Source organism: Hippopotamus amphibius, chromosome 5 (assembly GCF_030028045.1).
Source record: "Hippopotamus amphibius kiboko isolate mHipAmp2 chromosome 5, mHipAmp2.hap2, whole genome shotgun sequence".
NCBI lineage: Eukaryota > Metazoa > Chordata > Mammalia > Artiodactyla > Hippopotamidae > Hippopotamus > Hippopotamus amphibius.
This window is the reverse complement of record NC_080190.1, coordinates 66,423,353-66,566,400: the sequence shown is the minus strand read 5'-3', so window position 1 is coordinate 66,566,400 and position 143,048 is coordinate 66,423,353. Positions and strand designations below refer to the sequence as shown.

General features: G+C 49.9%; 1 protein-coding gene across 1 annotated transcript; it reads left to right on the top strand.

Moving 5' to 3' along the window:
- The first annotated feature begins 3,018 nt into the window (after positions 1 to 3,018).
- On the top strand, positions 3,019 to 5,897 carry FAM241B (family with sequence similarity 241 member B). Its single transcript, XM_057735992.1, has 3 exons — positions 3,019 to 3,089; positions 4,244 to 4,392; positions 5,100 to 5,897. Exons 2-3 carry the CDS (start codon positions 4,300 to 4,302, stop codon positions 5,367 to 5,369), a joined length of 363 nt encoding a protein of 120 aa, XP_057591975.1. The 5' UTR covers positions 3,019 to 3,089; positions 4,244 to 4,299; the 3' UTR covers positions 5,370 to 5,897.
- Positions 5,898 to 143,048: the final 137,151 nt, after the last annotated feature.

The window sequence follows — 143,048 nt, the reverse complement described above, 5'->3', positions numbered from 1 at the left end:
TTGTGCACCAATGGTTTATGAAAGTTACCTTTGGTGATTCTAATATGCAACCAGAGTTGAGAACCATTGTATTAGTGGATAGAGAAAGCAATTGAGGTCTCAATTGGTATTTTCTTTCCTTACAAAATAGAAAATGTACAGCTCATGCAGAAAGGACACTATTGTTTTTGAAACTTCTGTTTCATGTGTGTGGGGGGGAGGGAGGGCTACTATGTTGTGATGTAAAATGTATTGCCATCAAAAGAGTTTGAAAAACCACTGGTCTAAAGTAGTGCTTGTCAAACTTCAGTGTATATAAGAGTAACTCTGCAGAGACCAAAAAAACCAAAAGCACATTTTTACTGGGCACCTTCTGGGAGCAAGACATGACCTGAGGCCAGTCTTGTGCTAATGGCACTGGATAAGAGAGCACAAAGTAAAGAGGCAGCAGAGGTGGGACAAAGCCGGGGGTGGCTGTTTGGTGGTGGATGGGTACAGAGAGCCTACAGTGCAGAGCTGGGGAATCCTGGTCCTGCCATTGATCTCAGGCTGGTCATCTAGAGTCCATCTGAGTCTCAGTTTCTTTATCAGCAAAAGGGGAACAATAACATACACCTTTCCTATATCATAATCCAAAAAGGATGACGTGGTTTCTGGAAAATCACTTTGGGAGTGGTAAGGACTCTGCACACATAGAGGTTATTATTATTACATGGAACAATCAGAACTGAAATTTGTATTGTTGGCATTAAAATTTGGGGATGGGGGTGGGATTTAGATTGAGCGGGGAGGGCCTTTGGGCAGATAGGCCCAAGTAAAGCAGGACTTTGGGTGATGTACTTTGGGGAGAGTGAAGAGACCCAGGCGGGCAGAGCTGAAGGAGGGAGTTGGTAAGAGTGTACTGGGGCCAAATTTGGAGGGTTGTTGGAGCCTGCCAATGAGTTGTATCTTATTGGAGCAGACAATAGGGAACCATTGTAGGTTACCGAGTAGGGGAGACACCTGAAGGAAGTGGAGAGGTAGGAAAAGTGATTCACAGCCTGCTGAAGCTGTTTTAATTGGTAATGATAAGACTTTTTCAAGTGTAGTCAAGCACTACTCCTCCTAAAGCTGTTCTTGACCCTCTCTGAAGGGACTTACTTCCTCCAGTGGTCTCTCATTGTTATCTCTGGCTAGATGGTGTCTCTTTGGCAGCTGTTGTACCAGCTCAAGCCTTCCTAGAAACATCTATTTCCTCCCTGGTTCTCCCAGCCCACAGAGGTCTCTCCCTTCTTGGGGTTCCTGGGTTATAAGTCCCACTTAAGGAGCTCTGTTCATGGAAGGAAGTGGTTCTCTGCCCTGGCTGTTCATTAGAATCACCTAGAATTTGTTTTTTAAAACTTCTTCAAGCCCAGGTTGTATCCCACATCAATGGCATTGTCACACCTGGGGTGGGACTCAGGCATTGGGATTGTTTTTAAACATCCCAGATAATTCCAATGTGCAGACAGTTTTGAGATCCACGGACACCTTTGACAATCGGGCATCCTGCCTTGGGATTACCCTTTCCATGTATGCACTAGACCCACCTGCGACAAGAATGTAGGAAGAAAGTATTAGGATTTCAGTTTATATCTATTTGAAATCCCATTCTTTTTTAATGTACATGCTTTACAATTGACTTAATGTAGTTGAGCAGTAGTAATGACAGTGACTACTGAGAATGTACGGTGGCTAGGCTCTCATCTAAGCACTTTACACTAAGCACTTAGTGCTTCACAAAAACTTGATGAAGTGGGTACTGTTAATATCCACATTTTACAGATGAAGGAACTGAGGCCAGAGAGGTTGAATAACTGGCCCATCACACCACCAGAAAGCAGCCATGCCAAGATTCCAACCCAGGCTGGCTCTAGCGTCCACCTTTTATCCACAGTACACATGTATAATTTATAAACAAACAAATAAATAAATAATACACAAATAAGATACAGATATCAGGGGGACCTGCTCAACATTTTTTACTGATGAGTTTTCATAATCAAATAATTAAACCATGGTGGCAGAAGATGAGCCCTTGAGGCAAGGTCTAAGTCTCAATCTTTCTGTTCCTCCACCCTGGGGCTAGCCAATATCTAGGTCCTTATATATGCTTAGTAAATATCTGATCCCAGAAACATCTACTGATTGATAATCATAACAAATGGTTATCAACACTTGCCATGTGCCAGAGACTCTCATTCTTAATCTTCACAGCAATCCTGAAGGTAACTGCTATGTTTGGCCCCATTTTGCAGATGAGGAGACTGAACAGCTCAGAAACTTGCGACATGATTGAACTTGGTGTACCCCCCAAAAAATAATAAATAAATAAAAAAAAAAAAAAAAAAGAAACTTGTGAGAGTCTGACTCAAGTTGTGGGACGGCAGAGCTTATTCTCTTCCACTGGTGAACAGGTCCACAGGGAGCAGCTTATGAGGGTGGGGGATGAGGGGTGAAAACACTGGGAAAGAGGCAGAGGTTGATCGTTCACTCCTTTGCTAGGTACCCTTCCCAATTCGCCTGATAGGTAAACTCCTACCCACTCTTCTGGCCCCAGTTCAAAGGCCACCTCCTCCCTTTCTTCACGTTGCAATTAGTTGCACTTGCTCAGTGAGTGGTTCTTGTCTCCTCTTCCGCAATGGGAAGCTCCACACTGGAACTGGAGCTGGAGTTCCTTGAGGGCAGGGTTGGGTCCTACTTAAGGGGCATCCCGCTGAGCGGGCTCAGCAAACTCATACGGGTGGACTGAGCCTGTGCCACCCAGGCCAGAGGCGCCCCCAGCCCTAGGTTTTTCCTCCTCCTCTTCTTCTGCCTTCTCTTTGCTTTCCTTTTTCTCCGCACTCGTCTCCCCGCTCCCTGCCCTGTGGTCCACCCGGTTCTTCTCCAGCCCTGCTTCTCTCTGTTCCTGCTCCTTGCACCGCCCCGGGTCCGGCAGCTGCAATTCCCCAAGACGCCTACAGAGGGAGCTGCTGCGCCACCTGCGGGGCTGCGCTGCTGCGGCGCGCGCTTCCTGTGAGGTCAGGTGGGAGGAAGCGGCCTGGGAGCCGCAGTGAGTGGACGCCGCGGAGGCCCCGGAGCCGCGCCCGCAGGTGAGTGTCCGGGCCCTGGGCGCTGGGGAGCGAGGTCGCATCCCTCCCCTCCCTCGGGCCTGGTCTCGGAGTCGGGCTTTGCGGCCCGGGCAGTGGCCCCTCCCACCCCGGCAGCATGCCATCCCCCCATCCCCCCTCAGTGTCAGGTGCAGGGAGGGCCCGCACGCAGCACCCTCAGCCCACCCAGCCGGGCGGGATGACAAAGCACTAAGGGACTGCGGAGGACCCTTCGGACCCGCTGGGCCTGCTGCAAGGGCCAGCAGTTTTCAAAAAGGGGACCCGCCTGCCCAGGCCACGGGCAGGAGAACAAGGGCTCCTAACCCCTTCGGGCGTGTGTGTCACGAGTGCTTTTGAGAATTTAGACGAAAACTGTGGCTCATCTTATGAGAAAAAAATGGCCTTTATCCAGACTCGTGGAGAGGCGTGGAAGGGCCCCCCCCCACCTCCAGCCGTGGACTCCCCTTGGGGTCTGTGGGTAGGGCCACAGCAGCATCCCCTATCCCGTATTTCAGGAGGGCCGGCCCTGCCCGCCTGGTGTTACCTGAGACATGAGGGACAGGTGCCCTCTGCAGGAAAGTAGGTCTGAAGTGGGCCCAGTCTCCTGCAGGGAGAAGGCCTGAGTCCTTAGCATCTCCCCAAGGGAACAGCACACTGGACCGTTTTGTAACGGAAGGGAAATGGAGACGGTGGGGATCCTGGTGTCCTGGACTCCCTACTTAGTACCCGGAGAAGGGCCTAGGGCTAGAGTTCCTGGCTTCATGCTCTTTCTCTGCTGCCCATGGATGAATGGTCCTGGGTGAAAACCCCCCTGGGTCTCTGTATCGGCCCAGAGGAGTGTTGGGAGGTGTAAGTGAGGTGAGTCTGGGTGGACTTTCCACAGGGCCTGGGCCACAGCCAGGGTTGTCGTCCCCATTTTGCTGGCAGTGGTGGTTAATAATAAAACTTCCTTCTCCAAGGATCCTTTTGATAGTTTTCCGAGTGGACTTAAAGTCTGAAAGATTTTTGTCTGACAAACAGCTTATATTTATTTCTCTCCTTTTTATGAATTAGACACACGGCCCACTCAGCATGGGTCCCCACTGTGAGCACCTAGAATTGCAGTTTTTCCCACTGAAAGCAAGCATCTCTTTAACTTTGGTAAATTCTTCCTTCAGGTGTCTTGAGGCCTGCGGAAAGGTACAGCCCAGCAGGAACCCGTAGCTCTGGAAGGATGGTTCGGATCTTGGCCAATGGGGAAATTGTGCAGGACGATGACCCCCGTGTGAGGAGCACTGCTCAGCCACGCAGCAGCACCCCTCGACAGGTGGGCGCGCAGGCCCTGCGGAGGGGAGCAGCTGGCCCCCTGCCCTCTGTACCAGTGATTCCTTAGCTCCCAGAAGCTCCCGTGCCGGTGATGAACATTCTCTAGCCTGAAGCCCTCTTTGCAGAGAGCCGGGCTGGGCATCATGGGGGTTGAAGACGTGGGGAAAACCCCAGTAGATTCGTTGCCCAGCCCCCTGCCTCCCCAGCTCGCGTTCCTCCCGGCAGCCTTCCCAGACTTCAGACCCAAGGGCTCTCTCTCCCTTAACCTGGTCAGCAGCCCCCATGGGAGCCAGCATCGTTTAGAGCCTGTTGGATGGGAGAGAAGCTGGAGAGTAAGTGGAGGAGATGCGCCCACGGCCGCACAATGATGAGTTTAAAGGAAGGAGTGAGGAGTGTTAAAAAGGCCTGCCCAGAAGCTGTGCCCTTAGTCGCTTCCTTCTTGCGCCCTTCCTCTTTGTCCCGGGCACCTTCTCCCTGACATGACAAGGGAATGTGGACTGGCATTTTCTGTGCTCTGAGAGCTTGTGACTCAGTGCTTGGGATTCCCGTGGGTGGCATCTGGGGACTGCTGAGAAAAGAGGGCATGGCCCTGGGTGGTTGTAGGGAAGGGCGGGGCCCCGCCCAGAGAGTTCCCTCCTGCCTCTGGTGCCTCAACTCCAGGGAAGCTTTCTTTGGATTCATTCATCTCTCTCTGTCTTCACCTTCCAGAGCTTTCTCAATAGGGGCCATGGTGCCCCCTTGGGAGGTCCCGGCCTTCGCCAGCAGCAGGCGGGTGCCAGGCTTGGTGCCGCTGCGTCCCCCTTCAGTGACCTCAACCGGCAGCTGGTGAACATGGGCTTCCCCCAGTGGCATCTGGGCAACCACGCTGTGGAGCCGGTGACCTCCATCCTGCTTCTCTTCCTGCTTATGATGCTTGGCGTGCGTGGACTCCTGCTGGTGGGCCTCGTCTACCTGGTGTCCCACCTGAGTCAGCGGTGACCTCTGGGGGCTGCCGGGGCAGCTGTGTGGGAGAGGGAGCTGCTGGGCCTTGGTGTGAGAGCAGGCACATGGGGAGGGGCTTCACTGGTGGCTTGAAGGTGTGCACAGAGAGCGTGCTTCCGTGTTGTGTCAAGCATGAGGCAGAGGGAGTCTCTAGTCCGACATTCCCGAAGAATCAGGCGATACCCTCATTTCCTTGAGATGTGTTTAGGGAGTATTGGGCTTTAAGCAGAAAGTCAGAGCAAGGAAGGGATTCCCTTTCCAATTCTCTTCCAGTCCTTTTATGCCAAGAAGAATGTCTCTGCTAGGTGCCAGTATGTTCTCATGCCTCTGGAACACAGGCTGACTTCCCCATTACTAGGGAGCAGACCTTGGGCTTAGGGGAGGTGGAAAAAGTTTCCAGACTTTTATAGCTCTGTTTTGTTTTAATGGTATATTTTTATTGGCTATCTTTTAATTGTGACAAGTGGTACTGGTAGTCTACTTATTGTGGTGGCATTTTCAATAAAGAAATTTGAGTAAAAGTGAGTCCATTTACAAAGATGTTTGTAAGTAGTTGTACAGCTGCATGTAGATCTGGAAGACATGGTAAAGGTGGTTTGGGAGTAATTGGGATTGGGGAACCAGGGAGAGGGGGGCATTTGACCTTGGAGGGTGGTTTCTAACCCTTTCCTGACAGGCTCTGAGAGCAGGGGCAGGGGGCCAGGTAAAGCCTGGACTTGGGACTCTTGACTGATGCTTGGATAACTCTGGCTCACTCAGATGTTGGCCTTGTTAGGGCTGGGGTGGGGGGATCCTCTGACCAGAATGGCCAGTGAGGCTGTGGGCTCGGGACAACCTGGGTGCAGGTCTTTCTTGCCCAGGGTCTCTGACCAGAGGCTGCTCACCCTCCCTCAGCCTCCTGAGGCTCTTGTAGCTCTAACCGCGGCACACTCTTCTTAGAAAGCAGAGGTCTTGGTGCTGACTACTCGTTGCACATGGGGTGAGGGTTCCCTGCTTTTCTTGGGTGGAGGCCTTGAGTTATGGCTGGTCGAGCCCTGGGTCTGTGTGGGGGCCCTGCCGGGGGGCAGGGGTGGCACTGGATGGCTGAGAGCTCTGGGCCTACTACAGTGAGCTGACCGTTCAAGGTCAGAGAGAGGCTAGGCGAGCTTGAGGGCTTCCCCTGCTCAGGGGCCAGATTTCTCACCCTCCTCTTAGGATCCTTCTGGGTCTGGTGGTTTGGGGGAGGAGGGCAAGTTTTGGAGGTGCTTCTTAAAAGCCGGGGTCAGGGCAGCAAACCGTCATGGGGTGTGTGTTGGGGAGGATGGGGGAGAGAGATGGAGATTCCATCCCTCCTGAGAGCCTGTGGTGCTGCGAGGGAACAGAACCCTCTCCCCTACCCTGCTCTTGTGCCCACGGCTGCCCTTGAGGGGCTGGTAGCCTTATCACAGACCTCCCGCAGGAGCTTTGTGCTGTTCAAACAGACTCCTTTCTCAGGGTTTTCTGTCTTTATTTCCATAGACAGGGAAGGGAGAGTCTAGCTCCCGGTGGCACCTCTGGGGCCTGGGCAGGGGATTTGGTACCTCAGCCTGGCTGGATCCCAGCTGTTCCCCGTGGCATCTCCTTCTGCCCAGGAAGTCCCCCACACACTCCCCCAGCCCCCAGGCTCCTGCAGCTCTGGCTCTAGCCCAGCAGCCTCGGGGGAAGGAATGAGCCTGGAATGAGCCTGCACCGCGCCCCCTCTCCTGAAATTCCCCTTCAGTGCATCTCTCTGGGGCTGGGCTTTCCCTTTCTTTTTGCCTTGCAAAGCTGTGGGACTTTCTGAAGAAATAAGTCTTATGTGGACCCTCAATATATAACTCCTTTAAGGGATGTGAACCTGAGTCCACAGATTCAGGGCTGAGAACCATCTTTTTCTATAATTCAGTTTCCATTCCCAAAGCGTGAGGCCTTTGAGAAGAACTGAGGGTGCTCTAGAGAAGGCAGGGCCTTCCTCCCTGCTCCTGACCAGAAGGAGACAGACTGGGCAGGGGGCAGGTGGGGCAGGTGCTGGGGGGTGGGAGGAGCATCACCCTGGGGGTGGGGGTGGGGTGGGAGGAGCATCAGTCCTGGGGGTGGGGGTGGGGTGGGGTGGGAGGAGCATCACCCTGGGGGTGGGGGTGGGGTGGGGTGGGAGGAGTATCACCGTGGGGGTGGGGTGGGGTGGGGTGGGAGGAGCATCACCCTGGGGGTGGGGGTGGGGTGGGAGGAGCATCACCCTGGCGGTGGGGGGGCGGTGGGAGGAGCATCAGTCCTGGGGGTGGGGGTGGGGTGGGGGTGGGAGGAGCATCAGTCCTGGGGGTGGGGGTGGGGTGGGGTGGGAGGAGCATCAGTCCTGGGGGGTGGGGGTGGGGTGGGGTGGGAGGAGCATCACCCTGGAGGTGGGGGTGGGGTGGGAGGAGCATCAGCCCTGGGGCAGTGGCACCTCCCTGGGACTTGTTAGCCAGCCTAAGGGAAGCAGCTGGGGGCTTGAACAAAGTGAGCTGTTCCAGAAAGAAGTGCTGTTTGTTGATTGAGCTCCATACCCACGACACAAACTCAGCAGAGCTGCCCTGGTTGAAGTGGGCTGGGGGCCCAGGGGCCCACCTCTCGACCCTCCTTTCCTCAACCCATTTTCCCTGTGGCCCTCAGGCTCTGGGCAGTTTGCCAACCAACACTCTGCCTCACTTCTCAAGGTCCAGGGTCTGAAAGTCTGGGAGTGTGCTGAGGGAAGGCGCCCCCTGGTGTTGTGCAGCCTGAGGCGCGGCTATAAGCCATCTGGGGGCCACGTCCCCACCTCTTGTGTGAAGGCCCTTTGGAGGGCTCTCGCCTGCCTGCACTAAGAAGTCGTGGTGCAGGCGTGTCCTGAGCAGGTAGAGGTGCCCGGGGGGCCAGATGCAGAACCTGAAGGGCCTCTGAGTGAGGCCAAGGGCCACCTTGGCCTAGTGCGCGTCCTAGCTGGAGGCTTGCTGAGGAGGGTGGGCCCTTCCTCCTCTGCCCCCCTGCCCCCGCCCTGCCTGCTTCGTGACAGGACCCCCCAGACTGGGCCACCTTGAGGGCAGATTTCTGGGGAGGTTTCTGCTAGTCTCCAGGGCTAATCCTCAGAGCCCTGTGTCTCCGTGTCAGGTTGGGTTTGCGGCCTGGCTGCCTCGTGAGCCACAGCTGGGTTCACACCAGGCCGCCGCCGCCTCTGTGGGGCTGGAAACAACCCCCACCCTCTGAGGGGCTGTTTTGACTCTGGTCAGGGCCAGCTGGTGAGGAGCTGCTGGGGGCCCCACTGTTTGTTCCTGTTCCATCTCCCAGGACCAGCGGCCTCCTGGGCCCTTCCTTCCACAAGTTCCAAGCTCTTTGCTCTCTAGGGTCTACCTCTCCCCGCCCTCCAGCTAGCCTGCAGGTGGGGACCACAGTCCCCTCTCCCCAGAAGAGACACCAAGCCTGAGCTAGAGCTAAACAATTTTGCTGGCTCCAGGGCTCTCCCTGGGCCTTTTGACAGAGGCAGGGAGTCCGGCTCCCTGACTGGGGACTCTAGCTCTGTGAGCTGAGGGAAAAGCCCTGGTGTGGTGGTCAGGGCAGCTGACCTTGAGGACAGAGAAGGCCCCCCAATCCTGGCTGGCTGGGCCCTGGAGGAAGCCTGTGTGTTTGCAGGTCCTGCTCTGCTTTGTGGGTCCATGAACTTGGACAGCTCACTTAGTCTCTGGAGCCTTGTTCCTCATCTCTAAGGAGGGGTGATGATCTGGGTCTCTCCTGCTGCCCGGAGCCTTGGGGATCACCCTTGGTGCAGTGGGTGAGGGAGACAGAGGGTGTGGGGGGCACTTCTCCAGCTCCTACACCTCCTCCTTGGATGTCCTGCCTTGGACCACAGCTCCCGTGCTGTGGGCTCAGCCAGAGCAGCCACCATGTCCCAAGCACCTAGGACCCCCTGCGGGGGTAGTGCTGGGCTTCCAAGACCACTGTCACCACCCACACACCTTCTCCTGCTGGAGAAGAAATGCAGCTGTGTCTCTCGCTCCTGGAAGCTGAGGGGCTGGTTGCAGGTCTCCAGGGTCAGGCCAGGAGGAATTTGCCAAGTGTGCTGTGTGCCTGACACTATGCTAAGCACTTGGTGGCATTTAATTGTCACTAGAACTTTATGACCCAGGTACAATCACTGTCATCCTTATTTCACTGCTGAGCACACCATGGAGCATTTATAACTCACCCCAGGACCCCCCACCCCTCTCACCCCCGAGGGAGCAGGGGGTGGAGCTGGGATTCAGACTGGGGCCAAGCCCACGTGCTAAACCACTCCTCTGTTCACCTTTGTTATATGTCACTGTCACCTCCAGACTTGTTTCAGATGCAGATTCCGAGGCCTCACCATAGACTTTCTCAGAAGCCCTGAGGATGTGGCCCAGAGCCTGCCTCTTTCAAAGCCTCCTAGGTGATTTTGATGGAGGGTTGTGGGTGAGGGGTAGTTCAGCCCCTGACTGTGCAGAGGGTGCCCGTGGCCCATACAGAGGAGAGAGACAAGGTGGGAACAGGTCTTACAACCTGCTGGGACCCAGTGACCATCAGATCAGCTCTGTGAGGACAGAGGGCACAGGGTAGGTGTGAAGATGCTGGCTGCAGCTGCCTGGCCCGGTGGCCTCTGTAGCTTCCCAGCTCCGGACCACAGCCACTGAATAGGGTGCAGCCCTCCTCCCTGCTTTTCTGAACGCAAGACGTTTTCATTGCAAGCTGACAAGGGGAGAAATCCAGTTACCTCACATAGGGTCCCTGAAGGATTGTATAGGTGAGGGTGAAGGAGGCAGAGGGCTTTACCCCCAAAACTAGATGGAGAGAGAAGCCTGCAGTCTGTCCAGCAGGATGCGACCATGAGAGAAGCAAAGCTTACCCCTCCTTGTGCTGCCACCTGGGGCCCAAAAGAGCAACAAGAGAAAGTTCAAGAAGCAGATGGAGTGCTTCAGTGGAATCGCAGAGGGTGTGTGTGTGTGTGTGCGCATGCGTGTGTGTGCACGCCTGTTTGAGATCCTTTGGTTTGGGGACGGAAGGAGAGATGAAATCATTTGGCTTTAGGGACCCAGAGCTTGGGAGGAGGAAGATGAAGCTGTCCAAATGAGGCTGAGCCTTTAGGGCAACTGCCTCAAGTGTGGGGAAGACCATGCATGACTGAAGGTGGGAGGGCTGGTCTGCATTCACTGGGCCACCAGCTTTAGTCTCTCTGATGTTGGGCCCTGAAGAAGCCTGGATGCCTGGGTTCAAATTCCAGACCCACCTCCAGTTAACCAGTGACCTTGGGCAAGGTCCACATTTTCCCTGCCACTCTCTGTCCTCATCTGCACCTCCCAGGGGCGGGAGGATCAGTATATTAATTCATGGGAAGCACTTAGCAGTTTCTGGTGCAGAGTTAGCACCTGGTAATACCATATTCATAAAGCAATGGTATTAGGATTTATGTAATAGTTTTCTTTAGAGCATTTAGAGCAACACATTTTACTTAAAATATTTTGAAAAGGAAGACTCATATTGCTATTGCAAATTGAAAGCCAATGTTACTCGCCATGCCTAGTAGATATTAGTACAAGTAAATTCAGCGTAGAGAAAATAATGATTCCATTTTTACCGTTTAGTTAGCCGCCACTATCAGCCAAAGCTCTAAACCTGATGCCTTCTTTCTTTGTTAAAAAGGCAGTTTACCAGGATATAGAGATGTATTAAAGACCCAATAGCATCTCACTGAGACATTCCCCTTGACGGATTCAGAAGACTGAAGTGAAATGGAAAGGGAATGGTTTTCTCACCGAATGATTCAGGGCTGTGTTTGTGAATTACCATCATCTTGTGCACCCCAGATCGTTTCATACCCTGCCATGTGAAAGCATCCTACAACTGGGGGAAAGCTGTGTGATCTTGGGCAAACTATTTTTAAAATTTAGTCTTTGAAAAAGAATTCATTTGCATGGTTCAAAGATCAAGCAATATACAAATGCATACGGGCAAAGTCTCCCTCCCTCGCCTGTCCCCATCCATCCATCCCTGCATCCCACCCCCAACCCTGTAACTACTGTTCTTAGCATCTTTTAAATCCTTCTAGAACTTATTTATGCAAATATGTGCAAACACAAACATACTAATTTTGTCTTCTTTTTAAATATAAATAATGGAAAATTAGGCACATTTTCTGCCCTCGCTTTTTAATTTAGTATCCTGGACACATTTTATATGAGTGCATAGAAACCTGCTTCATTTTGTAGAGTTTGGGTATTGGGGTGATATCGGGGTGAGTTGTTGACTGTTTTTTGCCCTCAACAGAGTCATCTGTACCACAGGGGGTTGACCCAACTGACCCCCAAGGGCCTTGCAGCTCTCATCTTGAACCACTCCATGGGGCTGTTTGTCTGAAATGTGGGGGCCCTGACAGAAATGTCCCCCTTCTTCAGGGCTGGAGGAGGAAGCTCCCTGGATGGTTTAAACATTGTCCTAGGATGGCAGTCCATTCAGCAGACGTTCAGGGAGAGTATCCTGTGTGCCAGGAGAGGATGAGGCAGGAATAGCCTAGCAGGTCACACCCAGTCCATTTTCTCTGTCCCCTTTGCAGTCAGACGGGGTGCCTTTCCTGTTTTCCCCTGGCTTTGCCTGGCTCAGCTCAGCAAGGAAGTGAAGAGGCGTGGTGGACTCACCTGAAACCTGTCCTCCTGAGTCACGCTGCACCCTAAAGGGGAGCCTGGTGGGCCTCTCTACCACCTCTGACAGACAGGCATGACCCTCCCCTAGCTTCCTTCCATTCTGAGGGGGTGGATTTCTTTGAAGGCCCCTCTCAGCTCTAACACTCGACAGTTCCTGCCACAGGGCCTTGTCCATAGTAGTGCTTAATGGACTTTGCTGCTGACATGGCCTGGCATTGCCATAGTCACTGTCCCTGTCCTCCCACCCCCTTCCCTCCACACTTTGGATGAAGATCTAGATGAAGGAGCTGGAGGGGAGCCAAGAAGAATGACACAGCCTCAGGCTTTCTTTAGCTCTGACTTGTCTAATGAAGTCCTGCTCCCCTTGTGCAGGAAGACCCTGGAGACCAGCGATCCTGGTGTGTTGGCCTGAAGGGCCGTGAATGTTGTACCATGGCGCCACCTGGTGGAATATCTCCGCAGGAGCATGCGCTCCATCCCTCCATCACGTCATCCTCTCCTCTGCCCCAGGTGGGTGCTGCCATCAGCCAGCCCAGGCTTATGATTGTCTTGCATTTCGGTGATAGCAGGACTCGGGTTTCTGGTGGAGAGTGCGTGCGATTCCATTGGAATTAATTTACTCTGGTCTTATCCTTTGCTAAGAGCCTCGTCTCGTTTCATCCTCCCACAAAGAAAAATAGATGTCTTTCCCTTTTCACAGATGGTGACTCTGAGGCTTGGAGATGTTAAAGCAACTCACCCATGGTTGCACAGCTGGGATGTGACAGATCTAGGCTGGGAGCCTTAGGGGATGGGAGGGGAGGGGAGGGGGAGGGTGGCTGAGGCCCCCAAGAAGAGACTCTGTCACCAAGGGCCTTGGGGCCTGTCTTGAAGCAGAGCCCCTGGTACTTAAGCCTCCAAGGCAGGAGGTGGAATGAGAAGCCTCACACTGGGTGATTTTCTAGTCCAGGCTTTCTGTTGTCACTGAGGTGGCCCCAGTGGGAGGGACTCACTTGCTTGTTCTTTACGGGTGGGGCTCTCTCTAGGTTGGTGTGTGGGGGGGGCAGAGCTGTGTCTAGTTCAGGCTCGCCCAGCACAGCACCCACCAGCACTTTCACACTCACATGTCTTCACCCAGCCCAGTTTCCTTTGATAAATGTGGTTTTGTGATCTGGTGTCATTCAGGACACATTGTCCCTTGTCTAGTGCTTGTCTTTTTCACAGGAGGCAAGGAGTACAGGAGTCAGATCTCCTACTGGCTAGTTGTGTGCCTTTGGGCCAATTACCATGCCTCAGTTTCCTCATCTGTGAAATGGGGAGAAGGTGCCATGTAGGGCCATTGTGAGGTCCAGATGGCAGACATCTGTACGGTACCTGGTGTGTAGCAGCGTGTAATGGTGAGGATTTGTATCAGATCCCTTCCTGTAGTGCTCGTTGTGAAAGCTGACTGTCCTTAGCCAAGAGTGTTCAAAATGTAATTTGCCCTTGAAATTCCAGGAGAAAAAAAACTGAGAACATTTCCAGTATGGCACTGACCAGTATACTGCAGCTAAGAAGTTTACCTCTGAGGCTAGAGCCTTCTGCAGCCTAGGGGAGGGTGTTTCCTTTGCAGCTTTGTGCTCCTAATGCTGAGGAACCATTTTCTTCTGATAAAGTGACTAAAATCCAGATGCTTTCAACGAGGGAAGAGACCAGGCAACCACAGATGCCTGGGACAGAGTGTTCCTTTCCCTGTGACAGTGGTTCTCAACCCTTGCCGCACAACAGATTCACTTGGATGGGCAGCTTTAAAACTTGCAGTGTGGGGTCCAGCCCTAGAAGCTGGGCTGGCCTGGCAAGCCTTCATCCCAGCAGGAGCCTCTCTTGCCATGGGGAGTGGGATCTGTGGTGCCTGACTTCTCACACATTACTCGGGGTTTTTTGTGCTCCCAGCCCCTGATGAAGGCCTGGCTCTAATCAGAACTTAGGGATTGTTGAGTGAATTGCATGAGAAGGCACAAGCAACCAGCCGACTTGAAAGGAGAAGGGAGACCCAGGGACAGAGCTCGCCCTTCCTGCCTTGATTGGGTTGATCCTGTGACTTCTAGTGGATTGGGGAAAAAATATCACCTGTGTACTTGGCCTTAATTCTCAAGTTATAAGTGCAGACATTTCCCCCTTGTCCACCCCCAGCACAAGTTGTTGAAAAAGAGGGAGGGAGGAAATAGGGAAGGAGGGCAGGAGGGAGGGAAGAAGGAAGGAAGGAAAGAACCTGGATCAATCGTGTAAGGGCAGCCCTGAGGCAGGGCTCCTGTGGCTCGCTGTGCTGGCTGCCTGTGTCCCTGTGTCTCTTTAAATGAAGCAGCAGACCTTCCATGGAGGCCACCAGGTAAGGACTCCCCTAGTCCCCTGGCCCCTTCGCTGCCTCTGCCCCAGGAGCTGGAGGGTCCCCTCCAAGGCTGTCGTCTCCGTGCATCCCTCTCCCTCTGCTGCATTTCTCCCTGGGGCCAGGTCCTTAGCCCAGGTCCACCCCTGGGGTACGGAAGAACCCTGACTTCACCATACACCAATGCCGATGCCCATGCTGTGAAAGTTGTAGCCTCACAGCTCAGGAAAGGAATGCAGCCTTGCCCTGGGGGTGCTGGCTACCTTGTTTCCTCTGCTGCAGTCCCTGGGGAGTTAGGTTCTTCCCCTTTGCTCCTAAGCCCTTGGGGAAACATGACCTGCTCTTAATGGCCTCTAACTCCCATTCCCCTAGTGATATGAAGTTGGAGTCAGGATGCCCTCAGGAGCACAGCAGGTGGCTGAGAGAACTACAGGAAACAGCTGGGAGCCAGGGCACAGGGAGGGGTGGGTCTGTGGAGAACTGGGCAGGGTGCATTCGCCTAAAGGCCTTTGTGTAGCTGCAAGCACTGTGCAGGCCGAGGCTAGTGTTGCTGCCAGCAGGCCAGTCACAGGGCTCTTCACTGTGTAGGCTCCAGAGCAGCAGTCCCCAGCCTTTTTGGTACCAGGACCGGTCTCGTGGAAGACAGTTTTTCCACAGACGGGGAGTGATGCGGAGCAGATAAAGCTTCGCCACTCACCGCCTGCTGTGTGGCTGATGCTGGTCCATGGCCTGGGGGTTGGGGATCCCTGCTCTAGAGTCTAGGGGAGTCACAACTCCCCCTCCCCCAGTTGCTGTGTCGCCTTGGAAAATCAAACCCCTCCCCCAAGCCTTAGTTTCCTCTCTATAAATACGGCTAATAATACCTCTTGTTAGAGTTGATATGCAGACAAAAGTGAAGTGATATATTCCTTAAGTACTGCAAAAAATACTCTTGATTTAGCACGTGTATTCCCTTTCTCTGCATGTGACAAGTTACCACCTAGCGCTTCAAACAACACATTTATTATCTCACAATTTCTGGGCATGGCTTAGCCAGGTCTTCTGCGAGGCTGCCACCAGGAGCCCCAGGGCTGGGTCCTCATCTAGAGGCTCGGCTGGGAATGGTATACTTCCAAGCTCTTTGGACTATTTGTTGCACTTTCTTGCAGCTGTAGGATTCATGGAAGCTCTTTCTTCAAAGTCAGCAATGGAGAGAGATTCTAGAGCAAGTCCACCAGCAAGACTGAGTCTTATATTGATATAATATAATCATGGGAGTGACATCCTATCACCTTTGCCACACTTTATTGGTTAGAAGCAGGTCACAGTCGCGCCCACACTCGAGGGGAGGGGAATCACAGGAAAACATAAACATCAGGAGGCTGGATCCTGTGGCCACCTGAAAGTCCATCCACCACAGTACCCGAAAGATTTGGGTGCCACCATAAGCCAGGCAGGGTGGGGGGAGTTTATATATATTATTCTATCTATTTTTACTATTTTATGAGTACAGTAAACTAAAATTCAGAGAGGCACCAGACAAGTCACCTAAACTCACCCAGCTAGTAAGCAGTATAATAGGATTTAAATCCAGGTCTCTCTGCTGCCCAAGTCTTGGGTCTTCCCTAGACATTACATTAAAGGTCAGGGTCAAGTTGAAGCCATCCCTGAGGAGCCCTCTAACATCCCCTTTCTTCTGGAGGTCAGTTCTTTCCCTGGGAGCTGAACAAGTCCTTCAGCTCTTGTTCTGCTAGGTCCTGTCCTTGGCTTCTGAGTTTCTCTGCACCACCTTCCTTTTGCTCTGTCTTCAGAGCAAAATCTGGGCTTCTTGCCCCAGATTTACATCCACTTCAATTTATCCATCCAGTGATTTTTTTTTTTGTCTCTTGTCAACTCCTTCCAGCTTGGTGAAACTAACTCTGCGAGGTCCCTCCTATGAGGAAAGCCCTGGGCTGGACACTCCCTCAGCTCCCAATATTCTTACAGTCTAATGAAGAGGCAGCATTTCATTACTAACCCCAGTCCAGTGGTTCAGAGCTTTTTGAGGATAAGGACAGATTAAAAACTAAAGTAACACTGTTCTTTGAGAAGATTAGAGTTGTTTTCTCTCAGGAAAATGAAAAAAAGTCAGAAGTAGACAATACAGAGCTGGTTTGGGCACCTTCACAAAGTCATCAGACATGCAGGTCCCTCTTATCCAGCAGCCCTGCCTCATAGTGCAAGATAGTTGCCAAGCTCCAGCCATCATGTCCTTGTTCCAGTCAGCATGAAGGAGGGAGAGGCAAAGATTAATCCTCCCTAACTACTCAGATCAGGTCTGCTTTCTAGTCACATGCTCCCTTGGCACTTTTGCTTCCCTTTCAGAATGGAGAGTAATTTATTCTTTGTCATTATTCGTTTGATGTCCATCTACCACTCTCCCTTGCCTCTCACCAGACTAGAAGCTCCATGAAGTCTGGCATCACATTTGTCTTCTCTGTTGCTCTAGCCCTGTGATCCAGCACAGTGTCTAGCACATACTAGGTGCTCCACCAATAGTTATTAATGGGAGGAGCACTTTATACATGTTGTTGATATTATGATGAGTCAGAGTTGGCCTGGTCCATATCCAGAGTCTTCTGAATTGAGTCTGTGATGAGTGCTGCTGTGGGCCTGGTGCACATGCATCGTCTCGTTTAGTCCTCACCAGAACCCCGGGAGGTAGATACTGCAGTCATCTCCAATTGGCAAATGGGAAAATGGCACCAGGTCATGGAACTGCTAAATGCGAAAGCTGTGATTTGGACTTGGCTCTCCTGACTAACAGCCTCTGTTCACTTACTTCCTGCCTTTCTGGGCTAGCAGGGTGCCCACCATCACCTCCAGACCTCCCCAACTGCAGCCCTGGCTCTCTTGGTTACCAGCAGACAGCTCAGCCAGCATAGATGCAATCACAGGTACTCAGGAAGCCTCATGCATTTGGCACTGTGTCCCAAAGTGGCATCTCTCCTGCAGAAAACGAGGAAACGTCTGTGTTCATGGGTGATGGGCACCAACATTAACTGGGAGAATGCTGGTTCCCCAGCTTTCCTTCTCCTCTAACAGATTTCTAGGAGACTTTGTGGACGCGGGAGCTTTTTCAGAATACAGAGGAGGGGTAGGTGGAGGGCCTAGGGCATGTCTTGTAGTGGGTGCTGTGTCTTACGATGCTTAAGCTTTTGCCTCCCTCTCAGTGGGGCCTACTTGGTAAAGGGAAGGTGGCGGGAAACTCTGGTGTCCTCCTGGGCCAGGCTGCCCTTGAACCATGTGGGGCTTACAGAGCCCCAGCCCAAGGGACAGTACATTGGGGGAGGGGTTCTGGTATCTCCCCTCAAACTCAAAGAAATACTCCAGATAGGAACTAAATTCTGGCTTGAGTCAAGGAATCAGGCTATCCAAGCCATAAGGAGCCCTTCCAGACCTTCATTGCACAGATGGGACGTGGAAGCCCAGAAAGGGAACTGACTTGCCAAGATCAGATGCCCATTGCAGCTGTGGCTCATTTGACTGAAGAGTTCATCTGGCCAGCAGGCCATCTGAGGGGGCTTGGAGGTGGTACCAGCTTGAAGAGGTCGCTGAGGCTCAGTGGTGGAGACCACACTGACCCGCCAATTCTAGTCACTGCTGTCTTGCTTCCAGTGGTTACCAGCAGGTGGCGCTAGGCACACAGTGGCCACTTTACTCCCAGAAAAAGAGAACCACAGATCCGTGTCTGGGAGTAATTAAGGTAAGAGGACAGCTTTGGGGCCCACTTCCAATCACCTTCCCTCTGGAACTCCTGTGCTTGGGCACCCAGGGGGAGGAGGGACCAGAGGCCCCAAATTGGGTTCCTCTGGTTCCAGACCCTTTGGGGAATTGTTCTGTGATCAAGGCACAGGCACCCCAGGGTGTGCTCCATTTACTCATTTTGAATAATGATGGAGTAACAACAGCAAGGACAAGTGGGTGCTTTGGCTCCAACTGGCGTGAGGCTCGGCCTAGGCTCCAGTTCAGGCCCCTTCCCCTCAACTCACTTGCACATGCCCACACTGAGCGCACAGGGTAAAGCCCAGAGAACTCAGGATCCCCCCCGAGAGGCTGTCTGGTTCCTAGAACCTTCCTCTCCTCCCTCCTTCTTTCTTCTATCACCTTCTCTCTCCTTCACTTCATCTCCTCTACTCTCTCTCCCACCCCTTGTCTCTCTCCCCTCTTTTCTCCTTCTGTCCTCCATCCCGTTTCTCTGAGGGACTCTGCAGGTCTAGACCCTACCCCCATCACCTCATCTGCAAAGGCAAACAGGGACCAATACCAGTGGGTTTCTAGGATGTGGTTTCCATGGCAACAGTGCATCTCCTGCCTCTGTGGTTCTCAGCCTTGGGCAGGTTGCCGTGGAGACTCACCTCATTGAAGAGTGATTTGTGGGACTGTTTTTCTTAGCTTCATCTCCTTCCTTCTTTCCAGAAATTCTGCCAGCCCAAATGGCCTTTTCCCCACTGTCAGCAGCCCTGGAAGGCTTCTCCAAAGGGCTTCCCCTCCCAGGGCCATGAAGGCCTGGAAAGCATTTTGTTTACTCAGGGTTCCCCTTGTAACCTTCTCCCACTCTCATGGGGAGAGTAAGACACCCCTAGAGGCCAGCTGAGGGGTCTCCACAGAGAAACAGGGCAAAGCAGACCCAGGGTTCTCACCTTTCTTGCCTGCAGTGCCCTTCAGGACCCTGGCCCCATTGCTTGCAGCCACAGTGTCAAACCAAGAGCTTCTGCTCATCAGCCATGGTCCCCAGTAGTCCTCCGCTTTGGAGAGAAGGCGAGAGGAGCAAGAGGGGTGTGGTGGGGAAAAGGGGCATGTGAACATGGGGAAAATGTGGATTAAGAGAGGGAAGAATATCAGGAAAGGGGAAAAGTGAGGCGAGGAGACAGGGATCTTAAGGGGAGAGGAAGAGGGTATGGGTGAGAGTTCAAGTCACCACAGAAAGCCAACCCATGGATCTGTAGTGGGAGAATTTCTCTGGCGTTAATGTTCCCTGTAAATCACTCTGCAGCCCCAAACCCCAAGCAAGCCTCTTTCTCTGCCAAGGAGAGAATGTGTTTGTCGACATAAAAACATATTAGGCACATTGTGCCCCTCTCTCCCCCAAGGTGAAAGCCATTACAATAATTAATGAAGGCAGGAGATTAATTAAAGAGTCATTTCCCTCCCATTCTCCCCAGATAGATCAGCTGGGGGGTGGGGAACATGTGCTTCACTACAGACAGAAGAAGAGGGCGTTGGGGGGGGCTGGTGCAGAGAGGCCTGTACAGACACAGCTGCAGACAAAGGACATACTGGAGGGGGCAGAGGGGCTGGGGGCTGGGCCGGGCTGCCAGGGCAGCCCAGGGAGGAGGAGAGCTCGCTCTGCTTCCAGGAACCTGTGATCTGCTTCCCCTCCTGGTTTACAAGGCATGAGGGGCTCTGTCACCATGGAAACAGGTCTGGGGGACACAAAGGAGTATCAGCCCTCACTCTGGAGGCGCCTGGATTGTCCTCTGAGTGTGTGATGGCCAGAGCTCCCTTAGTCCAGGTGAGCTCGGGCAGGGGCCCTTTCTGTGGTTTGGGGTGAGGACTGGTGGCCAGCTCCGGTCGCCCTCCCTAAAACCACCTCACTGCATGGCGCATGTACTGGTGGCACAGCCTGAAAGTTCTGGTCATCAGGTGTACCACACTGCAGATGTGACAGGCCAGTTTTAGCTCAGGCTGAGAATCCTTACAGTCTTTCAGGTAACTTTTCTCATTTTGCCAAGTTTTGAGGTTTTAATGACTCCTTCCTTCCTTCCCTCCCTCCTTCCCTCTTTTCCTCCAACCTTCTTCCTCCCTTCCTCTCTCCATCCCTCAATCCTTCTTTCTCTTATTTCTTTGGCCAGTCTGTATTCCAGCCTAATTTTTTATTTCTAGGAAATATTCATATACAGATGGTCCCCAACTTACAACGGTTCAACTTAACGATTTTTCCACTTCAAGATGGTGCAAAAGCAATATGCGCTCGGTCAAAACTGAACTTTGAACCTTGAATTTTGATCTTTTCCCGGGTTAGCAGCATGTGATGCTGGGCCGTGGCAGCGGCAGCTCCGCCAGCCACGCCGTCACGAGGATAAGTGGCTGAAACACTCACCGCCAGGCTGCACCCACACAGCCATTCTGCTTTTCACTCTCGGTAGGGTGTTCAATAAGTTACATGAGAGATCCAACACTGTACTCTAAAATAGGCTTGGCGTGAGATAATTCTGCTCAACTGTAGGCTACGGTAAGGGTTCTGAGCACGTTTGAGGTGGGCTGGCTGAGCTGTTGTATGATGTTCGGCAGGTTAGGTGTATTAAATGCATTTTCCACTTACAATAGGTTTATCTGGATGTAACCTCATCATGTAAATCGATGAAGATCTGTAACGTAATGTGTTTCATGTACGACATAAAAGGTTTAACCCATTCTGTTGTGTGTCAGCCATGCTTCCTTTTGAGCCTTCCAAAATTTTCTGAATTGTTCGAAACAAAACACACACAAGGGACACATAGTTTTCGAGGGCAAGAGCCTGCTGTGTCCCTCTTTGCTTGACAAAGCAATAAAGCTATCCTTTTCTCAAAAAAAAAAAAAAATACCCCCCCCCCAAAAAAAACAACCCCCACACAAAAAACACACTGTTTTTGTGGTTTCATATTTTGTATGATATTTTTCATACCTTTAATAAACAGTATAAAAGGTGTGATACTTTGTGGATGATTCTCCATCATCTCCCCTGGTATCGTTTCCTTCTTCTCTTGTTTTATTTTAGGCTTCGTGTATCTGAGCATCACGTGGACCTAGCAGACAGTTAGCTGTTGGGAGGGTGTAGCTTGGCAGACAGAGAGCAGAGGGAGGAGCTCGTTAGCACCTTGGTGCTTTGCGTCCTGACCCCTAACGTGCCCCGCACAGCAGCACACTGTTTATTCTCTGTCATTGTGGATAGTCGCCTAGTGGGTACTAGGCTTTGGGGACACACAAGTAGACAGGACAGATGTGCTCTCTGCCCTCTGGGACATGACAGTCTTCTGGGAGAGACAGACACCAGTCAATAAACACAGAAAAATATAGCTACAAATTATGAAAAATACTCAGCAGGGAAAAAACCAGGGTTCTGCGAGAGAGAATAGCAAGGCCCTACTGCAGGTTGGGGGTCAGGAGGAAGTGATATTTACATGGTAACAAAGTCAACCAGACGGAGTGAAGGGTGAAGGTCTCTAGCAGAGGTGGTGCTGCCAGAAGCGGATGAGGCTTCAAACCCAGGGCGCCCCAGTGCACCAGGGCCTTCCCAGTCCAGGAGGGGCCCTTGCAATGTGTCCCCATAGTCACAGGTATTTGTAACAACTGCATAAATAAAGTAATTTAACTGCAATCTGTTAAGACCCCTGACTTCTCCCTTCACTTTGCCTGACACTTGGAGAGGCCAGTCAGGGCATCACTGGGGTCTGGCTCAGGGGATGCCGGGTTGGGGAGAGTCTGTTTAGGTTTAAGGAGACACGTCACTGTGGTTGTTGGCATTCATGCCTGGCCGTCCTGGGGTGGGAATGGCTCCTGTGCCAGGCAGAGAGGTGCCGCCTGGGGAGATGTGAAGTGGTGTAGAGCAGGTGGAGGGGAGGGAAATGAGCTTTGAACTGTGCAAAGGCAGAAGCTGGTCTGGAATATCGTTTTGGATTTTGTGATGTTTGTGGAATTTGTCAGCTTTTTAAAACTTGTAATTTGTTTTGATTTTTCTCATTCTAAACAAGTTTTCATTTTTGTACCTATTATTGTTTTTGGATTTCTGCTTTCTTTTCTTTAAGGAATCCCTGCCTTCCAGCTGTATATCTGGGATCTGCCCCCATCTGAGGAGGGCATCTATCTTCTCCTCTGAGGCCAGAGGAGCTTAATGGGTGCTTGAGGGGGTGCCCCCCAGGCCAGAGCTGCTGGGTGCATCCTGTGCTGTGTGTTCAATGCCTAAAGCTCTGTGGACTTGCCTTTTCAGGCCTCTCTCTTCTCCCTCCACCCTCAGACCACAGTGCATGGCCTTCTGCACTTGTTCTCTTTTCAAATAGCTGTGCTATCAAACAATGTTTATACATAAAAACCTGTGTGTGATATATTAGGTAGCCAGGGCAGAATTAAAATACATATGATCTAAAAGGGATGTGTGTACATTAGGAAGGATGGAAGGGAACCCACAGAGGTTTAAAAAGGGCTTGTGTGCGTGTGTTTTATGAGAGTGTGTGTGTGTGTGTTTGTATGTGTGTTGGGATTTGGCAACCCATGAAGATAAATGCAGAGTGAACCAAGGAATTTTCCAAAGAAAAATGCAAGGCCCGACAGGCCCTGGCTGTGGGGGTTTCTGAAGGTGGTAGGGATGGGGTTGCTTGGCCCGGGGGCTGAGCTGGAAGCCTGTCCCCGCCAGGCGCCTCCAGCTAGCTCCCCTTGGGCCGAAGACCCGACAGACCCTGAGCCCACAGGGACACAGCCCAGAGCCCAGAGGGACTTTGAAAGTGGAGTTTGTACACAGCCCCCTTCCCTTGGCCACATGGAGTCCAGCCCAAGCCCCTCACCTCCATCTGCTGTTGCCCAGGCCAAACTCCCCCTGGATGTGGCTGCGGGGGGAGGACTGTCCCTCTGCAATTCTGGAATTTCTACCTGGCTGCACCCCTTCGCCACAAGATGACCCCCCTTGAGCCTGAAGTTCCTGCCCCAACCACACGTAGAGTCCTGGGGCCTCAGGGCCAGCAGGGCCCCCAGAGATGCTCATCAAAGGCTTTGGCAAATGCTGTTGATTCACAGCAGGCCGCTTTGCCCCCTCTCCTGTGCGGAGGCCCCATGAGTAGCGCTGTGGCTTAGCTACTCTTTGTGGAGGGAGGTGGCGCAGCTGGGGTGTCTGGAGCCTCACCCCTCTGCCTCCGCCTCTACTCCGAGTCAGCGCTAGAAGCCGGGCCTTCTTCCTGCCGACCGGGGCTTTGCCCTGAACCCTGGAATGCTAAATGCTCCCCTCGCCTTCCAGCCAGCTCCCTCCCCTGTGGCCCGGGAAAAGCCTAGAAGGTGCAAAAGGGCTAGGCTACCTGCCAGGCCTCCTGAAGCTTTCTCCCCGAACTCCAGTTGCTGGGCTCCCACAGACTCAGCACTTGTTTCCCCCCATCTTGGCGTTCACACCAACGTGCCCCTCCCTGTCCATACTTTCCAAGTCACAAAATGAAGGTTTGTTGACTACTAGGTGGAGCCTTCGGCTTCCTTGAGGAAGGACAGGAGCGTTGCTCGGGGCGCACGCTGCTCCGTTCCTAACAGTTTCTTGGGCTCCGACCCAGTTTCCACCCACCAGCCCCAGAGGGGCAGGTTTACACAGCTGGTTTACACGACGGAGGTCTGGGATGCGGGCCTTCACAAGCTCCAGGTCCCTTTGGACATGTGACTGAGTGTCCTTGCTTGTATTTTGAGGCCTTGCTTGTGGGCTAGCAGAGGCTGGGAGCTGGACTCTGGTCCCTTCTACCCTCCTGGGCCCTGGGACAGGCCTGGCAAGGCCAGCAGCATGGGGGCAAAGCTGCAGCTCTCCTGTCACAATCAGAACCCCAGGGATGAGACAAAGAACGTAACTCAGGAGACAGGGCAGTGTGGCCAACCAGCCTGCCTCCCGTCTGGAGATCTGGAATCCTCCTGGGAGCAGCGTGGGATGAGCTCATGCTCTGAGGGGTTTCCTCCAAAGCGAGAAGAACGCTTTGATCCACCGTGGCTGGTTTTCCTGAGGCCGTTTTTAGCCCCCAGTTCAGGCTCGTGATGTGCGGGACTCTGAGCTGTCAGGTTTCCTGTGACCGTGCCGATGCCTCTGCTGCGTGGATGTGGTGACTGGACCAGGGAGTGGTACGTTTATGTCCACCCTGCACCCCAAGCTGGGAACGGGCACCCGGAGGACCCAGGTACCACCCCTCCCGTCTCTGCCCTTGCAGGAAGCACAGGCGGCACACACACCCACTTCCTGGAATTACGGCTGCCGTTCTTCCAGATGGAAGAGATCACATTAAGAAATCATGCAAGGAAACGACTACATACACTTATTTTGAAACAAACAGGAAGCTTATTATGGCCTCTTTAGGCAGAGGGATATCTATTTCATGAGAGTCCTATTCTGGGCAGCTTTTTCACAAATGCAAACTGAGTACCTGTTGAGTACACAGACCTGAGTGAGGGCCTGAGATGGCGGACACAGGGTGGATATGACATGGTGCCTGCTTTTAGCAAGTTCATGGTCTATTGTGCCAAATAGGTAAACACCTACTCTACAGTCTAGTGTGACATGTGTGTAGATAAAGCAGGAAACAGGGCTCTTGGGAGCTCAGCATCAGGGTGACCAGGGTTAGGGAAGGTGTCGTGGGCTTTCGATGGTTGCCTCTACCTGCACTTCTGCTTTCCTGACAGCACCCTGCCTTCAACTGGGCATCACCGCTCCTGCACAGAGAATCTTTATGTGGTTCTCTGGACATCATGGGCTGTAGCTTCAGGCAGAAAGAGACCCTGTTGGGTGTAAGCCAGTCAGTGTGTTCCATCCCCTGCCACAACGATTTGTTGGTGGATGGATGTGTGGTCCATCCGAGTGAGTCTCAGGATTTTACTTGGATTGCTGAGACAGAATTACTGCTTGCTCTCTGGATATGAGAGAGAAGTCTGTGCTCTGGGGGAGATTCTGGAAGCCACCTTGAGACCACTTCCTATCCTAAGGAAGTCAGCCTTAGGATAAGGATAGCATCATGAATGGAAGCTAGGTCCTTGGTGACATTTTTGAGCCACTGGGTCAAACCAATCCTGAGATCCACTCTATTTCTGAACTTACCACCTTACATGAACAATATTCCCTTTCGTTTAATCCGTTTGAGGCAGCTTTCATTGTTGTTGTTACTTCTAACACAAAGTCCTAAGTGATGGAGGCTTTTGCTCCCTGAAGAAGGTGACACTTGAGTTGGATCCTGAAGCGTGTGCTCTAGGACACTTGTCATAGCAGTATTTTCTGGAGCCCTCTGACCTGAGTCCTCACCCAGCACATAGGTGCTGAGCGGGATGCCGGATCCTCAGCAGTGTGCTGGGACAGTCCGATGAATGAGGCGCGGTCCCCCGGAGAAGCCCATGCCTTACAGGGGGTGCAGGTGGACACGTCTGTCCCGCTGCAATAGAAGGCGTATGGAGGGCCCGGTCCCCCCGGAGAAGAGGGGCGGCCCCTTTAGGGCAGTCGGCCGAGCTGCACAGAGGGAATGTTGGTTGTCATGATGGCCTGAGCGGCTTTGACTCCCCTCCCCCGACTTCTGTCTGCGATCTGTGCCTCCCCCACTGCCGACTCGCTCCTGGCCATTCTGCTGGGACTGGCCTGGTCAGCCAGAGCACTCCTTCCCTCTGCCCATAGCGCTCATTCAAGGATTGGCTTCTGACCCCAAGCAGGATGAATGAAAGTGTTCTATGGGCCTTTCTGGAGTCTCGGGGATGCTGAGATGATAGGAGGTCGTTGAGGCTGGGGATCATGTTAGTGTTTCCTTCCAATCGGAAGAATTCTGGTTTCAGTGTGCTGGCTTTAAAACATGTCCACCTGCATGAGTCCTCAAACCGTTGACTCTCAGAGCGAGGAAAGCTCTCAAAGAAAGCCCCTTAGACCCAGTCCTCTAGTACTGCTGACGAGAACAGAGGCCCAGGGGCTTGCCTGGCTTGCTGTGCAGTGGCACAGCTGGACGGAACGTGGTGTCCCGCCTGCCCCTGCCCTCTGTCCACTGTGCCCAGGGCCTCCCCTTGTCCCTGTCCAGCTTCTCGGCTTCAGCAGGTATGTTGAGGCCCCGTGTCTCAACATTCAGGCGTTAAAGCGCGAGGCATCCTGCTGTCTGAGGGGAGAGGGCTCTGCCTGCTGGAACTGTGGAAGCGGCAGCCTGGAATCCAGCGTCCCAGGGCCCTGGACCCTGAGGATCACTTCCCACAAGGGGGTGGGAGTTGGGAAAGAAAACACCTAGCAGGGGGCCAAGCTTCGCCCACTACCTGGCTCTGAGCATGTGGAGTTCTTGGGCTGAGCTCCAGGTCACAGCCATGCAGCCTGCCCCAGGCTCAGGGGCGGGAGGTGGGGAAGAACAGAATAGTTCCAGAAGGCTCCCCTCCCAACTGCCCTGGGGGCTGGGGCCAGGTCACCTCGGCTCAGGCTGCTCCCTGCCTCAGCTTCTCTCTCCAGAGCGAGGGGATGGAGTGTTTGGGGTTTCTCGTGTTGGCACTGTTCAGAGAAAGACACAAACCTAGAGCTCACATGGCCCCCAGCACACACCCAGAAGGACCTAGAGAAAGACCAAGCAAAGACCAGTGAACAAGAAGCGGAGGGGCAGAGCTCAGCGGTCAGCTTTCCCTTCAGCGAATGACCTCTGGGGACATGGTTTCTCTTCCCAAGACCGGCTACCTGATTTGCAGAGCCCAGTGCCAAATGAAAAGGCTGGGCCCTGTTTTCAAATTTACTGAGCATTTCAAGATGGCTCCTGCAGAGCGTCACACCCGCGTGGCTGGGCCGGGCGTGACTGCAGCTGCACATCCCTGAGGTCTGAGCGTCTCCGTGCTGGAAGGAGCCTGGTCTGTGAGACTGTTCCTGAGCTGGCCCAGGGGCAGTCTCTGGAGCCAGCAGGGGTGGGGTCCTGGGATCTCGGCGAATCGTTTAACCTGTCCAGGCTTTGGTTCCCTCATCTGTAAAATGGGGATAATAATGGGCTGTTGTGGGGATTAAAGGAGGTAACGCACTTAGAACAGGTCACACAAGGGCTTGCTGTTGTTATTTACACGCACGCTCTTCTGGGCTGAAAATTTGTCTCCAGCTTCCCAGCTCACGTCACGGCCTCCCCAGCTGCCCCATCCAGGCTCCGGCTGCTCAGTGACATAAAGGGGACTGCCGTGTTTGGAAGCCAGGAGGGGTTCCCAGGACCCACCCCACCCAGCGTCCTCTCCCCTCTTCCCTGAGAGCAGGCCAGGGTGAGCCAGGGCTGGTGGAGCCAGACCCACTCCGGTCAGGAGCACACAGCTGTGGTGGCTGGGAACTCAGCCCCATAAGCCCGCTGGTCTGACCCTTGAGCCATTCTCCCTGGAGTGCCGAGGTGGGGAAGGCCGCCAGGGTTGTCAGAGGCCGGGTCAGAAGGTAAATACAGAGGCCAATGCCGCCCCAGCTGAGCGGGGAGCGGGTGCTGGGAGTGGAGGGGAAGAAAGGAAGGGGCAGTGCCACAGAGAGCTGTGGGGAAGGGGAGGAGGGAAGTGGGGACTCACAGGGTGGCCTCCACAGCCTCCTCCGGGGCCGACCCGCTTGCTGGGGAGGTGGAGCGCTCAACCCACTTGGGACACCCAAGCCCTGGGTTCTTGGCCCAGCCCCGCCCCTGGCTGACCCCAAGCTGGTCTCTCAGAGATCCCTTGGGTCTCCCTTACCATCTGTCAAGTGGGGTTAAGACTCCTTAATTCAGCAGAGGTTCTCTGGGGATGGAGAATATGAGAGAGAGTGAAAGCAAGGGAGTGAGGGGAGAGAGAATGAGAGAGACAGAGATAGAAACAGAGAGACAGAGGGAGAGCAAGAGAGCTGGAGAGAAAGAAGCAGAGAGGGTCAGGGGAGCAGAGAGAGAGAGAGAACAGAGAAGCGCGGGAGCCAGGGCATGGACTTGTACCATGGGAGGGGTTTGGATTCCCCCTCGCAGCACACTTGCTCCAGGAGAGCTCTGGGCCTCGAGCCCCAAAGTGGAGGTGTGTCCCCCTCCCACCCCCAGGTCTGGTCACCTTGTTCTCGGCCCGTTGGGTCCCTAGAAGTGAGGCAGTGAGTGGGTCTCCCTGCATCAGGGCTCTGAGCTGGACGCATCTGCCAGTTTGCCCTCAGAGCCTCCCTTGAGGCCCGCGAGCTGTGGAGCCCAGGTGGCCAGGACAAGCTGCTACTTAAGGACTTGAGTGCCCCACTGGGTGTATTTCTCAGCCATCTCCCAGGCGATAGCCCCCTGCTCACCCTTCCTCCTGGGCCCCCAGACTCAGGCACCTTGAGGAAGAATAGCAAACCAGCTGGATTCCAGGAGGCACAGGGCCAGTATATGACCTTGGAGTGTTTGCTTTTTTAAACTTAGAAAATATACAATTTTAATTTTCATCACGAAAACAATTGTGTGCGTAGAACTTCCAGGCTGCCCCTGACTTGGCCAGTCCTCATTTAGGCTCCCTCTCAAGAGGGAAAACTGCAAAATACAATAACTGAGAAAACAATGGGCTGCGGTTATATTTAACGTGGGGCCAGGCTCAGGGGCCCGCGTGCCACAGCACTGAGCACTCCCCTTCCTGTCCCCCGTCTGGGCTCCTCGCTGGTAGCCGCACCCACCTCGCTGTCTCCAGTTGTCTGCACCCTGAAGCCATGACGGATGGAACGTCAGCCAGGCCCGTCCCAGGATGGGAACAAGCCCCTTCCTCCCCGCTCCCCTCTGCAGACCCTCCGTGTGATCCCATGAACCTTGACTGAGGTCACTCTCCTGAGTCAGAGATATCCCTGAGTGGGACCGGCGCCTCTGGGGGTGGAGCTGTCTGAAAGAAAATTGTCTCAGCCTTTATCTGCTGCCTTCAGATCTCAGAAACACTTCGTCCCTGATGCTCCCAGCCCACAGAGGGTCATCACTGCCCTTGTCCTGTTTAAATCTCATAGTCATCGTTTGAGGCAGGCCCATTTTACAGATGAAAAAACTGATGCATGCAGAAGTTAAGTGGGTTCATCACAGAGTTCCTGTGATGCCAGGAGAGTCTGCATCAGACAGTAGGCTGCTGAGGCCTCTTCTGGTTGTGAGGTCTGACAAGCATGATGTCCAGGTGCTGGGGGTGGCTTCAGTTGTGGGCATCTCAAGAGTGGGTGGTGCCTGTAGGAGGGCCGTGGAGCAGGGCATTCACACAAGGGCCAGAGCTGTGGGGACAGGAGACGGGAGGCCTCGGGAGAGCAGTTCCATCACTTCCTCAGAGACGCCTTCCCAGACACCTAGTGAGGTCAGACCCCGTTCTCCCCGTCTCCTGCAGCACCCCAAACTTCCCTTCATTCAACTTTATACTTATTCCTGCACTTATTGTCTTATACTCTGTCTCTTCCAAGATATTATGAGTTTCTTGCGGAAACGGCACATCCTCATGGGCGCACCGTGAATAATGTCACCCCTCTTCCTCTTGGAGGACAAAGAGCGGCTCGAAATCCGGACACATTGTGAATGGGTGTTCACTGATCGATCAGGCTGGACTTTGCCAACCTTCATGCTATGGGAAACATGGAGTAGGAGACACGAAATTCATTCCTTTCACCGACAGGGCTGGCCGCCTCCTTGCACCCTTTGCAGATCCTGTTTCAACTCTACGTTTCCCAGGGTCTTCTGCAATCTTTGGTTTCAGTTGCTCCTCCTTGGAGTTTTCCTGATGAAGGTCTCCTTTGGACTGTATCAGCATCTTGACTATTCCCCGAGGATGGGAGTTGGGAGGTGGCAGTGGGCAAGGTGAGGGTCGGTGGTGGAGGCAGTGATGGAGGGGGGTGTGGCTGCGTCTGTGGTGATCAGCTAGAGGAGGCACTGATGGGAGATCTGCCAGGTCAGCCCAAGGCATCCCAGTGGAGCTCGATCAGCTGGCAAGACCTCCTAGTGTGCGTGTTTACCTGAAGACGAGGTGGATTGAATGCCCAGCTAATGTCCTGCTCCCATGTGCTGTGTGGGGAACCAGGCCAGCAAGAATAAAAAGCCACACTGGTGTTCAAAGGCTGGTAAAGAAAGAGAACAAGGGTGAGGATTGTAAGTCCCCTTATATCCCAGGGAGAGATCATCGAAGGAGAGAATGGGAAGAGGAGTGTGCTCGAGAGCACACAGTCAGAGACCCCCGACTGCCCAGCGTTGGGGTCCGGTTCCAGCTTGTGGGGCCTTTTAGCTCTCAGTCCAACACATCGCAGTCCCTTCTCAGAAGGGGTCTTAGAGAACAGGCTGCAAACGAGTGAGAACCCGGAGAATCCCACCCCCCTCCAAACCTTAAATTTACGTGGGCCAGAAAACAAATTTTAAAGTGGCTCAGCTGAACGTGCCCTGGGCTTACTCCAACTGCAGATACTAGACAAATAGTCCAAAACACTCAACAAGCTCGAATCTTGGCCAACTCTGCCCTCCCCGGTTACTCGTAACTCCGAGGAACCGGCAGCAGCCATCAGCTTTGACTAATAGCATCTGGGCCACAAGAAACCCTATTCAGTTCGGCTGGTGCAGACCCCCCGGAGCCCCTGTCCCTTGTCTGGCTCCTCACAGCTTCCGCAACCTGGATCTAATAGAAATGCCTTGTATTTATAGCACACTTAGCTCAGGGGGCTTTACAGACATAATCTAATTGAGGGGAGCAGAGGGGTGGAGTTGCACAGAGAAGGGACCATCTTTTTAACTGGGAGAGAGAGAGACGGCGGCAGGGGAGTTAAAGATGCCGGGAAGCCCGTGCCAGGTGGCCTGCTGAGAACCACGCAACCACAGCATCTGGTGACAGTCTCCACTGGGTGCCTCCTTAGAGCTTATAGGATTTCAGAGGCATGGGGCCTGGCCTTTGCTCCCAAGTTTCTCTTGACCTGGTAGAGAAGATGAGAGTGCACCCATGGGCCATAGGGTGAATAGGGTTTGGCTGAAGATTCAGACATGGGGTCCTGCCTGCTCTCTCCAGGGGTCCATCCTGTACAGACCTTGACTGACCTTCGTCAATGCTGCCTGCTTCCCTCTGGCTTGGGCCAAAGAGCCAGCTCTTTACTGGCATTGAAGCCAGTTGATTCCCACCTACCTTTCCAGCCTCTAAAATGAGGTGTGTTCCTGTCTCTCATCATTAGCCATTGCTTTTAGGCCCCTGGCATGTGTCAGATGCCCTGACACAGGCGGTCGTGGCGCTCCTTGGTGTAGGTAAGGGGCTGCTACTTGCTTAAGGCCAGCTGGGAGGTGAGAGAGCTGGATTCAAACCTAGCCTGAGCTCTTTTCATAACATCCTAAAAGAAAGCCAGCCATCCCACAAGGATGGATGGCTACAGGCTCTAGGAGGAATTCTTACACCTTTAGAGGTGTCTGGGCTAGAAAGCATATCCTGGGCAGAAGGAAGAACATGTGCAAAGACTCCACACAGGCCAGAGCTGTTGCTTTACCAGACAGAAGGGAGGCCAGGATGGCCAGGGCAGGGAGTGCCAGGGCCTGGAAAATGAACTGGGGCCTGGAGAAGGCATGGCCCCGGGGTGGATAGGGCAGGCCTTGTAGAGAAAGCTGGGTCATGTCCCAGTCCACCCAGCGCCCTTGTGTTCTGGGCCAGCCTGGGAGCCTGGGTCCTTATTTACCTACTTCCCAGTCCTTCTATGAACGTGTTCGGGCTGTGCCGGCCCCACATGTCACCCCTGCCCCGTGCCTAGCACAACTCCCTGTACAGACGGGTCAACTCTAAGTGAGAATTGAATGACTGGACCTCTGAGGATACTGTGACACAGAACTTTGGAAGCCTGACCAGGCACTCGAGTGAAGGGATGCTGATTTTAACCAAAGGAGCACTAAAAGCACAGCAAAAACCTAACACTCCCTGCCTGTCTGTGTTGCTTTGTTTTATATGCCCAAGAACCACGATAACAAAAGTAGCTACTGTTTATTAATCATTTTCTATGTACTAAACACTATGCTAGAAACTTTACAAACCACTCCTTTAATTTAATGGGGTGAGATGGGAGGTAAAATTGGTGGCAAGGGTTGGCAGGGCTGCTGAGTTTGGGCATGGGAGACTGAGGAGCCATTGTAGGTCCTGAAGTGAGGGAAGATGCAACAGGTGTTGGATGTTGGTTTTTAAGGCTGTGGGGCCAGGAGGAGAGGGGAGGGACTAGAGAAAGAGAAGCCAAGAAGAGGTTAAGGCAGAGAAGAAAAAATAAACTAGGCAGAGAAAAAGAGAGGGAGGGAGAGGAGGCCCAGGGAGAGGAGGACACACTGATAGGTGGTAATTGCTACCATTTGTTCACCGTATTTCACCAAGCCATTGCACACACATCATCTCACTGGATTTAATCCTCAAAACAGGCCCAGGAAGTAGTAATGATAACTCCTGCTTACTGAGCCCTGCGCGATGCCAGGTACTTTATGTACGTTTCCTCTAGTGCTGTCAACAGCCACAGAGGGTGAGTGCTGTTATCCTTTCCCCTCTACGGGTGATATATCTCTGGTTCGGATAGGTTAAGGAACTCACCCAAGATCGTGGCTCAAAACTGGGGTTTGAATCCAGGCCTGTCTGGCTCTACCGCATAAGTCTACCCCACTGTTCCAGGAAGGAAGGAAGGAAGCCGAGGCTCAGAGAACGCCTGGGATGTTGCAGGCCCAGCGAGCATCTCAGTTGCAGCTATTCCATCTGGCTGTAGGCTGGCCATGCTTGGCCTTGGGGGTTTGAGTACCAAGTGGCCCCTCCCCTGAGTCTATTCCTGTTGGCCCCTGTGACTCCTCAAATAGGTGCGCCCCTGCTAACCATTCCTGGAGGCAGCTCTTCCAGATGCCTGAAGTCTGGTCTGGGGGCCCATAATAAAGCCTTGGGGAGTGGAGGCAGGTCCTCAGGAGTGGACAAACTCCAGATCACCTCTTGCCTTGCCAAATCAGTGTCAGAGCTCACTGCTGCAAGGGATGGGGGGCTCTTTAGCACATTTCAGGCCCAAATGGGAAGAAAGCTCCCAGGACATAAAGATAGGAGAGGGGCCAAGGCAGGGGGGCAAGTGTGTGGCCAGACCAGCCAAAGGCTAGTCAAGGGAGGAAAAATGGGTCCAAAGACCCTGTGGAGGCGGCAGCCCTGGCCTCATCAGGGACTGGGCCCGGGAGCAAGTGATGCCCAAAGGCCACTCCCCGATGTTAGTCGCACAGCTATCATGTTCTCATGAACCACTTGGCCGGGCCTCTCAGCTGCCTCTCTTGGCTGGAGGGTTGAGATTCTGGAGCTTTCTGGGGCTGCAGAAGGTGAAGGCCTGCAGGCTTCAAAACCACACCTGTCTTCTCAGCAGGTGACTGGTGGGAAGTCTCTGAAAAGTGGGTCCCAGGCGGGGGGTGGGTAGGTCAACAAACCTCTCCCTGCTTTGGACGGGCTCCAGAAATATTTGTTGACTGACTAATGGAAAGGAAGGCCAGTGTCAATTAGAGAATGTCCTGTAGAAAGAAAATACATTGAATGACATATTCAAACAAGACATTCAGAGTCTCTGAAGGATGTGCGTAGGAAATAGACAATGGCTGCCATTCTCATCTTAAAAATATCGGAAGGTAACTGAGCCTTTTTTGTTGGGTCAGAGTGCTTAAGATCTGGTCTCCATGGTATCTATTAAGTATCCTCCCTCTGAGGATCTTGTTCGTAAGGATCTGGACTCTCAGCAGAAAGTGTTTGCTTATCGGAGGCGAGCTTTAGTCCTGCTTTCACTGAAAGAGCTCCAGCTCCCAGTCTGCAGTGTTTCGGTTTATATAAGGAACGGCAGGGCCCTGCCATGCATTCACGTCACACCCAAGCTGCCAGGCTGCCTGGATGTAGACAAACATCCTTTGTGCCAGGACCCCAGTCCTCCTGCAGGGGCTCCCCCAGGGCCTTAGATGGGCTGGGCCAGTGCTTAGTGCTTGACCCTTCTGACTGCTGTCCAGCCAGAGTGCCATGTGGAGGGTGATGACAGTCAGCGTGGGGACCCCCAGTGGCAGGGCTGGCCACCCAGCTTACTCTGGATGCCCAGAGGTGTGTGTGTCGGGGTAGGGGGCTGGGCTGGATTCGAACCCCCACTTCTGTGCTGTGGCTCCTTATACTGCTCCCCAGACTAAAGGGAAGCCTCTCCAGTACCTGACCAGGTGAGGGACTGATGTCCTGGTGGCCCTGTGTGCGGTGGGGAGATGGGGAGATCTAGAACCCCCAGCCACGGGTTCTAATCCCACCCTGGACTCTGTGGATGGACAAGCATGGTGGCAGGATCCGTCACCCCCTGAGCTGGTCCCCCTGGCAGGTGGGAAAGCAGCATGCCTTCCTTTTCTGCCAAGGGAAGCCATCCCCCCACAAGGGGTAAAACACAGGGGTGTGTGGGGTGCGTGGGAGACGAATGGAGGAAGGCTGGGCCCCACTCCCAGAATCCACTGAGCTTTCTGGAAGAGACGTGGCTCAGGCCATTGTGAGGGACAAAAGACCCCTGCTGGTGCTTGGGTCAAGCGAGGGGCTCGGGGCATCGCGGATCCCCCTGTGGGGTCTCCATCGGTAGCCTGTAGCACAAATTTTTTTTGAAAAGGCCCATGCAGGACTTCTTTTGTTTATTTTATTTTCATTTTGAGTTAGCAGTTAGCACTTAAATTGGAGACTCTTTTACAAACAAATCTAGATTTCTAGTTTCTTGAACAATCAGAAGAGCTGGCAGCAGCGGGCTGGAGTGGAGTCACAAATGCTGCTGGGGAGCTCCCCTGGCCAGCAGAGCTCCCTCCCAGCCCACGGCCCTCCCTTTGGTAACCTGCCCAGCTCTGTTCTGGGACGGGTGCTTTGCAGGGAGAGCTGGGAGCAGCCCACGTGGGGGTGCTGGGTAGGGCTGTCCTCCATCCTCATCCTCCAGGAAAGGCTGGCCTGGGGGTGACGGGGGTGGCGGGTGGGGATGCGTGGTGGGGAGGCGGCTGGATTTGCAGCTGGGCCAGGGACTTCAGCTCTGAGGGGCTTTAGAGATCCCCCTCCCAGTTGAGTAGCAGTGTGGGTTGGCAGGGCCAAAGCCTTCTCTGGGAGAGTCTGGTAGAAAAGGAGAGAGGATTAGGGAGGGGAGAGGTTTCAATGCCTCGTTGCTGTCATTCCCCAGGCCTGAGAGAGCTTTGCCACAGTACCAGCTCCTAAAATCTGGGCTGAGGAGCGGCTGGCGCCTGAGGAGGAAGTGGAGGCAGGGTCTTCTCACACCTGTGGCTGGAGGTGACTCTGACTCTGGGCTATGCGAGCACCCTTGAGGCCCCAGGGTGGCCAGGAAGCCCTGTGGGAGGCCGGCTGGGAGGCCTGAGAAGGGTCGATGGTACTGCCGCCTCCCGCCGGCCCCCCCGGGCCCCGTTGCTGCCACGTCCCCCCCGGCAGAGCCTGCCCACCTGGTTATTCTGTAGCCCCAGGTGGGTGGGGGGGACGGAGCCTCGGGTCAGGCTTCAAAGTGCCCAGGGCTACCAGCAGGTTGGGGTGGGAGGATCCTCCCTTAGGCCTGAAGGGGACTCTCCCTGACCCGGGGGACCCACACCCCCATTTCCAAGGGTCTGGAAGGCCATGGAAAGCAAAGGCTCCCAAAGAGGGAATGCCCTGGCGGGGGTGTGGGAGGTGGGGAGACGACCGTCCCTTTCCTAGGGCTATTGCAGGGGCAGATTTGTGGCCTTAATCATGAGGAAGAATGACCCCAAGTGGCTCTGTCTTTGGGCGCTGCTGGGTGGTAAACACAGCTCTACCAGGGAGCTAGAAGCTTTTCAGCACAGCCATCCTGCCTGTGATTTAACCTCTGTCAACAGAATGTCAGAATAGCTTTCTCACTAGGTTGTTGCAATGCTCAAAGGAGATTGCAAATAATGACAGCCAATATTTGTTTTATTGATTACTGGCTGTGAACCAGGCAGGAAGTCCCTGTCAGGTCAGACATATGCTCCTTAAGAAAAATGGTGTGTTAACGCCTGTGGGCCGGGCTCTGAACCTCCCCCTCAGGACCTGCAGGCCTCGGCAGGAGCTGGGGAGATCCAGGCATCCCACAGACCCTGCGCCTGCTGCCCCCACACCCCTGGGAAGCCTGGAGGAGGCAGGAGAGCAGATGGCAGGCAGGAAGGATGGCCTTGGGGTTAGGGGCACTGGCCAGGCAAAGTGCCAGGGTTCAAATGACCTTGGGCACGTGCCTTACTCTTTATAAGCCGTGGTTTCCTCATATATAAAGTGGGCACAATGGTAGTATTGATATTTACATCACAGCGTTGTTGCAATTTAATGAGATACCATCTGCCACATAACACTGAAAAATGGACTGGTATTTTTTTCCCCACTGCATTTCCTTCCTTCCCCACCCTTCTCCCATTCCTGTAGCCAGGCTCTTCTCTGCTCATCGCCTCAGGGAAAGGATGTGACAGAAGGAGGCAAAAGGAAATAGAACAAGTCTCTTCCGGACTTTCGTGTGCAAAGCCTTGGCTGTAGGCGAAACTGAAAAGATTTAGGGAAAAACATCCTCATTGAGTAAGAACAACCCCGCGCCAACAACTAGAAAGGCGCTCCCTGATGGGGAGGAAGAGCAGGATGGCTGGGTGGGGTTGAGGAGGGGGATGGGTGCATCGTGGCTGTGTCCTGGGGAAGGCCACTGCTCCACTTGAGTTTTGGAATCTGGGAGCAGAGGGGACCTAGGCTCCCCTCCTGGGGAGAACCCTGGGGAGGCAACGAGGGCCAGAGAAAGGGAAGGACTATGCAGTGTGACCAAGTCATGGCCTTAAACAGTCCCGTTGTGAGTTCTTCTGCCCCATCAAGATGTGGAAGCAGCTGGTGGGTTCCAGTGCAACTGTGGCCCAGAAGAAGTGGGGAGACACCATGCATCCCCATCCCCTTCCAGATTGGCGGGATCATGCAGACAGGATCACAGGGCACCTCTGTGGTGACCAATAGGACTCACGACATCACGGTCTCACTTGATGCCTTATCTCTAATGACAACCCCAGTCCCACCCATGGGAACTAGGACATCCTCCTGGGGAAAATGGCATGAAACTTGAATTGTCTGAGATTAAGATTCCGCCACCACTGGCATGGGGATTCGAAATGAAAATAAGGCTGAGTCATAGAAAAGAAAGTCCCGCTTCTTACCCACTGAATTATGGACCATGTGAGATTGGTGCCTGCTACAAATTCATGCAAGGTGATTAGCACAGTGCCTGGCATGTAGCAGGTCCTGGCTGCTGTGCCCAGCGTGGATGCACTGTGATCAGTGTGTTAGGCCCAGAGCCAGGTGGGATGCCAAGCCCAGCCCTGGCTGTCAGGCTGTTAGTCACTTTCCCTGCTGAGGACATTCAGGTGGGCAGCTGTGACTCTGGGGAGTATGTGCCCGCTCAGCTCCTGGTCCTCCCAATCTCCCTGAGATCTGAGTGTGACATCGCTACCCCACATACTGTGAACATTTCTCCCACTCTCCCCAAGCCCTTGGGGTTCTCTGCTGAGCCCCTGGAGCCCCTGGCCTGATGGCTGGCACCGCCTAGACTTGACGAGCATAGAGCGTTCTCCGAGAAGGTGGACCTCAGTGTGTCCTGCCCAACCGTGGACGGCACCGTGATCTCGTAGGACACCCCAGACAGCTCACCAGAGCCATAGGGAGGACCAAGCCCAATGAGTGACATATCTACATCTGGAAGGGAGCCCATGCTTTTATTGCTTTTACCCTGGAGTTGAGGGAGGCAACATAGTGACCGGGAGAGGTCCACACTGGGCAGGGGCAGCTTGATCTGGGTCAACAGAGGAATCTTGCAGAACAGAACCCGTCAAAGCCTTTCAAAGGCAGTTTGGGACTGAATGTGGAGTTTTCTACACACACCTGGACCTGAGAGTCCTCACCAGAAAGAGAGAGTCCAAGCTTTATTCTTATTCATGAAGCTGATTTGCCTGAAATGTCATCATATTAGTCAGGGTTTGCCAGAGAAACAGAACCAACTGGCTCACTCACCTATTATCTATCTATCTATCTATCTATCTATCTATCTATCTATCTATCTATCATCTATCTACCTACCTATCTATCTATCTAAAGATTTACTTTAAGAAATTGGCTCTCACTATTATGGAGATTTGCAAGTCTGAAATCTGCAGAGTAGGCCTGCAGACTGGAGACCCAGGGAAGAGCTGATGCTTTAGTTCAAGTACAAAAGCTGTCAGGCTGGAGACCAGGGAAGAACTAATGTTGCAGTTCTAATCCAAAGACTGTCTGCTGCAAAACTCTCTTTTGCTCAGGGGAGGTCAGTCTTTTGTTCTATTCATACCTTCAACTGATTGGATGAGGCCCACGCACATTATGGAGGGCAGTCTGCTTCACTCAAAGTCCACCTATTTAAATATTAATTCATCCAGAAAACATCTTCACTGAAACATGAAGAATAATATTTCACCACCTATCTGGGCACTGTGGCCTAGCCAGGTTGACACATAAAATTAACCATCCCCATCATTCATTTGTTCATTCAGTTTGGTTGAGGCATATAGAGTCTCACCCAAGCTATCTCAGGAAGGGCCATACATTGTAAAGCCACATTAAAGTTTCATGAGAACCCAAAGATGGACACCGAGGTATCACTAGACTTCATGGGAACAGCTGACAGCCTTGACCTTTATTTAACAAGCATGACAAACAGCAGTGTGCAGGGAAAGCAAGGGGGGAGACGAGAGCTTTGTTTTTTGTCCCACCAACTCCCCCAGGATTGGATATCTCTTTGCGCCCTCCCAAGCCTTTATCAACAGCGGCATGGGGGAAGGCCGCAGGAGCAGGCATTGCACACAATGGCCCCATCCATTCAGCCCCCAGCCCTGTACCTGCAGCAGAGGGTGGGATGGAGAGAAAGGGAGGCTTTGCTGCTGGGTAAACGTCAGAGTCAGAGCACAGGGGAACGGGCAGGACTTGTCTGAGGTCAGGAAGGGTGGGGAGAGGCCCCCTGCCCACACTAGGGACAGAAGGCAAGAAGGGCAAGTGTGCACCCTCCTCCTCGCTCACCTGACCTTGACAGCTGCTCTACTGTTCTACAAGGAGGAAATGAAAGCCAGGTACAGGGAGGAGGTGAGAGAGGTGCTGCCCAAGGTCAAAGAAGAGGCCCAAATGGAAACTTCTGCTTAAGTGTCTGATTCCCAATTTCGGATCTTTCCTGAACACCCCTCAATGCTCTGTGGTGACCAGTGGGGAATCAGGCAAATTCCATTGGAATTATAGATGTCGGGGCTCGCAGTCAGCTCCAGAGACGCTGGCCAGCTGCAGCCAGTACGTCCTGGCTCCTCCACGTCCCCAGTCGGCCCCACTGCACAGCTGGCTTGCTCTGCCTGGATGCTGTTGCACCTAGACTCGTGTCTGTCCTCCCCGCTTTCCCTCTTGCCCCCACGATCACGCTCCACGCAGCAGCCAGCGTGGACTTCCCAGCATAACTTAAGTCTCTTCTACTGGTTTTCCAAAGTACTTTAGAATAGATCCACACTCGTCACCTCAGCCCACAAGGCTCTGCCCCGTCTGCATCACTTCCCCTCACTCATCATTTCCCTCAGGATGCTTGTGGTGGCACATGGCTAAGATCGCGACTCAGCTGGCTGCATCAGCAAGGGAAACATCACCTCCTGAAGCAGGATGTCTGGAGGCAGGGCGTGCACGGATCTGGCCTCCCCACTCTCTGCTCGGTTATCCTCGGCCTGTTGGGAGGGCTTCGGATGCTGCCACTACCCAGGACCGTCTGCAGGAGACAACAACCAAGGCAGAAGAAGGAACATTTCCTCCCGCGGTCTCTTTTTATCAGTCACAAAACCTTGTCCAGAGGCCTCCCTCAGAGTCCCCTCTCACTCATTGGTCAGAATTGTGGCATGTGCCCAGGCTGGGGAGGTGACTAGCCTAGACCAACCGCAGTTCACCTGCTGGGCTGGAGAAGGTCTGTGTAGCCCCTGAAGATAATGGCCACCCAACAACTGAGCAGAACCGAGGCTCTGCTAGCCAGCAACGTGTGCATCCCAGCAAGAGAGGGTGGAGCATTGGGTGGGCCAACAGTAGCATCTGTCATGCTCACCACTCTCCTGTCACATGAGCGTCTTCCTCCTGCCTGGAATATTCTTCCCCGACTCTACCTTGCTGGCTTCTTCTCAAATTTTAGACATCAGAGGGGCCTTCTGGACCCCCCATCCCCCACCCGGTCTATAGTAGTCCCCCTGACCCCCCAAGTTATTCTCTCACAGAGCATCAAACTCTCCTTCAAAACACTCATCCGAAGGTAAAGCGACGTACTTATTTATCCCTTGCACCAGATAGGAGCACCGTGTGGTGGTATTGGGTCTGCTTTTGCCCCTCCCAAATCCCCTGCTCCACACAGTGCGTGGCACATAATAGTACCCACCTCTGTATTCTGAGTGAGTGGTTGCATGAATGAACATCAGATACTATGTCGGCTTTTTAATCATCTCAACAACCCTGTGCCCCAGTTATCCTGACCCTTATTTTACTGGTAGGACCACTGTGGCCAAGAGAGGTCGAATGACTTCTCTAAGGGGATGTAGATAGTAAGTAGCAAAGTTAAAGCTCAGAACTGCTTCTCCTGATCCCAGTATCTGTGCCCTTCTTCATATCTGTTCACTGAAGATTTTGGGGGATTATAAATGACAGAAGACAGACTAGATTGCGCAAAGATGTGCTTTTGCCCACATAAGTGGAAAGTCCAGAGATGGCCGTATTTCAGTGCAGGCTGCGGGAGTCTCCACAATCCTCTCTTGGCTCTACTCCCTCTGGTCGTCTGTGCTTTCAGGCTTTCCGTGGCAGCCCTCATAATTTAATGCCCACATCCTGGCCAGGAGAAGGAAGATTCTGCTCCCCAGGAACAGAGTCCACAAGTGGAAGTCTGCAACTGCATCTTGCTGGCTCTGGTTGGCCAGACATGGTCATGTGCCCATCCCTGAACCAATCACAGTGGGCAGGGCATGTAATGTGTGATTAGCTTGGCCTGGGTCAAGTCTCCACCCCAAGGGACCTGAAGATGAAAGATGAAGTCGTCACTTCCCAGAGCCCATGGGGTGTGGTGGGGGTATCTCCCACACTCAAATCCAGACATTGCCCACTAAAAAGGGGAACAGAGAATGGACGGCAAAAACTCAATGTACACCACAAGACCCAAGACGTCATCAATTTGGCTTAAAGCTTTATCCATGAAGCTCTTTCCTCAACAATGTCTGTGGAAACCCAGTGTACACACAGATGACGAGGGTACTCTGGCCGGAGCAGTGGTGGGTGGGAGGCACTGAAGCGCGTCCCTTTTGGCCTCCCCTTTCTATCCTCTGAGACCCTTCGCGGGGGTGATCCCAGGCTTCCTCAGAGCATAATTTGCAAACCTCTGCTATCCTCCAGTCATAGGGTTTCAGCAGAGCCCCAAGAGGGTCAATGTCTTCTTTTGTCATGTGGCTAGAAGGTGGCAGAGAGCCCTGGCTCTCACTCCTGTGCACCTTTGAAAGAAACCAGCAGGTATGTCTTCAGGCAAAGGGCAGATTTTAGAAGCAATGTCAACCCCACTCATATGACTTTCCTGCTTCCCACTCATGAGCTCTTTGTAGCTTGTTTTTTCACAAGACCCAGAAGTTCTGGGCTGAGCCTGCTTTGGCAGTATGAGTAGCAAACGATCACAGTGGTTACATGGGTTCGGGGCAACTAAAAAAGGCAAACCACCTGGTCCTTATTAACTCTGATAGGCAGATGAGGCGCTCAGCACAGCGGGTGCACTCAGCATGTGTCAGCTGTCACCATCATCATCAGCACTGTTGTCATGAGAGTCAGTCTTGCTCTAGGCTTGTCTCTGCCACTTATTCATGTTGTGACCACGAGCATTCTCATCTTAGTTTCTCACCTGTAAGGTGATGACAGTGATACCATCCTCTTGGGGTTATTTTGAGGACCAAATAATGGGTATAAAACTTCTTTGAAAGATATAAAAGTAAGCCAGTAGTATTATTACTTGGCAAGTAGTTGCATTTTCTTGTACTTACACATCGAGCCGAACACGATTCACCGCTGAGGATTATGGCTGTGACCATTCTTGATGCAAACGTGTTTGTGAATTTAACAGCTCATACTTCAACCCAAGGGGGAACATTTTATTTACTTTCATAAGCTAACCCCTGCAATCAAGGCATAAAACTGAATTTAAAGAAAATAAAGCTTAGGTTTGGAAATTGGAACATAAATAGAAGAATGCACCAACTTGTGATTGTTATTCAAAAGCTCACTGCAGTTTGGTAACATGTAACTGAAATATAGGACTCTGTGGTTTTTAATACCAATTTTGTCTTTTAAAAACAATCTGATGCTAAATCATTGAAAAAAAATCAGTGTGGTTTAAAAAATGGACCATAGATTTAAATGTAAAGTAAAAAATTATAAAACTTCTAGAAGATAACAAAAGTGAAACTCTAGATGGCCTTGAGTATGGCTATGACTTTTTAGGTAACCAGGCAAGATCTGTGAAAGAAATAATTGGTAAGTTGAACTTCATTAAAATTACAAACTCCTTCTCTGTGAAAGACTGACAAGAGAGTTGGAAGACAATTCACAGACTAGAAGAAAATATTTGCAAAAGACATATCTGATGAAGAACTGTTATCCAAAATATACAAAGAACCTTTAAACCTCAACAATAAGAAAATGAATAATCCAATTAAAAAACGGGCAAAAAGCTTGAACAGACACCTTGCCAAAGAAGATTACGGACAGCAAATAAGCATAGAAGAAGATGCTCAATATCATAGAGAACTGTATTAGAGAATCACAAATTAAAACAACTAGATACCACTATACACCTATTAGAACGGCCAAAATCAAAAACAGTGACAACACTATACGCTGGTGAGGATGTGGGGCAATAGGAACTATCATTCGTTGCTGGTGGGAATGCAAAATGGTACAGCCATTTTGGAAGACAGTTTAGCAACTTCATACAAAACTAAACATACTCTTAACATATGACCCAGCAATCACATTTCTCGGTTTTTACCAAAATGGATTGAAAACTTATGTCCACATAAAAACCTGCCCATGGATGTTTATAGTTTATGACAGCTTTATTTATAATTGCCAAAACTTGGAACAACCGAGATGCCCTTCTGTAGGTAAACAGATAAATAAACTGTTCATACATCCACACAGTGGAATATTATTTAGCAGTAAAAAGAAATGTGCTATCAAACCATGAAAGACATGGAGGAAACGTAAATGCATATTACTAAGTGAAAGAAGCCAATCTGAAAATACTGCTTTACTGTATGATTCCAACTGTATGACTTTCTGGAAAAGGCAAAACTATAGAGACAGTAAAAGGGTCAGTGGTTTCTAGAGGTTGGTGGGACACAGAGGATTTTTAAGGACTATTCTGTTTGATACTTAATGGTGGATAAGTATCGTTATAGATTTGTCCAAACCCATAGGATGTGCAATACCCAGAGTGAACCCTAATGTAAACCATGGACACTTGTGTCCAAGTAGGTTTGTTGGTTGTAGCAAATATACCTCACTGGTGCAGGTTATTGATAGTGGGTGGGGGAGGCTTGCATATCTGGGGACAGGGCTATTTGGGAATTCTCTGTACCTTCTGCCTAATTTTGCTGTGAACCTAAAACTGTTCCAGAAAATAAAGTCTATTTTTAAAAAGTCAACATGAGACAAATGTTGTCTTCCAATACCATTCTATCCTCCTCTTAAAAACTTCCTTTTGTTTTAAATTTTAGATTGTGCTTGAAGTCAGCTGTTTACTTGAGACTCAGCTTCTTTGATGAAAACTGAAGAGATTTGAGCTCTAGTTCTATTTAAGCCACTAAGTGTCCCATCTTGCAAATCACTTCTTCCTGGCCCTCATTCTTTCTTTCTATGCAGTTAAGTATGCTGGAAGTGGTGTGGTGGGGCTGAACATGGTGGTGATGGTGGCGGTGATGGTTTTGGGCAGGGTGGTGCTGCTGTTAGCTTGGGCATAATGGTTGTGGAGGTGGTATAGGGAGTGGTGGAGGCGGTGGTGGTGGGCATGGTTTTGATGGTTGTGACGGTGGAGGTGGTGATGGTGGGCATGGAGGTGGTGGTGGTGGTGGTGACAGTAGAGGTGGTGGGGGTGGAGGTGGAAGGAGAGGCGGTGGTGAGGGAGGGGTTGGTCCAGATGGTCTCAAGTTTCCTTTCAGAGCTGCTATTCTGTTTGTTGATTTCTGCTGTCGTTTATGTGGACAAGGGTTGGCCCCTGAGGCTACCAGTGGAACAAAGGGGAAAGGAAGAAAAGATTCAAACTCAGCATGGCCAAGTGCTTTCACTGACTTGAATTCTTTTTGCGAGTTCAACTTTTGCATTTTGGGGTCCTCTTCTATTCTGTGGTATCCGTGGAGTAGAAAAAAGGTTGAATTAGGGAGGTTATTCTTGGTCAAGAGTCCATCAGCCACCTACATCTTCCACCAAACTGCTGGAATTGAGATGAATAAGAGAGCCCTATATTGGAATTTTGCTGCAAGAAATTTGAATTTGGGGATTATGTCAGAGTTTCAAAAAGGAACATCTGGCACACAAATTAGGAGAATTCGAGGAGGTTTAATTTACAAAGAGATATTTACAGAGGTGTGGCCAGGGTGAAGGGGACCACCACGGATGGTGCAGGAACCCGGGTTACCATCCCTAGTTTTGCTGATGAGAGGGAGTGGTTGCCAGCACCCAGGAGAGATCCTGGTCTGTGTAATAGAGGAGCTTCCGTGAAGGGCCCCAGACAGCAGAGGAGATCCTGTACTGATGTAGCCAAGTATGAGGATCTCATAGTCCTCCCTCCCTCCAGTCTCCCACCTGGGCTCCCCACTGGCCAAAGCCAAACACAGCTAGAGGGCAGGGGAGCCCACTGAGGTGCTTCATGCCTGTAAGTCTCCTGGGCAGAGAGCAAGGTAGAGACAGGAGGAGAGTGCACCTGGAAGGGCAAACAGTCGTCCCTGGCCAGGATGTGATTCAATGACCGTTAATTCTTCCATTCAGTACGTGTTTTCTGAGCATCTGTGATGTGCCGGCTGATGTGCAGGTATGCCAAAGTCCTTGCCCTCATGGAGCTAACATTCAGTGGGTCATGGTATTAGGTGTGACATCAGGGCTGTTGGGCCCAAAGTTGGAATGTCCATTTAGTTTGGAATATCGGCCCTGCCTGACCTCCCTCTGCCTCCAATGCACATTCTCATCACTGATCAAGTGGGCCAGGTCAAAGGTCGCCACTCCTGTGCCCCTTTCCTGACCCTTACCACGACGCAGCCTGCTCCTTTGCACTGTGAGGCTTTACTTGATATGGAGGCCACTGTCCTGCAGTTTCCCCGGTATGGTCGCGACCCCACCAGGAGCTCTGTGTCCCATGCCTTAAGGCTACCTGGCACTTCCTGAGTACTCATGGCAGTAGATGCTCGATGGGCATTTGAGGCACAATGATCAGTGGTTTTATTCTCTCACAAAATATTGTGCTCTTTCTTCCCACTTTTGGCCATGCTCTGCTTTTATCCTTTTCCCAGGTCCTGTTATCCTCACAGACTCCAGCCCACAGCAGCCCAGCCCTTCTGTACTGATGACAGTTCCTTCCAGCCCACGACCAAATTGTTTCACCCTTGTCCCCTGTGTGCCACAGGGCTCTCCTCTTCAGCCAGCCGTGAGCTGGGCTTCAACTCAGGGGTGTGAATTTCAGAGCCAAGTCTTCTACTTCTTTTGTGTTTGCAACTTGCCACTGCCCAGCCCCATCACCGATGATGTGAGAGTAAAGATCATAATTACTGATTGTACTAATGGTCAGTCTCAGGGCACACGCTCTGGGCCAAGGATACAGGGAGCTCTTTGACTTGAATTATCTCGTTTAATTCTCACGTCAGCCCCATGAGGCCATAGCTTGGCATCCCAACTTAACAGATGTGTAAATGGGTTCAGAGAGGTTTTCAGTGACTCATCAAACATCCCACAGCTGGTCACAGTGGAGCCTGGCCTTGAACCCAGGCCATCCAACTCCAAATCCTGCTCTCATAACCACACCTCTGCTCTCTGGTATTCTCCTCCCTCCACTCTACCCCCTTTCTCTCCAACCCAGCATTTAGAACAGACCTGGACATATAGAAGGTGCTTAATAAATGTATGTTGACTGTTTGTTAGATGAGGTATCCCGTAGCTGATCGACAGGCAGGAGACTCTGGCGTTTCTTGTGACACTGCAGCCATAGGAAAGCCCTTGCAGCCAGACCTCGCCTCTAGAAGGCAGCATGTCTCCCTGCAATAGCCTGACAGTCCTTTGTCTCCGCAGACTGAGACACTGGCTGGGTTTCCAGCCATCCCAGGACATTGCTTCTGACAAGAGGCCTTTGCTTCCAGAGCAGAAGCAGCAGGCGGAAAACCCAGGTCCCTCCCTCAAGCCCTCTGAATCAGAGCAGCAGGAGCCCATAAAAAAATTCAGTTATGAAGTGTCACAGTGTCTGACACAACGGCTTCTTTATTGCATAAGCACGCACCAGAAATTGGTTCATTTCTGGGCAGGGGCTAGTGGAAAAAGAGAACAACTTTCCATGTATTTATTATGTGAAACATAACATACGGGGGATATGCAAGGCGATATGTAATTAGAAATGAAATGAGCCAGACTTGAGGAATTGCCGAGACTCTGTGGCAGGATAATGACGCTTTACAGCGTTTGAGTGGTATCTTTCTTTTGCAGTCTGTCATTGCACTCCTCTATCCGTCATCGCACTCCTCTATCCCGCTTACGTGTTGAATGGAGACTGTGCCACAGAAACCTAAAGCTGGGAGTTCATTCTAGGGATGCCTGGCAGGCTCCGTCTTTGATTATTTCCCATGTCTTTTCCAAGGCAAGGATCTTGATGCCCTGGATGCAAAGGAGCTGGGTAAAGAGAGGGTGGGTATGGAGAGGGGACGAGGCCCATCCAAGGCAGAGGGTGATAGAAGTAAGTGCCCTGTTTTCTCCAGTCCTCATTGGACTGGGCTGACTGCTGTCTTTTTTTTTTAAATTAATTTTTATTGGAGTATAGTTGATTTACAGTGTGGTGTTCGTTTCTGCTGTACAGCAAAGTGAATCAGTTCTGCATATACATGTATCCACTCTTTTTTAGATTCTAGTTCCCTGTAGGTCATTGCAGAGTACTGAGTAGAGTTCCCTGTGCTCTACCGTAGGTTATTTTTTTTTTTTAAGCTCTTTATTGGAATATAATTGCTTTACACTCTTGTACCAGCTTATGAGGTACACCAAAGTGAATCAGCTATATTTATACACATATCCCCATATCCCCTCCCTCCCGGGACTTCCCCCCACCCTCCCTGTTATCTTTTATGACACACCAGCTGGACAGGTAGTGGGGGGTGTTGCAGGCGGAGGGAGACTTCTAGTTTCAGCTCCGTGGCAGTCTTGTTTTGTGATCTTCCCAAAACCAGTGGAATTCCCGGGGCCTCAGTTCCCACCTCTGCAGAAGGGGGCAGGTAATTCACCCAAGAAGGCCAGGCCCAGGGATACGAGCCAGGTGATTGTGAGCACAGTGCAGAGGGGAGCCTGCTGTCCTGGCCCTTCCGTGATAACCTGTCTGGTGTATCTTTCATCACCATGGGTTGATTTCAAGTGTTTCATTAACAACATGTCAGAACAGATCATTGTGTTTTTTCTCCCCCATTCATATAGTAGTTCTGCTACATGTACACCTAGCATTTAGCAGGTACCTAAGCTCTTCTTTGCCTTGCAGATAATTGCTTGCCAAATTCTGCCAGTCTCACTTCCTTAAACCTCCCTATATCTGTCCCCAACACCACCTTTTCCTCTGCAACTGCCCTGGTTCAGCCTCTCAGTGTCTCTTTCCCAAACCATGACAACAGCTTCTAAATGTGATCTGGGCTGGTGAGTCTTTTCTCTTTGTCTCCCCCACCCCAATCCTCTCTTCCTCCTTCTCTGCCCTGCTCAGTGTCCCCAGAAACTGACCCCTGCCATCTCCTTCATGGGGACTGTCTTGCCAGCGGCTCTGGCTTCTGCCCAATCATAGCCCCAGGAGGAGATCTGAGGGTGGGTTCTTCTTGCTCCAGTCCTTCTCGGAGCCAAGTTTCTGGCCATGATTGCATCCCCAAGGTCTGCACCTCTGGCTCTTACCAGGGCCAGTGATGCAGTTTCTCGCCTTCGCCCAGCAGACCTAGCTAACGGTGGTAAAGTCTTCCCGCTGCTGCCCACCTCTGGGGGCTTTTTCATCCCTCATTGCTCCCACCCACCCCTCCCTGGGTGGGTGGGCTTATTTACCCATGGATTGAGCCCCCTGACTTGCACGGTCTTCTTTCAGAACCCCGAGTGTACACGCTGTTCCTGCTTCCAGGCTCTCCGCCTCCAGCTTCTGTTGCCTGCACACAATTCCCAAAGCTCAGTCCTGACCGTGTCTTTCCCATCCCAAACGCCTTTGCCTCTCATCATCTTCATTCAGCGTAAAAGGGGCGTTTACAACCCTCTGCCCCTTGGCTGACGTTTTCTTCTCTGATCTCCGCTTTCCTTGTCTGTTGCTACCTGGCAGAGCCAGCTGCCCTACCTAAATGCGAACCCCACTGCTCCCTCTCCCCAAATCTACGTGGTTCTAAATCCTACTTGTCCTTCAAGGCTCGGCTAAAATGCCACCTCCTTCATGAAACCACCCTCTCCTACCAGCTGGAAGCAATGTTCCCCTTCTCTGGACTCCCAGGGGACATTATCTGTTTCTCTCTGGTCACTTATCACTTCCCCAACTTGCATTAGAGTAATTTATGGACAAGCCCTCTCTTCCCTTTGGCTGGGACTCTTTCATCTCGCTGTGACCATGTGGCACAGTCATTAACGTGAGTGCTCTGGAGACAGCCGCCCAGCTTCAAAGCCTGCGCTGCTGCTTTTTACCCGCACGAACTTGGCACTTTGTGTTGCTTCTCTGAGCCTCACGTTTCTCATCTTTAAAATGGAGGGGGCGTAACCATAACACCTGTCTTGTAGGCTGGGTGGAGGATTACACGCGTGAGTACGTAGAACACACTCAGAAGGGGGTCTGGCACGCAGTAAGTGCTCCATAAATGTCAGATCTCTTCTTCGTCTTGTTGTTCCTCTAAGTAGCGTGTGGGTAATTAATTCCATGTGTTGTCAGAGATAACGTAAGGGTAGATGGAATGATAGAATAGTGCCTTGAAAACAAAAACTTTCTCATCAGAAGAATTTTCCTAGATTGGTCGTGTTGAAGAATGCGACCATTTGCAAAGCTAGAATTATATTCAGAGTCCAACTCCTGCTCTCTCATTAAAATAATTGGTAAACAGATGCCCAGAGCTCATTTGATTAGTGGCTGTTTGCTTGGTAAAGCCTTATGTGACCCGTGAAGGAATCAAAATAATTATGGGCACAAATTGGGGGGAAAGAAAAACTTGCTCAAAGCCACACTATCTATGAGTGGCCAGAGCTGGGGCTTGAACTCAAGTCTTACTCCAACTGGTTTTCTTCCATGTTTGTCAAGTTTCTGAATAATTAGTTTCCAAACATCCAAGCCCCAAGAGAAGGTGACCTCTACGGGACTAGGCTGGACGATGGGATCCCCAGTGGACAAGGGGCAAGGACCCGTGGACTTGGGGGTTCCCTGGGACTCACCAGACCTTCTTATGATTCGGGGGTGGATTCAGGGCTCTGAAAATCCTGCCTCGTTTTTGCCTCCTGGAACTTTGCATCCTGCTCTAGGGGGCAGTTTACCCCCTGAGCAAGTCTCAAAACACTGGGAGAGTCCCTGGTTCTGAGTAAAAGACACAAGCATTTTAGTGGGAAGAGATAGATGAGAAATAGGCTAGTTGGTGTTGGCCAGTCTGAAAACTGAAAACAGATCTAATCTGAGGACATTTGAGCAACTATTGACCTTGTCATGGAGCCCAGAGCCCTTGGCTGGGTGGGTGGGGATCCCGTGCCTCAGCCCCCAGGAATGCTGGCCATTCCTGCCTTGGAGGAGGGACCTGGGGGGAGAGGAGTCCGTGGGGCCAGCAGTTGGTGGTGGGGGGTGCTGCTGTGGAGCCCACCTGGCCGCCAGCACTGATGCCTCACAAGCCAGTCATGGTGGGCGACATCCCCATTCCTGGGAGCCTGTCTCCTGTCTGTCACAGCATCCTGCACAGCAGCGTCTGGGAGGGAGACTGTGTGCAGGGCACAGCCAGGCAGAGTGGGCACTGGAGATGGGTTTGGAGGTGGGGGCAGTGTTGGGGTAAGTGTTCTTTTGTGGGCAGGGGGGATGTTGGAGCCAGGTTGGCACTGTGGCTCAGCCTTCTGTGAAGTCTCTGGAAAGTCCCCTAAACCCACCAGGGGTCAGTTTTCTCATCTTTAAGGTGGAACATTAATATCTGCTCCAGCTTTTCCAGTGTTCGTGGGGGAAGGTGAAAAGGTTGGAGATGGGGGAGTGTGGGAGTAGGGGAGCCTGAGTCACCTAACGCAGGTGAATTCAAACCCTGGTTCTACTATTTAGCACTGTGTGGCCTTGAGAAATGGATAAAATGAGTCTCCTTGTCTTCATCGTTACAGAGGGGTCACTGTGAGGACCAAACAGTGATACATGTGAAATGCTTTAGCACAGCACCTGTTATTAGCAAAACAGTTCCGGACACAAAGTAAAGTCTCAGCAAATGTTAATTGGATGACAGTGTGTGGAAGATTCCTTGGAAATTACAAAGGCCCACATAGATGAGAGGACTGTTACCATCAGACTCAGGCAGTAGGGTACTTTGGGCAGCGTGTGGGGTTTCTGTACCTGCAGGCCCTTCTCCCTGCCTTCTGAGCCTCTCAGGTTGGGGCCCAGCTTGGACTAGACAACTCATACAACTGACCTCTCTCCAGGTGCCAAGGGCCCAGCTGGGATATGAGTTTCTAGATGGAAGTTAACCTATGATCCAACCTGAAGTCTGTTTAGAATGTTCAGTGGTCAGGATACTAGGGACCCTTGGGATCCTCCCACCAAGCTCCAGTTGTGGGTTGGAGCAGTGGAGGCCTTTTCTTGGAGCAGAGGGGTAGGAAGTCAAGAGGAGGGTCCTTTAGGCTGAGGTGGGCCGGTTGTCTCTGGGTGTGCTCCCCGAGGCCTGGCTGCTAGCTGAGGAGGTTGGTGCATCAGTGTCTCCCAGTCCTATGCCCCTCATCCTCCCCTGGGAATCAATCTTTCAACTTCGAAACACCAGGGAGGGAGCTCACTGTCTTTCTTGTCCACATGGAAAGGAGGGAGTCATGGGGAGTTGCTGAGAGATCTTACTGAAGCAGATATGTCCAAGGATGAGACTCAAGAACTCCCCCCACCCCCATGACTACCTTGCCCTGCTCTCAGATGTGTGGTCACTTACACACATGTAGGTACACAGACTTACTCTGAACAAACATTTAGTAAACTTCTACAGGGCACTGGCAATGCAAAAGCAAATCCAGTTCCGTCCTCAGGGAGTTTGTAGTCCAGGGCAGGGTGGGCATAATTGGCTTCAGCAATGTGATGGTCAATGCTTTCTCTTTTATGTGCAAAGCCAAGGGAGTTCTGGAGAGAGAGAGATTTATTCTGCTTGTGAGGACATGGGAGCCCTTCAAACATGAGGTGCTACTTGAGCTGGGTATTGAAGGATGAGTAGGCAAGACAGAGTCTAGTTGGATGCTCTCTCCCACAGGAGTGCAGGAGGGAGGTCTTTCCTGATTCTCTCCCCTGTCCTGCCCCCATTGGCCTAGGCATTCAGGCCTGTGATCTGTTGATACTTTACATGTCTCTGCCACTGTGAGCTACTGAGGACTGGGATTGTGTCTTTGTGCCTCCAGCTTCTGAATCATGTTGAACAAATAGAAGATGGTCAATAAATGCTGAATGAGTGTATAAAGGAGATGGAAGACAAATGAGGCCTAGAGCAGCCTGTGCAAAGGCAAGGAAGAGTGGGAATGAAGGGGAATGTCTAGACAGAACATAAATAGAGGCACACAGGGACACAAGCCAGACACTACTGAACATGCAGCCCACAGCACCTCTCACCCACTCTCCCTGTTAAAGAACTTCTCTTAGAGTGGGGAATGAATATTATTGTTTGCACGTCTTCCCAAATGCCTGCTTCCTCTCCTATCCTGGAGAGACAAGAGGACCTGTGCTGCCACTGGCATTGCTCAAGGTCAGGAACAGCGCCCAGTTTCTCTACTGTCACTGTCCTCACCTCACAGCCTATAGCCTGGCAGTTACCAACACACCCTATGGACGGGGGGATGCTTTGCAAATCTGGTTCCCATTAAAGTACCAGTAAAGAAACCCAGGAAGTTCTCATGGTAAAATCAGACCAGATATGAGTAGATGGACAAAGGTCCCCCAAAACAGAACTAGCCGCGTGGTTCTGACATGCCTGGAGGGTTTGAAAATACCCGTGGCTTGCTTGGCATTGGGGAGGGAGTTGGGGGTAGCTGGGAGGACCTTTGCTATTTAGTGTCCCCCAAAGAATATAAAGTCCCACCATAACAAATGACTGACCAATTCATTTGGGAGGTGAAGAAATCAAAGTTCAGAAAAGTTTATGAACACGTTTTGGGATGACATGGCTAGAACCGGCAGAGCTGAGCCCTGAGCCCAGGCAGGCTGACCGGGAGCCCTCGCTTTTGAGCTCTGTTTTATACAACTTCCTAGCAGGACATGGGAGCTCATATCAGACTGACTCCAAAGCTTCATTTCCTAAAACAGCTGATGACCAGTTCCAAGAGCTGGGGCAATGTTGGAATCAAGGAGAAGAAGGCAGAGAACGGTTGATGGAAGTATCAATAAAGAGATTAGGCGCTAGATTGTTAGAAGATTCCAGGGGGGTGGATAATGGACCAAGGGCACCTCTTGTCACATTCCCTCTTCAGGTGAGAGGGGCTGGCTCTGGGTGAGACATGGGTGTGAGGTGGGGTGGGCTGTGGACAGCTCAGCCGGTTCCCCTTATGATTTCCTGTTATTTAGTCTGGTTCTGAGAGGACCCCATCATCTGGCCAACTCAGGGTGAAAGAATCCTGAGAGCTCAGTCAAACACTGGAGAAGTTTAGCTTTTAAAATAACCTTCAGTAAAATTGGTTAAAACTTTTCAGTTCAACCAGTCAGAAATCCAGTCAGGTAAGTTGAAAATTCAGGAAACTCAGAAATCCAATCAGGTGCGTTGAAAATTCGGGAAGCTTCGGCCACACTAATTTTGGTCGGGTTTCGTCTCAACTTCTGCAAAATCAATCGGAAGCTTGATCGGTTCATCCTGAAGTCCTGGGAGTCTAGACGGAAATTCAGGCAGGCTTTGCGAGTACCGAGTCGGTGAGTTGGAAATCTGGTGACGTTGGTCCAAAATCCAACAAGGTTAATCCCAAATCCGGATCAGTCCTGAGATCAGTGTGGTGAGGCCGAGGTCCAAGTAGTGTAGTCAAATATGTATAACGTCCCCCCAGCCACTTGGCATTGTATGGGCCCGACATCCGGTCATGGGACTGGGTTTGTTCCCGGGTAGACTGAGGGTTGGCTGTGGGCGCCGGCAGGGTAGCCGAAGTGGAGATGAAATGGTGCCATTGGGGGTTTCCGGAAGCATCTCTACCAGGAGCCGGGCCGAGGAAATGGCGGGCTGAGTAGGGGTGGCGTTCCCAGACCAGCCCCTGTGACTGCCTCGAGGAGACCCGGAATGCCACTCTGTCTACCCCTGTGAACCTAGCATGTGGTCGAGCTGTCAGGCCTTCAAAAGCCAGCCCCCATCCAGCCGCAGGCAGCCAGTCAGGGTGTCGTCACTTCCAGGGCACAGCCCCGTGAGCACACGTAGCATGCCTGTCCCCTCACGCCAGCCTGTCTGTTCTCCCACGCTCCTTCCCCTCTCTGGCTGGAGCTGAGCAGGCAAAGCCAAGAGCTGGCCTGGTGCCCCAGCACATGGAGGTGTAGCTGGGCTCTGACCCAGCTCCTCAAACAGGTTCCATATGGCCGCCCCTCATTCCTCTTCCCCACCTTGACTGTTTCTGAGATTAAAACCCTTTCCTGGTTGTCAGCAAACAGCCACGGGGAGGGGTTGCCTTGCTGCTTTTGGGGGCTGAGCTGGTGTGGAATACTCATCAGGAGGCTGGCTGGATGGGGATGGAGCGCCTGGGCTATGGGCTGAGGGGTGTGGAGGGGGGGCAGGTGGCCCGAGTGTGGGGGATGCCTCTGTCTGCCCCTCAGCCCAGCTGCAGCCTCCGGAGCAGTTCCCGAGTGTCTGGTCTTGGCATCGGGACCCCAGGTCTCAAGGCGGGAACGTACGGCCATCTGAACCCTCTCTTCTGAACCCAAAATTCCTTCCGCAGCTAAGAGGGATGTGATGAAAGCAAAGAAAGGGACAGCTGAGATGGGAGGGGAGCCGGCGTGGGATGGGAGAGGCTAATCCACATATGTAATCACCAGTGACACACAGGCCGGTCAGCCGGCAGGGATGCCAGACGTGGCACTGGAGCGGGTCCCAGTGTCCGTCCCTGATGGGCCTGGTGCTCACCCTTTGGTTGCAGGCCTGTGGGCAAGTCTTGAGTCCTGGGGCTGGAGTGTTAGGTTGGGGTGGGAGTGGGGGACGCTCCGGGGGCTTGGGACTGCACCTATTTACCCGGGTATTGAAGTTTCTATTTTTTTTATTTTTTGGAACCTTTATTGAGATACAGTTACCATACAATAAACTGCATATATTTAGAGCAAACAATTTGGTATCCCAATCTCCCAATTCTTCCCCCCACCCCCCAACCCTCCCTGCTTTCCCCACATGGTGTTGAAGTATTTTAATAATTTAGCAGCCAGTCCGGCAGTCCTGGAGGTTCCAGCTGAACCTTCACCTTGGGCTGGAGACTGTCTTGACTCTGGCTCTGTCTTCTTCCCTGGAAAGGCTTCTGCTGGCTGTGAAACCTGAAAACACACATACACGGGGGAGGGTGTGTGTGTGTGTGACCTCTCTGGACACCCAGCACTTCCAGGTGCCCGCAGTATCTCCAAGCACGTGCCCACCCCGGCTCTTTGCACTCCTTGCACCCCTGCCCAGCATTTCCTCTCCTGCCTCCCAACACCAAGGCCAGCCTAAAGGCTTGTCTGGTCCCAGAGGCACAGCTAATCCGCTTCTGAGCCCCTGACTGAACCATGTCCTGGGGACTCTTAGCTTTTATCCCTCCTCCATCCTGTTACAGACCCATGCCCAGGAGCTGGCATGAATGTCCGGGGTGCCATGCACTTGGAATTCTCCCATTTGAACGGTCTCCCTGACAGCCTATCTTCCTGGTCCCACCACCCACACCCTTGGCGTAGCCCTGGGAGCCTGTCCTGTCCCTCCCCACCAACCTTGGAAGATCAAAGCAGGCTCCCTGTCTGCTTTCAGTGATGACATTTGGCTGCAGCAGGTGGTGATTTAGAATCTCAGTCCTGGAAGGGCTGCAGATCCCCATGCTGGCCACCTCATTTTCTACATGGAGACTCAGAGAGGGGAAGGACCCCTGAACTGGTGGCTGAGCTGGGACTGGAACCCAGGATTCCACAGCCCCTGGAACTTCTCCAGCAGCATCTTCATGGGCAGAGGGAGAGAGTGGGTGAGGACATAGCCACGCCAGAGCTTCCCTTCTCCTCCAGAACAAGTGTGGTCAGAGGGAGGGAAAGTCCTCCTGGGAGATGCATATCCAAACGGCTTGTGATCTTGTCCTTGCCCACACCTCCTGTCGCTTCTCTGAATCCATGTGGGGTGCTGGGACAGTGTGCTAGCACGGGAGACCCACAAGAGGTTGCAGGGCAATTTCAAGGGTGTAATGGGAGCACAAGCTGTGAAACATTTTGGAACACTGGTTCAGGGGAGGGGTCCTGGATAGAGGAGCCCAGGTGCCCTCAATTCCACTTTCTTGTCTTTCTACTCCCTTCCTCTCACCCTCTCTTCGGCCATCAAAGCAACTGCTATGCAGAGAGAGAATGCGAGCTTATTTTGTTTCTCCTTTAGGGGTGCTGCCTGGAAGTCTGGGGCTGAAGAAGGACCAGTTGTGGCCCCAGGCAGCCCCAGAGGTCTGAGCACTTTGAGGAGTGTATGTGTGTGGGCGGGGGGCGCTGTGCACCTAGTCAGGATTCCCTCTGCCTGCTTCTGTCCATCCCCATCTCCCTCACAAAGCACCAGAAGCTCTTTCCAATAGTCCATACCCAGATGTCCCAGGCACAGTCACCGTGGGCAACTTTGAATCGCCCCAGCTCTCCTTCATTTCCAGCATCTGGTCCCTGCTCACCAGTTTCTTCTCTAAGATGTTTTTTCAGGGGCAACCCATCCTTCCAGCCCAGCTCAAACTCTGCTGGGGCCACGTCCCCACAGCATTGCATTCCTCTGCTAGGGAGTGGTCATGGTCTCAGCAAATGAGATGGGATGCACTTGTTTGAAACATTAATGCCTATTTTTCTCCCAGGAGTTCACTCTGTGCTCTGCATTCAAGATGCTGAGCCTGCGTGGTTAGGAAGAGGGATGGGACAGATGGTGAGTGGAAACACAGGAGCCTGCTGGGCTTGGACTACCCTCCAAGCCTGGACCTTAGAAGAAACAAGAGGATGCGGGGGCTTAGTGGCAATGGAGCAAGGTCTGGAGTGAGAGCAGGCATTGCCCACTGAAGAGGGAGCTTCCCTGGAGAGCTCTGTGAGGCAGCAAGACCTGGGAGGGAAGCGCTGCTGGCAAGTTCAGGTGCTGCCTGGCTTCCATGGCCAGGTTGAGGCCCAGACCTGAGAAATGGCCCCTGGGCCCTGGACCTTGCAGGCAGGAAAAGGCAGGAATGAGGGTTGTCTTGGCGATGAGCTTCGTGGATTGATACATGTTTTTCGAGGGCTCCACTGAGAGATGTCCCAGAGGACCCTGTGGGGCAAATGCTTCAGGGGCATGCGAACTTCCCCAGCACCTGGGGTTATATGAGCTCCCATAACTCGAACTCATCCTGGGGGAAATTAGCGGGTTGCCCCAATCTCACTAAGATTGCGTCCATCACAACAGCTGAGTGGGGATCTTAAGCCAAAGATTAAATCGCTATGGAAAGATAAATTATTTTGCCCTGCATAGCTGAGCTGCAGCCCAAACGTGGTACCTGCTGTGCTGACACTCACAGACAGGTCCTGGATAACGTCTCCTTTGATTTTCACAATTAGTTCCATGGGGCACACGCTGTGATTCCTCCCATTTTACAGATGAGGAAACTGGGCCACAGAGGGATGAGGCCACTTGCCCAAGGTTGCAGAGTTGGTATGTGTCAGGGATTCAGATTCACACTGGTGTCTGACTCCCAGGCCCACGCTTGGCATGCCCTCCACTCTTGGCAGGTTCCCTTCCCCTCCCTGGACTGCCCCACCTTGGGGGACACAGGTATATTTAAACATCTTAGCTTCAGTGTTGGTGTTTAGCCAAGAGTTTACACATGCTTTTGTCAAAACCTTCTGCTGCACCCTGTGTGTTCTCCATAATCTCAATGTTTAGATTCTCCATAAACCCAACCCCAGCACATCCCTCCCCATCTACTTTTTTGTTTTGCCCTCATCACAAGCTCAGGAGCAGACCCAGGCCACAGCTGTGACTTGGAAGGGACACATGATTGTTGATGTTGTGACAGTCCCTTACCTTGTAATGCAGGGTGCTGATTTCATTGCACCTCATCGCAGCTCTAGGAATGAGGCAGGGCAGGAATTGTGCCCATTTTATAGGCAAAGAACTGAGGCTCAAGGCTTGACCTAGGCCCACTGAGGACAAGAAGGAGTTGGAACCCAAAGGCAAGTCTCTCTTTTTTCCCCCAAATTTGTCCGAAGATGAGAATCACTTGATATGTTTATTAAATACTCATTTCTGGGTTCCAATGCAGACCTTTAAATCAGAATTTCAGAGAAGAGAGGGCAATTCTCCTGCCTCTTCAGACAAAGCTCGCTTGCCAGTGATTTGCAAATCTATTCGAAGCCTTGGAATCTTTTATTTAAAAAAATCTTTATGCTGGAGAGAAAACCAATTAAACAGATCCTCCGATCTGATGGAACGGGTTGGTGGTAACCACCCTGCTGCCTGAGGGGGTCCCACAGAGCCCCAAAGGAGCCTCTGAGCCTGGTTTACAAACCATGAACCACGCTCTCATTCAAATCTCAGGTCTGCCACTTACCAAGTGTGACCCCAGGAATGTTAGTTAACTTCTCTGTGCCTCAGTTTCCTCATCTGTGCAATGGGAACCATAATGTTATCTGCCTCACAGAATTGTTTGTGAGGAGCGAACAGGTGAATGTCCATAAGCACAGAGAATGATGCCTGGTATGTAAGAAGCACTAAATAAATAAATGGCATTCGCTGGACCCCCTGTCTTGGCTGACCATTTGTTGAGGACAGTAGCATGCATTAGCTGATTTAAATGGTTGCCTTGGTTAAAGGAATGATTAAATGGCATCCTCACAATGAGTCAGAGAGAAATGCAGTCAAAGCAGTTGGTAGATTTAATTGAACTGTTTGGAATAGTTTAAAAAATACTGATCAGATTGTGGTGGATGCTGTCATTTTTGCACGGGATGACTAGCCACCTCTGTGCACATGGGGAGGCTGGTGTGTGAGCGGATTTGCTTCAGCAACAACCCCCCACCTCATCCCAGCCCCTCGCCCAGGGCTTCTGAGAGAGGTTCCCATGGAGGTGAGAGACATCAGACAGAGGACCCGCCGCCAGGGTTCCCTAGATTGCTCAGGTGCCCTCAGAGTTGCCATGGGGTCAGATCCTGGAAACCCTGAGTGGTTGACCAGATGGGACCTTTGAACTCTGCTAATTCGTTCTGCCTTGTTTCCTCTGGGGGAGCTTGGCAAAGGGATTATTCACTTCCCTCCCTCTTCCCCCACAAGGCTCTTTTTAGAGGGGGCAGCTCTGTCTGCTCTGGGCAGGAAGGGGTGTTGGGAGGAGGACAAGGACAGCCACTTCTTTCCAGGGCCTTGGGTAATTCCAGGAGAGAGGCTGCTGGCTGCCACAGAGACCCTGGAGTGGTCTGGACCTCTCTGGAGGGGCTCAAGGGGAACTTAGGACAAACTACATTTACATCCAGGTGACACTTGACACTGGTTAGTCTAATCATCAAAGGGCAGCCTGAGTGGAGGGAAAGGATCCCAGAAAGGAAATGAGAGAACTGATCATGTTACTTACCTCTCTGGCCTGTGGCTTCCATTGAGGATAAGGTCCCCTCCCTGCACCCCCTCCCCTGTTTGACCCAGGCTGTATGCCAGCCTCGATTTGTGATGGTCCCTCATGCCCCAACCTCAGCTAAAGCCTGTTCCTTCTGCCTCAGGACCTTTGCACATGCTGTCCATTATTGCTTTCCCCAGCTCTACCTGTGAACTCTTCAAGCTAAAGGCCTCAGTCTGAATGTCACTCTTCCAGGGAAGTCTTCCTTGAAGCTGTGCACCCCTCCCCCACCCCATCTTTCCAGATTGGGTTAGGATATTTGCTCTTCTCCCTTATTACACACACTCAAGCTCTTTAGATTTCTCCTTCAGGGCACTTTGCACAGTTATAACTAACTTTTTCTTTAATGTCCAGCTTCTGGGATTCTTATCCACTAATGGCTCACGGTTGCATCCCTCACTGTGCCTTGCCTGGTCTGCAGGGCACACTCCAGGTCACAGGTCCTTCCGGGGTGACCCATAGACAGTGACTGGCTAATGCTGGGATACAAAGACTCAGCCCTTGCCTTGACTGAGACAACTCTAAAGGACCATCTCAGCTCTAGAGTGCCACATAGGATGGCTGAGGCCTCAGTTATAATCATGCTGCAGGCTGGCTCCTCCCTTGCCCACTCTTGCCTTCCTCAGTTCCCTGTATCTCCTGCAGACACTCCCTTCAATACTTTCTGCACACAGCTCTCCGAATCAATCTTTAACAGGAACCCCATCTGAGACACCCACCTTAGGCACGTCTTTCAGAAACCTCTTTTTTTTCTTATCAAAACTTCTCTCAGGAAAGGTCCTGAAAATCTCATTCACATGGAGGTACCAGTGGTCGATAACAGCTCAAGGGGTTTCCTTTCCCAGAGTCATCTGCTGTTTATGAGAATCTTATGTCAAAGCATAAATGAATTTTTAGGAATCAGCAAAGTGGGTAATGAGGTCAGGTTGGGGCATTTTTGATTTTTCAGCAAATCAGGGACCACTCCATGCCAGCAGCCTAAGCCCTGCCAGTGTTCATTGGTGAGGCTGGTACTTGTCAGAACCATAGAGGCCACCATGTTGGGGGTCTCAGAGAGGGAAGCAGCAGGGTGTGACGAAGGGGAGCCTGGTTAGCTGTGTGGCTACTTCCCCTCTGGAGCTCAACTTCTTCAACTATAAAATGATAGATCGCAGTACGCATTGTAAAACTGCATATACATGTGAACTCAGTTACAGAGACAATATACATATGTGTTTATCCACACCAAAACGCCAGAAGCAGATTCCCTAGAATAGAGGTTCCCAAACTTTCTCTGTTCATAGCACCCTTAGAGTCAGTAATTTTCTATGATGCCCTTAGGCCAAAATAAATACCAAAGAGATCCTGTGATTAAGTAGTTAGGTCTAAATAACTCAAAACCTATTTTGTAGTCTTCTTTAAAAAGTACACATAATTCAAAAGAAAAAAGAATAAAGTTGATATTTCATTCTTGAATAATCACAGTTATTTACTAATGGATGTGTGGTGCGCAATGCGCAACTTCTCAAACCTTGGAATCATGTTGGACTCCATCACTCATTTTCTGTACCACAATGATTTTCACATGGTATTTGCTTTTTATCACAGCAACCACCAAAAAATGAACTTCACAAAGATATAACATCATTGAAAGGAATCACATAATCTCATATGGAAACTGTGGGCTACTAGAGCCAGCAGTTTGCTGAGCACTCGACAGATGGCACTATGCTTCCCTCAAAACATAAACTATCCCCGCAGTGTCTTCGTGGGTCTGTTATTGTGCCCTGCTGCCTCAGTGCACTGTTTGGGAGCTGTCATCTTAGTATTAATCATGGTTATCCCCAGGGATTGGAATTTTTGATATTTTTTACTTCTTTCTTTTATACTTTCCCGCATGTCTTTAATAATGAGCACATAATGCTTTAAAAGAGATCAGAAACAGGTAGAGGTGATGGCTGCACAATGTCATTTGTACTAAATTTTACTAGTGGTAAATGTTATGTCCTGTGCAACCCCCCCACATCCCCCCACCCCAAACACACACACATTTTCCTAAAAAAATTAGAGGTCAGAGGAAAAAAATAAGATTTATATTTTTTAAAATCTCAACGCCCTCAGAAAAGTTGGATGAGATGATGGAAGGGAAGACTCTAAGCTGGGAAGCTGGAAGGCATCCACCACCCCCAACCTGCTGCCAACTTCCCAGGGAAACATCCCTGCACTAGAGAGTTCCTACCACACTCACAGTCCACCTTTCCCTGGAAGGAAGGCCATTCACCATTCCACAAGCTGGCCTCCTTGTTGGCAGAGATGAGAAAACAGGCTCTAGGAGGGAATCCCCCCAGAAGATAATGCTGTCAGGAAGGCTTCCCTGGGGATAAGTGGCCAGCAGGAGTCACAGGAGACTGTGGTTGGTTTTAAATCTCCTACTTAGTGCTTGCAGTGACTCTCAAATATAACATCTCTCCTGTTGATGCCGTACCTGTCCTTTCAGCCACATGGCTTGGATTACCTGCTGCACCAGCTGCCCAGGTAAATGTAGAGAAAGAAAGATTGGGGGATGTCCCTGGTATCCAGTGGTTAAGACTCCGTGATTCCACTGCAGGAGGTATGGGTTCAATCCCTGGTCAGGGAACTAAGATCCTGCATACTGCACGACGTGGCCAAAAATAACCAAAAAAAAAAGAAAGAAAGAAAGATGGGGCTGTGCTTCTGCCTGTGGTCCTGTGTGTGCACACCTGCCCCTCTGAGAATACCAGATGACTGAGCCACGCATGCCTTCCTTTGTTGGACTTCAAAGGGTAGCACCTTGTGCTAACCTGCTTTACCCATGATGAAATGGAGGCTCAGTGGGCCTCTGGGAATGCTTGGAGGTGGTCATGGACTGAACCAATGTTGCTGGAGGTTCAGATGGAGACACAGTAAAGGAGAATGCCAAGAAAGAGATTACAATCTTAGCACCAGACTACCTCTTCTTGCATCTGCTTCCTTTCCAGTCTGAGGCAGTCCCCTCCATCTTTCATCTCTCTCTCTTTCTCTTCTTATAAGACCACCTATCCTATCAGATTAGGGCCCCATCCTTATGACCTCATTTAACCTTAATTGCGCTCTAAAAGCCCCATCTCCAAATACAATCACATTAGGGGTTAGGGCTTCAGTATGAATTTGGGGGGACACAATTCAATCTATAGAATAATGAAAATTAAAATATTTTTAGTACATGACACTTGCAAGATTGCATACCTCTTATTGGTATATAAATGTGGACCTAGAACTACATTTAAAAATAATTAGATAAATAGGAGAAGGTACTAAAACTGAAATATAATCTCTAGGCATTGCAAAGTTTAAAATCTGTTTGGGAAAACAATATAAAAATTTGCAAGTTTGAAGAACAAAAGATTAAAGGACAATTTCAGATACAGGTTTCCCTCACTATCCAAAAATAGAGTTTTCCTATGAAATCTTTTGTAAGCGGAAATAGTGTAAAGCCAAGAAGCAAATCCCTTAAAATACATCTTGCCTAAGATGCATAAAATAAATTGAGATAAAGCACAGATGCTCACAGACAGTTCAAATCTATGGCGACTTGATGCTGAGATGCCGAGTGTGGTTCTCCGGGGAAGGAGTTTGGCAGGTGCCACTCTCACTGCTCTGGGTACACACTATCTCTGTCATGGCTCACTGCAAAATAAATGCTGAACACTTTTCCACTTTTCGCCTTCTTTTTTTTTTTTTTTTTTTTTTGTAAAAGCAAAAATCCTCTTCAGATTTCTTTCCGTCAGTGCAACCAGGTACTAATAATGTAGGTCTTTCGTAAAAGTGGAGTGTTGTAAAGCGAAGTTTTGAACAGTGGGGGATACTTGTATATGTAGAACAAATACCACAAAGTACTCTAGCTTAAGGGTGAAGTAACAGTAGCTTTCATAATATGATAAAGTATAAGCTACTGCACATCTCCCCATCCAGTCACTCTCCCCTGTTACATTGGGAGCTGATAGAGAATGCTAGGAATATATGTGATCATCAGCTTTTGCCTGAATATGGACTACCTGGTGATTAATCTCATGCTGATGCCTCATTTACATATGTATTTAAAGAGTTATACCTAATTTATAAAAACTTTTTATTTTGAAATAATTTTTAGACTTGAGGAGTTGCAAAGATAGTACAGAGAATATCCTGTATCCTTCCTCCAGCTCCCCCTAATGTTAATAGCTTACATAGCCATGGTCACTTATTAAGTAAGACATTAACATCGGTACAATACTATTCACTAAACAATAGACATTATTTGGATTTTCTCAGTTTTCCACTGATGTCTTTTTTTCTGTTTCAAGATTCAATGATACCACACTGTATTTAATTACCATGTCTTCTTAGGCTCTGTGACAGTTTTATAGTCTTTGCTTGTCCTTGATGGTCTTGATAACATTTGAGGAATACTAGTCAGGCATATTGTAAAGTATCCCTAAATTTGGATTTGTCTGATGTTTTCTCAAGATTAGGCTGGGGTTATAGATTTGGGGGAAGACTATCATAGAGGTAATATGCCTTTCCTATAGCATCATATCAGAGAGTACATGATATCCATATGTCTTATTATTAATGATGTTAACCTTGATTAAGTTGGTTAAGGTGGTATCTGATAGATTTCTCCATTATAAATGCTACTGTGTTTCCCTTTTTCTAGCTACTTGTTATAAGTGAGGTATAAATCCAGCCTGTACTCACTGAGAGGGGAATTAAGCTAACTTTAAGGAAGGAGTATCAAAGAACTTGTGGACATGTGTTTAAAACACCACAGTAATTAATAAGTATTTTTTTGGAGGGGATACTTTGAGGCTATGCAAATATCCTGTTTCTCCCTATATTTTGCCCACTGATTTTAGCATCTCTTAGTGGATCTTGCCTGCAACAATTATTACTGCGATGTTCTATTAATAGTAATAGAAAAGAGTAGAAAATAAATGTGTTCTATTTTGCTTAGTCCTCTCTTGTTTTATTAATTAGAGTTCTTCTATAGGAATGAGTTATTTCTTTTCCACCATATATTTATTATTATTATCATTTTAAGCTCTTTATTTGAATATAATTGCTTTACATTGTTGTGCCAGTTTCTGCTGTACACCAAAGTGAATCAGCTGTATTTATACATATATCCCCATATTCCCTCCCTCCTGTGACTCCCTCCCACTCTCCCTCTCCTGGCCCTCTATGTCATCACCCATCATCGAGTTGATCTCCCTATGTTATGCAGCAACTTCCCACTAGCTATCTATTTTACCTTTGGTAGTGTCTATATGTCAGTGCTACTCTCTCACTTCATCCCAGCTCCCCCTTCACCCCCACACCGTGTCCTCAAGTCTGTTCTCTACATCTTCATCTTTATTCTTGCCCTGTCACTGGGTTCATCAGTACCATTTTTTTAGATTCTGTATGTATGAGTTAGCATATGGCATTTTTTTTTCTCTTTCTGGCTTACTTCATTCTGTATGATAGTCTCTAGGTCCATCCACCTCACTACAAATAACTCAATTTCATTCCTTTTTATGGCTGAGTAATATTCCATTGTATATATGTGCCACATCTTCTTTATCCATTCCTCTGTTGATGGGCATTTAGGTTGTTCCCATGTCCTGGCTATTGTAAATAGTGCTGTAATGAACACTGTGGTACATGTTTCTTTTTGGATTATGGTTTTCTCTGGGTATATGCCCAGTAGTGGGATTGCTGGGTCATATGGTATTTCCATTTTTAGTTTTTTAAGGAACCTCCATACTGTTTTCCGTAGTGGCTGTACCAATTTACATTCCTACCAACAGTGCAGGGGGGTTCCCTTTTCTCCACACACTCTCCAACATTTATTATTTCTAGATTTTTTGTAATGGCCATTCTGACCAGTGTGAGGTGATACCTCATTGTGGTTTTGACTTGCATTTCTCTAATGATTAGTGCTGTTGAGCATCTTTTCATGTGTTTGTTAGCCATCTGCTGTGTTTATTATTAAATCACTTATCTATATCACTATGGCTTCATGGGGATTTGTTTTGTTGCTCAAATTGTTGTAGCTTTGGCCATTAAAAGTTCTTTCAGTTTGACTCCACTGACTTTTGACTTTTTAAAAAACACTTTCTTACTTCCTGGCACCACAAGATGCTTTAGGTTCATTTTTCATTTTTCCTGCCTGAGACATAGCCCAGGATTTCCTCAAGGAGCCTGGTTCCTTTTATTGGATAGTGGTATTTAGAAACCAAGATCTGGACACGAAATGTGCTTATTACTAGTGAGTGTCAATGCTTCCAGGTTCTCTTAGTGGACAGAGATAGGAAGTGTATGTGTGTATACTAACCCATGTAAACCCACATCTGTCTACATCTATGTATCTTTGTATCTACCCATCTATATTATAACAATTATGCATTTATACCAATATCTCAGATTCCAACCCAGCACAACAGGGTCCATACATTGAGTTTTGAATTTGGACAATTATACATACATTTTTGTTTCCAAAAGTTCAATCTGTTCATTTGCAGATCTGTAACCCATTTTAAGGGTACCATTTGTTGTGTTTTTACAAATGTATATACACCCATGTCACCACCCCCACAATCAAGATAGACAACATTTCCATCACCCCAAAAGGTTCCTTTATGACTTTTTCCAATAAACCCACATCCCAACCCCAGTCAACCTCTGATCTGTCTTCTCTCACTGTAGATTAGATTTGTCTTTTCTGGAATTTCATAAAAATTAGAATTGTATAGTTTATATTCTTTTGTATCTGGCTTCTTTTGCTCACTATATTAGTTTCCTAGGGCTGCCATAACAAAGTACTACAAACTGGGTGGCTGCAAACAACAGAAATTTATTCTCTCACAGCTCAGGAAGACAGAAATCTGAAATTAAGGTGTTGGCAGGGTTGGTTCCTTCTGGAGGCTCTGAGGGAGAATCTGTTCCAAGACTCTTACCTGGTTATTAGTGGTTGTCGGCAGTCCTTGGGATTCCTTGGTTTGCGGTAGCATAAGTATAATGGTTGCCTCCTTCTTCATGTAGCATGCTTCCTTTGTCTCTGTTTTTTCTTTGTCTCTTTTCTTCTTATAAGGACACCAGTTGTGTTAATTTGGGGCCCACCTAATCCAGTACAACCTCATCTTAAGTTGATTCCATCTGCAAAAACTCTATTTCCAATTAAGGTCACATTCACAGATACATGGGATTAGGACTTCTACGTATCCTATTGGAGGAACAATCCAACCCACAGCTCTCAGCATAACAATGTGAAATTCACTCATGCTGCAATGTGTATAAGTATTTTGCTTCTTTTAATTGATGAATAGCATCCCATACTATGAATATACAATACCACAATTTGTTTATCCATTCTCTTGCTGCAGACATATGAGTGATTTCCATTTTGGGACTGTTATGGATAAAGCCTCCCCTAACATTCATGTGCAGATCATGAGAGCTCTAGTCACTTCGCATCTTCATAAGTGTTTGGTATTGTCAAGCTTTTAATTCTAACCATTTGAGTAAATCTGTAGTGGTAACTCAACTTGTGGCTTTCATTTGCATTTTTCTAATGACAAATGAAGATGAACATCTTTTCATGTACTTGTTTTGGCCATTGCATATTTTCTTTAGTGAAATGTTCACTCAGCTTTTTAAGCATATTTCATTGGGTTGCTTATCGTATGAGTTTAGATAATTCTTTATATATTCTGGATGTGAATCCTTTGTCAGGTATGATATACATTGTAACTATTTTCTTCCAGTCTATGGCTTGATTTTTCATTTTCTTAATGGGGCCTTTCCAAGAGCAGAAATTTTCTATTTTAATTAACTTAAGAATTCTTTTCTTTCATGGCTTTCATGTCCTACCTCAAGGTCACAATTCTTCTAGATGTTTTAGTTTTTATGTTTAGGTCTTTGCCCATTTTGAGTATTTTTGTATATGGAGGTTGAGAGGTGTTTTTTGTTGTTGTTGCTGTTGGGTTTTGTTTTGTTTTGTTTTCATATAGCTATCCAATTGTCGTAGAACCACTTGTTGAAAAGACTAGTCTTCCTATGTTAAAATACCTTGTATCTTTGTCATATCAACTTACCACCATATATGTGTGGATTTACTTTGCTCTTCCTTTCAATATTGTTTTGGCTATTCTAGGTTCTTTGTATTTCCATATATATTTTGGAATCAGTTTGTTAATTTCTACCCCCAAGAAAAGCCTTTTGGGATTTTTATTAGATTTACATTAAATCTGTAGATCATCAATTGAGGGTAATCAACATATGTTCAACTTTGAGTCTTCTGACCTAAGAGTGTGATATAGTCACCATTTTTTGGTAGTTTTAGGTGTATAGGTCTTACACATACTTCACTAAATTTATTTCCAAGTATTTTGGGGTACTATTGTAAATGATGTTTTCCACTTCATTTTCTAGTTATTCATTGTTACTATATGGAAATATAATTGATTTTAATATATTAATCTTGTATCCTGCAACCTTACTCACTTTACTTATCATTCTAGTAACTTTGTAGATTACTTAAGATTTTCCATGTATGCAATGTGTTGCCTAAAAATAAAGATGGCTGTATATTTTTTCCAGCCTGGATGCTTTTATGTCTTCTTAATTTATTGCAGTGGCTAGGACCTCCAGTAAAATCTTGAATAGAGATAATGATAGGCAACATCTTTTTGAATAAAATGTGCTAAAACAATTGGGTAGCTGTATGAAAAACAAACAACTCTAGTACTAGATTCCTAGCTATGTGTGGGCTCTGGGAATTTTTCAGCATAAAGCTCCCTGGTAATTGTTCTGTTCCCAAATGTTGTCCTTTGCTCAGCCTTAGGTATTTACTCTATGCTGCACAGGTTGGAATCCAGCGAAAGATTCAAGGGGACCATGCAGATTTTAGAAGCCCTTTCTCTGCATAATTCTCTTTTCTCTAGAGTTTGTCCTGCAAATTCTAGGCACCTTGGCCCCTCCAGACTCCAGTATCTATCTCTTCAACTAATTGAGGCTACTGAACTCTGTTTGGGTTCACCCACCCTGCTCTGCATTCCAGAAATTCCCTCCATGCAGAAGATTGGATTTCGGTTTGATCTCGTTTGTTTCTCGTCTCTCAGTCCTGAGTTGCATATTGTCCAGTGTCTGAAAACAGCTGTTTAATTGTCTATATTTGAGAATTCCAACATTTATAGTCCTTAGGAATGTAAATCTGTGGTGACTCATATCCTTGTGTGTTTGGTAATTTTTGATTGTGAGTTCAAATTTTGTTAATCTTTGGGCGTCAGTGACAAGGGTCTCTCTTGGAAACACCTTCCTCCAGAGAGGATTTGTGCTTGGCTGGGAGCCAGAGAGGTACTTATGACCTGAAACTCTGGTAGACCCTTTCAAGAATCCCAGACTTAATTTAGGAGTACCAATTTAAGCTCCCTTTGGTGTTGCCAATAAATGTATTTACCCTCAGGTCTATATCACCTTTGCTTTTCAGCATCTTGTGACTGTTTTTCTCCCCCCTTTGAATATTTCCCTAATATTCTGCAAGCTCAGAAATGTGTTTAAAAATATGTATTATAATTTATCCAGGATTGAGTTCTTCAGCAAGAAGGGCTTTCCAAGTATCTAGTTTGCCATAATGTTGGTATCAGAAGTCCTGGTCATTCATTCTCCATCCGTCCTTTCATCTATCCACCCATTAATCTTTTCTGTATTCCTTACTCATTCTCTATTGACCGCCATACTGTTCTCAGCCCCCTGCAAGATGCTTCAGACAGAACAAGAGAAGGTCCTTCCCTTTCGGGAGTGACATAGTTGAGCAAACATCTCTAGCTCATTGACCTTCTTTAAAAATGTCTCTTCTTCACCTGCCAGCCCTTCCTTCCTGCACAGCTATGTTTGACCCTGGCTTCACAGGACCCAGTCTGGCTCCCAGTGAGGGGAAGGCACTTTTTCGGCTTTGCCCATGACCTGGACTTCAGTGGGCCCAGGGCCGCTCTGGACCTGGGCCCTCTGTCTCCCTCTCTAGCCTGCCCCTGCTCCTCTGTGTGGTCACTGGTCTACCTGCAGCCTCAGCTCCAGTCCAGGCTTCTTTTCTTGAAACTCCAGAAGTTAATGGAGTTGTGGGGAAAGGAGGCAGGGGTGGGTAGAATGGGGGTGGGCACACACTGGAGGGTGTTTAGGTCTTAAGAACAGAATTGGCAGGTGCAGCCAGGGTCAGAACAGGTCTGGCAACATATGCTCACGGTCCCTGGAACAAGCCTCGCTTGTTAAAAGAGAAAAACAAAGCAGCCCATCTTTTTCTGCGTAGACTTAATGCGTCTTTGAGGCTTGTGGCTCCTCAAGGGCCCAGGCGGCTGCTGCTGTTCGTGTGTTTGGTCAGGCTGGCTGCCAGCCGGTGCCCTGTCTCCCGGGCCCCCACCCCCCGCCCCTGCATCCCAGTGTCTGAAGCAGTAAATCACCCACACACTCCTGCTGAGGGGGAAGAGGTCTCGGGACCTCCTGGGGCTGGGCAGAAAGAGGGCTCCCCGCACAAACACACTCCTTCCCACACAGACAAGCAGCCTCTGTAGCTGAAACGGGTTTGGCAGGGGAGGTGGGGCAGTGGGGAGGCTGCTGGGGTGGTACAGGGATGAGAGGATATGAAGTCTGCTCTGCCTAGCGGCCTTGGGAATAAGATGAGAGCAAAGGCCTGTATGTCCTGTAAGTCAGTGCTTTCCAAACTTGACGTGTCTGCTCATGACCTGGAGGTCTCGCTCAGGCAGGTTCTGATCAGGGGCCTGAGGGCTGCAGGTCTACTAAGCTCCCAGGGGTTGCCCATGCTGCTGGTCCACAGGTCATGGATGGGGAGGCTTAAGGGTTTTTCTGGCCTTAGAGGGTCACTGTGTTGGATGCTGGATGGAGCTCCGCCCTGGAATCACCTGGAGAGCTTTAAAAGATACCTGGCCCCACCCCATCACTGAATCAGCATCTCTGTGCAGGGGCTGGGGCCTTCGTGTGCTTTCTTCTTTAATGCTCCCCCAGGAGGTTTGAATGTGCCATCAGGATTGAGAACCACTGGGCTGGATTATGGAAAATTTGTCCCCCACCTTCAAATTCCGGGCCATGACCAAATAACTTGCACTCAGGGAGGAGGGAGGAATGGCTGGAAACAGTTTAACGTCACACTCTTCTCAGGAGCGTCTGCATTTTCACCAGGGGGCTGTTTGGCCACAAAGGAATGGTAATGGCGGAACTCCGGGGAAGAATAAATGACTGGGTCGTACCTTGTCCAAATGGCCAGGCCTGTGATCTTGTTCCAGCGATTTCATGCCTCAGGCCTCGTGTCTTGGCGCTGAGCAGCAGAACTCCTGTTTTGGTCTGTCTGTTCAGCCCAGAATTCCCAGAGGTCCTGCAGCTTTCCACAGCTCAGGGGCGTTCTCTTCCCCCATCATCTCATCTGAGTGAAAGAGGCAGCTGGGAGGCCCTCCCCACAGAAGGCCGTGTTCCCCTCTGGTGACCCTGCCTCATGGCTGAGGACAGTGGGAATGAGGTGCTAACGCCCCTGCTCTTGAGTAGATCCCCCCAAGGCCCATGCATCTGGTTTCCATTTCCCTCTGCTGCAGGCCCAATGCAGCAGAGCCTTTCTCTTTGGGTCTCTGGGAAGATCAGATCCGAAGGCCGGGTTCAGGCCACGCTCCATCCTCAACCCCCCAGGAATCCTTCCTCAGAGACGCTCTGCTCTCTCTTCTCCACGACCGCAGGGAGGAAGGCGGGCCCATGCTGGAGAGGAGAGCAATACGGTGGGGTTGGCACGCATTCTGGTTCCTTGGAGAATTAGGAAAGTGAGACGGTTTGGGGCCATTGAAAATGCAAAGGGGAGCATGTGAGCATTAGGGGCAGTGAGAGTGTCTGATCCACCTGAGCTGTGAGGACCGCCCACAAGGTCATCCAGGGCAAGCACTGAGAATGCTCCGGTCTCACCCTCATCCTCACCCTCACTGTCACCGTCAGGCTGGTGAGAGGGGAGCTCAGCCACACCTCCAGGGTCCTCTCACTCTCATGCAGGCCCTCGGGCACACGGAGAGAGCAAGGACCCTATGTGGTGGGGATGGAGCTCTTGGGATCAGATTCTACTTTATTTTTTTATTTTTATTTTTTGTAATTTATTGATTCATTTATTTATTGGCTGCCTTGGGTCCTCGTTGCTGCACATGGGCTTTCTCTAGTTGCAGCGAGCAGGGGCTTCTCTTCACTGTGGTGCGCAGGCTCCTCATTGCAGTGGCTTCTCTTGTTGCAGAGCACGAGCTCTAGGTGTGTGGGCTTCAGTAGTTGCAGCACATGGGCTCAATAGTTGTGGCGTATGGGCTTAGTTGCTCCTTGGCACGTTGGATCTTCCTGGACCAGGGATTGGACTTGTGTCTCCTGCATTGGCAGGTGGATTCTGCCTGCCACTGCACCACCTAGGAAGTCCCAGATTCTACTTTAAAGGATGTCAGGGTCATAAGGACAACAAACTTATGTTCGATGACTGAAGAGTCACCACTACACACATATATAATGTCCCCTTGTCATGGGGGCAGTGCACTGTGGTGACCAGGAGCCTGGCTCTGCATTCACCTTAGGTAGGTCATGGAACCCTTTTGAGCTGGTTTTTTCTTCTGCAAAGTAGGAGCAATAAAGTAAAAATTGAATCGGGCAAACACAAGCAAAGCATCCAGCCTAGTATATAGCAAACAGTTAAAAAATGGTAGCAAACATCTGTTATCCATCCATCCATGCATCTATCCATCATCCATCCATCCGTGTGTATATACATCCATTCATGCATCTATCTATCTATCTATCATCTCTCTATCTAATCTAATCTATATGGTGGAAGGGTCCAGTGCGTCTCACACCTGGGGAGCCTGTTAGCTATACTGATCCTGGACCCTCTCCCAGAGACCCTAATTCATAAGTCTGTGGTGGGGCCCAGGAATCTGCATGTTAAACATGCTTTCTGGGTGATACTGATGTATGTGGTCCTCAGACCCCTCTCAGGAAACACTAGCCCAGAACCTCATCCCATTTTACCAAGGAGGAAATGGAAGCAGAGAGGGGTGACTGCCAGTTGTGTGACTTGGTGATCCAGGCAGCACTCACCCTCCCCTACTGCCTCTGTGAGTGTGGTGTGTGGCGGGGTGAGTGTGACCAGAGGCCCCGGGGGACAGCTGGCAGCCCACCATGCTGCCCTGTCTCCTGCACCCCTCCCCTGCCCACCAACACTGCCCCAACTCCCACACTGAGCCTGTCGAGGAGCAGGGATTTATTCCTTTGGGCCAGCTTTCCACCCTTTATTTCCTGCGTTATTTATGTCCCTTGCTTTTATCTCCTGCCTGGCTGGCCCGCAAAGCCCTTTATGTCATTTTGGATGAGGCCACATCAATCTCCAGCCCTGGGGGTATGAGCCGCCCAGCCCATCCTCATCATTTATTTCCCGGGTCTCCTCGAGGCCCGGCTGGCAGCTGTCCTGGCGCACGGATGGCCCCGCTGGTGTTGTCCTCAGAGAGGACCATTGTGAAGGGGCTTTGGGTCCGTCGGGTCAGACGAGCCACAGGACGCTCGTCTGGGGCTAGTGAGTGAGGTGACCTTTCAGGAATTAGCACCACAGAGGGGTGCGGCGTGTTGGCTGTCAGGACTTCCTGTCCTAGCCTAGAGGCCGCCAGACGGCTCCCTTAGACAAGGAGCAGCCCCTCTCCAGGCTTCGCTGACTTCATCTGTACCGTGGGGGTGGGGGTGGGGGCTGGCCAGGACAAGCCAGATACCAGCTTCCAGGGCCCCTAGATATGTGACAGCACTTTCCAAACTGTGTTTTGTAAATTAGCAAATGTTTGTGGAAAGCAACAGGGGGGCACTTCCATAATCCGTTTGAGAAGTTCTGGGTTGAACAGAGGTGTAGAGAGTGGAATGGTGACCTCAAAATGTATGTCTATGTCATAATCCCCAGAAACTGGAATGTGACCTTATTTGGGAAAAAGGTTTTTGCAGATGTAATTAAGCTAAGGATCTCGAGATGAAATCACCTTGGATTTAGTGAAGGCCCTAAGTCTAGTGCCATGTGAAAGGCAGAGGGAGATTGGAGACTCAGTCACACACATCCTGAAGCAGGGTGCCATCTTTGAGTAGCTGAGTCTGCTCAGCTGAAGCAAAGGGGATGCAGGGGTGAAGGGGTGGGCTGGACCTGAAGCCTTACCCACGGCCAGCAGGAGAGATGGGCAGTGCACACGAGTCTGGATTGGGATGCAGATTGTACACCCAGTCTCCGGTCTCAATATCACTCCACACCTGGGTCTCTGTGCCAAGTGACAATAGCTCCACTTATTGGCCTTACTATGTGCCACACATTCTGCTAAGCACTCTCTGTAAACTGTCTCATCTAATCTTCACTAAAGTTCCATGACATGCCATTACTGTCACTCCATCTAACACGACAGAAACGGAGTCTCCAGGGGGCTGTGCAGCATGACTGCGCTGTGGATTGCACACTGTCTGATGAAGGCCGGGATGTAACCAGTGAAGACAGTCAACATGTGTGACAACAGGGGCTTTGCGGACTCTGACCCCTCAGTTAAGATGCCCCCCAGGGACCTGCCCAGTGCACACCAGCTTTACATCCACTTTACTTGTAACCAAAACAAGTGTATACTGGAATCATGCTGGAAAGACAGTAGACACCAACAGATTTCAGCTGTTCCTTTCTTTGTTATTATTTTCATTAAGAATTACTCCTCCTGGGACAACGGGGAGAGCAAGGCATTCTGTTCCATTTCACACTGCATTGTCTTCCAGGTTTTCTAAGCTCTTATTTACAGGTTATTTTGCTGCTCAAGAATCTGCAAGGGCTCCCGTTTGCCTACAGGGAAGTATTTTGCCTCCTTTGCTGGTCACAGCTCTCTAGGACTGGCTCCAAGCTACCTCTCCAGGTGGATCTCCTTCCTCCCCTCCAAGGAGGCTCTTTTCTACCAGGTGGCTTCCTCTCTGTGCCCTGGACAGGCCACGTGCCTCCCCCCGTGGGCCTTCACTGAGCCGTTCACCTTCGTCAAATGCCTTTTCCTCCTCTCCACCGAACTGTCCTTCAAGGCTGCTGAAATCCCACCTCCACTGAAAAGGCTTCAGAATACTCTGGCGCTCAGGGGCCACCCACTTTTGAACAGCCTACAACTACCCCTATTCTGTTGTCACTGTTCACATGCCACATGGCATCTGATTCTGGCCTGCCTCCCAGCGGACCAATCACAAAATCAACCCTCAATGTCAGGAAGCCATGGCTTTGTTTCTAAGTCAGAGCTCCCCAAACTTTAATGTGCCCATGATTCACCTGGAAACCTTGTGAAAATAGGATTGGGATTCACCGAAATGGGGTGGGTGATGCTGGTGTTCTGGCCTTTGGACCACACTTGGAACAATGAGGACCAAGGCATCTGTCAGAGCCTCTAGCCCCTAGGCGCTCAAGCCTGGGAGCTTACAACAAATTACTATGCCTGGGCCCAGCCCTCAGAGTCTCTTTTAATTGGCCCATGGGTGGGCCAGGCATTGGTATTTTTAAAAAGCTCTTTGGGTGATTCTGATGGGCAGCCAGGGCTGAGTCACTGGGCCAGCATCATGGTCAAGAATGCTTAGACGAGAAGCTCTTGGAGGGCGGTGACCTGATCCTGGAGACAAAGAGCAGGTTGGGGAGGCCAAAGTGCCATAGTGTTTCACGGTGGGCACCCACTAATTGTTGGGGCACTTTAAGAGCGTCAAGGGAAAGCACCCATGCCTGATGGCCCAGCCCAAAGGCATCTCTGAACCTGAAGGAGCGGCTGCTGGGAGGGCAGCCCAAGGAGCCCTTTGCCAGGAGCTCCCTCCTCCTGCCCCGCAGCCCAGCTGGGTCAGTTCGGGCTCCCGCCCCGGCACCCAGGAAACAGGCTACTGTGTGGCGTTAGAAGGCGCGGGGCGCCCTCTGCTGGGAGGTTTGAGCTATTTCTCCCCGGGAACTCCCAGGGTGAAGAGGTGACGCAGAATGGGAGGGTGCAGTGGGAAGGGGGTACTGAGACCCCTTGAAATGGGGGTAGATCAAGGCAGGCCAGGCTGCTCTGTGTCTCTTCTGTGTCTCTCGATTCCAGGGTGGGAAATATTTGCTCACACAGAGAAATTATGCCAAGGCTCTTCTACCTTTTCGTTCTCCTCATCATAATCAACACCATCAGGTGACATGCAGTGGCTCATATTTAGAGGCAACAGGACTGAAAACGCTGATTTTTGCTCTGTGTCCCCAAGAGGGGCTCGGCTCTGAGCACCCGCAGCTCCTTGTTTGGATGCTTCCGTGGTTCATCCCACACGGAGGTCAGTGTGGGGTCAGTGTCAGGATCAGCAGTGATGGGAGTTAGAATTCAGTCTGGAGCCAGGACCAGCGTCAGCCTATGGCTGGTGTCTGGGGTTATGCTTGCAGAGCGGGGGTCAGCCTGTGTCCAGGGTTGAGGGAGACACCAGCGGCCAGATCTGTCTCATTACAGGCTATGGCCACCCTTCTGCCTGTGGTGAAGGAGCCCAGTGTCTGGGAGACCCAGGCAGGAGAGGAAAATGGTGAAAGTGGAGCTGCCTGGCTTCCTCCAGCTCCCCCAGGATGGCTGCTCCAGCCGTCCTTAGGGACAGAGCGTCCAGGCATCAGCGCACAGCGCAACAGAGGCCAGCCCTGGGCATGCTCCACGGAGGGCCCACCCCCCGGGCTCCATCTCAGGGCCCGGTGCCTCCTTGTAATCTCTACTGGTTTTGTCACAAACACATGCTCCAGACCAGGCAAGGGTGGGCAATACTGAGGGGAAGGGGACCATCCAGCATTATTTTGGGGTTGAGAATCAGCATGTGGACACCTGCGGTAATTGGTGCTGCTGTAGACCAGGGCTATGAAAGCTGGGGTCTGAGGGTGGGCTTCACAGGTCTCTGGAGGTCCACAAACCCACCTGGAATCATGTCCAGTTTCCGCATGCGGGACTTTCTGTGGTTTTCTTTGGATTCTCAGAGGGCCATAATCCAAAAAATAGTTAAGAATCCTTACCTAGGTCCATACTTGGCAACGCCTCCCCCCCCAAATCTGATTATTATGGCTTTATTGAGATACAACTGACAGACAATAAACTATACATTATGTATTTATAATGTCCAATTTGATAAATTTCAACATGTGTATATACTGTGAAATAATCACCACAATCAAGATAATGAACATATCCATCACCCTCAAAATAGATTGGCTTCCTGTCACTATATATAAAATACTAGAATTTCATATTAAGGGAATCATATGGTAGGTAATTTTGGCGGGGGAGGGGTCCAATTTCTTTCACTCAACCTAATTATTTCGATACTCATCCATGCTATTGCATGTATCAATAGTTCATTACTTTTTATTGTTGAGTAGTATTCCATTGTGTGGACGTACCACAGTTTGTATAACCATGCATCTGTTGATGGACGTTTGTGTTGTTTCCACTTTTTGGCTATTAGAAATGAAGGTGCTGTGAACATTCACAACTACATATTTGTGTAGACACATGCTGTCATTTCTGTTGGGTGAATACAATAGGGGTAGAAAGAAACTGCCAAAGTGTTTTCCAAAATGGTTGTACCATTTTGCATTCCCACCAGCTGGGTATGAGCGTTCCAGTTGTTCCACATCCTGGACAACACTTGGTATGATCAGTCTTTTTAGGTAATTTTTAGCCATTCCAGTGGATGAATAGAAGTATCTCCTTAGGCTTTTAATTTGCATTTCCCTAGTGACTAGTGATGTTGAGCATTTTTTCATGTGCTTATCTGTCTCCCAAATCTTTGGTGAAGTGTCTGTTCAAATTTTTGCCCATTTAAAGAACTGGGTTGTTTGTTGTCTTCTTAACTGAGTTGTCAGAATTCTTTATGTAGTTTAGATACAAAGCCTTTGTTGGACAACTGTTGCAAATAGTTTTTCCAGTGTGTGATTACCGTTTCATTTTCATAACCATGTCTTTTGAAGAGCAAACACTTAAGATTTTGTTGATGTCCAATATATTTAATTTTTTCTTTTATAGTCTGTGCTTTTGCATTCTATTTGTGAAATCTTTGACAAACCCAAAGTCACTAAGATTTCTTCTAAGTTTTCTTCTAGAAGCTTAGTAAGTTTAGCTCTTACATTTCGATTTATGATCCTCTGAGTTAATTTTTGTGTATGGTGCAAGTTATGAATCCAAGTTTGTTTTTCAGTATGGGTATCTGTTGCTCCAAAATTGTCTGTTGAAGAGATTATACTTTACTCATTGCCTGGCACCTCTATCAAAATTCAGTTGGCCATACTGGGACTATTGTTTTCCTTGATCTTTTATACCACTGCCATACTGTATTGATTACTATAGCTTTATAAGACATCATAAAACCAGAGTAAGTTTTTCAATTTTGTTCTTTTTCAAAATTATTTGGCTGTTCTAGATCCTTTGCATTTCCATAAAATTTTAGAATCAGTTTGTCAGTTTCTCCAAAAAGCCTGCTGGGATTTTAATTGGGATTCTATTGAATTTGTAAATCAGTTTAACAGAAAGTCAATGTTCTTACAGTATTGAATCTTCCAATCCATGAACACAGTGTATCTTTCTATTTATTTAGTTCTTTTGCTTTTTTTTTTCTTAGCAATGCTTCATAGTTTTCAGTGTACAGGTCTTACACATCTTTTGTCAAATTTATCCCTAAGTATTTCATACTTTATCATGCTCTTGTACATGGCAGTGTTTTAAATTTCAATTTCTGATTACTTGTTGCTAGTGTAAAGAAATACACTTGATTTTTGTACATTGATCTTATTTTTTTTAAATTGAAGCATAGTTGATTTACAGTGTTGTGTTAGTTTCAGGTGTATAGCAAAGTGATTCAGTTATACATATACATATATGTGTATATGTATTCTTTTTCAGATTCTTTTCCCTTATAGGTTATTACAAAATATTGAGTTCCCTATGTGTATTTGATCTTGAATTCTATAACCTTCTAACTCATTAATTCTAGTAGCTTCTTTGTAGGTTCTATAGGATTTTCTGTGTAAGTGATCATGTTATCCACAAAAAAAGACAGTTTTGTTTCTTCCTTTCCAACCTAGATGCTGTTTATTTATTTTTCTTGCTTGAGTGCACTGGCTTCAACTCTAGTACCATGTTAAATCGAAATGCTAAGAGTAGGCTTCCTTGCCTTCTTTCCAATCGAGGCAGGGAGGTATTCAGTCTCTCACTCATCCTTGGCTTTTATTTGCCCTGGTAAGTTTTGGATAAGCTCAAAGAGGTGGCATTTTAGGATTGGATGGAGGACCCTGGAATTAGCCTTGGGCAGTGTGCTCTCCTTTCCCCTGTTTTGGTCTGAGCTTCATGGAGACTGCGAGTGCCTTGAGGGCAGAGATGGTATATTTGGTTCTGGTTCCTCATGCTGTTTCTGACATCGCTGGTCAGCTTGACAAGTTCTTACTGCCCACCAAGTCACTGACTCTTGCAGAAAGGGCCTGTGTGTGTCCCTCTCTGTCCCATCCCCTTTGCTTTCCTCCTAACCCAAAGGCAGTCACACTTCCCTTCTTCCCTTTTCTTTCCCTCCAGAAACCTGAATGGAAGGAGACATGAAAGCAAAGGGCTCAGGTTTTGCCAGCATCAAGTTACTTTCCCTGCAGCGTCCTCATTCAAAAATAAACCTGCAGGGAGGAGGGGAGAAGGGTGACAGAGACAGGAGGGAGCTGTTAGCATAGCTCTGCTTCCAGGCTGTATTTTTAGGGCTGGCATTTAGGCTTGGCCTGGGGACAAGCGGCTGGAAAATGCAAGGCATTTCCTCTTCCTGTCAGCTGAGACACTGCATGTGTGTGAGTGTGTGTATGGAGCCTTGCCACCTTCCCAGTTAGCACCTCTGAATAGCAAACAAAATGCACTTCCTCCACCAGCCTATTCCCTGCTCCACTCTTGGCCCCGCTGACCACCAGCCTTCCAGTCCTGTCTCATCCTGGGACACTCCAGCAGTTCCTCCCCGGACCATAGCACGTGCTGATGCCTGTGGGGAGAGGAGCACCTTGCTCCCTGGGAGGTGGACTGTGTGCTGTCTGAGGTCCTGGGTGGGATGTTTTAGGAGGACTCAGTGGTAACATAACAGATTCATTTGTTCACTTATTTATTCATTATTAGCTGTGTGCTGTGGGTGAGTTACGTAACTGCTCTGTGCCTCAGTTTCCCCATTTGTAAAATGGGGGTAATAATAGAAACTTCTTCATAAGGGTCTTGAGAGGATTCAATGCATTGGTATTTATAAAGTGCCTAAAGCAGCTCCTGGCAGGTAGTAAGGGCTTGGTAAAGGGTAGCTGTTATTATTTGAAAGTCTATTGCATTTCAGCCTTGAGCTTCAGAGGGGGCAGGGTCTGTGGTGGTGAACTGGACAGATATGGTCTCTGACCTGTTGTAGCTTATTCAGTTGGAGATTTGGTTGCTGCCCCAGAGAATTTTAAATTCTCAACCTCAGCCTTAGACCAGGGCCCTGCTTTCTCTCCATGCAGTAAAGTCTCCTTTACTCACCACAAGGTGATGAAATATATAACCAGAGATGTGATGGTTTTGGCACTTTGTGGAATTCTTGGTGGCTTCATTCCTTCTTTGCTTTGTAAAGTTATTTCACTTTTCATGGTCTCATTTCCCTTATTTGTAAAATGAAAGGAAGAACAGTTAAAGTGGATGATCACCCAGGTCTGTTCCAGCCCTTTTTTCCATACTCTGAATCACCTCTTTGTCTCTCCCTTGCTATCATCTTCCCCTCTCCCATTCAGCTACCAGGGCTGTCTGCTCAGGTGCACAGGTTGTGCACTGCACAACTTCTGGGAGTGCCATTTTCCAAGACTCCACTGCGGATGGCACTCCCTGGAGTTGTGCAGTGCACAACCTGTTCAGCTGTATAACCTAGCCTGTTTAGGATCCACCTAAGCTCCCAATGTCCTGTCTCCTGAGTTTATGTGAAGCAGAAAAAAAAGTATAACATCAACCAGCTCAAACAGGAATGAAAAAACAAAATAACACTTATCTGATTTTCCCCCCTTTTGTCATTCCCTAAGTTTGGAAGGTTGTTCTACTGTTGATTTCTTTTGCCTGAGACTTAGTTCAACAAGGGCTTGTTGACATTCCCAGGCATTCATTTAACAGATATTTATTAATTACTTACAATTGGCTAGGCACCATGGTACATGCTGGGATACAGCTGAGGCCAAGGTCCTTGCTCTCACGGAGCGTGCATTAGAGTTCGAGACAGATAAGAAAACAGGCAGAGAGAGAGGCAAGACAGTGTCCAAGAGCGTTAGGTACAGTGTCAACAATTACAGAGGGCCCTGGGCAAGGGGAGGTAAGGGGGCTGCTGTAGACTGTGATGAGGGAAGGCATCTCTAGGGAGGTGACATTTGAGTTGAATGACATGGGTGTCCTCACACTGGCCTGACCAGGAAGGGGTGAGTCACCTCCCACGCTTGGGCCCCCCTCATCGCTCCTTGCCCTTTCTCAAGATCATTGCTCTATTTCCCTTCACCTGAGAGAAGAATTCCCAGGGGCCTTCCATCTGGAGAACAGAGGCAGGGGCTGTTAAATCTCCACTCAGGCTGAAGCGAGCAGACCCAAGCAGAGGAAGGGGTCCTTCAGGTCTTTCTGTGAGTGGATGTTGGGGTGGGCCTCCCTGCAAGCCAGCTGTGACATGGATATATGAGGGTCACCTGAAAGAGGGGTCGCTAGTGCCTGCCTGGCTTACTTGAAGGCTGCCCTTCCTGGGATGACAGGAAAACCAGGATCACTATGTTAGGCTGGTGAAGGGGAAGAACATTGTGTAGGCGCATGGCTGCTGGAGCAAGACGTCTCAGCCTCTTGCTGGCTGGGGCACTTGGGGAAGGTACTTGACCTCTCTGTGTCTCAGTTACCTCATTTGTTATAAAGGGCAAGAAGTAATCGTATCTACCCCCAAAGGTGCTGCGAGGATCCAGTGAGTTTGTACACACAGCGCTTAGAGCAGCGTTTGGAATGCAAGAGCACGTGTGTCCAGCCTGATCTCATTTTTCAAGAGGATTATCTATCCACTGGCGAGTTTTCTTCTATGTGTCAGAGACCTCTGTTCCAATGCTACAAATGCAGTCTTGGTTCACTCGTAAGAGGCTTGCTCTAGAAGAGACAGAGCTATACGCAGGTCGGGGGGGAGGTCTGAGTGTGTGTGTTTAACCTCTGGAAGGAGAATGGGAACAGCATGCATAGGGCAGTGTTTCCCTGCTTGGGTGCATCAATGTTTTTAGCTTGAAAATGAGGGTATCTACATTTACATCTCTGACTAGGAGGAGGTTCCTTATTGTGTTCTATTAGTGAAGGTTTTTATCCATCCCTCCCTCCATCCATCCCTCCATCCATCCACCGCCTTATCTATCCATCTACCCACCCACCCATCCCTCCATCCCTCCATCCATCCATCCATCCATCCATCCAACATTCTATAGCACTTATTTTTGCTAGGTGTTGTAGTGGTTTTTTACCAAGGTAAACACTCTAGCCTGGGTTCCCCAGAAAACAGAGCCTGCAGCAAAGCTTGTACGCTAATGCTTGATTGTGGGGTACAATCCCAGGAGGCAAGAGTGAGGGGAGGGAAGTAAGGCAGAGAGGAAGGAAAGCAAAATCAAGGTGGTGTGTTACCGAGCTGGCCTCAGCTTCTCAGGAAACACAGCTGGTTCCTCAGACATGTGGACTGTCCCTGGAGAGGTCCTATGGAACCACTGTGTCTCAGAGCAAGCCACTGAGTGGGGAGAAAGAACAGATGGTGTTTTTGCTGGTCCTTCCCCATCCACCATGTAACTGACTGCTGTGTAATTCTGGACTGTGTTGCCTGGCTCCTCCTGGCAGCTGCTGGGGAAGCCAGAGCTTGGTGGGTTCTCTAAGGTCAGACCCAGGCGCGGTAGCTGTCATGGTTTCCATTGCAGCCGGTGTGATGCATGCTGTTCATCCACCGTCACCCCTCTGGGAGGCTGAGATGACGAGAGCTAAGAAGGAAAGAAACTGGGGCGAGCCAGAGCGTCTCTGGGAAAGGCAACTTTAGATAGGTCGTCTAAGAAGGCCTCTGGGGCAATGCTATTTGAGTTGAGGCCTGAAGGATGAGATGGCGCCCTAAGGAAAGCTGGAGGAAGGGCCTTCACAGAGGTGGAACCAGCAAATGAGAGAGAGGCCTGCGGATGCTCGTGTACTGGCGGCCTAGAGAGCAGGTGGGGTGGCTGGAGGGGGCACAGCAGGGGAGGCGAGAGAGCCCCAGGGGCCAGCGCCTGAGGACCTTCCGGGTGGGGTGGAGTTTGAATTTTATTCTGCATCATTTGAGGGTTTGAAGCAGGAGTGACCTTAGTCGAGGTGCAGTTTTCACGGTCAGAATGGTCGCTGCGTGAAGAGATTGCGGTAGTTGAGCACCGCCTCAGAAAGGGTATGTCAATGTCAATATCCGGGCCCTGGCTCTGCCACCAACAGACTGAGTGGAACCCGGAGCATGTCCCCCTGAACTTCCTGCCTCCACTCAGGCGTGAGGCCCTGGGGGGCCTGGTTGGAGGGGTGCAGGAGGCAGGACCTCAATCTTAGGTGGGGAAAATAGCAGTGCTGGAAGCTTCTGTTCTCTGTCTGTGGAGAGGGAAGGAGGGAAAGTGTTTAATGACAACAATGACAAACCCCACCGGCCCTAAAATGCAGAGCCGTGAGGCTTTTAGCCTTCCTTTCCATTGGTCTGCAGAGGGGGACCCAGCTGCCCACCTGGCGTGGTTTGGAGGCTTTGGCCAGGAGTCTGCCCCAGTGACGTCCTCACCTGACTGCTGATAGGAGTTTCGAGTTAATCATCTTTGAGTTAAGACTCGTCCTCTGTGGAACTTTCTTCTTTTTTAAAACGTTTTTAAAAATTGTGGTAAAACAGCAATCCCACTACTGGGCACATACCCAGAGAAAACCATAATCCGAAAAGAACCATGTACCACAATGTTCATTGCAGCACTATTTACAATAGCCAGGACATGGAAGCAACCTAAATGCCCATCAACAGAGGAATGGATAAAGAAGATGTGGCTCATATATACAATGGAATATTACTCAGCCATAAAAAGAAATGAAATTGAGTTATCTGTAGTGAGGCGGATGGACCTAGAGTCTGTCATACAGAGCGAAGTCAGCCAGAAAGAGAAAAAAAATACCGTATGCTAACTCATATATAAGGAATCTAAAAAAATGGTACCGATGAACCCAGTGACAGGGCAAGAATAAACATGCAGAGGTAGAGAATGGGATGGAGGGTGAAGGGGAAGCTAGGACGAAGCGAGAGAGTAGCACTGACATATATACACTACCAAATGTGAAATAGCTAGTGGGAAGCTGCTGCATAACACAGGGAGATCAACTTGATGCTGGGGGACGACTTAGAGGGCTGGGATAGGGAAGGTGGGAGAGAGCCATGGGAGGGAGGGGATATGAAGATATATGTATAAACATAGCTGGTTCACTTTGGTGTACAGCAAAAGCTGACAACAGTGTAAAGCAATTATACTCCAATAAAGAGCTTTAAAAAAATGTGTGGTAGAGCAATTTACCACTATACTGATTTCGAGGTGTATGGTTCAGTGGTCTTAATTATGTTCACGTTGTCCACAAGCATCACTGCCATCCATCTCCAGGAACCCTTTCCTCGCCCCAGACTGAAACCTTGTGCTCATTGAGCAATAACTCCTTCTTCCCCCTTCCTTCAGCCCCTGGCAACCACCATTCTAGTTTCTGTCTCTATGAATTTGCCTCCTCTGGGTACCTCCTAGAGGAGGCACTTATAAGTAGAGTCATACCGTATTTGTCCTATTTGTGACTGGCTCATTTCACTTAGCATAATGTCCTCACGGCTCATCATGTTGTAGCATATGTCAGAATTTTATTTCTTTTTAAGGCTGAATAATATTCCCTGTGTGTATGTTCCACATTTTGTTTATCTGTCCCTCTCTCGACAGATACCTGGATTGCTTCCGCCTTTTGGCCATTGTGATTCATGTTGCTGTGAACATAGGTGTAAAAATATCTGAGTTCCTGCTTTCAATTCTTTGCGTGTGTACCCAGAAGTGGGATTGTTTGATCATATAGTAATTCTATTTTTAATTTTTTCAGGAACTGCTGTACTGTTTTCCACAGCGGTTGTACCATGTTACATTCTGTGGGTCTTTCTTTATTAGGAGGTTGTGGTGTGAATCTCAGAGGTCCTCCAGATGAAAGGCCTACCACACGCACCTAGTTTCCTTCCTTCCTCTCTACAGTGACTTAGGGTTGTCACGATGTTCTGGTTTCCCACTCCCACACTGACTGTGAGGTGAGGTCATTATCCCTCTTTCACAGAAGAGGATGCTGAGCCTCTGATTCTATGGCAGGCAGATGCTGCCCACGCCTGCCCAGCCTCCACTCATCTCCCTCTGGTTTTTCCATTAGGGAGCCACCCTTCCCCCACTCTCAGTGCACACTGATTCAGTGGGGGCCAACCCTGATCCTTGGCTGCAGGGGCAAACAAGGATTCTACTTCTCTGGACATGGTGATCAATTCAGCACTAGTTTCATGACCCAGACCTGGCCAACCAGAGCCTGTGAGCATCCTTTGGAAATGTGCTAAGTGTTTGGGGGAGTAGAGTTTGCTTTCAACTGGAGTTGATAAGCAGATAGGTTGGAGCCTCCAGCTTCTGGTGGCCATTTCTACCATCTCTTAGGGTTATTGTAATGGAGCATGAAGTCAACCCAGAAACACAGAGCCAAGAGGTAGAAAGAAATAGGCTCCAGAGAATGTTATTTGAGCACCTGGATCTAACTATATCTGAAGCTCTTATATCTGCTCCTGGACTTTTCAATTATAGGAGCCAATAAATCTTATTAGCTTAAGCAATTGAGTCGAAATTTTCTCCTTTGCACCTGAAGGGAATCCCATTTAATTCAGAGGGTGAGAAACTTGCCCAACATCACTCAGCCAGGAAATGGTGGTGCTGAACATTTAAATCCTTAAAGGAATTCCTGGCTTAGATCTGGATCCCAGCTCAGGATCAGGAGTAACCATTGTCCAGCTCTCATTCAGAACTCTCAATCAGCTCCATGTCAGGATGCAGAATCCTGGGATAGGCACTCCAACCTGGCTGAAGAATTGCAGGAACCAACAGAGCCGCAAAGCACAACCCCTATGATCTAAACCCATATGGGAGTTGGCAAATTACAGCCTGTGGACCAAATCCAGCCCAACCCCCGTTTTTGTGAGGCCCACAAGCTAAGAATGCTTATTTACTTACTTATTTATTTATTTATTTATTTATTGCCTGCATTGGGTCTTCGTTGCTGCACGTGGGCTTTCTCTAGTTGCGGCAAGCGGGGGCTACTGTTTGTTGCGGTGCACAGGCTTCTTTTTGCGGAACTCAGGCTCCAGGTTTGTGGGCTTCAGTAGTTGTGGTGTGTGCGCTCAGTAGTTGTGGCGCATGGGCTCAGCTGCTGCATGCCATGTGGAATCTTCCCGGACTAGGGATCAAACCCGTGTCCCCCACAGTGGCAGGCAGATTCCCAACCACTGTGCCACCAGGGAAGTACTAAGAACGCTTTCTACATTTTTAAATGGTTGGAAAAAGACTATTTTGTGATATGTGAAAATACATATATTCAGATTTCATCATCCGTAGATACTGTTTTATTGGCTCATGGTTACACTCGCTTACATGATGTATGTGGCTGCTTTGCATGGCAATGCTAGAGTTGAGTAGTTACAACAGAGACCATATAAAATATTTACGATCTAGCTCTTTATAGAAAAAGTTTGCCAACTAATGCCATATCCTGAACTTCCCTCCTGGCTTTCCATGACTTTATTCCCAAGCTATTTTTCATGTCCTTTCCTGCTTCCTCTTCCTCCAGCTCTGCTCCTTAAAGAAGCAGGATCCTCACAAAATCTGTGAATGCATGGAAAGCGCTCACTACAGGCCTGGCACATTTTTATTGTTCAGAAATGAAAAAAGTGCCATTAAGCAACCTGATTCAGCACTTGAGGACTTACGTGGTGGCTCTGTATTCTATATCTATTGATTACTTCCTGTGTGACCTTGGGCAAGGTGCTTCACCTCTCTGGCCTCAATGGCTTCCTGCAAAATAGGAATAATATAGTATTTACCTCTTATAGTCTTTGTGACATCAATTTAGCCATTACATGTAAAGCGCTTGGTGCATAGGAAATTCTCAGTGAGATCCTAATTGTCATTCCTATTTGCTTAATCTCTGTGGAAGCTGCTGGGATCTGCCTACAACGGAACCTAGCCCCAGTCTGGTCCAGAATCCCCCAGCAAGGCCAAGTCTGTGCTGGGAGCAGAGACCTGATCTCCTGACTCAAAGCTGTCATGCTTTGTCAGGCTGGGGCTCCATGATACCCCCAGCGGGAGGCAGTGGAAGGCCTACCAGCCACGGGCTGAGGGGTGGATATGAAAACTGGGGATCCTGGGATTTGCCCCCACCTGCAAAAGTATGTGTGTGTGTGCGTGTGTGTGTGTGTGTGTGTGTGTAGCTGGATAAGACTGACTCATCTCGGGGAAAAGAAAGAGCAAATGTGTCCTGTTCAGGAAGAAGAAGAGGGCAAGATAGTAACAGCAACCTGGATAATGGAGGTGGGTGTCCCTTAGTTCAGACTACTAGTGGGTCGAATGAAAACAGGTAGAATTGAAGGGTCCATGGGACTTCTGCCCAGGCTTAAGGCCATGCAGAAGTTCTGGAAGTCTTGTGGGAGGGGGAGCTCTGTGGACCTGCTGCCTCCCCAGGTCTCCATCTTTGTCAAGGCCTCGGTTGGGGGGTGAGCTGAATGGCTGGGCCTGCCTGTCCAACCTGCTTCGCCTGACCGAGTCCCAGCCCCTTCCCAGCCACTCACTGCAGTGCGTTCCAGGGCAGAGCCCAGCTCGGCAACTCTCCATGGGGTCAAGTGTCCATTCTTTTACCCAGAGGGCAGGGCAGGGGCAAGAGGACCTTCCTGGGCCATTTCAGCACCTGTTCCTCCCCAGAAACACAGAGGTGACAGGAGAGCAGTGTGCTATGCGGACCCCAGCCTTGGGTGCTTAGTGGACACATACACACACACGCTCACGTACATATGCTCTGATGACATGCACACCCAGCACACACTTCTACACAGACACACACTCCCCACTCACGCGGACAGGCACACAGCCCTTTTCCACCACACACCCAGACCCACATGCCTCCTCTAACACATACACATCCTGCTGACACTCCTGACCTGGCTGTGAGCTCTACTCCTGTGTGTACCTGAGGCTAGAGTGGGCTGATGTCCGCCTCCCGGAGTGACTGCGAGAACCAGGTCTAGGGAACATCACAGAGGCCACCAGGAGGTCTGGTTCTTACACACCATCTGGGCCAGTGGCTCCCATATCTGGAGGCACATTTTAGGGGCCTTTGCTAAAAATTCCTAGACCCAGATTCCACCTGAGACCTGATGAACCAGAATCTTGGTGGTGGGGGGTGGGGTGGTGACCTGGTAGGAGGGCTGGGATCTCAGGCTTTCTGGGGGTTCCAGTACCAGACAGACTTAGTAACCTGCTCTAGTCTAGTCCCTTCACTGTTCAGTGCAGGAACCAAGGCTGAGAGAGGGAGAGTGACTTGCTCAAGGTCACACAGCAATTGCACAGGAGAGTCAGGATTAGAACCCAGGTTTCCTCACTCCCACTCCCCATGCTTCAGGTCTGCAGAGACCCTGTGCCCTTTCCCACTTCCTCCACCAGCCCTACATGCCCCTCCTGGCCTGCCTCCCAGCAAGGGGTCCACGTGGCTCTCACACAATGCAGGGGCGGGGGGCCCATGGCAGGCAACCCGACTCCATGCCCCCTTCCCATGTGAGGGCCCCGGCTGGTCGGAGGCCCGGCTTAGGGCAGGGGAGGGCTGCACTCCGTGCAATCACAGATGTTCGCCACTACATGCCGAGCCCCCTGCCCCACTCCCGGAGGAGGCCGGAAAGGGGAGTCCACTCGCTGCCCAGACATCTGGACTTCGCAGAGGGAGCCAAAACACACCATCCAGATGTTTTCAAAGCTCTGTGCTGGGTGTCAGGAGAGAGCAGACATCTGGATGGAGGTTATGCTTGTGTTGGAGGGGAGAGGCTGGATTTTGTTCAGAGATTCAGGGTAGTGTTTGCACAACACTGGGCATGGGGCTGAGCCTGGGGTCTTCAGCCTCCCGCCCTGGTGTGGGAGGTGGGCCAGACCTGGCCTCTTTGGTAGGATTCAGATCCTAAGGGCAGCAACTATGGGGCATTAACAATCATAAAATAACACTAATAGCTACCACTCGTGGAGCACTCATGTGCCAGCTGTGCTTTACACGTTTTATCACCTGTGCTCTATCTCATTTAACCCTGGCAACAACCTTGCAGGACAGCTACCATTATTTTCCCCATTCTCTAGGCAGCCTAGACACAGGGAGGTCGTGTCACTGGCCTAGGCTCGCCCAGCGAGCCAGCAGCAGTGCTGGGCTCACACGGAAGCTGGTGCAGGTCACCCATGCACCCCTACATGATCTCATACACCCCCAGTGGTTTCTAGGGTCCAGTCCCAGTGTGCCCTTCTTTTCCCCAACATCATTTGCGTATGAGAGATTTTTCATAGAGGGGTTGGGAATCTGGGAGGTGCCCTTTTCCTTGTGGTTGGAACTTGGGCAGGGGGAGGTAGTAGGAAGGCAACCCAGGCCCTCCTCCCAGGCTGGTGGGTGGCTGCGGAGGGCGTGGGTGCCAAGTGTTACAGGGCTTCCAAGGCAGAGACTGCTTCCCAAAGGAAAAGCGAGCTCCCTGGGGCCAAGGCCAGCTGTGGCCGGCAGGGCTGTTTATTTTTCTGCCCCTAAGCCTTTAGGTCATCTGTTTACACAGGGAGGAAAGGAGCTGGGCTTTATGTCCCTGCCCAGCACCCTCCCTCCCTCACAAGTTGGGCCTTTCAGGCTGAGCCAGGGACCCCCAAGAACCAGTGGAGGAGGCTCTGGAGCCAGAATCACAGGGCCGCTGGGGAACACTGCACTCAGGGCTCTGGCCAGGATGCTGACCAGCCCTGGGCCACAGCCTCCGTCCTCCTTCCCCAACCCCAGTGGAGTCCACAGGCTTGTAGTACCTGACAAGTTCTCAAGAGCAGCTGGATATCAGCCATTTACACCTTAGTGAGAATTTGCCTTCCTTCTCCCCGTGGCACAAAAGGCTGTGTCCCCTCTTAAGACATCAACAGGGGAAGGAGATAGGAGGGTCACAGGCCTGGAATGGAGTGGGGGGATCCCTCCTGGGCTCCGTGGTCCTGGGAGACGCAGGCTCTGCTTCTAAAGGCTGCTCTGGCTCTTTCATTCCATAAACATGTCTCAAGATTTAGGACAGCCACACTCTGGGGCAGGGCATGCACAAAGAGAAGAGGTTTCTGGCCTCAAGGAGCAGGGGAGCTAGAAGCATGAGGAGCAGTCCTTGGATGGCCTCACACAGCCGTCTGCCCCACGTGTGGTAGGAAGGACTGGAAGCACCTGAGGGAAGCCTTGCAGAAAAGGTCGCACTTGAAGTGACCTGAGAAGGGAGAGTGGTTTCCCCAGTTGGAGAATGGGAACTCCGGTGTGTGCAATAGTCAGGAGCCCAAAACTCAGGGCCAGTGTGAGCAAGAGGAAACAGAGCATCCTGGGCACCAACTGGGAGGGCGAGGCTGGAAAGGTAGGCTGGAGCTAGGGTAGGGGGAGCCGTGGGTGTCCCTGCAGAGTTACGGGCAATGAGGAGTCATAGGCGGTTTAGAGCAGAAGAGTGGCAGCATCACAGTGCTGATTAAGAGAGAAATCCAGAGGGACAAGACTAGAGGCAGGAAGACCCTGTGTGGGTCCCGAGTGACACATGGTGAGCCAGACCCAGGGCGGGCAGAGGTGTGGGGAGGCGGGCAGACTGGACAGACATTCACGGGCCATATTTATCTCATTCCAGAAGGGACTCGGGGAGGGAGTGTGGGTGGAACCTGGGAGATAGAGCTTCAATGTCCTCCTTTCTCTGGATCCTGCAGGGGAGAGGGACAGAGGACCTGGGGGGAGGATGTTGGTTCAGAGGAGGGAAAGGTTCCTTTGGGTGGGTGAGCAGGACAGCCTGGTAGCCAGGGAGGGGAGGCATTCTGGCTCGGCTCTGAGTTATGGGCTGGATTTACAAGTAGACATAGGGTGGGGAGGGCCTTCCAGGGAGAAACTGGCTGACAAAGGCGATGGCCACTGAGACAGTCTACATCCTTGTTTCTTCTCGAGACCCTTCACCAGCATCGTCTTGCAGCTTGGGGTGATGGGCACGGGGGGTGGGGTGATGGGCTTGAAGGAGGGCAGCTGGCTGGAGCCCTCCCCTGCCACTGACTGCCATTTGACCCACGGCTGTGCTCCCCCCGCTCCTGGGACCCCTCTCCCCGGTTCTCACCCTTCTTGTTCTCAGTTGCTGCTTCCTCCCCATCTCTCCCGTCTGGTGTTGGAGCCAAGGGCCCGTCCTGAGTCTCTCTCCACCACACTAATCTGTCACGGACACCTGGCAGAAGAGGGCGGGGTGGACAGCACGGACAAAGGCTCTGTGGTGGCAGAAGCTCGGCAAGTTGGAGGGACTACGCAAAGACAGGGTGGCCGGGGTGTAGCAGGGAGGCGGAGATCTGCAGGGCCCTGCAATGAATCATTTCCAGAATACGCAGCCTCTCAGCCAGGGGAATGTCAAGAAAAATTAGCTCTATTTCCAGAGAGAGAAACTGAGGCACAGAGGGGCCTTGAGAGAAGATGAGCTCTAGAACTCTTTGAGTTCTGGCTCTCCTCACGCCTGGGGTTTGTCCCTCCTTCTGGATGCTGTTTCTTGGAGTGAGAGATAGATGGCAAAAGGGATTACGAGGCCTGGTTCTTTTTTAAAATAATTAATTAATTAATTGGCTGCTTTGGGTCTTCGTTGCTGTGCGCGGGCTTTCTCTAGTTGCGGCGAGCAGGAGCTACTCTTGTTGCGTTGTGCAGGCTTCTCATTGCAGTGGCTTCTCTTGTTGTGGAGCACAGGCTCTGGGCATGCGGGCTTCAGTCGTCATGGCTCATGGGCTTAGTTGTTCTGCAGCATGTGGGATCGTCCCAGACCAGGGACCAAACCCGTGTCCCCTGCATTGGCAGGTGGGTTCTTAACTACTGCACCACCAGGGAAGTCCCAGGAGGCCTGGTTCCACCTAGGCTCTCCCACTAACTCTCCGTGTGGACCCCTGCATGCCCCACCCACCTCAGCTTCCTGTGGTTAAGAAGGTTCTGGGTTCTCCAGAGCTGAATGAGGCCAGCACTGAGCCTGTTCCCAGATGGGTTGACAGCTCCATGCTGATGCAGGCGCCGGCAGTTTTCCTGCCTCTGGAGGGGCCTCCTGTGAGGCTGTCCACATGGTTGTCTTGGCCAAGGCTACAGCCTCCACTTGCCTACCCTGGCCCCTCAGCCAGGATGTACAGAGCAGCAAAGGAATGAAAAAGCTGGGACCTGTTCAACTGTGAAATAGCTCTCCTCTGCCTGGCAGTGCTGGAAGCCTCCCCCGTCTTTGGTACTCCTTGGCCTACAGCTTGGAGGAGTCGGCAGACCTTGGCTGGTCCAGCCAAGGAAGATGGCAGAGGGGTGTGTGTGGCACCTCTCAGGCTAGTGTTCTAGACCCTGGAACAGCCCAGACCTACAGGGTCCAGGCCCATCCTCCAAAGCATATGGGCAGTGGGGGTCTCATCTGTTATGGAAAGAAGGGGACCAGATCCCCTGGGTGCTCTGCCCTGGAACTGTGCCTGTGCTTCCAGGGCTACCACCCAGGAACCCAAGCTTGGTGCTGCAGCAGAAAGACTGGTGTGACAGTCAGGAAGCCTGGCTGTCCTGTAACCCACTGGGTGATCTGGGGAAGACCTCTCCCCATCTCTGGGCCCCATGTCCTCCTCTGTATGGGGAACAGTTTGCATGAGACCACCTCAATGGGCCCCCTCGTTCTGTAGCTTGTGAACCTATGACTTGAGGGCCTGGCCTGCCTGGGAGACACACCTAGGGCTCGGAGGAAGGTAGATGTTTCAGTTTTGGCCAACCGTGACCAGAGGGGTCCATGCCCGGCACTCTGTGCCCACAGAGCCCAGCCTGCCTGCCGCAGCCACCGCGTAGCCGGGATCAGCTAAGTCACTGCCTCCTGCGTCCCTCCCTGCTGTCGGGTGGGGGTGAGTCCCCACGTACCTCCTCTGGGGGCTTGGGGGCTGTCCTGCCCCTCCCCTCGTCCCTTCATTTGCCCTGCTCTGGGAAGTCAAGGCAAGACTCCTCTAGTGAGAAACTGATTATAAACTCCATGAGGGCAGGAACTGGGTGGGTCTAGTTCATGGCTTTGCTTCTGGCCTGCTCAGGAAGGCCAGGGCCTCCAGTGTTTCTGCTCCATGAAGTCCCACAGGGAGGGCCCACTGAGCAGGACGTGGAGCCCACTGGCCAATGTCCCTCCTCCTGGGGCCCCCTGAGGAGCAGAGAGGAGGACACCCCCTGCGATGCCCCAGGAGCAGGAGGATGGCACCTCTGAGAAGCCCCAACAGCAGCCTTTGACCCCACCTCCTATTGGGAACTGCCCAGCAAAGGGCCTCAGACATTTGGCTTCCAGGCCTAGATTTAGTTCTGATTCACCGGGTGACCTTAGACAAGTCACTTAACCTCTCTGGGCCTGAGTTTCTCCTTGGGAAAATTGTGAGAAAAATTCTTGTTTTTTTTCTTTTTCCCCTCTTCACTCTCCCCCTTCTAAGGGGAGGAGAAGTGACGGGAGTTACATTCTACTGTGTTATGCAAATGTCAGGTGCTACAAATGCTGCAGGACAGACAGATCAATCCAAAACCCTGTGATGTGGCTTAGAGACCCAGCACACACCCCGCAACATACAAACACACACACACACGTGCACACACACCCCAACATACACACGTGCACACACACCCCAACATACACACGTGCACACACACCCCAACATACACACGTGCACACACCCCAACATACACATGTGCACACACCCCCCAACATACACACATACACACCCAACATACACACATGTGCACGCACACACACACACACACACACACACACACATCTGTATTCCCTTTAACTCCGCCAGTTTTGCCAACTCAGTTAGATTGTTCCATACCTGAGACACAAAGAGAGGCCCCAGGTTACTTGGGCGGACCCGTGCCGAGGTGGTGGTATATGCTTGTGTTAACTGTGAGGTGGCTAAGTGTGTGATAATAATAGAGGGAACAGCAGTTGTGCTTTTGTGGCTCCGTAATTAGCTCATTTTTAAGTTCTGATTTCAGTTTTTTGAGACATTGCTAATATCTTCTCCCAGCTCACCATCCCAGTGAAGAAAGCTCATCCATAACTTTAGAACTCAGGGCCACATGGCATGGAGAGAGAAATCCACCTGTCCAGGGTCCCGCGTTGATCACGAGGAGGGGACAGTGCCGCCTGCTGCCCCTCCCCCACTCAGCTTCCCTTGCCCCGCACACGCCCCTGTTCCCCAAGCCTTTGACAAGCCTTGGCAGTCAGGTCAGTAGGACCCAGGGTCTGTCCTGTGTCTGAGACCCAGCCAGGGACAGAAGAGGGGCCAAGACCAGAAGCAGGAGGTGGCGGGAAGCAGAGCGAGACCCCAGCATGAGCAGCTGGGTCCTGGCTGGGGTGACTGTGTACTCGCCAGTTCCTGGGGGTGCAGTGAGCCAGTGGAGCAGCTGTGGCCTGAGAGCTGCCTTGGCCCCGACCTGGGCCCTGAGGAGCCTGGCACGCTCTGGGCTTCCTCTCCGGCAGCCAGCCCCTGCCACCCAAGCCCCTCCTAGCGGGACAGCTGATGTCCAGGCCTTTGCAGGATGAGAGGGCCTGACAGTGAGGCCATCCACTGCCCTCTCATTTCCCCCTGCGGTCAATCCACAGAGGCATGCAGTCGCCCCACCTGTCCCCTGGCACACCTCGGGGCAGAGGCCTGGCAGGAGCCTTCTCTCCTTCTTAGCCTCCCCTAAACCAGGAAGGGGCTCCTGCATTAAGCACCGCTTATTCCCATTCTGTCCCCCTCCGCCAATGCTCCTTGATTTGGGGTGGATACTGGGAGTGAAGGGATCATTCCTGATGCTGAGGAGGGCTTGATGAAATACGCTCTGCCTGGAATATCTAAATGAGTGGATGCACTGTCATTGCTCTCCATAGTTCAGCGGTGGCTGACTCGATACTAACAAAGCTGCCATGGCTGTCCCTGGACCTCCTCTTTAATGAAAAGATGCGAGACTCTGGAGACAAGTCCAGGTAGCAGCTGGGTAATGAGACGTGGTTGGCAAGCCTGTCTTCATCATATTAACAATAAAATAACAGCTATAATAGCTATTTCATATACCATGTACCTTTTGCCTGCTACTCTTTTTAGCACCTCTCACATGCTAACTCATTTAACCTTCACAACCCTGTGAGGTAGGTATTATCATATTATCCCCATTTCCTGGATGAGGAGAATGAGTGACAGAGGGGTTCCGTGCCTTGCCTGGGTCACACAGCCAGGAGGTAGCAGAGGCGGGGTTTGCGCATCTGCAGATTAGTTGCACAGCCCCCGTCTTGAGCACGTATGCAGACCACCTCTGGATTCTCAGGTGGCTCGGTGGTCCTTCTGTCATCCTGTTAGTCCGAGTTTGGCTCCACGTACTCTTTCTTCCCGGATGATACAAAAGCCCGTGCCGGCCCAGATTCACATCCAAACTCTTGTAAAGGATCTGCAGGAGTGGGTGTTTCAGGCCCTTGTTGGTTTCCCCTGCAGCTTCCCCCTGCTCCTCACCCCTCCCTGGCATCAGCCCCGCCCCCAGGCCCCCAGCCCTGCCGTTCCTCAGTGGGGATCGTGGCACCCGTGGCCAGCCCGGCTCTGTGGGACCCGTGATTACACCCTCCCTACGGAAAGCTGCCCGCTGCGTTCTCCCCCTGCTCTGCATCCTCCCCAAACAGCTGAGCCCGTGCAATGTGAGAGGGGCGGCTACTTGCCAGAGGTTTCCGGAAAGCATCCAGAGGTCACTCTGGGCTGGCTCAAGTGGGCTGGGCCCTGACCACTGCTCTGAATAGCCAGTGTCCCGCCCGGGGCCCCTCCCTCAGCTCCAGAGGGAGCTCATTGGTGGGTGGGGTGTTGTGGAGGGCTGGAAGCTGGTTTGCAGCTGAAGGAGGCACAGGGGAACCTCTCATTTGGCTCAGCAGCTGCCAGAGAGCAAATGCCAAGAGAAGATGGAGTGGAACATACAGATCTTCAGCCTAAAACTGCCTTCCCAAGTCCCAGTCCCGTCTGTATACCCAGCCTCCTGGCAACAGCTGGCTTACCCACCCACCCACCTAACGAGCCAACCCCTTACATCCTGTGCCACGACTGACCCACCCAGCTAGCACCCAGCCCACCTAACATTCAGAACACACACTCCCCACCCCCATCTGCACCCACAATGCTTACCCGACTCGCTACAGCCCGGGACACACGGCTTCCAGCTGGCCTACCCCGAGTCCACACCCTACCTAGGCCATCTCTGGCCTGTATCTACTCACCTTTCACCAGGCTTGTTGATTTCTGACACCCAGCCTACCAACCCAACTGCTGGGCACCCAAGTCCACACCATCACCTCCCCCGACAGCTTCAGCTGCCCACATGGCCCCTCGCTGCCCGTCCACAATGTCAACCAACCGCCTGCCCACTTCCCTAATGCCCAGCCCACACGTCATAAATCAGAGGCACCGTTTCCAGATCCAGCTCCCTCCAGGCCGTAATAAAAGTGATTTACCGGCTCTTCTGGGACTGTCCAAGAATCATATTAGAGGCCTCGTCTTGGACAGAGATATTTTCTACTCAAGTCTCAAAGGAGCAGGGCAGATAGGACTAGGGCACTTGAAAAAATTGCCTCTTTCCCTCTTATAGTTCAAGTACTGCCCTGCTGGGAGAGCAGGAGATGGCTTTCCACACCTTTTAACCCCTTCTACTGCAAAATCTCATTGGAAAGACAGTAAGTTTCAAAAACTAGGAGGCAGCTGAAGGGGTGACCAGCAAATGAAATTCAGGAGGCCCCAGATAGATGGACAGAACTCTTTATCTCTCTAAGTTCCAAAGAAAGGAAGGCTGAATGGAGTAATGAAAGGGTCATAGGTTAGGATCAAGGGCCTGGGTTCCTCTCCTGACTCTGCCCTTGTGGGTACTGGGCACTGGAGCGTGGGAGTCAGGGGTTCTGGGTTTAGACTCAGCTATATCACTCATCATGTGATCTTGGGCAAGTCACTTGGCCTCTCTGGGCCTCTTCAGTAAAATGAAAGTTGAAGGAGATGATATCTAACCTCTCCAGCTTCTGGCCCCACTGCTGTCCTTGGGCTGAAGAGCCCCTGTCAGAAGCTTGGCCAGGGTCCTGGTCCCCTCTGTCCTTGGCATAGAGGTTCCAACAGCAGGGCTTCCTGCTTTATCCCACTGGCTAAGCCCTGCCACGTGCATGGTTCCTGTATGATCCTCTGTGCTGAGCATGGAAAAAGTAGGCAGGGAGCCTTCTCCAAGGACTCCCTGAGAGGAAGACACATCAGCAACATCCCCACAGCCAGATTCTGTAGCCCAGAATGGACAACTAGGCATCATTTCACATGTCTGCACCCACTGACTGCTCATGGCTGCCTGGAACACGGTTCAGAGAAGGAGCCTGTGCTCAGGGAGGAACTGCAAAGATCAGCTAGTGATGTCTGCATAGGGAGCAGGGAAAGGGGATGTGAATGCCAGGAACTGGGAAACTCTAATGAGGGTCTATGCCAGCCTCTGGGTTTGTTTCCCTATTGTTATCCTGAAGCCTATAGTAAAGTCTCATTTAAAAGAGCCTTCCTCATTGTGCTACAGGAAATTAAAGGGGAACAGTGAGTCTGCCCCTTGGGTCAGATGCCAAATGGGAGACAGTGCCCCCCCCACCCCGCCCCCACCCCAGGTCAGCATGTTGGTGGCAGGGGTGATTACCTGGGGATCTTCCCAAAAGGGTGACTGTCAGAATGCTGTGGAGTGTGGCATTTTGTGGGCCCTTTTTCCTTACGGACATTTTCCAAAAATTATCAGATTTTCCCATGAAAATGCAGACTCTATGAGGACAGAGTCTAGTCTTGTGTCTGCTATTTCTGGTTGAATGAATGGTAAGCCCTGGAGGACCTCGATGTGTTACTTGTTCATTCCCTCCTCTCTTCCTTCCTTCCTCTATTCTCTCACTCCATCTATTCGCCCATCCATCCATCCATTCACTCATTCATCCATTCATCCATTTCTTTCTTCCTTCCTCCCCTCCACATTCACTCACTTCATCCATTTCTCCATCCATCTATCCATCCACTCACTCACTTATTCATTCACTCTAGTCTTTCATTTATTTATCCATTCATTCACTCTTTTATTCAGCAAACATACACAGGGGCCCCGACTCACCCCCACTGCCAGGGAATCTGCTAACCCTTCTCAGCTAGGCCAGGGAGGACCCCAAGCTAGAAAGTTTTGAAAATGGTTAAAGGAAGTATCCGGGTGGGCAAGGGGCTACCACAGACTCGCCATGGGGCCTCAGGTAAGTCTCTTTCCCAGTCTGACATCTGTTCTCTCACGTGGCCAGTGGGAGGTGGCACGAGCAGGGGAAGGGAGGAACTGCCGACACGGAGGGCAAGTGAGCAGCTTCCTGGGCCAGCATCTATGAGCTGCCTGTGGGAGAGCTGGTACCGCCGGTCTGTGTTCTTCAGGTTGGCGGGTAAAGAGTGTGTCCTAGGATGTGGTCTGATTGGGCGGCCCCTGCCCTGCTGCAGTGGGGCCGATCTCCGTGTGAGTGAGCGTGTGTGGGTGCTTACGAGGGGGTGGCGTGTGTGCTCACGTGCGTGCATGTGGGTTTGCATGAATGTGTATACACACTGCGCAGTATTCCCAGAACATGGACGGGGGTGGGTTTCCACCCTGGGGGCCCTTCTTTAGAAGGAAGCCACAGCCCTGCTCTCCCCACTCGTCTTCCCATATCCCCCACCTCCCTCCCCCTCCCTGTAGCCCATCTTCATTTTAGGAGGCCCCCTTAGCATAGTGGCGAGGACTTAAACTCTAGACTGCCTAGGTTTGAATCCCAGATCTACCAGTACCGTCAGTCCTGTGATCTTGGGCGAGTGAGTTTCCCCAGCGGCAAAATGGGGGTGTTGGGTGATTCTGGGGATGGGACGTTGGGACACAGCGTGTAGAGCACAGCCCTCCCTGCATGTGCCTTCTCCCTGCCCTCAAGCTATGCTAAACAGCAGGGCCTCCACTCTAGATGGAGGCGGGGATAGAGGGAAGACCCATTTCCCAAAAATACTGACTTCTACCCTGAACCCAAGCAGCTGGTTGGAGCTGGTGGCCTCTTTCTGGGATTGTTTATGTAGCTTTCCTTATAAACACAAAGGATGGGAAAACAAAACAGAAAAATGTTTAAAAATAAATGAATGAATGAGAAATTGTTTGTGGGTGGCATGGACAGGGCCTGGGGCAGATGAGGTGGCCACAGGGCATTATCCTGGGGATTAAGTGCTTGAGTGGGGTTGGGGCCTGACACCAAGCCTCTCTCCAGCCGCCCTTCTTCTAGTCACACCTCCCAGTCCTCCCACCTTCCCAGAGCAGTCTGACTCCTCAGCGCTGTCACCTGGTCACGACCCTGAAGAATGCCTCGGAGCCCCTGCCGGGAACTGGCCCAACTCTACCCACCTCTGTGTGACCTTGGGCAAGTCACTTTCCCTCACTGGGTCTCAGCTTCTGAGGATCCCTAAGGATCCTTTCAGCATTAACATCCTGTGATTCCCTTCAATGTAAGCGAGTGGTTCTGAGAGCACTTTGAGAAGAATAAAGAACCCCAGCAAGAGCTGCCCATTAACTGCTGGGGGATAGGGATTCACCCCTTAGCTGCTGGGAAGGCATCTTTAGAAAAACTCTTGAATTCTAAAAATTCAGTTTTAGGATTATTTTGGCCAGATCTGGGCCTAGATACCCCCTGAAATATTTGTCGGTGATCTGTGCAAAGAAGAGAAGTTCTGTCCCCTTCCTGCTCAGGGGCAGATGGTGTCCCTGGTTGGATTCCCTCCGACACACACCCAGGAGGAGGGCCTACCCTTTCTCCAGGTTTCTGGTTGCAGAGCCCAGCACCAGGGATTTCTGGTCTCTCTCTGGCCCAGAGCAGACCTAATGTGTAACACTGGTTACACAGGGCACAGTGACCCTCTCTTCCAACCAGGTTCTCCCCAAGCCTGGGCTACCTGCAGCTTTGGCTTTCAAAGGTACGTGTTGAATGGGGAATAGAGGCTTTGAATCCTTGCCCTCAGATGGAAATACAGATACACACCTTGGGAATGGGGAGAGAGTGGGATTTGACAAGATAGCAGAGGATGGGTAGTCAGGAGACCCAGACTCACCTTATGTCCTTGGAGGAGTCCCACCCCTCACCCTGGGTCTCAGAATTTTCACTGTTCTTTGTTCTTTTACATACAATTCATAGTTATTGAGCATCTACCTTGTGCCAGGCACTGTGCCAGGTAGCACAGGAACATTAGTGGACAAGACTTCACCTATGCCCTTGAGGAGGGTACACTTTGATACAGGGAGGGTACACTTTGCACCAGTACTATGCCTCTTTTTTCTTGCACTCACTGCAGACATTGCTAATCAATCACAGCACTCTAACACTGAGTCCAGATGTAACCTCAGGATCTCTTTGCACATAGCACTCCGGTTTCCAATCAACTGATACCAGGTGGGGATTATCCCCTGCCCTGCCTTTCTCACAGAGTCACTCAGGGAATAAAGCAGGATTGTAGCTGAATGAAAGGAACATGCTCTAAAATCAAATCCAAGTGCAGAATCTGTTTCTAAACTGTGCAATCATGCAGAGCTGCTGACAGGGCAGGAGGGGGCTCCCTTCCTAAATATTCTTGAGAATTAAACCAAGGAGCCAGAGCAGTTTGTGTGCAGAGACCATGCCTGTCCCTCAGCACCCAACACACGGCCTAGCACACACAGCCTGTCCCAGAAATGCCCGTTGCATAAGCGAACACATCCTCCCATCTCTGCCAGGCCCTCTCCACCTACCCAGGAAGGAGGCCATGCTTCCTTACGCCTCCTTTCTGGAATAAGTTATTCCAGGCCTGAGGGCTCCAGGGAGACTGGACTTGGGACAGACAGCTCGTCAGAAGGCAGACCTAAAGCCCCTGGTGCGGAGAACTGCAGTCAAACACCCTTCCCAGGCCTTGTCCAAGGGTCTTCCTTCCTTTTTTGCCAGAGCCTCCTGGGGTCATGTTGTCCTCAGCGAGGTGGGGCGTGTCTGTTCGGCGCTGCCTCCCTCCCCACTTAGCAGCTAGCTAACCCAGTGTCCAGGCTGACCATGGAAACCTCTGGGGTGTCTGGGGCCTGACGCCGCTCCCAGAATGTGACAACACTTGTGCATTAACGGAAGGAGAGGAGGCTGGGGAGGGAGGCTGCTCGCCAGCCCCCGCTGGCTGGGCTTCACCACCTGCTTGTTTCCAAAGCAGGCAGGTGAGGAGTGGGGAGGCGGACTCCCCTGAGGGGAAATGGAGTCTGGGCTTGGCGGCCTCAGCTCTGTGTGTTTATGAACAGGAGTCTGGCCCTGAAGACTTTTCAAGGCCCCATCTCATCCAGTATCTCATATGAACCCAGTAAGGCTCTGGGAAAAAGGTGTGCAAGATTGTTACTGCTGCTCTCCCTGTGGGGAAGCTGGACCAGAGAGTTTAAGTGGCTCACTCCAGAACACACAGCCTTACAAGCCTGGCTCCATGTCATGACTTCTGACACCTTCAGAGAAGCCTGAAGATGCCAGGGCTCCAGAGAGCACAAAAGGCTGCCCATAGGAGCGATGGAGCCCTCTGGGCAGGCCCCTAGGCTCTGGGGCCAAGCTCTCCGGACCCAAACCTTGCTCCCACCACCCTCAAGCTGTGGGACGTGGGGCACATGACTTAACCTTCCTAAGACTCACTTCCTCATTTGAAGACTTGGGGAAATTTTACCCACTTCATGAGGGTTTTAAAGAATTATGTGCTTCTCTCTTTCTCTCTGTCCAAACATGTCCTGAGATTTATTCTGTGCCATACTCTTGGATGCACTGAGGTACAAAGAAGCAAAAGTTTCTGCCTCTGTCCTTCAGCTTAAACTAGGCCTATAGGTCAACAAATAAAATACTGTGTGGTTAGGGCCAGGATTCTGTACACTGGTCTGGAGATGCTGAGGAAGGAAAGATTAACTGTTGGGGTGCTGGAGACTGGGAATCAAGGTACTGAAGGATGAGTAGGAGTTTGCCAGGTAGACACGATGAGTTGGAAGAGTATTTGGGGTAGAGGAAACAGTCCTGCAAAGACATGGGGTGTGAAAGAATATGGCAGGTCTGCACAACAGGATCCCTAGTGTGGCTGGTGCATGTGCTTTGCCACAGAGGTGAGCCTGAGGGGGTTGTTGGACTAGAGGGTCAGGAGTTTGCAGCCAGGTGTGCCCCACAACAGGTGGGAAACTATGGGAGGATTTTCTGCAGGGCGGGGACATGAGGCCTCTGACCTAGGCGGCAGGTTTTGGGACTGAGACCAAGGCCGGGGGCTGCTACACAGATGTCAGCATCTTTGGGACAGGAAGATGGGGGGACAGAAAGAGCCAGGAGCTGAGGCCTGATCCAGAAGCCAAAGCAGGAGCAGACACCTCAGGGCACTGATGCCCCTGAGCCTCATGCTGACCTGGAAAACACACCTCACAGGAGAAGCATGAGGTGGGCAGGACAGTCCTCCATGTGCCCTTGTCCCTTGGTTTCCATCCCCAGGCATCTGGTCACCTCAGAGAAAGAGGCTCCTGAGAAGTGAGGACCAGAAACTTCACTTTCCAGAGCAGGAGCCTAGAAACTCAGAGAGGTCAACCAGGCCACCCAAGGGCACACAGCATATCTGGGGCCAAGGAGAGACTGAATGGAGGGTTTCCAGAGCTGGGAATGTGAGAGCTTTGTTTGGCTCTAATCTTGTTGGGGAGGACTGAGAGTAGGGCCAGGAGGGAAAGCCATGTAGGGGCAGCACTGGCTGGCAGCCCATTTGGAAGCTTTTGTTTGCAAAGCCCAGGCTCTTATAGGGTCCTTGTGCTGATTGCCCTGTGTGGGTGCAACTAGGGGGAGAACACAGAGAATAACTCAGGGAAAGATGGGATCACTTGTTGAGACAGAGGTTTAGAGAGACCCCCAGGCTGGGAAGAGAAGGATGTCTGTGACACCTGAGGCTATGGAGACCAGAGCCCACTCCTGTGCAGGGCCCCTGAGAGACCCCTAAGAATCACTGATGGGGAGGCCCAGGGAGGCAGGAGGAGTGAACATTAGGAACCGTGGTCCTGGGAGCTGCAGCCCAAGACTCCAGGAACAAACGGAGCAGCCAGCTTCACTGGACCATGGGAGGTGGATGATGGGGCTACCCCCCCAGGTCCTTGCGACCCTAGAGAGAAAGGAGATACCCACCCATCCCCAAAATGAGGCCCTTACATGCTTTTTCCCCCTCTCCTGGGAAACTCCAAGTCATCTCTGGAAATGATACTTCTCCTTTGATGCCTAAGCCAGAGCAGTGACCCAAATGGTGGAATCTTCAGACAAAGGAGGAGGAGAGGGGAGCACGCAGGGAGGTCAGTGAGGAGGAGAAGCAGCTTGTTATTACAGAGCACCAGTGGCAGAGGCAGCAGGAGGAAGGGAAAGGGAATGGGACTCTTCATGTTACGTAACCTGGCCTCAAATCCTTGCTCCACCACTGCGTGCTCTGTGCTCCTGGGACTGGCGGTAAGACAGGCAACTCACCGGGAGAAAAGACTTGAAATAGACACAACTCAGAAAGGATCAGCATAATATATCAGGAACAGTTACAAATCAGTAATGTTTTGTTTATACACAAATGTTTGTTACAACATATTACAAACAGAATGCTTACAAATGACCCAATGGGAAAGTGAGCAATTTTGAACAATTTGCAAAAGAAACACGAGTGACCAATACACTCAAGCATGCTCACCCTCATGCGTAATCAGGGAAACTAAAACACAGTAACAATTTCATCGTCATATTGGCAAAATCTCAACCTTATTATGGTCAAAGAAAGGTAGACAAGGGACTACCTTTGTGATGTAGGGACTCATCCACACCAGGGCACAAGTGTAAATTGGTATAACCACTTTCTACAGCAATTCAGCTGTATAATATATTAAACGTGAAAATGTGCATCACCTATGATCCAGAAATTTTGCTTCTAGGAACCTATTAAAGAAATACTAGCACAAGTATAGGATGTTCATTACAGTATCAATGGTGAAATAAAAATGTGAAGCAAACTAAATATTTCTAATTAGTAAAAGCTCACTGTAGTATGGTTTATTCAATAATAGAACACAATTTACTAGTTAAAAGATGATCCCTATATACTTATGTGGCTAGATCTAAGAATCATTGAGTGGAAAAAAAGCAAGTCATAGATTGACATATGTGGGTAATCCTGAGTCAGGATTCCTTTTTGCTCTAAATATCCAAGCACTCAACCTACTCTAGGTTAAAGGGAGAGGAGTTTATTTTTTCTCAAATAATAAGGAGCCTAGAAGTAGCAATTGCTGGAGTTTGGTCAGCTGCTCAATAATACATCTCAGGGATTCTCTTCGCCTTTCCTTTTTTCTCATTGCCTCATGGTCATGAAATGGCTACTGTGGTTCCAGACATCACATTTGTATTCAAGGCAGGAATTAGTTTCAGACATCATATTTGTATTCAAGGCAAGAAGAAGGGAGAAGTGAAAGGGTTATCTCTTTGCAAAATTTTGGCTTTTTCTTTGGTAGGGGAAGCCCTCCCCAGTAGAATTCCCCTGATATCTCATTATGAAGAACTGGGTCATTCACTAACCTTTATACCTTTCTGCTTAAAGGGGTGAGATTATCAAAAGTCATTTAGAGTAGATTTTTTGATCATGGCCATTTTGACTAGTATGAGGTGACATCTTATTGTGGTTTTGATTTGCAATTCTCTAATAATTAGCAATGTTGAGCATCTTTTCATGTGCCTCTTTACCATCTGGATGGCTTCTTTGGAGAATGTCTATTTAGGTCTTCTGCCCATTTTTTGAATGGTTCCTTTCTTTCTTTCTTTCTTTCTTTTTTTTTTTTTATATTGAGCCGCATGAGCTGTTTGTAAATTTTGGAGACTATCCCTTGTCAGTTGCATCATTTACAAATATTTTCTCCCATTTTGTGGGTTGTCTTTTCATTTTGTCTATGGTTTCCTTTGCTGTGCAAAAGCTTTTGAGTTTACCATTTGTTTATTTTTGTTTTTATTTCCATTAGGAGATGGCTTGAAAAATATATTGCTGTGATTTAGGTCAAAGAATGTTCTTCCTGTGTTTTCCTCTAAGAGTTTTATAGTATCCAGCCTTACATTTAGGTCTTTAGCCCATTTCAAGTTTATTTTTGTATATGGTGTTAAAGAATGTTTTAATTTCATGTTTTTACAGGTAGCTGTCCAGTTTTCCTGGCATCTTTTGTTGAAGAGACTGTCTTTCCTACATTGTATAGTCTTGCCTCCTTTGTCATAGAGTAATTGACCATAAGTGCATGGGTTTATTTCTGGGCTTTCTATCCTGTTCCATTGATCTATATTTCTGATTTTTTTGTGCCTGTACCATACTATTTTGATGACTGTAGCTTTGTAGTATAGTCTGAAGTCAGGGAGCCTATCGTGATTCTTTCTCACCTACTCTCCCTGATATCAGGAGATTTCTGCCCACCACTTTAATACATCAGTTTCCATTAGCAGGGAGGAAAGGGGTGCCGTCACCTGCTGGGTGGGTGGTGGACAGTGTTGGCCACAGATAGAGTTTATATGGAAAAGAAAATACACCCGTGTTTCTATTTTTGTACCAAACATATGCAAGGGTTATGGGGCAGGGGGCTTGGGAGTAAGAAATGGACTTGGTTGTGACACTCAAAGGGGCCTTGGGTTTTACCTGCAATTTTTTTTTAAGCTCTTTATTGGAATATAATTGCTTTACACTGTTGTGCCAGTTTTTGCTGTACAACAAAGTGAATCAGCTGTATTTATACATATATCCCTATATCCTATCTGCAATTTTCTAATTTTTAAAAGGGAGGCTGAGAAAAGGGGGACTGTATGCATGTATCACATATAATTAAAAGTTAGTTTTTAAAAATCCTATCAGTGGCCAGCTTTAACACCCCTAAATTTGGCCCAATCCCAACCCAGCCTAACACTGCAGAAGCAAAGGCAGTCACCTGGCCTGTTACTCCAAAAAGTTCAACTCGGGGCCCCTGGGAGAAGAGAGAGGAAATTGCCTGAGTGACTCTTGGCTCCAAGAAAAAAGTTGGGAGCTGATCACTTAAGTCTTCGCAGCCCTTTCAGCAGGGCTGTCTTTGACAGACAGAAAGTCAACCGGGTATTTGCTTGCAAATTTTCAGGGCCTCCCTCTGGAGTCCTCCCTCATTCTTCAAACAGAAACTGCAGTCTGATTAAACCGCCTGTCAAATACCGGCAGTGCAGCTGCCGTCCTTAAAACCACTTACAAGATGCTCAGGGGCACAGGAGGTGGGATGGATGGGATGCTGGCTCGGCAGGTTCAGCAGAGCAACGAGGGAGCTGAGCCGGGGGAGCTCAGAGTCACTGTGATGGCTGGAATGTCTCAGATCCATGTTAGGCAGAGTGCAGAGCTGCCTGAGCTCCTGGCCATGATCCGGCTTTATACTTTCTACTAGCCCATTTTCCAGGTCAAGAAATAGAGCTCCAGGGAAGGGAACTGTCCAAGTCAAAGGGTCTCAGACGTGCCTCTGATCCACAGCCTCCCAGGAAAGCTGGAAGGGCAAAAGAGAACTGGAGGGGGCCATGGAGGCGGGGAGGAGGGCATGGTTCTTAAGCATCAGCTTCAACACCCACCTCTGTTTCCTCCCTGTGCCCTGCAGTGCCTAACAGATATTACAGCACCAAAAGTCCTGCCAAAAAGACTTGGCCTCTGAGAAGGCCCTTGGAGATCATCTAATTCAGTGTGGTTTTCCAAGAGTGGGCAGATAAAATCCAGCTTTAAAAAAAAAATGAAGTACATGAGCTAGAAAATATCAGATAATATTGCTGTAGAAATCGTCAATATTGTTTTGTGAAATTTGTCTGTGAATGTTCTTGAGTCAGTGGCAAAGGTGTTTCCTACTTTGGATTGCAGTGGAAGGAAAGGGGAAGGAAAGAAAGAAAGAGAGAGAAAGAAAAAAAAAGAAAGGAAGGAAGGAAGGAAGAAGAAAGAAAGAAAGGAAGGAAGAAAAAGAAAGAAGGAAAGAGGGCTTCCTAGGTGGCGCAGTGGTTGAGAATCTGCCTGCCAATGCAGGGGACACAGGTTCAATCCCTGCTCCAGGAAGATCTCACATGCCGCGGAGCTACTAAGCCCATGCACCACAACTATTGAGCCTGTGAGCCACAACTATTGAGCCCATGTGCTGCAACTACTGAAGCCCATGCACCTAGAGCCCATGCTCCGCAACAAGAGAAGCCACGGCAATGAGGAGCCTGCGCACCACAACAAAGAGTAGCCCCCACTCACCGCAACTAAAAGAAAGCCCACACACATCAAAAAAGACCCAATACAGCCAATAAAATTAATTAATTAATTAATTAAAAGAAGGAAAGAAAGAAAGAAAAAGAGAGAGGGAGAAAGAAAGAGGAAGAAAGGAAAAAGGGAGGGAGGGAAGGGAGTGAGAGAGGGAGGGAGGAAGGAAGCCACTGATTTGGTCTGTATGCTTCATTTTACAGATGAGAAGACTGAGGCCCAGGCGAGGTTGTGGCTTGTCAGGGTCTAGTGGGTGGGGGCGGGACAGAGCCTCAGTTCCATGTGGCGAGCCTGTAGTTGCAGCTCAAGCTGCTTCCCTGGTGACGGGGCTCCACGTCTTGTGGGTCCTCCCAGGGCTGCAAGGGTTACAGGAAGCTCTTCCCGACTGTTCCCACATTTGGGCTGCTTGTTTACTCAGCCCTGGTCCTTGGCTCCAAAGCTAGGGGGGCCCGTTCCTTTGCTGCTCCTGGTAAACATCCCTGCTATTGTAAATACCCAGCTGTAGTCCCCCCATGTCTTTCTGAGGCCTCTAGCTTGCTCTCCTGACCCCTTTCTACTCACACATGGCTTGTGTTGAAGAAGTTCTTGTTCCTTTACGTGGAATTTGGAAGTGGTCTTCTCACAGTGGCTGGGTGTGGTTTGGCGCTGGTGAGCGAAGCCCTTGGAGGGTAGGGACCAGGCTTCATGTTTTCACTGGAAGGGCATCTGGCTAGGTTGGCTTGCTTGGTGTGGCCCCATCAGGACCAAGAAACCTGAGTTCGAATGTTGCTGAGCCTCAGCCTTGCTGTATGATACTGGACAAGTCACAAGGTCTCTGAGCCTCAGTTTCCTTCTCTCTAAAATAAACTAAAAATCCCCACCCAGCACCCTCACTGCAAGGATCAGGTGCAATCAGTGTTAATATATAAGCTTACTGGCTTGGACATCAGTGATTTTTACCTGACTAGCATGTATTCCTTATACCTCACCCTTTCTGCTAAACATATCTAATTTTCCTTTGAGGGACCACATCTCTCACAGTCAGCCCCTGAGATGGGCATGGCTGACCTCTCCAGCCCACCCCCAAGCTCTCACCCTGACCCACACCTGGCAAATCATCTCCTCCTGGCTTAGTGATGGTTCAGGAACGAGTGCGTGAAGTAAGCCAGACCAAGGGACTGGGCTCAGGGGCTGTTGTCTGCACCACTGCTCAGGCTTCTGAGCTGATAGGAGAGCCCAGAGCCATAGAGAGTCAGCATCTGATGAGCCAACACACTGAAAAAGAGATCCAGGAGACGAGAGAGTGAGAGACAGCCTGCTGACATTGCTTGGGCTTCTCGATCCAGATCGACGTAAGGCAAACTCTGCTTCCAGCCTCTTGAAGCCAGTGAATTCTCCTTGTGGTTTAAGCCGGCTTGACTTGAGTTTCTTTCACTGGCAGTTGAGAATGCTGACTAATTCAGTAGCCAAAACATATAAAGTGTTAAAAAAAAAAAAAAAAAAGTACATTTTCTCTCTTTGTGGCCTCAGAGGGGCCTTCTTCCTTTTGCTTTTCCTGCTCCGCCAATAGCCTCCCTGCTTTTCCTGGCAGTGCCCTGTACACTCAGAGTCTCCTGAGACCCTCTGTACTGGCTGGCTGGGGAAGGGCCAATCACACCTCTCCTGTGAACCCATCCTGGACAGACTGGCAGAAAAGAGGACCATTAACTGACCGTATTTGGTTAGGACATTGACTTCCTAAGTGTGGGGCTCCAACCCACCCAGCTCTACCCTAGAGGATACCACTCCACCTCTGGGAAGCCTTCCAGGCCTGCAGCCCACTTGGCCCTTTTTAACCGTACAGCATTTCCACTCTGCCTGGGAAATTCCTCCCACTCACCAAGCTGCCCAAGTCTGGGCTCTGCTCTGTTTCTGCCCCCTCCTCCTCACTGCTCCTCCCACCTCTCTGCACCCTTTCCCTCTTTCCTATTTGGGATCTGTCCCTCCACTACTGCTTCCTGTCTGGCCCCTTCTTGGCAGCCTCTGCTCTGGCCTTCGCAGGCCTGTCAGTGCACTGTGTGTGGTACCTCCTCATCAGTGCAGGTAAGAAGGCCTATGCCTCATGTCCCACTCTGGCTGCTGGGACCTGCCCAGCTGATGGGGGCACCCTCGTTCATCCCTCCTGACAGGTGATGGCCATCAGGCATCAGGCATCATGGCCTTTCACACGGAATTCAACCTACTGATCCCAACGTGGACTACTGTCCAGCCTAGGGGGTGGAATCCGAAGCACCTCCTCTCCCCTGGGACAGGGCAGGGCCTCCTCTCAAGTTGCAGGGGGAGGTGAATACTTCAAGGCTAGTCCCCAGCTGGGCATGAGTTACGCGCTCACAGTCTAGGGTCGACATCAGCCTGAGATATGGCCATGCCAAGGGTTGCCAGATAAAATGCAGGACACCCAGTTGTACTTGAGTTTCAAATAAACAACAAATTATTATTAGCATAAATATATCCCAAATAATGCATGAGAAATACATTAAAATTTTTCTGTTATCTGAAATTAAAATTTATCTAGGTGCCCTTTATTTTGTTTTTGTTTTGTCTAAACCTGGCAACCCTAGCCATGTGGCTAAAGCTGGTGAGGTTGGAGTGGGTTGGAGAAGAAGGATTCTCTGCCATAAAACACCGCAACAGGTGCCTGTAGAGTTGCCACCTCTGGAGAGCTTCAGAAAGACAGAGATGGTCATTCTGGAAAACAGGTCATCATCTGCTTGGAGGTGGATGAGCTTCCAGTACTGTCCCAGCTCTGAGCTGATAACTTCAGGCCCTTGTGGGTCTGTGTTTTGGGGATCTGGCTGTATTTAAAGTACGGTGAACTCTGATCTCCTCCCCAGACCATTTTTCTCTCAGGGGTTAAGCTCAGGATTTCATGGTTGTACATCAGAGCTACAGAAATCCACTGCAGGTGGCCCTAAATGTCAAAGGCCCTGGAGAATAAAAGAGAGGGAGGGATGATTGCAACAGACATTAGCAGGGGGCGGAGATCAACTTCAAAATTAGTTTCCGCACATTATACCCTGGTCTTTCATTGACTTTAATTGTTAAATTGGAGATGGATTCCTCTGGAGGGAAAATTTTGATTCCAAGATGTAATGGAATGGCTTCTTTTTTTTAAATAAAGCTAAATTGTGTATTTAAAGGGAAAACATTTTCCAGTGTAATAATGGTTATGTTGAAAGTAAGTTGCCAAGCGTAAATGCAAAGTGATTACAAGTGTGTGTATGTATTTGGCCCAGAGTTTCCAAACACCCAGTGACAGCTTAATTGAGCAGAACACAAGGCTCATAAACCTCTTTCCTCAATTTCCTACAGCAACAGACTGTGCTTCTTGGCTGCCTGGGTTGTGTTTCAGGGCACGCTGGGAGCTGTGATCCAGGCTTCCCTAAGCAGAGGCAGGTGGAGGAGCTGACAACTCGAGCAAAGGTGGCACAGGTGAACAGGTGGGGGAGGAGCAGATTGCAAAGTAACTGACAGAATGAGTGGTTGCAGGGAGGAATCAGGGAAGAGTGTGGCCCCATAGAATATTCTAGAAGGTATGACTCTAGGTTTTGTATTTAGAATTAGTCTCTAGATTAATAATAAAACAAAAGCACATTTCTATGCATTGTGTTTCTACATGTTAGGGTCCATCTATAAGCAGGAAGCCTAGAACAGGAAGCCTCGGCCCATTGGAGATGCCCTGGAAAATAGCTTTGGAGCACCTAGCAGACGCACATGGCGTGACCCAGCTCCTAGTGAAGAAGGAAACTCCTCCAGGACTTATTATAATGTGGGGGAGTCTGCATTATGGAGCCAGTCTAGTAGTGGAGTGGGAGTGGGAGGCGGAGGGAGTGAAGACAGGCAGCTGTGGCCTAGTTTTCTGATATTTGCAAGTTTGGCTCCCATTGTGTTTCTCCATTTCTCTCTTGCTCCACCCTACCTGGCTCCATCACCCCCAGTTTCACGATTTTCTCCACTTCACCCTCCTCTGTTTCCCCCAAGCTGAGGCGGGAGTGTATCCTGGGCCGGGCCATGACCTTGGCTCTGGGCTGTGTGTGCCGTGTGGGGTGGGTGCACTGGGGGTGGTTTGTGGCTCACAGGATGGAAATTGTTTTTCCCAGTTTGGAACGCTGGCCTTGTGTGGGGGCCGCTTAGATTTTTCCAGAAACAGTGTACTGCAAAGAACTCTGGGGTCTCCATTTTGCAAGAGCAGGGTTGGGTGGGGATTTGGAGGAGGTTTTTAGCATTTCTTCTCCCTATGAAAGGTCAGTGAGCAGATGACATCCCCCACATAGGAAAACAGAGGGACCCGGCTTTTGGCCAAACCCACAGCTGAGCATATAGGTAGCTACTAAGTGGGTGAATTCAGAGGAACCCTGGGAGGAGGGAGAGGAGATTGTGGGAGAGCTGGAAAGCTTCTGGAGAAGGGAGCTGAGAAGGATGAGGGGGAGAGGCCTGTTTCAGAGAGCGAGGAGAGAAAGAGTGGCTCTAAGAGAGAGTTCAGGGTAGGATGGACACCACGATTTGAGGAGAAAGGAGGCTTTGGGGAGGGCAGTGCCATGGAAGTGGCAGGGGAGAAAGCCTGAGATGGCTCATGTTTAAAGGAAGAAACAGACCTCCTCTCAGATCCAGGATGGGCAGTTCTGAGGCCAAGTGAGGTCAATTTAGCAAAATCCCCATGCATGTGGCTTAAACCCAGTTATTCATTCTTTTTCTCACTCATCGAACATTTATGAAATACCTACTGTGTGCCAGGCTTTATGCTTCCTGCCCTCTGGAAGTTCCAGGCTGGTGGGAGAACTCAACTTCTGTAAAAACATCCTGCAATACAGAGTAGTAAAGCCTGGATGAACCAGTCATAGATCAGGTGCTGGTGAGAGAAGCTGGGCAGGCCTGTCTGTCGGGCAGCTTTGTGTGAGGCCTTTGGAGGGTGAGAGGGCTTCCTAGTCGGTCTCTGGGCTCCTCCCAGGCTCAGGTGAGCTGGTCTCGACTCTCCCTGTCTATGACTCACCCAAACATTCAAGGTGGGCTCCCCCCCGACTCCAGGCCCTCTGCCCCATCTTACGCACCAGGACACTCTTGCCCCTGACTCCCCAGGACTTTCCACCCCAGTCTAGTTTTTGTTCACTGGGGCCTCCTCCCTACAGATCCTCTCTCACTCTGTGTATCCCCTGGTGTTCTTTCGGGTCACTAGACTAAGTTAATCTGAACTAGTCACTCCCCCTGAGTGTTGAGAATGGAGGCAGCCTTCATGTCTGGCCACTCTGAATCATCTTTGTCATCATATATTTTGCTTTTTACAATTTCTTAATGGCTTTAGTTTCCAGCAATCCAAATGAAACAGACAAGCAGAGATTCTGGCTCCTGTCTACGGGTGGTGGGAAAAGCTGAGGCTCAGAGAGGTTCAAATGCTTGGCAACAGTCACACAGCAAGAATGAGAAAGTCAGAGTTTAAATTTGCATTCTTTTGAATCACATCCAGACCCTTTCTGATATATGATACAGGTAGCGTGGCAGAAAAGTGGAGAAAGTATGGTGTTTTCCCTAAAGGTGCAGAATAATTGGGCATAGATGGGTGGGGATGGACCTTGGACTCACTTGTCCTTTCTTAGCTAAGTAGAATCATCTCTAGGGGAATGGAAGTCCTTGGTTAAATCAGCACAGAATGGGCCATCTCAGGTAGAAGTGAGATTCCAGCCAAAGGAGGTGTTCGACCATGTGCTGAGTGACATCAGTGGCTTCTTGGGATTGCATTAGCTGCTGCCTCAGATTCCTTCCTCTGAGCTTGGGTTCTAGGAATACAGTTACATGTTTCTTTGAGACATGTCTTGCTGACACTGAAATGATTCAGTTCTCACCCACCCAAAACCTACCCACAAACACACACTCCATCCCACCCTGAGAAATAAGAGAAGAGCCAAACCACATGTTGGGCTTGGAAGTCAAAAGCAGGATGGTAAGGAAGAGTGACCCCCTCACCAGCTCCTCTAGGTCTAGCGATGCCTTCTGAAACCTGTTCTGGGAACACGTGACACCTGTACCCAGAAGTAGCCAGATTCCAGAGTGTTTCTGGTTGAGTCAGTCCTGTAAATACACCCAACAGTCTAGCATCCAGAGACCAGGGCACCAGCTCACGTTGCCACAGGCGCCCAGGAAAGTAAAGATGGGTGTTCTTCCCTCTGATGGGAAAGACTAGGTGAAAGGCACCATTGTCCTCTCCTGGGCACATCCCTCAGGTCATGTCCCTCTTCCTGCCTCTCTAGTCCTAGTTATCCTGAATGCAGGCCTGTCTGAAGCCAAAGCCCACTCCCAGCTTGCAGCCCTTGGACCATGCTGGTGACTTGGGCATTCTGTGACCAACAACCTGAAGGCTTTCTAAAGGTTTGCATCCTATCTATCTACATCTGTCTGTCTATCTATCTATCTGTCTGTCATCTATCTATCTATCATCTATCTATCTATCATCTATCTATCCACCCATCCACCCATTCATCCATCTCTCCATCCAAACATCCACCCATCCATCCACCTTACAAAGTTAGCACAATCATGGGGAAAGGTTCACCATGACAAAAGAATAAACATGAATATTCACTCCATTTTAAATTGGGTATTTCCTTCTAGATTTTTCACTTAGTATGTGCAGACATGTAACATCATACATCTATATTTTTTCAAAGATGGTACCACTTTTTCAAAGGAAGAGACTTGCTCGTTTGTTTATTTTCACTTCATGGCAGATAACCACTGCTTTGTGGGAAGATGAAACTCACATAGCCTTACCAGGGGCATGGAGACAGACTAAAGCCAAAGGGTGAGAAAGATGGAACACAGACAGGCCTGGGTGGAAAGCCTGGGCCTTGTCCCTGATCACTAACAAGGTCTCCTTCCTCTGTCTGGGTCTCAAGGGGACACATCTGCAGAATGAGGGGAATGTCCAGTTGATTTCCAGAAACTCTTCAGCTTTTGTTTCTGTTTAATAGCTTCTATTTATAGAGAACTTACTGTAAATGAGCTCACTTAACTCCCACAAGCCTATGAATGGGTGCTATTTCCACTCTCATTTTATAGACCAGAAAACTCAGACACAGAGAAGTTAGGTAACTTCAAGGTCACATAGCAGTGCATGACACTATAAGGACTTGGACTCAGGTCTGTGTAACTTCAGAGCTTGTGTATTTGGTTACCACTCCACACCATCTGCCACTGACTGCCAGAGTGCATGTGAGTGGACCTGGGAGAGCACACATCACACCAGGACTTGGTGGGCATGTTGTACTTGGGCCAGTAAAGACCTTAACTCAGGGTCACCAGCTCATAGCTGAGTAAAGTAAGACAGATGCATCCTCACAGATGAGCTTGGCTTAACCCCCAGAGCCTGTGGGGGTCACAGGGCAGCCAAGGCTGTTGTCACCCCCTGTGCTGGGACAGGGCAGGCAAGAGCACAGGCTCAGCTGCAGTCGGGGAAAAACCAGTGCTTTTACCCCGGACTAGGTGTCTGAGCCTCCCAGAGCTTCCCTGGGGGAGTGTAGGTCTGGCTGAGTCAAGCTGCCCAGCTCCCAGAGAGAGACCCAAACACTGTCCTGAGCCTCAGAGGTCACCAGGAGGGTTCATCCCTAGGAACTCCATCTACCCAAGAGACTCCCGGTCAGAATCTGGCTGCCTCAACTGAAAAATCACTCCTCCCCATGAGACAAGCACCCCACACAGAGCAGCATGGCCACTGAATGAGACAGGTCTCTGTGTACTCAATTATTTATGTACACCCCCGCCCCAGCCCGCCAGCCCGGTTATCCACATCACCTGGCTGGGCTTGGCGGGACAAGGAGAGGGGAGGCTGTAGCTCTCATAGCCCCCGGTGCATCCGCAGTGGTAACGGGAAGCCTCAGCCTTGCTTTCCCTCCACCTCCTCCTCCTCCACTGCCACCAGCAGCACCCCCGTCTGCCTGCAATGGAACCCAGATGCCAGGAAATATCTTGATTGTACGGCTGAAGTGAAAACATATGGGTATGATGAAAACTCTTCTGTTACAGTTTCATTACACTCTTCTCCAGAAACTCACGGATGGAGGCGGAGACCTCTGAGGCCAGCGTCTGGCACTCCAAGTGCAGGAGCACGGCACAGACCGGCCAGGAGAGGCTCACTTGTGCGTCTTGGAGAGGAACTCACGCATGCTGCCTAGGGGCTTGAGGGGGAGCAGGCGAAGGAACAGAAGGCCCTCTGCCCCACCCACCTCTGAGCCCTGTGTCTCTCTGCCTTCCCAAGAAATCCAAGATCCCAGATCCTAGTTCTGACTCTGACTCTCGCTGGCTGTGTGATGTCGGGCAAGTCACATCACCTCTCTGAGCCTCATTTTTCTCATCTGTGAAGTGATGATAAAAATGCCTTTTTCTCAGAGCTGTTGCAATGCAGCAAATATACTTTTGGGAGTGGACAGTAGTATGAGAGTGCAATGGACTTATAAAGCAGACCCACCAGCCCACGTCTACAGTGCCGACCCCCAGAAGCTCTGAGAACCAAAGCTTTTTGTAACCCATTTGGCAGCAAAACTTGAGCTAAACTGATCTGAGATTATTTATTGAATTTACATATCCTCTTTGGTGTGAATAACCATGTATTTTGCTGCAAAAATATTATTACATTTGATCATGAGGTGCTGCCCTAGACCCTGTTAGGGGTTTCATGTGTTTAAATAGACATCTCAAACCCCAGACGCTCTGAATGCTGGAACACATCCTGCCACAAGGGTTTTAGGTAGGGGTTTGTCAACCTGTTTTTGGAAATGAAGGGGAAATTAATTTGTGCTTTTAGGAGATTTTTTTTTAAAAGATCTGGAGTTGTGACGGATTTGAGGTCTTTTTTAAAAACCCCTCTGCACTGCCCAGGTGTCAGCTGTGACCCAGGAATAATTAATCAACACATTTATCAAGCACTTATTATGCATCAGGCACTGTAATGATGCTTTATAAATATTATCTATTGTAACCTCGCAACAGGCCTGTGAGACATTTCTGTGATTTTCTCATTTTACAGATGAGGAAATGGGGGCTCCGAAGGTAGGTGACTTGCTTATATGGGCAAAGCTGATAAGAGGCAGATTCAAACCTGGTCTGACCAGCTCCAGAGTTGGTGCTCCAGGGCACCAGGAAATCATGGGGCAAGGAAGGGGAGCTCTTGGGAGGGGTGACATGCTGGGACAGGGTCCTGGAGAGGGTAGGGATACTCAGCTCTGCCTTCCAGCTGAGGGACACTCTTCCCAAGCCCAGACCTACATGTCCTTCCCATGTGCATCTGCCCCTTTCCCTTCTCCAGCAGGGACCGCCATCCCTAATGGCCCCTGAAACTGCTCCTTTTCCCCTGCTGTGGGAGTATATGCTCCCAGATCTCCCTGGTCTGGTTCTGTCAGCTGTGATTCTGAGTCCTCTCATCCACCAAATGGGCCTCATAAGTTCCAGGCGGCTCATCTTAGAGTGGTTGGAAAGGCTGAACAAGGTCAAAAGTCAATGGGCTGGTTAGGCATAAGGCGCTACAGACCACTGCAGGGGTGATAGGAAGCTGCCCTGGGGAGCATCAGTCTGAGATTTCCCTGGGGACACCGCAGGGGACTCCCACGGGCTCAGTCTGGACTTCTGGACCATCTGCTCAGCTGCCCCCAGCTGCCCTCAGCAGCTGGAGAAATCCACGTGCACTGTCTCCCTCTGTAGATCCAGCCCCACCGGGAGCAGCCCAGGCCTGGGGTTTGGCTTTGCTTTTTCATTACACAAGTGGATTATGAACACGTTCTCATTAGAAAAAAAATACACAAGTTCACAGAGTAAATAATAAGAATTTTACTTTACCTCCTCCCTCTCAAACCTATTTTCTCCCTGGGGGTAACTACTGTTTACAGTTCAGTATGTATTATTGCTGTCCGTTTTCTTGGCATTTATTTTCACATGTATATCATTTGGACTTGTGTGGGGCATTTTATATACACACCTCACATAGTGTTCTGTACTTTGCTTTTTTTCTGCTTACCATATGTCTTAAAGATCTTCCCATGTCAGTTCATATAAGTCTGCCTCATTCATTTTAACTGCTGCCTCATGGATGTCCAAGGGCTTATATAACCACTCCGCCAGTGATGAACACATAGGTCTTCTGCAATGAACATGTGTATTGGTATTGTTGTACCCCTAGGTGATTACTTCTGTAAGAAGAATTGCTGCGTCGAAGAGTGTGACAGTTTTATTTTCGCTAACTTCTGCCGTGTTGCCTCTAAAAGGCTGAATCAATTTAGCATCTCACTAATCCCATATCAGAGTCTGAGGCAGCAGTTCACCTAGCCGTCTGGGACCAGGGCTCCCTGGCAGAGGCTCTGGAGATGGCTGGAACCCATTTCCCCTCTGGAGAGGCTGCCTGGCAGCAGTGCGGGAAGGGGATGTTAGTTGTGCCTGGGTCACAGAAGGGGTAATCAGTGTAATAGAGTCATTACAAGCAGGGGATTTGGAGCCATTAAGACTGGGGTTTGGGTCCTGGCTCCATCATCCGTGAGCTCTATGATCACCAGCAAATATAACTTCTCTGAACCTTTTTATCTGAAAAATAAGAGTCACAATAACTAATCTTATTGACAGGTGGCGTAAAGCTTAAGCAAGATGATACACGTAAAGCACTAAGTACAGTCCCCAAATCGCATAAATGGCAATAAATGGAAGCTGGCACTTTATACTATGATTACGATCATTCATATCTGGGCCCTGTTTCCAGAAACACAGCCCCCTTTCCTCTGGGGTGTCCTCACATCCCTACCTGTGTCAGCCACTGAGTCCTGCCCGAGCCCAGGCACCGTGTCGGCTGGCTGCCAGCCACCTCACCGTGCCTGCTGCGTGCAGGGGGCAGAGCCCACAGGGAGTGGCTGATGGCACCCAGCAGGCAGGATGAGCATTTCTGGCTTCCAGACTAGGAGGGCAGACAGGACACAACCGAATAAACACCAGTAAACAGAGGTGGGGAGTCTTACAAACACAGACCTGTGCCAATGCAGCTTCTCCGAGATAAACACATCGGAGCCAAGTCACCAGCTGGGGGCAGAGGGAGTGGGGCAGGTGTGGAGTCGGTGTGGGTTGAAGGTAGGGTCAGGAGGTGGTGGGAGAGAGCGAAGCCAGACAGATGGCACAGCCTGGAGAGGTGAAGTGAAGGATGGGAATGGGGTGCAGGGGAGGTTGCCTAGGAGGTGGCTGTGCTGCTGGCAGCCACTGTGGAGAGGTAGGTGCCCTGGGCTTGCTGGGCACCAGAGTCCTCAGTTCAATTCCTGGCCCCGCCTCTTGCCAGCTGTCTGGCCTTGGGCAACTCTTTCCCCTTTTTCTGGACCTTGGTTCGAGCATCTTAAAATGGGCATGTGGGGGGTGCTGAACTTGATTATCTAGAATCATTTCCAGCTTGAAACTTCTAGGAACTTCTGCCCCGTAATAAAATCTCTGCTATGACCAGTCTCATCTCAAATTTGAGTCACCGTGGCCATCACTCTAGTCTCTCCAAAGTGCTGGCACTTAACAGTTTATAAACTATGTTCACATCTGTTTCTTCATCTGGTTCTGCCCTATGGCTTTGGATGCAGGTGGAGCTGAAATTCAAATCTCATTTTATACAAGATTACGTGAGGAACCTGGGGCTCACTAAGGTGAAACCACTTACAGGAGGCTGGAATTGAATAGAGCTGGCATCTCGCCTCTCCAGATACCACCCCAGCAACTCCTGAGCTGTCTAAGGTGCAGACAGTGGGTCAGACCGAACCACTCAGTGTCCCCACATGCACCACTACCAGGAGCCATCTGGCCCTGGTCACACCCTCCGTGTCAGGCTCTTGGCTCTTGTCTAATCCTCATAGCCACCCTCTGAGGTAGGTGCAGTCATGATGCCCACTGTACAGATGAGGAGTGGAAGCTCAGAGAGGTTGAGTGAGTGCCCAAGGTTACCTAGCTGGTGAGCAGCAGAACGGGGCTTCCCAAGTCCCCACAAGAAGATCTCACCTCTCCTTTGCTCCCTTCCAGAGAGGGAGCTCACACCCTCACTGACATCTGAGAGTTTCACTTACCATCTGTTTCACTCCAAACCATTCTCAAGGCCCAGCTCCCTTGCTGCCTCCTCCAGGAAGCCCTCCCTGACCATTCCTGCCACTCCCAGGCATTTGTCCTTTTCTCTTTCCCCTGTACACACTTACAGCCTTCCTGTCTGGGTCTTTCTGGTGCTCTTTGGCATGCTCCACTGGGGAGGAAGGGGATTCTCCTCCTCTCTGGCTGGAGCTTGTCTTTATAAAGTGGGGTTTACCATTTTCTAAATAAATATATTTTAATGTAATGGTAAAAGAAATACATGTTTTAATTTTTTTAAATTTTTTTCTGTACGAACTTTTATTAAGATACAATTGACATATGATAAACTGCATATATTTAAAGTGTACAACTTGATATCTTTTTTCTTATTAGTAATGGAAATACATGTTTTTAAAACAATGAAAACTGTAGAGAACTGTTAGGCTAGTGGTTTACCCTCTGTATAACCCTACAGTGTAAGGTAGGACCAATCACTTCACAAACATGAAGCACTGTCTTAGTTTGGGCTCCCCTAGAAGCCAACTCTGAGATAAAGATGTGGTTTATTTGGGAATAGTTTATTGGCAGTTGAGTGGGGAAGTGAGTGGGGGAGTGGGAGACAGCCAGTAGAGGGTGTGTTTCCAATTCCAGCAGGTGACCACCGTGGGCAACTGGGGCTCCATCTTGCTGTAGAATTCTGGGAACCAGTTTAGGACCCACAACACAGAGTTATCTCCTCCCAGGGGTGAGGAACCTGGGGTGTTTATCCACAGTTCTGTCACTCACTGGCTGAGAGCTACTCCCAGGCAAAGCTGGCTCCTGGCAACACAGCAGCGAAGGAGGTAGACCGGGTCTCCACAGACGAGGAACTCATAACCTTCTGGGGAAACAGGTATCAGCAAAAAGCTACGGAACAGACATCAGTACAAAGGAGCTGAAGGAAACGTTCATGGGTCTGAAGTCAGATGGCCAGGATCGGCATCCCAAGTCTGCCACTAGTTTTGAGCCAGTTATTTAGCCTCTCTGGGGCTCAGTTGCCTCGTCTATAAGATAGAAATTACAAAAGTAGCAACATCTTGGGATGATTTTGAGCTCGTTTAAATTAATACACACAAAACACTCGGCACAAGACGCGTCATAGAGTGCATTCAGTGAGCGCACTCCATGTTACCATCACTGTTCACGTCATTAGACATCATTAATGTCATTAGACTATAAGAAGGGCCTGGGCCGAGCCTGGGTTCCACTCTCAGAGAGAAAACGGAGACTGCCAAGGCTAGTGCAGGGGACTGCTTCTTCCAAGGCACCCTGATAGTCTTGCACTTATCACACGGACCGCCCGGGTCCAGCCCGCAGTTATCTAAGTCTCAGTGGAACATGTAAGCACTTAGCAGCTGATAGAAGTGACGACAGGAGCCTGCAGCTCAGCGTGGGTCCTGAGGACTGGTGGGGACAGGAGAGATGCCCTGAGTGCCCTCTGACCCTGGGCTGAGCCCATTCTGTCAACTTGCAGGAAGGGAGAGAGAACTGGGACCCGAGCGCTTTTGGCCACATAACGCTGCTCCTCGCTAACCATGTTGACTCTGGAGATCTGTGTGCTGAGGAAAGAGGGAGCTGCCCTCCCCGGGCCCCACCTGCTCGTGGCCCTGTAGCTGTGGCTGCTGGTGGTCCCTGGTGGCTGGGCTTGCTGCCGGCAAGTGCTTCACACAGCTGCCGTGCACAGCAGCCAGACTCCAAGGTGGCTCCCCCAGGCCAAGGAACATTCCAGGACAGCGTGCAGTCATTAGGCGCTCTCTGCTCCCTGCTCCTGGCAAAAGTCTCGATTCAGACCTGGGGCCTATCCTGCTGCCTGCCTTCCTCTCACTCCCCTAAATAACCGGCACGCCTCGTGGGGGGAGGGGACGGGATGTTGCTCACCCCCCCACCACCCCCTGACCTTGCTTCCTTTCTCTAGATGTGTTTCACTCTTCTCCCCGTGGTTCCTTCTCCCACTGCTCAGTGTGAAATGAGCCACTACGGTCCTTGGAAGGCAATAAAAGAAAAGCTGCGTGGTGGTGTTGAGTCTGCTGTGTGACTTTGAGTAGGTCACATAACCTCTCTGGGCAGCTGTCTATTTTGATTGTCAGCAGGAACTGCTGGTCCCTGTCTTCCCCACTACTCTGTGGAGATGAAGAAAGCGAGTCTGGAAAACATTAACGTGGGAAAACAGATGCTCACAGGGGCTGGAACACATGTTATCTCCCGGGGTCAGGCTTTGGTCAGCTCGGGGTATGCTGAAGTGTAGACCTGGACACAAGAAGCATCCAGCAAACCAGGCTCGCTTTAAAAGTAGGGAAACTGAGGCCCAGCCAGTGAGGAAGAAAGCTGGGGTCGGAAGCTGGCCTTCTTTGCACTTTGTCATTTGATGATGGTGATGGAGCTCACGACTTTTTGAGCATTTGTGGGCCAGACCCTAGTCTTCATCGCTTTCCATGGGGCCTGTCCATTCATCCTTACGAGGTGGCGTTAGTGGCATCCAGCAGGAGTGAGATGGGAATGGTGGGTGGGGCTGTGCCGGAATCTGTTTGCTTAAAGAGCACTTTTTTTTCCCCTGGGCCCAGAAACTTCTGAGGATATGTATGTGTTGCAGACATAGAAGGAAAGATTATCTTTCAGGACCTTGGAGTGCGTTGGATGAGAGACAGGGTTAGAGATGTTTGCCAGGCCCCAAGGGGCTCGTCCACCTTCTGGGCCCAGTGTGGCTGGAATGAGGGCAGGAAGGGGTGGACACTTCTCCCACGCTCCCGTCTCAGCTTGTGCTGGGGGAGGGGCAGCAAAGAACAGGCTATGAAATCTCCCACGGGTGGGGGACACATGCGGAGGTAGGCGAATGGACCAAGGGGCGTCACCAACTCAAGTTTGACTTCAGACTCCACCATTCACTAGCTTTGCAACCCTGGATATCTGATGACATCTCTAAGCCTCAGTTTCCCTATCTGTAAAACAACCCATGTTCAGCATTCACATTGGGAGGCTTTGGAATAAACCACTGACGCAGTGGACACTCAGCAAGCCGGGATCTATGGTGGAGACACCGAACAGAGGACAGCGGGGGGTGGTGGGCTCCGCCTGATCCTGCAGAGGATGGCTGGCAAGGGGGCAGGTCGCAGGAGGGGGGCCTCTCCAGTCCCTCCAGTGCCCTCGTGGTAGAAGCTGGCGGCTGCCAAGACATCTCTTGGTCAGGGGCTCCTGGGGGCCCAAACTCAGCCCAGCTCAGGCCAAACGGGCTCTGGCAGAGACCCCACTTTCTCCTCCGAACAAAGTCGTTCTCCCAGCCAGGGGCAGCAAGAGGCAGGCCAGGGAGCTGACAGCACCGCTGGGGAGACTTTCTGACTCTCCCCGCCCTGCCCTCCAGGTTTGGGTGTATCCCTCCGTCTCACTGCCAAAGCTTTGCTGGCTGTGAGGCAGTGATAGAGTTACACAGCCTCCAGCTTCCTTGGCCTCAGGGAAGAGGGGCACAGCAGCTCAGGTGTCTCCGTACCTTTATCCTTGAGCTTGTCCTTGTCCCCCCTTTTCTCGAGGGAGACAGAACTGGATCACCCTCCTCTTCTTCAGGCAAGGCTCGCAGCCCAGGGCCCTGGCCTCAGGGTCATTTCCAAGGTGCTAAGAAACCCACTATTTCCCACTCCCCCACCCCCCCATCTCAGAAGTTCTGAAGAAGAGAGCCCCTCCCATCATGGGTGTGTGTGCGTGTGCACGTGTGCGCATGAGTGTGTGCTTGTCTGTGTGTGCGTGTGTGCGTGTGTGCGGAGGGGTCTGGATCCGAGGGTCCTGGGGTGAGCTGCCTCTCTCCCCATCTCCTTCCGTGTACTTGGTCCCCAGAGCCAGGCCCTGTTCTGGGTGCTGCAGCAACAGTGTGAGCGAGAAAGACCTCACCTCTCAGGGAACTCGTGTTCTGGGATGGCAACACCACATCCACCAACAACATGATCTCAGAGAACAAGGCGCGGTGGGAAGAAATCAAACAGCAGTGGGGGTGGTGGTGGGAGCGGGGAGCACGCTGTCCTTTCGCCTCCTCTGGGATGCGTGTCTGCACACACCGTCCGCCGCCCGGGGGCAGGTGGCTGAGGCTTTGGTCCCGGAATCCCAGTGCCCCGCTCCTCTGGGCAGGGATGGCATCCCCATCTCTTCTGACAGCCAGAGGGGTCCCTGCCCTTTCAGTTCGGAGTCGGGTAGTTTACTGCTGGGGAAAGAAAGGAAGAAGAAGGAAGAAAGAGGGAAAATTCCATGGTAAACTCGTTTGGCCAGGGCACAAGTTTTCTTCCTTCCTTCCTTCTATCCTCCTCTCCCTCCTTCCTTCTGTCTTTCCTTCCTTTCTTTTCTTTCTTTCTCTTTTTTCTTCAGAGTAGAAAGACCCCGGGGAATGCAAACAAAGAATTTCCTAGCATGAATCAGGCCGTCTTGTTCCCAAACCCCAGGAAGAACATGTTTTCCTGGAAGCTGGATGTGAGCAAAGGGACACGAGAGCTGCATGGCCAGCTGGGGCCAGTGGCTCAGGCAGGGGCGTGAGCAGGGCATGGAGTCAGGGTTTGTCTGTAGGGTTCCTGTGATGCTTCTGAAATAGCTGCCTCTTAGGTCCAGATGTGCTACCAGAGGGAAGGTCTATGAGAGGCCAGAGGGGTGGGCTGAGTCACCTGGAGCCAGGGCGCCCTGTGAGCTGATTTGCTCAAAGACGAGCCTCAAAGAGCAGGAAGAGCCTTGCTGTCCACAGAACCCTGGGCCTCCTCTGGGACGCTCCCTCCGACCAGCAAATAACTCCATCATTTGTACACTGATGCCCGAAGGACCCTCTAAATCATCTGCCCACTGATGGCTTTGTTTCTTTCTAAAATGCAACCCCTAACAAGAGGCAAAGCCCCAGCCACATCAGTCATTTACACTTTAACATAAATGGGTCATCTGACCCTTTTCCAAGGGCAGGGTTTGGATACCAAGAAGGGAAAGAGCATGAGAAAGCTGGGTTTCCAAGAGAAAGGATGTCACTTTCACAGGGGCTCGAGGTCACCTGCGGAGGTATGACCCAGAAGAGGCGGGGGAGGAGCAGGAGAGAGCATTCTCAGACTTCATACTTTAGGATGCGGCCAACACTTCCCGGAATAAAATCAAGGTCATGCTAAACCGGAGATCAGAAAGTCTATTTTCTCATGAACAGTGAGGTTTGAGAAAGGCGAGGGAACAAGCCCTGGTACTAGGTGCAGGCCAAGTGCTGCCCCTGCAGCATTTCACATAATCCTCATAGCATGTTTGTGAGGCCAGGATTACTCACCTGCATGGCCAAAGAGGGAATGGAGACTTAGAGAACCAGCTGGAGCAAGGAAGAGAGCTGTGGTGGAATCTGGAATTGCACCTGCAGCCTCCATTGGGCCTGCATTTGCTACTGCATCATGCGGCCACCTGCAGGGTGCTGCTGGTTGTTTGTGGCACAGGTGGGCTGCACAGGTGGACTGATTCCAGGGCTCAGGGCTCGAGGCTCTAAGTCTAGAGATGGGAAGTGACCTGACCAAGATCATACAGCAGAACGCCAGCACGGGGCAGCCCTACAGCCTGACCGCTGCCTCCATGGGTATAGCAAACCTACTCTGGCTGGGATCTCCACTGACCTCCGAATGAATGAATGAACGAATGAACAAGAGAACGGAAACTGAGGCCCAGGGAGGCTCCATGGCCTGTCCAAGTGCACACACTTCGGAATATCAGGGCACTCTCCTCAGCATCAGGCTGGCCGTGGCCCACTCCAGTCTTCATGCAGCCCTTGACGTTCCCAAGCACTTCCCATATTTTGCCACATTTGAGCTCAGAGCCTCCTTGGGAGTGATGTGGGGGCCTGGCTTGCTCTCTGCATTTGTCACTGCAACTCTGAGAGGTCGTCCATCTCATTAGTGATGGAGCTGATGCTGTGACTCAGTCCTTGTTCTAGGCAGTCACACCTGGCAGTGGTTGGTCTTCGCACCATCCCTGCCATGCCTGGCCCACAGAGTTTCAGCAGATTTCAGGAGGGAAGCCTTGGAGACCCGCCGGCCTCTCCATCAGGTGCCTTCCTCCCGCAGCCATCATTTTAGTGTTGCACGTCCAGACCTTCAAACTGTAGCTGGCTCATTAAGAGACCGTCAATGTGAGAAAAACAAATATCGTATATTAACACATATGCGGAATATAGAAAAATGGTACAAATCAACCTGTTTGCAAGGCTGAAACAGAGACACAGATGTAGAGAACAAACATATGGACACCAAGTGTGGAAAGCTGGGGAGGTTGGGGGGGAATGAATTGGGAGATTGGGATTGCCATATATACATTACTAATAAGAAAGAAATTATCAAATTGTACACTTAAAATATATGCAGTTTATTGTGTGTCAATTGTATCTCAATAAAAGTTCTTAAAGAAAGAAAAAAAGAAAATATCACAGAATAAATTATTCAAAAATTAATACAAGAAAAATTAGCAGAATTGAAGGACAGAAAATCCCCAGATTGAAAGGGCCACTGAGTGTCCTTTGAATAAATGGATGAAAAGAAAAGAAAGAAACCGTCAGTGCAAGGGGCCTGTGTCCTCAAGGCTGAGGCTAGTGGAGGACTTCCTGGGAGAGGGGTGCTGCCGGGTAGGATTTCTCCCACATTTATGGTTAACCTTCAGGGAATTGGATGCCCAGAGGTACCTTATGCCTCTATGTCTCCTGAGCTCAGAGACAGGAACAAAGTGGGAGTTTGCAGCCTAGCAAGGGCAACCCTGTGCCTTTGCATGCTCTCGCCTGTACTGCCGACTCCATCACCCCAACATGCAACCAGCAAGCACTCACTGAACATCTGCTGCAGGTCAGGCACTGCGCTTGGCCCCAGGAGCCAGGGTTGAAGAAGACACCAGATGGACCCATCAGTCTTAGGTCTCTAGCCAGGCCATCAACATGTCATCCTGACACAGGAAACTTCCATTCACCTAGCATCATGCCCCTGGGCAGGGCTGGTCTCATCAGGCAGGCAGTACAGAGAGGATTTGGGTTAGATTGCATTCATCCCCATGGCTGAAGGGATTTCTTTCAGGCATCCTGGGTTCTTTCAGACTGGAGCCTGGAGTTCCTTAACTGTTCAGGTATACAAGGGGGGTCTTAGAAGGAGGAGAGAGTCCTAGAAAGAAGAAACCACTGGAGCTAAGTGTCTCACTAGAGACACAGCAGAGAGGTTAGGAGTGCAGGCAGACAGTCCGGGATCCAACCATGTTCCCAATAGCCGTAAGTGAGTGGCTGAGCCTGTAAAATGGAGACAACAGGAGTCCCTACCTCAGAGGATTGCTGTGAGCCTGAACTGAGGTGCCACCTGCAAGTGCTTGGTTCAGTGTCTTACACATATTGAGGGTTGGATAAATATGCACTATTATTATTATTATTAATTATTATTATTATTATTCCATAGGGATGGAGCAAATACTCCACCCCCAACACTATCACAGGATACCAGGGCTGAAGGCACCCTCTAAAGCATTTCTCCTAACATGGCCATTTGACAGAATAGAAGACTGAGGTCCAGCTGTGGGAAGTGACTTGTCTAAGGTCACATAGTGCAAAGTTGGCACCAAACCCCAGTCTGCTCTCTGCCTGATTGGTGTCCTTTCCACTCTCTTTTGCCCAGCTTTTCTGGTTTCTGGTGGAGTGGACTCAACAAAGTCCTTTAAATCCCTGTCCTAGGCCTCTCTTCTTCTCCAGCTCCTGCCCCACTGGGAGTTGATGGGTTGTCCCCAGAAAGCATCAGAAGCTGGTTCCACTGTGAGCCAAGGGGCCTGGAGTGTGCAGAGGTGCCTCTCTAGGCCCTGGGGCTGGAGCAACATCAGTGAGACACAAACATCAAGAAGCAACAGGCTCCCCACTGAACCCTGATTCCCACCCTTTCTCAGACTCCCTCCAGCCCATCCCCATGGCTGTCTGTGCTGGGCTCGCGGGGACATGGAGCCAGGGGTTAATGATGACAGGTGAGGCAGTCATTGGTCCTCCAGCACCAGAGAGCAAGCTCCCTTCCCGAGATCAGGCTGTGGAAGCTGGCCTGCAGCCTGAGATCTGGGCGAGGAGGTCCCATCACAGGGCATTTGGCACCAGAGGGAGAAAGAGGTGCAGATGGAATATCCCTGTTTGCATCTGGAATCCTGGCTCTGGCTAAACCTTCTTCCTGCCTTGCCTTCCTGCCTCTCCTCCCTTGCCACCACTTCACATTTGTCAAAATTCCAACACGGCGACACAAAGCTTATGCCTATGGCCCAGGACAGAGCAGGAGGAAGCTGTGGTTATCAGCAGGCTGGTCCATAGGTAGTGGGGAAGTCAGCTCACCGAGTTGAGGAGCCACCAGCCCTGAGGACTAGTCCAAGCTTGGCCACAATTCCCCATGTGACCTTTGGCAAGTCACAGCAACATGCTGGATTGTTCCTCTGTCCACAGCTCCTCTAAAGGCTCTTCTAGGTCTGATATGCTTGTATTCTTTCATGGTGCCTGCCAGCAAGGCTCAGTGGAGAACAAAATACTAAGCATTCATCCTATGCCATACAAACACTAAGCGCTCAGTGCTTCACCCTGGCCATCTGGAAGGTTGGTGTTGCTGGGATGTAACATGAAGACAAGGGGTAGCAAGCCCTGGGGCTGGAGTCGTCAGCAAAGCCTTGGTGAGGGTTTGGGCTTCATCACATAAACAAGGCTGGAGAGGGAGACGTTAACATGTTCTGAGCAGGGAAAGGATACAAATAAATCTGTGTTTCAGAAAAAAAAAGCAGTGTGGAGGATGCATTGGAAGCAGGGGGATCAGCTGGGACAGACTGGGAGAGAGACGGCAGGGCCTCTCCTTGGCAGCAGGAGGAGGAATGGAGAGGAGGGGATGCATTTGAGAAATGCTTAGAGGATGAATTAGTAGGACCTGGTGATTTATGGATATAAAGAGAAGAGGGAGAAGGGACATTGCAGGACGACAGCTAGGTTTATAGGTTGGGTTACAAAATACATGGTGGTACCTTCAACTGAGATTAAGAATTTCTGAGGGAAAGCAGTTTAGAAGGAGAAAGAATCGGATCGAGTTTTGCTGTTGAGTTTGAGGTACTTGTGAGTGGGACATCAGTGGAGAGGCCAGCAGGCAGGTGGATATCTGAGCTTGCCCCTGTGGAGGAAGATCCGGGCTAGAGGCAAAGATCGGAGAGGTGTGAGCGTTAGAAACCACGGGATGGTGATGGGAGGGGTTGCTCATCAGGATGCCTTAGGCTTCAAGGAACAAAACACACACTCAAAAGTGGCTAAAACAGATGAAGGCATTTATTTACTTCACTTAATAACTCTGGAGGTTCTGGGCTTCTTCTCAATATGGCATCAAGGACAGAGATCTTTATATAGTTTAGCTCTGCCACCTCTGTTCATCCATAACTATATGTCCTGCACTCACATGAAGACAGACGAGGGTCCTAAAGGACTTAGAAGCCAGGGGAAAGTGGGTAGAAAACAACTGATTCATCAATGTGATGCCTGCCTTTGGCTGTGTTTGGAAAGAGACAAGAAAGGGATAGACTCATGGAAGAACTGACTGGTTGACAAGCAGGAATGAGAGGGAATTAAATGTCTACTAATTGGTACTTCTGGGGTTGGAAGAGGCAACCACTTCTTAACTCTAAACAGTAAAAGGTAAAATTAAAAAATGCTTTCAGTGAGAAAGGCTGATGAAAACTTATCCTGTGGGGACTTCTGCTTTGGGCTATGATGGAGTAATAGACACTAGACTGGCCCCCACCTACCATAAACAAATAGGAAAGTGGGTAAATTATATGAAACATCTGTTTTTAGACATTGGATAACCAGCAGAACAAGACTGTGTTCCCTGAGGGAAGGAAAACAAATAAGATGAACTCTATGATCAACCTGACTTTCAGCCTAGAGGCATTTACCAGACCATGGCCCTGGAAAGGGGGACCCAAGCAGAACACAGAAGTCTCACTGTTTTGAGGAGACAGAGATCAGAATTCAGGAAACTAATGCAGCTGGAATTTGCAAAGTAGAATACTGGAGAAGAGGGAGCTATACAGAGAAAGAGCTTCAAAAAATCACATAGTAGCCCTTTTGAGTCTTTGACTAAACACAGTAAGTCCCCTACTTACGAACCTTCAAGTTGCAAACTTTCAAAGATGCGAACGTGTGTGCCAGCCCCTGTGTGCCAGCTGTTGTACTGTGCTGCTGTACTTTTCAAGGTACTGTACTGTGAGAATTTAAATGTTTTCTTTATTTTTTGTGTTTGTTTTTTATGTACGTATTTTCTGTGTGGAAAGTATTATAAACCTATTACAGTACAGTACTATATAACCGATTGTGTTAGTTGGGTACCTAGGCTACCTTTTTGGACTTATGAACAAATTGGACTTACGAACGCACTCGGAATGGTGCTCGTTCATATGTAGGGGACTTATTACACTAAACTGTGCATGTGTATGATGGGGCTCCATGAGGCTGGACAAAGAACAAATACTGGAGAAAGAATAGTTACTGGAGAGTTGTAAACTGAACAACTCTCTGAGCTCAAACAGTTGGGAGATGTTCAAGTTCAGGCCAACCAAGGTGGAGAGACCTCATTGAGCACCCAGAATATTTAGTGGAAATTTCAGAAAAGCCACATCTTAGGAGCAGAGCTAAACTAGTCTACTAACTACTAGCTAATCTAGTCTACTAAACTAGCCCTGGGGTAAAAGCTATTATAGACCCATCCTAACAAAGCTTAAAGACAAGCCTTGAAAGGATCAAGCTCATCTCTGAGTTATTTGCCAGAACAAAACTTAACACTCTTTAAAGAATAATAACAAAAGTCAGCACTCAATAAGATAATATTCAAAATGTCTGTCTTCTAGTCAAAAATCAGTGGATATGAGAAGCGAAGAAATGACACTCCTAACCAAGAGAAAAAAAAATCAATCAGCAGAAACCCATTCAGACACAATACATGAGATGGAATTGGCAGACAAGAATTTTAAACAGCTATTATAAGTAGATTCAGTATTTAAAGGGAAGCATTAATATAATGGGAAGAGAAATGGAATTTTTTTTAAAACACCAAATGGAGCTTTAGAACTGAAAAAATACAACGTGAAGGTTAATTTTATGTGTCAACTTGACTGGTCCATGTGATGCCCACAAATCTGGTTAAACATTGTTTCTGGGTATGTCTGTGAGGGTGTCTCCAGAGGGGATCAGGATTTGAATTGGTGAAACGAGTAGAGCAGATTTCCCTCCCCAGTGTGGGTGGGCATGATACAACCCATTGCGAGCCCACATATATAGAGCAAAAAGACAAAAGAAGGTTGAATTCTCTCTTTCCACCCGACTGCTGAGCTAAGACAGCAGTCCTCACCTGCCTGGGAACTTACACCAGCAGTGCTGCTGGTTCTCGTGCCGCTGGTTTTCCCAGCTTGCAGGTGGCAGGTCATGGGGCTTCTCAGCCTCCATAATTGTGTGAGCCAATTCCTTAAAATAAACATCATGGTAGATAGATATAGATAGACAGATAGATAGATAGATAGATAGATGATAGATAGATAGATAGATGATACATAGATACATAGATACATACATACATACCTAGATAGATGCATAGATAGACAGGGATATATCTATTGGTTCTGTTTCTCTGTAGAATCCTGACTAATATACATGTAGTGTAGGAAATAAAAATATCACTGAATGGGCTAAATAGCAAATTACACATGACAGAAAAGTAAAAAAATCAGTGAACTTGAAGACACGATAAATGGAAACACAAAGAGAGAAAAAAGCATTAACAGAGCTTCAACAACTTGTTGGACAATTGGTTTTCCATACATGTAATTAGAGTCCCAGGAGAAGAGTAGAGAGGGTGTGGGTATTTGAAAAAAAAATGACCAAACATTTTCCAAATCTGATGAAAAATATAAATCCATAGATCCAAGAAACTCTGTGAAATTCAATCAGGATAAACACATACACACACAAAAAAACCCACACCAAGGCACATCACAATCAAAGTGCTGAAAACCAACGTGAAGAAGAAAAGCAAAACCAAACCAAACCAAACCCTTAAATTCAGGCCCAGAAAAATCTTAACCTGTGTAAGGATCAAATTGATGACATGGCCATCATATCCATTGTTGAAAACTCTGAATGAACTAACAGGTGAATCTTTTCAACTGGACAAACTGACTCAGGGAAAAGAGACTTGAAAGGGTACTCTCCCATCTAAGCCTGAGACACTCAACTTACCTGTGATTAATGACCCCAAAACTTAGTGTCTTAAAGGAAGTGGAGGCCAATGGGGATAAGAGAGGAGAGAAATTCAGCAAATTTAAAGTGTGTATCTAAAATTAAAACTATAAATAAATGTTTCTGTTTGTATATGGAGTTGTCTAGAATCAAATAGATAAAAAGACTGCTATGTCTTTGAGTTGTACTGCCAAAATTATCACAATCCTGAGCTGAAAAGCCTTGTGACTGTTCAAGTTTTAATTCTTGGGATTGCAAAATTCTGCAGGCAGGAAACAGGTTGAGAAAACTGCTGAGTCCCCAAGGAGGGTGTATTCTCCAGTGCGCACTGTAGATGCGGCCAAGGAGGATAACAGGGTGGAGGATGGAATGCACTTCTCAGAACAGCAGATGTTATTGCCCCAAGCATCGTGCTTCACACAAGATATTTAAAAGCTGGAAGGCAAAAGGAGAGTCTCTTACTAATCTCCTTCTTTTTATCAAGGAGAGAAACCTTTCACAGAACACCCAGCAGATGACTCCTCAGGTCCCAGAGTTGAATCTTGTGCCCAAACTCTAGCTGTAAGGGAGGCTTGTAAGGCAGGAGTCTGGTATTTTCAGCCTCAGTTATGGGGAGGTGGATTCTACCAGCAGGGGAAAAATAGGGGTTATGGGAAGACTATTGGACAGGCAACCCCAGGAGCGCCAAGAGTGAGAAACGAGGTCTTAACAGTGGGATCCTGGGGATGACCAACAATTCATAGAGCTCCATATATGAAGTCAAGGAAAGAGAGTCTTAGTTTCTGAGTAACAAGTTGCCCCAAAACTTAGTAGCTTAAAGCAACAAACAGTTATGTTCTCACAATGTCTGAGGGGCAGGAACCTGAGAACATCTTATCTGGGTGGTTCTGGCTTAAGATCTCTCAAGAGGTTGCAACCAAGCTGTTGGCTGAGGCTGCATTATCTAAAACCTTGATTTGAACTGGAGTAAGCCCTCCACAAAGGCTTACCCACAGGGCTAGTGGTTGAACTCCTCAGTTCCTCACTGGCTATTGGCTGGAAACCTCAGTTCCTTATCCAGTGGGCCTCTCCTTGGACAGCCTGAGGGTCCTCTATATATGGCAGCTGCCTTCTCCCAAAGTAAGCAATCCAAGAGAGGGAATGAGAGGAAGACCAACATGGAAGGCACACTGTCTGACAACCTAATCTCAGAAGTGATATGCCATCACTGCGGCTATATTCTGTTGGCCACACTGTCCAACCCAGGTACAATGTGAGAAGTGATTATGTAACATAAACTCCAGGAGGTGAGAATCTTTGGGGGCCACCTTGGAGACTGGCCACCACTGAGACCTTGAAGGAGACAGAAGAAGACATCAAGAGAGATGGGGTGATATCACAGAGGCCAACAGAGAGAATTCCAGAAGAGAAGTATTTAATAGTTTTCAATACAACAGTGAAAACCAGTAGCTAAGGACTGAGAAATGTCCATTGGATTTGTCAGTCAGGGTCAGTAAGAATTTTAAGAGCAATTAAAAGCAGCTTCAGTTGACCAGTTTGCAATGGACTGAGGTTCAAATGGGTGGTGAGCAATTGGAAAACAGCAAGTGTGGATTACTTTTTTGAGAACGTTGGATGAAAAGGAGAGAAGTGAGATTTGGGCAGAAGCTAGAGGAGGACATGGAGGATTTCCTTTGGGGGGAAATAAGGGGCCTGAGTAGATTTTTAGGCAGAGAAGAAGCAGCCAGTGGATTGGAATAGGTGAAGATCCAGGAGAGGGAAGGATGATGGATGGGGTAGCCTCTTGGAGGAGGCAGGAGAATTAGAGGTCAAAGACACAGGTGGGATGCTTGGCTTTGAACAGAGAGACACCTCATCCTCTGAGGCTGCAGTGAGGGAGGCCGGATGTCTGGCTAGTGCAAGACCTGAGGGTAAGGATGCCTGGGAATTGAGAACTTATACCTGATGGCCTCAATTTTCTCAGAAAGAGTAGGAGGCAAGGTCACAGTGAGCAGGGAGTGAACAATGATGTCAATTACCATGGTGATTGCTTACATATGCAGAAAAGTTCGGAAACAGTCTGTTCTCATAGGCAGGGCAAGCCCTTCCCTTGTAATCTAACTTCACTTTCTATCCCTCAGCAAAGTCATTTTTCATACTTGGTGATGTCTTCAGATAGCACCTGTCTGAGTTACCGCAATGTATGGATTAGTGGGGTTGAAATGTATGAGGGTGGGAGATACCATAACTCAGTGGGTATGGAGAATCATGACATCTCTGTAGGGCAGGAACCTCCAAGTTCTCATTGAACATTCCATGCAAAGGTCTGTCTTACCATCCTCTACTTGATCATCCCACCGACAGGGAACTCACTACCTCTAGGGAGAGTCTTCCCATTTTTGGACCAATCCTTAGGTCTTCTCCTTCAACAGAGACAAAGTCTGGTTCCCTATATCCCTCAGGTCCTACAGGAAGTCCCAGATCAAGACCTTCTCCCACCTGATAGCCTTCAGGGATGTTTCTCCTCTAGAATAAATCTTCCCTGTTTCTTCACCCTCCCTCATATAGCAGGGTTTTCTGACCCCTACTTAGAGCCGCCTTCTCTTCCAGATTTCCTTTAAGAAAACGATGGTCCTCAAGATTCAGCTGTGACCTGGCCCTGCGGCTTTCTTCTGAGCGCCCAAAGTGCTTAGATGAATGCCAGGCAACTCACAAGAGACCAATGATGCTTGTGGGTGATTGATGGAAACTTCTTCATTTCTTTCTCTCCTGGGATGGTTCGGTCAGACTGGTGGTCTTTTAAGGTTTCTCACCATCCCTAAGCATGATGGAATCCTGCATTTTGGCCTGCAGAAAGAGGTTCCGATTGTCATTTTGGATCTGTGACTAGTGCGCTCTTATCTTTATAGGTCACTTAAACCTCTCTGAATTTCAGGGGAACCTTGATAACACCTCAGGTTAGTATTTTGAAATATTAACTAATGCTTTATTTCTCCTGTGTTCCCTCTTCCATACTTTGCTTCTTTCCTCTCACACCCACCTAAATTCTGTCCTGTGCTGCAGTCTCAGGGGAGGACTGTGGTCTTGGGAGTCAGGGGAAGGAGTCTCCTGGTTTTGAGTTGAAAACACTTGGGCCACGAGGCAGCAGCAAGGGCTCACACCAGCAAAATTCAGAAGAAAACTTGAGCAATGATTCCACTCCTCAGATTTGCAGAAAGTTCCCCCACACCAGGATGGCCCTAAAGAATAGGAATGACCCAAGAGTGATACAGGACTAGATGAGAGAGGGACTGGCAAGGGTCTTGCGAGGGGACAAAGGCCATCTCCACGGCAACTTGCAGGGACCAGGGAACAAGGACAGGCATAGTGATGGACTTCACAAATGACAGTGAGGACCAGATGCCTGGATACCACTTAAGCTTCCAGGAAATTAAAAAGGAGAGGACTCGAAATTGGCTGGGATTACACCGCTACTACTGTAGCAGAATAAGGCCTTGAAATAGAAATGGAGTAGCAAAGACTAGGGACAGTTCTCTCTGTCACACCTGAGATAATGGGCTGGAATTCCACTTTCCCCATACTCCTGTGCAAAGGAGCAAGTCACCCACTCTAAGAGGTTCTAATATTTTTCTCTCTCCTAAATGAAGCACAAAGAGGTCGAATGGTGGTTCCAAACCACAGAGCAGAGCTACCAAGCTTCCAGTAAACATTCAGTGTCTGTGCTCCCGCGTAGAGCTCCTGTATCTGCTCCACCCCCTCACCCGCCTCTCTCCTTCCTGGGCCACATCTTCGTTTAGCCCACGCTCCCCTCCCCCACCCGCATCACCTCTTTGGAAACCGATTCATTCCTCTGCTCTTCTCAAATCCTTTGTGCTCAAAAACAAAACCCTTACAAAGTGGAAATGGTAACAACCAGCCGCTCATGATCTAATGCAGCCAATGTGTGACAGATAAAGTTTGTAGCTACAATACGTGCCAACGGGTTCTCTTGTAATAGGTGGTTTAGGAGCCACCATGATGCCGCAAGACGTAATTATTCTTGGCTTTGCTTTGAGCTTGGCAGACTGGCTCAAAGAAAGGAAAGTCCTGGCCAAGAAAGCAAGATGTTAATTAAGGGTGAGGGCCATAATGTGACCATGAAGCCTCAGTTCCTGCACTTAACCCATTGAAGATGATGTTTTCATAAACCCGGATGAGCTTTCGATGCGGAGACGCGGCCTAAGGAAGAGGGCAGCAGAGATGAACACGTGGCCTTGTACCATTCCAAGTCTCTGCTCCACTCTTCCCTGGGCCCAGAAAGCCTCTTTTCTCTCTCTGGAGTCAGGTTCTCCCGCTGCTGAAGGTTAAGCACTGAGGCAGATCCTGCCATGCCTGCCTCCCCCCACACCCCTCCTCCCCCACATTCTCAGAACACAGGGCTCCAGCTTCAAGTCTCACTTGCCCTTATTTCCTTTTTTTTTTTCAACTCTTTATTGGAATATATTTGCTTTACACTCCTGTACCCGTCTCTGAGGCACACCAAAGTGAATCAGCTGCATCTACACACATATCCCCATATCCCCTCCCTCCCGCGGCTCCCCCCCACCCTCCCCGTCCTGGCCCTCCAAGGCATCCCCCATGAAGTTGATCTCCTTTTGTTATACAGCAACTTCCCCCTAGCTATCTATTTTACAGCTGGTAGTGTATATGTGTCTATGCTACTCTCTCACCTCATCCCAACTTCCCCTTTGTCCCTCACCCCAGCCCCGTGTCCTCAAGTCCATTCTCTACTTCTGTATCTCCACTCTTGCCTGTCACTGGTTTCATCAGTACCATTTCTTCAGATTCCATATATGTTAGCATATAGTATTTGTTTTTCTCTTTCTGGCTTACTTCACTCTCTGTGACAGACTCTAGGTCTATCCACCTCATGACATATAGTTCAATTTCATTCCGTTTTATGGCTGAGTAATATTCCATTGTATATATGTGCCACATCTTCTTTATCCATTCATCTGTTGATGGGAATCTAGGTTGCTTCCATGTCCTGGCTATTGTAAATAGTGCAGCAATGAACATTATGCTACTTGTTTCTTTTTGGATCATGGTTTTCTTTGTGTATATGCCCAGGAGTGGGATTATTGGGTCATATGGTAGTTTTATTTTTAGTTTTTTAAGGAACCTCCAAACTGTTTTCCATAGTAGCTGTACCAGCTTATAATCCCACCAACAGTGCAGGAGAGTTCCCTTTTTTCCACACCCTCTCCAACATTTATTGTCTCTAGATTTTTTGATGATGGCCATTCTGACCGGTGTGAGGTGATACCTCATTGTGGCTTTGACCTGCATTTCTCTAATAATTAGTGATGTTGAGCATCTTTTCATGTGTTTTTTGGCCTTCTGTATGTCTTCTTTGGAGAAATGTCTATTTAGGTCTTCTGCCCATTTGTGGATTGGGTTATTTGCTTTTTTGGTATTAAGCTGTATGAGCTGCTTGTATATTTTGGAGATTAATCCTTTGTCCGTTGCTTCGTTGGCAAGTATTTTCTCCCATTCTGAGGGTTGTCTTCTTGTCTTGTTTATGGATTCTTTTGCTGTGCAAAAGCTTTTAAGTTTCATGAGGTCCCATTTGTTTATTCTTGATTTGATTTCCATGATTCTAGGAGGTGGGTCCAAAAGGATCTTGCTTTGATGGATGTCACAGAGTGGTCTGCCTATGTTTTCCTCTAGGAGTTTTATGGTGTCTGGCCTTACATTTAGGTCTTTAATCCATTTTGAGATTATTTTTGTGTATGGTGTTAGGAAGTGTTCTAATTTCATTCTTTTACATGTAGCTGTCCAATTTTCCCAGCACCACTTACTGAAGAGGCTGTCTTTTGTCCATTGTATATTCTTGCCTCCTTTGTCAAAGATAAGCTGCCCACATGTGCTTGGGTTTATCTCTGAGTTCTCTATTCTCTTCCATTGATCTTCCTTTCTATTTTTGTGCCAGTACCATACTGTCTTGATCACTGTGGCCTTATAGTATAGTTTGAAGTCAGGAAGCCTAATTCCACCAACTCCATCTACCCTTCTCAAGATTGCTTTGGCTATTCGGGGTCTTTTGCATTTCCATACAAATCATAAGATTTCTTGTTCTAGTTCTGTGAAAAATGCCGTTGGTAATTTGATAGGGATTGTGTTGAATCTGCCCTTATTTCTTATAGCCTGCTTTTCCACATCCTACCTCCCCCAACTGAGTTCTTTGAGGAACAAGGGTTGCATCTAATTCACATCAGTGCTTACTGAGGGCCCAGCCAAACCTAGGCCTGGCAGGAGAAGACGCTTGGTGACATCTACTGAATTGGACACAATCAATCTACACAGTGGGATAACTGACACATGGTCCCACGAGTTATGGGACTCTGTTGACTTGAATTCCTCAAGAAGAACGTGTCAGTTGGGTTAAACTTAGCTGCCTGGGACAGACCGGCAGAGCAAATAGGATGTGGAATGAAAAATACATAGCAAGCCCTTCAGATTATTTAGCCGTTTGAGGAAGGGCTTGAGTGGGAATTTGCAGCAAAGCCATGCACGTTCTCTTGGGAAACATTCCCACCAGCCAGGCTTCATTTCCCTGGAGAGTGACCTGTAGGCCCCCCTGCAATGCCTCTGTAAGAATACCTTTCTCTTCTCCCTTTGGAGCACCTCTTTCTCCAACATTTCACAATAATGATCACAGTAATGATGGCCTGACACTGTGACTTTGACCCACTGCAGACAAATGGTTTTCCTCCTTAATAGGCCCCATGTTTTGACACCCCCAAGCAGAAGCGTTTAACAAGGAAATAGTGTCCTCGTTGAAAGCCTGGGTTCTGCCCAAGATGGATCAGGTGCTTTTAGCCCAGGGTGAGTGGGGATGGGGCTAAGTCAAACATACACTCTATCAGTTAGGACACTTTGGGGCATCAATGACAAAAAACCCAACTCACTGGGTTTGAACAAAAAAAGAATCATTGGGTCATATTCCTGAAAAATCCAACATTGCTCTGGCTTCAGGTGCAGCATGTTCCAGGATTTCAGATTGTCACTAGGAAGCAGTCATGGTCCATTTCTCAGTCTTCTTCTTTTCTGGTTGTCTTCATAATCAGGGTCCAATTTGTGGTTAGATGGCCATCAGCAACTCCAGGCTACATTCTCCCAGATTCAAATTCAGCAGAAAAGAGAAGATTTTCCTCTCCTACTTATGGGAAACAAATGCTTGGACCTGGCTGTCACTGGCCCAGATTGGGTCATGTGCCTAGCCCTGAACCAACCACTGAAGCCAAGAGGATGGAACTGCACTGATTGGCTAACCTTGGGTCACATGGTCCCACCAGGTCAACCTAGGTTGCATGGTCCCATTCAAATCACATGGACAGGACTTCCTAGGTGGCGCAGTGGTTAAGAATCCACCTACCAGTGTAGGGGACATGAGTTCAAGCCCTGCCCCAGGAAGATACCACATGCCACAGAGCAACTAAGCCTGTGCACCACAACTGTTGAGCCTGTGCTCTAGAGCCCATGAGCCACAGCTATTGAGCCCATGCGCTGCAACTAGTGAAGCCTACACAGCTAGAGCCTGTGCTCCGCAGCAAGAGAAGCCACTGCAATGAGGAACCCACACACCACAATGAAGGGTAGCCCCCACTCTCTGCAACTAGAGAAAGCCCGTGTGCAGCAACGAAGACCCAACATAGCCAATAAATAAATAAATGAATTTATAAACAAACAAACAAACAAACAAATCACATGGACAGAGAGTGAAAAAGACAAATTGTTCCCCCAAGGAAATCTGAGGTGCTGGTTCCATGAGGAGGGTAAGGAGACCATCAGCTGTAATAAAAACAAGCATCCACCACACAACTGAAGAGAGAACAGCATTATCAGCAGCCCTGAATCCATGCTACATGGTGCACAGTTGGGGTCCTAGGAACACCCACATCTACATGATGAATCACAAACCTTTTTGTGCTATTAAAATATTTAACTGCTTTTTTACTGATAAATGGTGGTGGGGTCCACAGCACCATGAACCATGTGGATGTTTATTGATTACCTCCCAGAACCAGTTGCTTCTCCCAGTAGCCCTGTTTTCTGTGTGAGAACAGTGATTCAAGAGGGCGGACCCTACCCTCACACCACACCAGGTGTGAAACCGGTTAGCGCATTCCTTTCTCCTGCCCACCAGGATTGGTCCGGAGTGAACATGTGACCCTAGCCCGTCCAATTAGAATGAATCTCATTACCAGGACTTTTGCTGGTAATGCTAGGATAAGATGCTCTTTCTCTTTGACAGGATATGAATGAGAAGGGATGAAGCGCTGGGAGCTTTTTGCAGCCATCTTGGGACCATAGGGAAGTGAGGCTGAGGGTGTCATAGCAGAAGAAGCAGAGGTGGGGGATGGAGCGGGGGGCGGGGGAGAAAGAAAGAGAAAGAGAGATAAGAGAAGGAGGGAGGGAAGGAAGGAAGAAACTGCGTTCTTAGTGACGCTGAAACTCCATATCAAACATTGGAAGCCAGACCACCTATGGATTTTTCACTCATGTGAGTCAGTATCTTCACTTTATTATTCCAACCAGTTTAAATCAGACTTTCTGTTACTTGCAACGCAGAACATTCTAAACATTTTTGAGCTGCTTCCACGTCTGGGCAGCCTGTGGAAGTGGCTGTATACAGGCATGTCTACCCTGACTGTCACGACAGAGAAAAGGTGGAGGGCCGCTCCCCTCAGAGTACCTGGCAGACTTTCCTTTAGAGATCCAGTGCTCCTGGGTATCTGGGAGGATTCTCAACATACAGAGCTATTTCAGGGTTCTGTGACCTGGCAAGAGGGTTAGAGTTCTGTTGCTGGGGAGCTATGTGTCTGCATCTCCAGGCACCTTTTGGGTGGAGCTCTGGACTCAGTGGGGTGGAGGGGAAGGGCGGAGCTTAGATGCAACCACTGAAATGCCCGGTTCTTTCTTCTTTTAAGGTTTTTGTTTTTGATATGGACCATCTTCAAAGTCTTTATTGAATTTGTCGCAATATTGCTTCTGTTTTATGTTTTGGCCTTTTGGCCACGAGGTATATGGGACCCCAGCTCCCTGACCAGGGATCGAACCCACACCTCCCTGCATTGGACGGCAAAGTCCTAACCACTGGACCACCAGGAAAGTCCTGTGAAATGCCTGATTCTTGAATTTCCATGTCTTGGTGGCCACATAGGTGATGGCAAGGAATCAGGTGCGTGCTGGGTTGACAGTACAGAGAGGAACTGGGGTCTTTTCATCAGGAGTCTGCCTCCTATGGGGTCAGCTTTTAACCTTGGTGTAGTGGATGCTGGGATGCACCCCCCAGATCCCCTCCAGGAGAGAGGCACTGGTTCGCCAGCCAGGGGGGTGTTGCTGCTGATGGCTCACGCTTGGCTAAAGGGAACAGCCTCCCAAGATCATTCTCCCTCCCTGGGGGTAGCCTGCATCCCAGGACTGGAGGGGGAGTGGCAGCACAGACGGCAGTGCCCCCTCAATTCAGGGCAATTCTACAGGGCATCCCCGCTCCCAGATCTCCGTGGGATGAGCAGAGACCTCTTACTACTGCAGTGCAATTAAACTTCTGCCTCTGCCCTCTCCCACTGCCCTGGCTCTCCAGTATACCCCCTGCATGCAAATCTCTTTCTCAAAGCCTGTCTGTTTGGGGATCCCACCCAACAAATGACACTAGGTGAAGGAGGTGGTTGTCTATGTGGCATGCTATTAGAGGCCTGATCCCAATTACTTCTTTTCCTCGGTGTATAATAGTGCTGGAAAGGAAATGGCATTGAAAAGCACAGACAACTGGTTTGTGTTTTATTTAAACACAGAATTTTTTTCTTGTTAGGGAAGCAATATGTGCTCATTGTAGGAAAATTTAGAATAGCCAAGTTAATTAATTAATACCCATCAATCTTTCCATGAGAAGCAATGATGGTTTCTTGTGATTTGAGTTTGAAGATATGTTTTGAGTCCTTTCTCTGTACTAGGTGGTTCATCCCCCCACTGCAAACCCTATGCAGTAACCTCAGTACTGCTTTTCCCAGAACAGATAAGCGAGACTTGGAACTGTGTAGTGACTTATTGGGTTACTCAGAAGGCAAAGAGAGCCATGAGCAGACAGATGGAGCTCATGGATTCTGACTTCAGATTCACGGCTTTCTTCACCGTGTCCCAGACCAACAAATTCACTTCAGAGTTTCTGGAGCATGGGCTTTGATGGGGACAGAGTAGCTGGTATGGAAGAAAGTCCCTAGGCCAGAAAACTGAAGCCTTCCCTCTAGTCCTGGCTCTGCTAGGTCCTTGCTGAGTGGCCTTGGACAAGTCTTTTTACCTGGTGCATGCTCAGTATGGGGTTACCCACATGCAGTCCGCTATAGGCAATGATTAGCGGGCGCCGTGGTGCTGGCTGCCTGCACCACCGAGACGAAAAAAACCAATAGGAGGGATTGGGACTTCTCCCAAAGACCACATTCCCTTTGTTAACCAACTCCCCCCGGCCCCAAACCCTGTTGGCTTCCCAGGGGCACTGGGATGGGTGCTCCTGAAGCCTTGGGTGCCTCCAACAAAACCAGAACCATGTCAGGGTAGAGCCCAGAGCTGGAACCTCCCACGTCTGTGTAAAAGGCTTCATTTATCTTTCTCAGTTCTCTTTGGCTGAGGCAGATGACAGGAGAATGTTTTACTTTCTTTCCTTCCTTTTTTTAAAGGAAAATTTTCCATTATGCAAATAGCATGTGTTTATTTTTAGAAATCCAGCCACAGGGATCTATAACTTCTGGGGGAGAGAGGCGGCTCAGGGGCCAGCGCTGACCCTCCTGTATTAGAGGCAGTTCTGGGTTTCTTTAGCCACTGGGTTCCTCTCTCCTGGGCCTTTCTCTCTTCCTTTTAGCAGAGCAGGATTCTTGCTCATGAACGATAAGGAGATTGACAAAGAGAATTGAAGTCCAGGGATTACAGTAGCGATAGTGTTAGAAAAACTGGCTGACTTTCATTGAGCACTTACTGTGTGCCAGGCACTGGGCTGTGTGTTTTATACACTGGATGCTCCCCATAACCCTGGGAAGTAGGAATTATTATCTGCACTTTACAAGGGAGAAAATCAAGTCTCAGAGAAGTAGTTACCAGCCCAAAGTGGTGAAGTAAGAATTACACACAGCTTTGTCTGACCCCAACACCGCACTGACACTCTTATGCCTGAATCAGAAACAGAGAGCTGTGTGCTCACTACTGCAGGCAAGAGCTCTCTGTAGGGAAAAAGAAACTGAACCCCAAGGAAGAGGCTGGCACTTCCCAATAACCCAGCTGTCCTTGATCAGAGCTGCTCCCCCAGCAGGGGCAGCAGGACCAGGCAGCTCCCTAAAGTAGGTAGCTTCTTTCATGGGACACCCAGAAGTTCCCTTCCCAGTTGGCCTCGGGTCTTCCTTCTGGAAAACGCTTTCTTGGATAGAAGTGGGTGAAAGAGGAGGCATCCAGGGAGGGGACTGGATCAGAAGCATTGCTGGGGGCGGGGGTTCCACTCTGAGCACATTTCCCAGTGAGGTATAATGAGTTAGGGAGTAGGACCTGGAGGCCAGGCTGCCAGGCTGCCCACCCTGCCTTTCTAACGGCATGACTTTGGGTGAGTTATATAACCTCTTCTCCATGAGTTTTCGCCTTTGTTTAATGGGGAATAGAAATACCTATGGTTGTGATGACTTCATCATGTGGAATAATGTATATAAAACACTTAGAGCAGTCCCTGGCACACAGTCCATGGTTAACAAAAATTAGCTGCTATTGTTCTCCAGAAGTAACT

Excerpts from the sequence above, each read along its gene's own strand:
- FAM241B (XM_057735992.1), top strand. The coding sequence starts at position 4,300 with ATGGTTCGGATCTTGGCCAATGGGGAAATTGTGCAGGACGATGACCCC. Across the intron at positions 4,393-5,099 it reads GCAGCAGCACCCCTCGACAG|AGCTTTCTCAATAGGGGCCA; the intron begins GTGGGCGCGCAG and ends TTCACCTTCCAG.